The sequence below is a fragment of the Porites lutea genome, chromosome 12, assembly GCF_958299795.1.
Source record: "Porites lutea chromosome 12, jaPorLute2.1, whole genome shotgun sequence".
NCBI classification, from domain to species: domain Eukaryota; kingdom Metazoa; phylum Cnidaria; class Anthozoa; order Scleractinia; family Poritidae; genus Porites; species Porites lutea.
In genome coordinates, this window is record NC_133212.1 from 14901142 (window position 1) to 15043888 (window position 142747).

Genomic DNA, 142747 nt, shown 5'->3' on the forward strand with positions numbered 1-142747 from the left:
ACAGAGACGGTCGCCGCTTACTCCGACCACGTTCAACAGACAAAAATCCGTATTCTAGCAATCCGTCTCCACAATTCTCAAACTCGCTCTTCTCAAAGAAGAAGTTGCCGTAAAGCAGACCTTTCCACGCGATCCTACCAAGCTGCTTTAGTTGAATTTTGTATATGTCAATGAGGTCTTTACATTTGGGGTCTGGTAAACCTTTTTTCTTCCTGTATCTTCTTAAAACGCACTCTACTATTTCGACATACAGTTGTGTACCACTTTGTGGGAAAATACCATCAAAGTCTTCACAAAGAAGACAAAGAAGTGCAGTGTTTAATGGACTCTTTGTCAACTGTCTGAGGTTATCATCCAAATCAATTTTATCTAAAAGCTTCTGGGCCAATTGCGATTCCGTTTTGAAGTATTTGGCAATAAAAACTCGCGCGTCCAGTTGGGTAAATCCTTCTATTTCTAGCAAAGTATCACAGCATTCGCGCACCTTCATCCCAACCTCGTGTCGTGCTGTAACTACAATGTGACATTTTGGGAGCATTCTTCCCTGAATGATTTCTTTAAACGCTGGTAACAAACAAATTGGCAACTCATCCAGTCCGTCAAGGACCAGTAAAACGTCTTGCTGATTATGACGTACGAATTTGAAGAACTCCTCCTTTTCTTGTTTAGTTACACCTCGCGGTAGAAGCTGGTCATCAATAGCGTCCCATAAAAGGGACTTAAAGAGTTCCTCCTCTTTTTCTTTGGGAGTACCATACAGATGTTGCTCTTCAATGGCATCCGAAACGTCAGACTTTATATCTCGACATTTAAGGGACAACACTACTTTGAACTTCGGAAAAGAACCGCCTGAAGACGTTTCATCCCCTTTTTCGAGTTCCATGGTGGCCCAATCGTAAGCAAGTTTGTTACAGTATGTGGTCTTCCCTATACCTGGATCCCCTTCAATTAACACCGTTCTAGGCTGTGGGCATTCTTCGTGGGGCTTGAAGATATCATCCATTGAAACAGTTTCACAAGTCTTTGTTCCCCTTTCTTTTTTCCTGCTGACTATTTTGAGTCTAGTAAAAATGTTATCAAGGTTGAATCGGAACTCTTCACACCAGGGGAAGGGTGCAAGCCATCCTTCACGGATTTTGTACAGTTGGCGAATTCCATCGACATATTCAGTTGGATCAAAAGCCCCTGCAAATACGAAAAAATATCATTAGATCTCACTCTCAAAGTGATAATGCTGTATATATTCATAGCTATAGTCAATATTATAACAACAGAGCTACAAGTAGTTTATATTTTAAAGTCATGAACGCTCGCAATAGTGAAAGAAAAAGTAAAAAGCTGCCAAAATCGAGCATCATAAAAAGCGGGTATACGTTTCGAGCATTGAAATTTGTTTCGTAGCAAGAATGTTTAATTGCAGATGTAAAGAAATAAAAGAATGTAAAGAAGAATGTGGATATTTTTCCAGGATTTTCAAATGAGTCACTCACAAATGGTTTCACTACTTCGTGAAAAATGATAAAGAGGTTTCACAGTTAGAACTTTCTCCTTTTACGTTTAGTCTTCCTTTCTCCTTAATTCGTGAACTGCAGTTTACTTTTAACACAGTATTTAGCTGCTAGAACTTATATCTACCTTCCTCATTGTTCTCTTGTCCTGCGGGTGTTAAGGTATCTAGCCTTTCTCTAATGGTGGTCATTTCAACTTTAATGTCTTCAAACTTGTCCCTGGTACTGTCTGGAGAAGAAAATTTACGTGGAACGTCTGTTTGGGCAAATACGAGCGTTGGCAACTAAGTTTAAGGCATAAAGCGACAGAAAAATGTCCAGCGAAGATTTAAAAGGGGTAGCCCCTGTGGAGAGGGACAAGAAAAAAGTAACCGTAAACTCATTCCGAAATACAAATCATTTTAATCTTAAACTTCTCAAAACTTGTTTCTCGTACTGTCGAACGAAGAGAACTCAGGCAAAACGCCTGAGAGGTTAAATGGGGGGGGGGGGGGGGGGGAAGAGGTCTGGGACCGAGAAACGATGTTCTCACAACTTGCAAAGCGGTCACCCAGCGTGGTGGTCAGCGGATAATTGCGGTTTTTTTCCACAGTAAATATTTTATAGAAGTGAGAAGTGAACCGCCAGTGGAAATGATTAAAAATATAAAAAATATCACGCATCTTTGTTTTTCCTGCATATCGTATTTGTCTTTTGGTATTGAAATTGCGGGGAAAACCAAAACGCAACCGTGTGAGATCTTAACCAACAACAACGCGCTCGATCGACTTATAGACATTTATAGGTTGCATTGTTTTTGCCGGGCGAGGACATCAGAAGATAAAAGAAGTTATGATTCTGATAAAAATTACTGGAGAAAGTGTCAAATTTATCGTAAGTAAGTATATTCAAGAGAGCCTTACAAATATGAGCTTACAGCTGTACATATCATATATACCTGAATAAACCTTCACAATTCGTAAGTCATAACATTTCATGCACTTTGTTTATTACGATCAGTCAACACTTTGAATTCAAAGTTAAAATTCAAAACGATCCTAATAAACAAATCACAACTACTACTGAAAGCTCTCTACCGTGAAGCGACCTTAATTTTCCTAAGGTTTGCAGCAAAACACTGCTCGATAGCTCAACTCTTCGGCGGTTCTTATCAGCTATACGCAGTTATTATATGTTGCACATTCCAAATTCTGAAGAGGGAAACTGTTTAACAGAAAAAGAAAAGCACATACTATGTATGAAAAGCGACATAAAATCAATAAATTTGCGAATTACCAAAATATATTTGTGAGAAACAGTCCCGCGGGACTGCCATGTTTTTGTTCCTTCACAAAACCGTTGATCTATAATTTTTGACGTAATGCGCATGATCAGTACACAAGTCCGCTGGCAAGACCCTTGCTGATTGCTTTGCAAGTTGTGGGAACATCGTTTGGATTTCATTTAAGAGAATATATGGGAAGTAGCTCCCCCCCCCCCGGGTTAAATATTAAAGTACGTTACGAAGGGAAAGATGGATTTAAGGCAAATTGTCAATGGCGACTGGAATGAACGGATCCAGCTAACAGCTACCACACCCTACAGTCGAACCTCTCACTAGGGATGGAAGAAAACCCAGCTACAAATAAATGCTTGTAATGCAAAAAAAAAAAGTGTTTGTTAGTATTTGGCACTGTTTTACTGACGACGTTGTAATTCAAACACAAGCATAAAACTCAAGTGGTGCTTTGAAATGTAACCGGACGTGTATATAAAAAACAAACTCCGAAACTGATATAAATGTTCGCGGCCATCTGAGGGCAATGTCAGCTTACGGGAATGTAAAGCCCCGTCCCAACGGACGCAAGATTGTTGGCGAACAACTCCCAGCAATGTTGGGAGTTGTTGCGTCCGTTTGCACGTGGCTAAAAGTTTGACCGGTTTCAAACTTTGCCCAGCAACTCCCACCAACATAAAAAAGGGGGGTGCAAACTGACGCAACAGGTAACATTCAACAATGTTGCGTCCGTTTTCACGGGGCTTAAAACTTCAGAAAATGTATGGGAATTGCAACGAGGCAATTTTGTGATGACCGCGGTAAGTAGAGCTGTCCGCTTACGAGAAGGTCCGTTAAGAGAGCTTCCGCTTTATATGATCACTCCAAAACTAGTAGACAGCTAGCACCTGCTTTGTTATGTCAGCAGAACGTTAACACAAAGTATTTCAAAACACAAAAGCCGTACACTGCGAGCAAAGGTTTCTTTCCGGCAAAGCCTTTAGCATTTTCAAAGAAAGAACCCGCTGCTTGCAGGGTACTAAAGCCGTGGCCGTTACCGAGCCCGCTTTTTATGAACTGACGTGAGTCCAGGTTCTGCTCGGTGATAATACTGGAAACATTTGCAACCAGTTTGTTTTATTAGAGCATGTGCTATCATACACTCTCTTGATCGCGTTTTACAAAAACAAATCCAAGGCTTGTGCACGATAATAAATAACTTTACATTACGCTTCTCCTTATTTCTAAAGCAATGGTTTAAAACAGAGACAAAGTAGGAGCAGTACTGATTCCAGTGTTTTGTCTAGAAAAGGATGTCAGCACTATATCCAGATTTTTTCAAACTTGGCAATATTAACAGCCATACTGAGGACATCGAAAATCTGCAATAAATAGAAGCGGCCGCCGTGCTTGTTATCACCCTGAGTGCCCGTAATTAAAAGTGTTTTTTCTTGGTTGTACACAAAAACTTTATCAACCATTAAAAGTTCTTATCATGTAGCAAACTCTATAGGGCCGATTATTTAAACCAAGTTTAGACAGCGTTTATGAAAGGCATCGTCTAACCCTTGTTAATTTAAACCATGAATACCGATTATTTACACGCTGTTCTTCCATAACCTTGTTTAACCCGTGTCTAAACACCGACTAAGGAACAACAGAAAGTTAAACCTGCTCACAGGTAGGTTTAAACCTTGTTTAACGGTCTTTTATGGTCATCCATTTTGAAATGACCTGAAATAAATGGACTACTGCGCAACAGAGAGTTAAGAGAAAACGAGACCACCCCAATCGACGTAATATACATATTCAACACATTCCGCACCTTAAGGACAGATTTTGCCCTTTAGAGGAATACGATGAAGAAGATTTTGAATTGCGTTTTCGCCTTTATGGATAAAGGTCTTTCAACATTATATACAAGGAGAGGTCTGCAGTTAACTTCGACGCGGCAAATTCTAATTGATTTAAGATCATGATTTTACACAACAGGAACTTTCGAGCAGCTCATTGGCGATTTATTTGGTGTTTCTGTATTTGCTACATGCACAGTCATTCACAAGGTTTCAAGGGCAATCGCGAAACGAAAAGAACATGTTTTCTGTAATTCCCTGAGAAATTGGCTGATACCAAGACAGAGTTTTATGGGATAGTATCGTGAAATAAACAAAATTACTGTATTCCTGATTATCCTCCTTTTTTGTGATTTTTGCTTCTTTCCTGCGGATAACTTCAACATCAGAAAGAGCTTTTCCTGGACTAGTTTCTCTTACTGCATGACGTTGCAAATCGTGTTCTTTCTTGGATTTGAGTTTCAGCCGCCTCCAGCATCCTTGCAGGATCTGGATCATTTCCCGTTTGATTCCGTTTGGATTTTGAAAGTTGATTTTTTGGCAACGTTTTATTATCGTATCCTTCTTTTTTTACTTCAGGAAATTCTCTTCCTAATTCCGCCATCTTTGCTAAAATTAGTTGTCGACTGGTTTTAGAGAGTCACAACTTCCAACAGGGAAATGAACATACAAGTAACCCACAGACAATGCAATTCCTTTAGACATTGTTTAGCCATTGACTGGAAAAAACACGGCTCAGTCCCGTTTTAATAATGTATTTTAAACATATAGTTTAACAGTTGTTCAGTGTAGCTCAAAGTCTAAACTGCGGCTCGGCGTTCAACACGGGTTACCTTAAACTTCGTTTAACTTGATAATCGGCCCTATGAATCGTACCAAAACCTAAAGCCTGTTTGTTTGACTGGGCTATAATTTTCAGTAAAGTGACTTCAAATTACCTGATCTTGCAAAAATGTTAGAAAAATGGACAGTTTTATCATTATCTCATACTTCTCTGTGGCTCCAAATGCGAGGTTTCACGTCTTTTGTATCTAAATAATACAACTCCTACTGTACATATTTTTTTTAGTAGCCATAACGAGGAAAAAAACAACAAACATGGGGGAGTCACTGTTTTCTTTTCATCGCAAAAAGACAATAAAGAGACTAGAAATTCGGCTCCAAATGATCATTTTTTGTGAAGGAACTTGGGCGAGTTTCAAGACCAGCACTTTTTTAGCTGCATATAGTTATCACAATCACCGTTAACCCTCGGACGTACACGCAAATTCATACCCCCACCGTGGTACAAGAGGGGCGGGGGGTGGGGGGGTTGGGGTGGATTGAACCCTCCAACCCCTTGTACGTCCGAGGGTTAAAATCACTTGGATTTCAAAGGGGGCCTTTGTTACCTCCCTTAAGACGACCGGTGAAAATCGCCGCCACCTTTAATGTCTCAAGGTTGTAAGTAATGAAAGTTCACGTGGTGTTTAGTTTGAACCTTACTGGTTCTTTAGCAGATAACATAATTCGTGTAGTCAGTAGTGTAAGTTATTGCCTCTATGTTTAATTATTCGCTAAGAACGGGCTTGAGATTATTAGACACCGTATACTCATTAACATGAAAAAAAGATTTTTTCTCATTTTATCGCAGAAAAAATTATCTTTCGCATGATAATATAGTGCAACAACATTTTTGACACAAATATTCTTTCCAGAGGGTATCCAACTAAGTTCAAAAATTACGGAAATTCCAGGGGGTGCAGGGGGGTCTGACACGTACCCCCTGGGATGGAAATTCCAGGGGGGTTCTGGGTCTAAAGCAAAAGTGCCCTCCGTGGGAAGGGCGTATGGATATTTTCTGGAACTACACAATATTCGCTAAGAACGGCCTTGAGATTATTAGACACCGTATACGTATTAACATGAGAAGAAAGATTTTTTTCTTATTTTATCGCAGAAAAAATTACCTTTCGCATGATAATATAGTGCAACAAAATTTTGACACAAATATTCTTTCCAGAGGGTACCCAACCAAGTTCAAAAATTACGGAAATTCCAGGGGGTGCAGGGGGGTCTAACACATACCCCCTGGGATGAAAATTCCAGGGGGGTGGGGGGTCTAAAGCAAAAGTGCCCTCCGTGGGAAGGTCGTATGTACATTTTCTGGAACTACACAATATTAAGTAGGTATTTTCCAGGAGGGGGGTAGCCGGTGTACAAGTTCTCCACGGAGCATTGGCGGTGGTATGAAACGGCCCGACTGCCACAGCATCCTGGAGAGCTTGCTCGCAGTTAGCGAGGGGAGGGGATACTGCCATATATACCGGTAGGATATAAAAAATTATAGGCATCTGCCACTGTGAAGGGTATGTCAAGATATTTAGTTTGGGATAAGATACAGAAATCAGAGAGTTTGGGTCATTTTCCAGGAATATGAACACCAGAAACTGGCAATCCAAAAAGTTAAAATCTAAATTTACCCAAAACTCAATTAACAGCAAAGAGAGCATTGACCTCAGTAATCTCTGGAAAATAGGCATTCTAGGATAAGTAGAGCTTTTGGGAGTTTAGTCTAGTGTATATAGGGTAGCAAAACAAGCTGAACTGCTGTAGGTCTGGTATAGACTAATGGTAGCAGGGTCCCAGCGGCATAATCCTACCCAAAGATTCCTAGAAAACCTCCCCTGGGATTTCCACCGCGTGTTTTTCGCACGTACCTTCAATCTTATCAAGTTGGTCCTTGATGTTATCCTCATCCTTCTTCCACTCTCTCAGTAATTCTTGGTAATGTTTCTCAATTACAGGATCCATGCTCTCAGTCTTCAGCTTGGTGATAGCAGCTGCATCTGCACCCAGCCCTACCAGTGCTTTACTTATATCCTGCCAATAGGAATGAAATGTGGGATCATCCACAGAAGCCTGGCTGGCATGCCCATACACATGGTTTCTGTAATACTTCACTCTTGCTATGTTAGCCTCAGCACTTGTATCTGTAGCAGGTGGGAGACTATCCCAACCAGTGGCTGGAGGAGTCAAGCCACATATGTTCCTTAACAGCAACATCAAAAGAGTGACATCAAAATCATTTGAAGATACCGATGATGTAGGGGGATACAGCTTGGCCCATTGGGTAGGATTGAGAATTCTCTTTTTTCTAAGCATCTGCAGTGTAGGATGTGCTGGAGGCTTTGTCAAAACTCCATGTAGTCCTGCTGGTGGGTGGATGCTGTCAAACTTGTTTCTCAAAGCCTGGGACCCCACATCCACAAGAAGACGACAGAGATGAGCAAAATTTGTTGTTTCCTTGGTGGATGCATAGGAAGGTGTAGCAGAAGCCATGTTCGTTATGTTGTTAGCTACAACGAAAGAAAACAATTATTACATTTAATACCAATGAAATACCAGGTGACCCTTAGTGCAAAAACATGTTATTTTCACATGCAAAAAGATCAACCATTGCTATGGCTACATAATAAATTGTGCCTTTTACAGGGAAACGCACCATTAATTAAAGTGAAATGGTATGGTATTTCATTGGTGTTAGTATAATAAAACAGAACATTACATTACAAAATTTCTCTTCTCGTGTTGAAAAATATTTCACTCTTTTGCTGCGCTCACTTGTGAAATATTATTCAACACTCAAAAGAAATTTCATATCTCCATGCGGTCATGTAATATCCTTTATATACAACCATTATTTAGCTACAAGAAACATGACAGTCAGCTAGCCTCAAAGTGAAAATTTGTTTTTGTAGTAATGTTCAAATCAGGAACTCAAAAGGGACCTAGTGCAAGAGGCAGGAAAAACATATAGATTACCGTATATGTGAACTGTTACAGATAAAGACTCTAGGTCATAAAAAAGAGGATTGGAGGCTGGATGCCTCAACTCTACAACCACAGACACCCTCAAATGTGTCTCTTCACGGTCAATAGGAACCTAACGATCTGACAATAGTGACACCAATAAAAACCCAGCTGAAAAAAAGGCTTTGAGTCATTTGAAACTATTTCACCCTTAAACATTGTACCAAGTCACCCAGTTACTTGAAAGTAGGGAAGTTAGGTTGGAACTGAAGAGAAAGGAGTGCAGCGACCGAGTTCTGAGAGAGATAATAAAATTTGTCACCTTACCGTTCCCATTCTTATTAGTCACCTCAAAATTCTGTCATTTCACATTGTAGTTGGGCAGGGATGGCAAAGAAATAAACGAAAAAGAGTGATGCACATACAGATTTGTTGTTTTGCTTTCAGATGTTCCTATTGCTGTTGCCGACAAGGTCCCTTACTGTTAAGTTCAAGGAAACTGTAACTCACATGATTGGGTCCATAAAATTATACACAGTGCAAAACTGAAGTAATCAGTAGCAGAAAGAATTAGCAACCAAGAAACTTGAACTAACAATCACTTGAAAACTGCATGTTCTAGAAGGGCCATAAAACTAGTTATAGCTGAGTAACTGCATGCATGAGGTTATTCCCACTAAAATTGCTGGTTGTCACACAAACAAAAGTGAGAAAAAAAACATTCAATGAGTTAAAGAAAGGATCTTAGGGATAAAGGCAAGGTAAGATAAATAATAATTGTAATTAGGACTCGCTCACTTTGCACCTTTTCAGTGCAAATTAAAATTCAAAAAAAACTTCTACCAAGATTTATTAATAGAGCATTGTATGGTAGATGCCAATATTGGTGCCCCCCCTGAGTGACAGAAAATTCAGGTGGTCAAAAACAAGCATAATTTGAGTGCTCTTTAAGCTTGAGTAGTCATCTCTCAATCATTCATGTTCTCACAACTTGTGTTGGGGAAAGAAGGCAGGGAAGACAATAGTGTTAATAGTCAGGTACCACAGCTTGGAGATCAGCACTTCTTGCGGACCAGCCTGTGTTGCAGATGTAATCTAACCTCACTTCAGTTAGAAACATCACTCTGCAAAGCATTGCCAATATTCTTATTCTGGGCCCCTAACAGACTTGACGAATTACCCGCAACCAATTCAAATTTCCATTCAACCTGATTAGCAAATGGACAATGGCTCTTTTTAACAGGACAGTCATGGTGCATAATCTTGATTCACAGGTTGGGACCCAGAACAAGGATTTCAGTGTGTTCCAAGATGGACTTAGCCAGAAGTTGAGTTCCTTCTCTGGCATAGGCTTCTTATAGACTGAGTTCCAGGGACTCCTATGGCAAGTCACAAGTCAGTCCCCAGAGTACACCAGATACAAGACATTACATTATTTTATTTACTATGTGTGGTTCCAGAAAATATCTATATTTAGTTTTTTCTTAGTTGGCGAGTGGGCGGAATTCTTCAATCCTGCAATCTGGTTGGTTCCGAGAGCGGGTGGTTGTTTACAATCTTGCCCGCTAACCCGAGCGGAATCATTGGCAGCTTCATTCACAAGTTTGTTTGTTGTTTGTGAAATGAGCAAAAACTGTGATTTTAAAACCATTTTTCTTTTAAAACTTGCACTATTATTAGCATTAGCTAAGGAAAACAGAGTTGGGCAATTCCACATGAGAAGTGAAAAATCAATAATTATTAGAAGAAGGATATTGGAATTAATTTCTGTGCCAGTAAAGAGAAGACACATCACTGTATTAAAAACATACATGTCATTTCTGTTTTTGCCCTTCTGCACTCCGCAGGGGGTCTACAACTCAATAGGTCATATAAACAAGGAAAACATGAGACCCACAGGTGCAAGTTTAGGAACAATTTGTCAAAATATCAAAATCAATCCAGTCCACTGAAACTGTGGTATAATTAGACCATAAGCCTTTTTCTCACACGAGCAAAAAATTTGATGGTTTTCGATAATTTTTCCCCATTTTTGGTTAGTAGAAAATATCTATGTAGATGAGTAATGTCCATAACAAAAATTTCACTTCTTTCTTTGTGTCAGACAGGATTTAACTCTTTAATCAAAATAACTTCTCCTGCTCCTTGGATTTGTTAGTACCATCATTTGTCTGATAAGCTTTTTATTTCTAGTAAGCTTTTTAATCATAGAAACTATTTCAAAGATAGGTAATGTCCGTAACGTAATGTCCATAACAATACAAGTCTCTAAGGCAAAAATGAAAATAAGTATTCTTAAGTGTCTTTATACAAATATCCAAAGGTATTGAACCAAGTGACAGTTAGGGTACCAACTGAGCTCTATAATTTATCCACAATTATAAATGAAATAATGCTAAAGCTAAACGAAAGTTTCAGATTTGCATAACAAGAAATTCAAACAGTGCTGAGTTAGAAAACATGTTCTTCTTAAAATACCAAAATTGTTTTATTCACCTAAAAACTGATCCGCCATGTAGCATCTTAATGAGACTTTCTTTGCTTTTTAATTTCTTTAAACATTTTTTCAGTGTTTTGCTGTTTTGGAAAAGCAAATGGGCCAGCACTCTCTAGGGTGATGGGGCCATAAAACACACAAGAAATGTGAACATCATCAACGTCATCCTGGCTGGGCCAGTCGGTCAGTTCATGTAACTGTCAGAGTACAATGAGATATCATAATTTGATTAAAACTACTGGTCAGCGGTTTTCTTTCAAAGAACGTTCAGAGCATGCTCTGAAAAGGAATGAGCTGACCAGCTATAATTACAATACAGCTTTTGTGTGCTTTTGTTTTCATTTAATTTTCAGGGCTTCTATATATTCCTGATGGTAAACTTGAAACATAAAAATAAATGAAATAAGCAATTTTTTTAGCATCATAGTACACATAATATAATTTTCAAGAAAAAATTCACAGACAGTAATGTCTGTAACACTTGGTGTACTGTCCGTAACACAACCTTTTAGGGAACCAAAACAGTTAGGATAGACCTCAGAGAAATTTAATGTAACTGAAGAAAACTTTGAGCATTTGCCAATAAAAAATATGCATTTTTTTTTCCTTCAAACGTTTCATAAATCACAGGAACTGAACCTTAAAAGTTGTGATTAAAATTGGTGGTTGTTTTAGCTGTAATGTCCGTAACAGGCCTTTCAGTCAAAATCAGAGGGAGCTAAAAATTTGTTCTCCAAGTATTTTTTTTATTGAGCAAAAGGCAAGTCATTATGGTGCAATGACATGGTTGATACAAAACAGCAATATACTGCATATTGTGAGCAGGACAGGAGATCAAAGTTAAAAAATGCTCTCTGAGTGTAATGTCCGTAACGGTGGAATTGCCCACTTTTATTATTCAGACAAAATATCTGAAGGGAGAATCGATCGAGCAAGTCAGCCAGGAAAACCGCTTAAGTCAAGCAAAACAGGCAGCTCATGATGTCACTTCACTAGCTTTATAATCTATGCTGTAAGTACTGCAACCTTGCTTTTATGAAGTGTTTATTTGACATTTTTACGCTGTTTGTACTTTTGTTTTCCATTTTTGCTGTCTGAATCTAGATTCTGCCATTTTTCATTGAATTTCGCCTTGCTAATTTTCTACTCTTCAGAAAAGTTTGTTGTCAATGATTGCATTTAGCTTTCAATCTTGAATAAGCAATACCACCTTCTTTTCCAGTAATCGATTATTGCCGTTTTCATTTCTTTGTTTACATACAGGGAAACCTCTACTAAGCAGACCCCCAATTAAGCAGACACCCTCTATTAAGTGGACACTAAGCCAGGTCCTGAAATTAACATCTTATATTTCCCTTTATAACGAACCCCTATTCAGCGGACACTTAATTTCTATTAAGTGGACACAGACAATAAAGTAAATTGTATTTTGCTAATTTCTATTGTTAAAAACCTCTATTAAGCTGACACACTGAATTGACAATAGTAGCATTGGATTAGGTCCTTTAAATACGTACTGTAGTCGATCAATAAAGTTAAATCAATACATTTAGCTGTCAATAAACTGTAGATTAGACAGATATCCGGCCGTATGATTGTCATCCGTGATCAAAGGTCACCTAAAAGTCTTGCACAAAGTACAGCATTCCTTAACAACATGGAGCTTTATCACAGTACAGAGTAACCATTGAATGCTAATCATTAACACATATTGTGCAATTTTAACAAACCTCTATTTAACCAGACAACCTCTATTAAGCAGACACTCAGTAGCCTCTCATGCAGGTGTTTTTAGGGGAGCTAGTTTTTCATCCCTTCCCACAGACGCCTGCTCAACCAAAAACAACATTTCTTTCCCATTGTTTTATTTGAGTGGTAAGTGACCAATCAACAGTTGTGCAATAAAGTGTCTTTTCTTTCCTTTGCTAAGGTTATGCAGTGCATGGAGTATTCTAAAATTTGACTAAATCTTATTTTTGCAGCTCTGAGTCTAACATTTATGAGAGGTCCGAAAGCTTTCCCAGTGTTTCATGTATATCGAGTAATTATCAGATTATCTTACGGTCAAGGTCAACTTTCCAGAATTTGGAAAGTACAATGTGATTGGCTAAGCATGGGAAAGGAATGTTCTCTTCGGTTGAGCAGGCGTTTGTGGGGAGAGATGAAAAACAAGCTCTCCAAAAAAGGCCTGTATGGGAGGCTACCCCTCATGGGGAAGCTCCCAAAGGTGTCCGCTTAATAGGTCTCAGTGTACTTGTTACCCATATCGCCTTCTTTTTTTAAAATTCAATTCAAAACGTTAAGATTGGTATGTATAGTTAGCTCTTTTAATTTTATAAAGCCTTCGTGCAGTTTTCATCCCGCTGATTAATTATTCAGCCGAAGAAAATCTTTGCTGTATTTTTTTCCTGTGGCTTTTAAATCAAGTACGTCAATTCTTTTATCCTTGTTTGACACTCTGATTATGAATTGTCTACCATGACACAAAAACCGTTCTTTAGTCTAAAAATTACATGTTAAAAATCATGTTGTAATGTTTTGTTTTGGTTTACAATCAATCGCCCGCTTCACCAATACGAACACGTCCTACTTCAAAGTCTGTAGGACTACTCAAATTCCTATAGGAGACGTTTCGCCATTATATCAATTTGATTTCAATTCAATCCCTTCGATTACTATTGAATCAAAACAAAAGTGAACACTTTTTGGCGTCTTTTAGAATCTTCATATTTGACTTCCGCTTTCGGTTTGTTCCTGAGGCAAACTTCGTTTTTTGGACTACACATAGGTTAATTCTTATTAAAGAATAAAATTCAAAGTCGTTTAGAGTTTCTTAACCAAAATCAGTAGCAAGCATAACGTTAATATCTATCGACCGATTCCCAACGAGACAAACATTGTAAAGATTGCTTACTGTTTTTGCACAGCTCGATGACACATCAGCCGTCGCAAAACAGCACGACCATGGAACTCACCGGCCTTTAGTGGAAAGAGTGACAGTGCACTACGAGTATAAAGCGACGGGATGATGTATTATTCTTCCCTCTGCCTATTCATTCGCTTTTAAAAGGAAGTCCGACACTAATAAAGCTGTTCAGCTCTACTGGCATAGGAACTTTGTAGCAATAGTCAGTCATTCACAGCTATTTTCCCTTCTTCCCTTCCCATGAGACCCCGCGCGCGCCTTAACCTAATCCCCAATCTTCTCTCACCCCAAAAAACACTTAAATAGCGACTATGTACGTACGAGTGTAAGTACGAGTGTGGTTTTACAGTGCTTTAGTAGCGTTGCAGTTGTGTTGGTCCTCTCACCTGTCAACCAATAGAATGTGTTTTTATTTCTTCCAATCAACGTGCGTTGTGATCGTGTCTTCTCCATGTGACTTCCTAGGGGAGGGCTGTAGTATGAGCCGACTGCATGACGCCCTGAAAGTGGCTAAGAATAATAATGTGGAAATTCAATGTGGATGTGTTTTGCTTTTGATTTGGAAGATGACGCTGTTAGACTTTTTGGCTTAACTGCTGAATACCCTGCCACTTTAAAGCAACCCCTAAAAATAGGTGGATACGCAGATACTCAAACTGTGGACTTTAGAAAGGGGTCACATTTTGCGATAACTCAATCTGTGTTCTAGCAATCAATCACCGAAGGTAATCGGCTCCTGCCGAAAGTCACAGACACCTTTCAAGAAAAACTAGTGATTTTACAACCATTTTAGAGTCAGCCGTCATCGGTTATATTAAAAAAAAACACTAACTTTTTCATGCGCTAATCATAAATACAACACAAACCGCGAACTTACGCGTTCTATGCTTAAAAGATCGGTCTCCTTTTGAACGTTAGATTTGCATAGTGAACGGAAACGATCAGTCATAGGCATATTTTCGTAAGCGTTCGCGTTTTATTCGAGTTCACAATATTCATAGGATGCAGAGTTGATTATGATCTTTATAGAGACGTAGATGGTGAAAAGATTTTAAACAAAGGGATTTGCCTTGTCCTCTCCGACAAGTTTTAGCTATCTTAACTGAATATAGGCTAAAATTAAACTGATCAGTGCGCTCTTCATATGTTTATAACATGCAAAAACGTGAAATTTAACTTTAACGACGCACAGCCGGTCTTGTTTTTTCGAACTCCTTATTATACAATGCCAAAACAGCATTAAATATACTCTCCTTCACAGCTTTTAAGGGCCATGTTTACTTAACCTTGCAAGACAAATTTTACTATCGTCCCCGACCCGCTAGAATTGCAAATTTTGCTCGAAGACCAAACTGCAACGGAGATTCCTTTCCTGTCCTATGCATTTTGCAAAAAGCGAGCTGGAAATCAAACTCAAGCAATTTAAACTGCTTTCATATTTACGTAGTCTCTTTAACTGTCTTTTTTTTTTCTAATTTATGAGATTCTTTTGGAAAACCATATTTTATATGAAAAAAAGTTAATAAAGTTTATTGTTATTATTATTATTGTTATTGTTATTATAATAATAATAATAATAATAATTATTATTATTATTATTATTATTATTATTATTATCATTATCATTATCATTATTATTATTATTATCATTATCATCATCATTATCATCTCTCTCGGCTACCCTCTCTATAGTTTGTTGTTTAGGCTTTACTTCCAGTTGGGGTGTTACCCGTCACGCGTCACGCATGTTGCCTGTCGACTTGCCACAAGTCGACTGCCTGAGCGCCGAATGTGCGAGGGGCGAGCGAAAACGACTGACCACCTAACCAGCAGAAACTGGAAACGGGCTTTGAGAAAGTGTAGGTAGACATGTGACTTGCTTGCTTCTTGATTACATCGCTATTAAAACTACGTGCGATTTACTCCTGAGTGCTTCGTTTTACGCTAGCTCTCGCTTTATAACAGGAGCAATTGTTGTGAATACTTTCATACGAGTTGTTAACACTTTATTTTGGAGTACCTCCCCATACTAATAAACCGAAAAAGGGAAACAAAGACCACATTTTTTAGTCTTCCAAACCAAGATTTTAATTAAGCAACTCTTCGTGGTCTATAAATTCATGTTTGCGTAACCTCTTCCAGTAGCACTAAACTCCAAACGAAAGGAACCTAATGTTAGGTTTAAAACCCCCTCGAAGATTTTTCTTCCCTTCAAGATCTGTTACAATACAAAACATCATTTCTTGACAAAAAATTGAAACATAATTTTCGAGCGGTTGTGATCACTTAGTTGTTGAGTGGCAGTATAGAACACGGAAACTTTTCTTCGCGACGTGTTAACACCGCTCACTGATAAAACGACAACGCAACATAGTCTCTGTTAAATAAAACAATAAAACAGCAAACGTTTTAACCCTTATTTTCTGATTTCTTAGCAAATATATCAACATAGATGCGTAAGTGCGCGGGCGGTGACGGTCTCCATCGCTTGGCCCTTGTCAGGATCAGCAAATGGTTCCATGGTAACAGAAGTACTCAGTCCCAGTCATCTTCGTCCTGAGTAAGTTCAATGCGACGATCGGAGAATTGACTGGGAGGCTGGACACTAACTCGCTCCATTCCTCTGGTGACGGAATCCATTCCATTTGCAGGACCATTCACTCTCGGGTGAATAGGTGCTGATGATCTGGGATGATCCCTCTGTTATGATAAAAAGAAAAAGAACCATGAAGTACAAATGGCTCAGCACATTGGCCTCTTCGTTGATGTTGTTGTTGTTGGTTTTGTTCGGTTTTGTTTTTTTTTCCCGCTTGTTTATCGTCAACACCATTATCTTGCCTACGTGTCCAAGCGCTCAGTCAATAGAGAATCCATCGGCATCTTTAACATTTGCGACGTAATAGTTTGGTTTTTAGATAAAATTCTGTTGTATATCTGGTAACAATCAAAGAGTAAACTGATGACTTCCTAATTTCCTTCCCAAAACAAAAAAATTAAGGGACTGCTGGGTACCACGCACCTACTACTCGATGCAGTACGTTGTTTACATTACAGTGAAGCCCGGTAAATACGTACACCGACAATACATGCCATACTGTCCGCACTAACTGGGTGTCTGTATTAAGCAGGTTAATTTTAGAAAAAAATGTATCAGCTTTTTTTCGTCGGGACAAACGAAGCTGTCGGTTATATATGGGTCCAGTTCAGTTCAGTTCATTTATTTAGCCAAAATGTAATACACTACAGGAATATATATAGGAAACCGGAAGGCTTATTAAGCCGGGTTCCACTGTATTAAACCCAGATCGTTGTACTAAATAATCATGATAACAACTAGGTCTGAAGAAGGTATTTGATGTACCTCTCTCCTGTCTTTAGATGCGAATTTCCCGCCAGCAGGGCCATATGATGAGCCAATAGCTTCTTCCGCTACTTGTTCAAGCCACTCGGGGACATCCTGGTAAGCCTGTGAGGAGTTAACAAATAACAATTATGCCAGTTTATGCTGGTTCTCTTACGCAGAGTTTCGCCAAATCAGGTACACGTTTTGAAATCTTTGACCGCCGCTTCCATCAAAATTAAAACTTCAAGCAAAAACTGCTTTTAAGAATGTCTAAACACATTTCATGATATCATTCATTTTACAATTCTAAGAAACAATCTAAATAGCAAACAATAATGATAATATTAATCAAGTGTCACCTCAGATAGGATCTTGACCAAGCTGCGGGCAAGTCGTTCATCTTTTCCAGGTTGAAAAAATGAAGTAGCTTTCCCTTTGTTTCCAATTCGGCCCGTGCGACCAATTCTATGCACATACTCCTCGATATCTTGCGGCAAATCAAAGTTGATGACATGTTTTACATCAGGGATATCAAGTCCCCGAGCCGCCACCGATGTCGCCACGAGAACTGGAGCCCGGCCGGTTCTGAAGTCACGAAGGGCTGCTTCACGCTCTTGCTGAGTTCGATCGCTGTAAGAGAGAGAGAAAAGAGACTTCTTAAATAATGGCTAAGGTTATTTCTACTAACAAGCAAAAACTCGAGGAGGAAAGTGATCCAAAGGAAACAGTGCTTAGAGTCAACTCTTTATTAAAACGTACAACTTTAGGATCCTTATACGTCTCTGGGAAACTGCCCACCCACCTCTCCCCTGAGCCTACATTTTGCCCTAAGTGAGAAGTAAGTGTTAATGTTGGCTTAGGGGAGGGGTAGGTATGGTCGGCACTGGATGCTAACTGTGTTGAGAATCTCGCGCAAAAATAGCCCGCGAGTACGGCCGTCTCTCCTCGCTCCTCGCCACTATAGGTGATATTACACGAGACGATTGGCAACGACGATTTTTAGCGCAACTCAGCGTCGCAATACTGGAACAATGTTGTTACCAATCGAAATAATGTCGTAACAATGTTGCAACGCCGCGTTGCGCTAAAAATCGTCGTTGCGAATTGTCTCGTGTAACATCACCTTAAGAACGTCCTACGAAAATTTCGTAATAACGAGGAGCGACGTCTGTGTTCGCAGGCTCGTGCATGCATAAAACGATTAAATTTAACATTGTAGGAGAAGTACTCGTTGATACCCGCGAGAAAGTTCTCCATTTGGGGCAGTCGCGAGAAGTCACGCGAGAGCAGCACGCGAGAGGTGACTGGTTACAAAGTGAAGTCAGGTAAAATGACTGAAAAGAGTAGAATTAATCCATAAACTTAAGTGACAGTCCATTTCTTTTTTTACAGTTTCCTACGTGGAACGCAACGAAACAATGGATTTTCAATTGGGAATATCCGCTTTCCCCCATGCAATAATAGGTGAGTACCCCTAGATTAACTCCTGCCTTTTTTCAGTCATTTTCTTTGCCTCCGTATAACTCTATTATCTCTTAAAGGCGAACTTCGCGATCGTCATCACGTTGTTCGTCTTGAACTGAGACACTTGACTGACTGTAACGACTGTTAGCGTTAACAAAAAAAGCTGAGTTATGGGTAGAATTTTAAAACCTAACTCACGAAAAAAAAAAAAAAAGATTGCAGTTACGTTACAGAAGCCCTTTTCAATAGTCCACAACCATAGGGTGCATCCACTCCTGCTTGTTCCATAAAATTTGTAAAAATAATGTTATTTGTCAATCCCCTCACTCCTCAAAGCTTTGAATGAATATTTTATGGTCTGGGGGGCTTTGGTCAGACTGTTTGTGGCACTAGGTTGGCCTACATGTTTTAGGCAACCATTTCTACGGCAAACACAATTTATAAATGCAACGTACTTACCCACTTATACTGGTAGTAGGAAAATTGTTCTGAGATAAAAGAACTGCCAAGAAGTCTGCTACTCGCTTCAGCTCAACGAAGATAAGGGTGCGGTCTGTACCTATTTTGAAAGAGGTTTAATTACAATTCAAAACAGTTATCAACTCTTTCACTGTCAGTCGTTAACTTAATATTGAAATTCAGGATCCAGTAATCATTTTGCTTTGTTAGGACAAAGATATATTTAAAACGACATTTCAAGAATGTTTTCAGAATTTAAATCACCCGTATTAAAACCTTACAAGAGGTGAGCTGCCTCCTCGGTGTAGTTAGGAATAGGAGTGCAGCTTTCGCAGTGAGTGGCACTCGTCGCGGCATTACCTCTCTCGCTTACACTACTGATCAAAAACCTAATATTTCCGCCCTAAGAACACGTGAGTGTGTTGGCTCTCGTGTCGATAAACAACCTTTGAACAGATCCTCTTTTTGTCTTGTTGAATAACGACGAGAAAAGGAAGTCCTGGATGCCTGAGCCGCGTCAACCGTTTGAAGTCGCCGAAGCCCAAATTCCGGACTAGTCAATCTTGGTCTCCCTTGTCAAACTGGTTTCCCGAGTGCGAGTACAGTGTATACCAGGGCGGATAAAGGTTGGGCGGTGAAACGAGCGCGTCCGAGCAAAAAGGTGTGATGCAGTAGACTGGGACTCTACTTAGAAATGTCGCTTGTTTTCGACTTTGGTCAGGGCTTGCGATGAGGTTTGACCATTAGACACTGCCGCTGTCACTGAATTATGGCGGTGATTTGTTTTCTTGCACTTCTTACTCGTTCCTTTGTGCTGGTACGCTGTCTCCGGGAGGCAAATGTTGCTATTTTTTGCGGGAGGTTTAGTTGGAGTAGACAAACATCTCTTTCAAAGGGTTTCCCTTATTACTTCCACGACTTTACCGCTGAATTATATTTTCGTTCTACTACCCGCCAATGTCGATGTTATTCCAAAACAAAAACAACTAAGTACTGTCTAAAACTCGAAGGAAAATCTCATCCATGTCATCCATGGCAAAACTAAAAGACAGCAGATCGCGTTTCATAACTAGATGACGTGTATTTTATAAATGCGTGCAGCTCGTGCAAGGTGAAATTATGCTAATTTCAATAACCATCATCCTTCTTTTAATTTTGAAAAAAAACACCTCATACGTCTTTCTGTTTCTTCGAAACTTCAAAATTAGTTTCCTCTCAGTTTTTACTGTTCACGTTGTTTTGTTTTAGAAAGGAAAACGGAGAAAAAACCTTACAACTAACCTCAATAAATTTTGTTTACATGCGGTTGCCGGATTTGCGACGCATTGCGCGAATCGCCATGGCGCGTTGCACCCGAGAAGCAAAGTTTGAAGCAGTACAACGCCACTATATCAAAATATATCAATCTAATTTTTTGTTATGTTATATAAAATTTATCCCCCTTTAACATATGTAAAAATTGAGGTTAAGAAGTGTTAAGCTTTTGCAAACGAAACGGCGAAAGACGATTAGGTGATATTTTGTGGAAGGAGGAGGTATTCAACACTTTCAAATCAAACTCAAATTTTGGCATTATACGACCAACAAGTTTGACTTATAGGCATACAGACACAAACATATGAAACTGTTTATTGATATTGTTATGAAACGAATTTATCTGTTTAAAACTGGAGCCTGAAATTACAGAAAGAAAATAGGATTTCCGGTTTGCAAAAAGGAAAATTTCGCCGGCCTTCGAGCGCACCGGAAGCGCGGAAAGAGCGCTCGTGCCAGTCCTTCTCCGCATCACACATTAAATGAAGAGCGGAGCGCTCGTTTCACCGCCCAACCTTTATCCGCCCTGGTGTATACGTTTATTAATAGAGACCTTTAGATTCTAAGACGAGTACGACAACGAGTGCGAGATTTTCACAATACTAAGTAGTGCTCGCGCGTGAACCAGCGTCATTTTGGCGGGAAAACGTGGCAGCCGTCGTCACTCTAGTACGAGTTTTAGCGAGAATGTCGAAGTGGAGGAAACAAGTTATCAAATGTTAGACGTTTTATCATTTTGCGATCGGCAGAGGGTGCAACCTCCTTCATTAAAGGTAACAGTACTAAATTTTCTGGTGAAAAATGGTAAAATGAAGCTTTCCGGGGAGTCTATAGTTTGAGAATACGCGAAAAAGCTGTCAAGTTAAATGTCGCACTCGTTGTCGTACTCGTCTTAGAATCTAAAAGTCTCTAATAAACCGATGGTCATAACATAGCCCGCTCTACAAAGCGCACCGCTATTAGGCCTGGGTTCGAAACCGTCTCTCAGCAACAAGTAGCACACACTTAACCAAGGTCTTACTCAATTCATGCAGAGTCTTTCTCGAGTACGCCAAATCAAGCAAGCGAAATAAAGGCTCTCCAAGCAGGTTGGTCAACAGTGTACGTACCTGAGTTAAGCAAAAGGTCAAACAGCTTCTCCTTTTTATCATCTCCAGGGACAGACATTACAGACTGACTGATGTCCAGGTTTGATCCACCGATCTTACCCACTGCCACAAACAGGTACTGTTCCTTCAAAAAGTCGGCGGCCAGACGCTGAATCTCGTCAGGGAAAGTGGCGCTAAACATGAGCGTCTGTCTCTCTGTTTTGTCGGGCATTCCTTTCATTTGCACAATCTTACGCACGTCCTTTTCGAATCCCATATCTAGCATACGATCAGCTTCATCCAGGATCAGATAACGTACGCTTTCAAGACTGATCTGCAGCAAACGACACAAGTATTATGATAATTAAATACAAATATGGGAAAAATTTTCGCGCAGTCTGCAAAACAGCCCGTAGTAATGATAGTTCTGGAGCGAGGGTGAACATTAAGAATTCAAAAAAAACAATTTAAAAAAAAAAAGAAGAAAGAAACATAGAAAGACAGAAAACAAAAGGAAAAAAAAGGAAAGGAAAAACCCCGACTGTTTTGCAGTTTCCCAGGGGGGAGGGGGGGGTTGTTTTAACTCTTATCGAACTCTTATCGAATATAGCTCTCGACCAGTCAGCGCCGGAGAAATCGGTCAGTTATTGTAAAAATGAATGTTACCAACCCGATTGCTGTCGACAAAGTCAATCAGTCGCCCAGGCGTTGCAACCAAGAAATGACAACCTCTTCTTATTTTGTCAGCTTGGTGTCGTACGCTGACCCCTCCATAACACACAGCAGCAGTAACAACAGTCTCATTAGCAAACTTGCATACTTCTCTATGGATCTGTACAGCAAGCTCTCGTGTTGGCGCTAGACACAGCGCTGTTGGAGCTTGAGTGTCGCCGGTTAAGTATCCACCACTCAGAAGACCCCGCTTGATCATGGATGTTAATACTGGCACTAAATACGCAACCTGCAAAAACAAAAAATTGAAACGTTTTCTGAAATGACTACTTTTGCATTCTTCACAAGGGCTTTCAAAGCGTTATACGACGATACGCCAGAGCTGAGCTATTAAATGTTCATGCATCCCAAACGATTGTCATTTGCATATTTGGTACCATTTGTGCATAACCTAGCCTCAAGGGTCCATTCTATAATATCTATTAGTAAAATCCAACTAGTGGTCTATTATCAATGCTGCGTTCTGATTGGTACCATATATCGAAAAGCGCGAACTTTTTGGCGGCAAAAAAGGATTAAAGTCTAGCTTTAAGTAGCTAAAATTCTTTTATTCTCGATATTTTTGACAAACTAGTTGGATTTTACTAAAACCATTATTCCTCTCGCCCTCATGGCCTCCGAGTCAATAGCCCATTCCGCCATCGGCCTCATGGGCTATTGACTCAGAGTCCATTCGGGCACGAGGAATAATTGTTAATTATTAACAACTGAATCATTGCATAATGCAATTCTAGAGTTCTAATTGGCTTAGCCATCATGGTATATGAGTCATTATACCATACTCTCTAAATATGGTAGCTGTACGCGTCTGCTCAAAATTAAAAACAAGCTGAAAATCGGTTGTTCTTACAAATAAAGTCGGGAAGAATTATCGATATTTTGTGATTATAGCCAACTCACTCAGCGCTTCGCGCCTAGTTGGCTAACCACCATCTCATATCCAACGCGCATTCGTAGAATAATTGTTTAAGATAAAAATGATCTACGAAGAAATAAACAGCGTCCAAGCTCCGAGCTAAGAGCTGACAACAGCGCTTGCGTATACTGTGATTGTCTCGACTTGACGAAGTTGACCTGGCTAGGCGGACCAATGTGTTTATTTGGAGACAAGTTGGCCCGGGCTACGAGGTTGACCCTACCATCAAAAGGATGACGATGCAAGGCCGTTCACCCTCCTTCTAGCCAAGCCAACTATTTGTTTCTCATGTAAACGGTTCGCCACGGTTTGTAAGGAAATTCTCCGGGTACTCCGGTTTTCCCCTCTCCTCAAAAACCAACACTTCCAAATTCCAATTCGATCTGGAACGCACGGACACGTTTAAACGAGTTCATAGCAAAATAGCAAAAGTTAACAAAACTTCATAAAGCGGTACGTATATTCATCCTTACTTTCCAACCATCTTTCATATAACAAAATCTGGTCTCAGTTTGAACAACAAACAAATCCTATGTGGGGAACATGTGAAATTGTAAACTTTTCTTGGCTATTGTTTTCAACTCTTGTGATTGGTCAAAATCTTTTAACACAAAAAAACACCCTTTCAAAGTGGAGTGTAAATGCATTTTATTGCGTAAACAGGGCTTGAAATAACGGCCGGTCAACGGACAATGTCCGGTCAGAATCGAGCATTGTCCGAGCAAATCCGTGGATGACCGGACATGTTGTCCGGTCATTTGGGCTTTCAAAGAAAATTCAATTTTGAGACAATCATGATGGAAATTTATTCAATCTTATCATGTTCCCAAAAAAGATATTAACTAGAGGGACTTTTGTTTGTGAAATTGATGACATCTCCTGTTGTCAGTCGCGACCGCAAATTGGCTACTGCTGTGCGTGTTGTAAAGTGCTCAAGATTGCACGCCCCGCTGCGCCGAAAATAACCCGCATAGCATCTGGTGCCAACAAGAGCGAAAAAAAGAAAGACCCAGAGTGACAGTATAATGAATTAGGCCACCCTCTTGCTCCGATAAAACTTCACAAATGTAACATTAAAATAAAAGGCTTTAAGTGTTAATGAAGTAAGCATAAAAATAGAGTTTGTCTTTATTTCGCCCTGTCCGTAAATTTGTTGCGTGTTTATCACAAAACGACTAATTCACAAGGTTAACTCAACATTCATCACCCTGTTCTCTTTGAAATACATTTTGATTATGTATAAGTTTTAACGCATTCAAATGCCAATGAATGCCCACTACCACGATTTTTTGTGCGAATGGCGATGTTACTTCGGCCAGCAGGTCGTGCCGAAGGATACCATTATTTTCATTGCGCAACGTGTAAGAGATGTAACGGAGAATTTACAAAATGTATATGACACTCAAAAGAAACGTTAACCAACAAAATTATATGAGCTGAAAGTTCATGCTCCCCATTCTAAAGACATTCTAAAAAGCAATTCTATATGTAGACAAATGAGAAATGTATTTCTGGAAATCCTGAACAAAGTGCAAACAGTAAATAAATGAGTTAAATCGGAAGCATGTGGACATAATCATCAACATCTTGAAATGCCCTTTCCAGTGCGTTTATCGTGTTAATTGAGAGATTGATTTATTGAACCAAACGATTTCACAAGTTTATTTGCCCGTTTGAAATAACTAGAGTTGCTGTTGCTGAAAATGATACAGATCATGTAACTTGCAAAATGGAGCCTCTATTGCAACTAGTTAAGATGGATTAAATTTGTCCGGCCAAAAATGCCTATGTCCGAGCAAAATCACGTTTGACCGGACAATGTGTCCGGCGCCTACCCAATATTTATTTCAAGCCCTGCGTAAACGGCCTTCATGTAGGTTTATGCATTCTCTGTGTAAAAATGAGAACATTCCTATGTGGGGAAAGCACCATTGCCGCATAACAAAAGAAATTGCTATCCACCTTACCCGGATCATTACTTAATTTCTTTACTCAGAAAAAGCCGAAATTTTCTTTACTTACAGTTTTTCCTGAGCCTGTTTGAGCGCAAGCCATCAAATCTCTGCCAGCCAGAACAATGGGGATCGCATGCTTCTGGATAGGCGTGGGTTTGATGAATTTAGCCTTCTTGATATTCGAAGAACACTGTTCGAGAATGCCGGCTTGTTCAAAAGTATCGATCGCGGAAGGAATTTCTTTGCCTGTCACCTTCACAGGGATCTCGTCATATTTATCAAAATTCAATCCGCTGTGTGGAGCGTCTTGGAATAGTTCATTGATATCACTGGGAAGCTCTGGTGGTATATACGTTACAGGAGCAACCTTGCTTTCGGGACCTGAGTTAGCAGAAACATTTAATTTACATATACAGCTATTTTGAGAAAGGTTGTCACAAGAAATGTGCACGCGACAACCCCGAAAGGTAATATGGAATATGATCAATACACTGTTCCTGACACTGTAGCTGTCGAACCTACTTTTGTTGCTTTAATTTAGCTCTCGAAAACATATGTCCATAGCCTGTCGTGCAATTCTTTCAAATTTCTTTGAAGAACAGTGAACTCAAAACCACCCACAATACCTTTCGGGGTTGTCGCGTGGTCTTTTTCCGACAACCTTTCTCGAAATAGCTGTATTCACACCAAGCTGTTTCAGCAAAATAATGGAGACTTCAAGATTCCAAGACGCGGACGTCTACAGCGGCGAGGTTTTCTCAATACTAAGTAGTGCACGTGCGTGAATCAGCTTCATTTTGGAGGGAAAACTTTGTCGCGTCTATCTGGAACCGCTCAATTCGTCACTACGCGACTTTTCCTGGAGTTGAATTCTCAAGGGCTTTATCCATGTTAAAATAGAGAAGGGAAAATTTGTCGTAGTATGTCTACGTCCTCCATAAAACGTCGCATTGGAAGGTTTCACGTCATAGTCGTGCAGTGGACGTCAAAGAAATGTACTAAAAAGCGTGATGCACGTGCAGAGCTGTTGTTTTGCTCATAAAACCAATTGTTTTATGACGTTGTTGTTGTCGTCGTCGTCGTCGTTGCTTAAGGTCCCTATTGTCGGTTCAAAGCCTCGCTCCTACTCGTTTACTTCCGCTATTGTCCGAATACCTGCTCACACTTTGACGAAGAGTGGCAGAAACCATTTGATCACCATTTTGCACAGTAATATTATATTAACATTGTCCCTAACCTCTTCTTCCACCATCGTCTTCTTGTTGAGGACATTCGCGAGCAAAGTGACCAGTTTCACCACATTTAAAACAGCCCCGACCACCTGGAAATAAAATAATTCGACTTGTTATCAGCCAGTAAAAAGTTATTAAAATTCCCAAAAATGACGAATAAGGCCAACCTCCCTGTTCCCAGGTTCCTCTCCTTCTCGTATAATTTATCTTATTGATACAGTTAAGGCTCTTCTTGTGACCACTCTCGTAAGCCACCAGCTCTAGTTAAGAACAGCATTGTGAAACCCTGTTTAAACTGTCTTGTAATTAAATGCTCCTGAAATCGACTGCAACCACTTTTCTGCACTGGAAGAAAAGCTCTAACTTCTTGATCAAATTCAGGGTAGTAATACATAAGTAATAACTGTTTGTTATCTTTAATAAGATAAACAAGGAGGCAGCGTAGATGAGCGGCTACTGGAATTGTAATCCGGAGGCACTGAATTGAAGTCCTGCCCTGATCACTGGGTGGTCCCGTGTACAACTCCTCGGTCACCCTTGTAAATAACCAACTGGTTTGCTTCCAACCAGTTGGGATTCTTAACCTTGTGGACCACAATGAAAACTCATCTGCTGGTTTACCAGTAATTGTGCTGCCCATAATTATTAAGACTATTGTTTTTTGTTTGTTTTGTTTTTTGCTGTTGTTGTTGTTGTTGTTGTTTTAGTTATAAACAAGACATATTAATATTTTGGATGTATTGGCTTTTCTGAGTACCCACTGGCAGTACATTTATCACATGGTCACTCACAAGAGCCTCGTGATTCTCATAAATGACCAGCTCTAGCTGTCATCATTTCCATGGATTCTGGGATGGTGATCTAAGAGAGCTACAGTCATGTACAGAGGACTGTTAATGATAATTTATGTTGTCCTTGGACATGTATTTTTGCATTAAAAACAGTAATGTTCACGATTTACCTCGGTCTCTATATTCTCCTGGTGGTTTATTTGGATAATTCCGAGCAAAATGATCCACTGGGACAAAGAAGACAATAAACTGTTAACATTGCACATCAGTTTTTAAATTACCCATTCAAAATATTTTCCATAACGTGATTGGTTTATTGCCCCACCCATAATTTCTCTCAACTAGCTGGCTATATATAGCACTAACCAGCTAGTTGAGAGTGGCATGAGTGCACAACTTAAAAATATGGAAAGAATTCAAGTCAGGAGCTGCCACTAAGATTTCCAGTTGCCACCTAAATACCCAGTACAAAGAGTAGGCAGAATCAAGCAGCTATTGATTTCATTTGGTTCTATCCTCTAATTTCATGTACATATGATAGCCAGGAGAAATCCACAGCCACTGGCACTTAATGACAGCCCTGTTACTGACTGTAATCAGCGTGCAAAGAAAGTTGTGTCCGATAGCCTAGGGCTAGTGGATTTTGCCATTGGGCTAATGATTTTTGTTCTTAACTTGCCCAACGGGCAAGTGCTGTTTTGGGGGGAAATTCAAATTACAGAAGGATTGTAACCAAAAGGGTTTTGGGGCCAGTGGAAATGACTTGTGGGCTAGTACATGCTAGCTACAACTTGCCCGAATGGCAGGCTGTAAAACTGACTTTCTTTGTACCCTGGTAATGAATGTAAGAATTAGCTAAAACTTGACAATTTTATTGCCCAATGTACGTCTAACTGACCTCTCTGATCCCCTCGGTCGGGGCATTCACGAGCAAAGTGGCCAACTTTGCCACAATTATGACAGGTCCGGCCACCAACAAAACAAAAATATTAGAACACAACCTCATGTTATTCCAGATCAACACTGAAATACTGGAATTTTTAGATAGGACAAGAGAGTGACTGGCCTTTACAAAGTACCAACAAGGACAGTAAGCTAAAAGGGGCCTCTAAATTGTTAAAAAAAGGTTCTGCACGGAATCTTTTCTGTCCCCATAAACCAAGGATGAGGGCATGTATAGTGTCCTACAAATGGCTGGACCTTTATGTGGCTCCGAGGAGCACAGAAATGAGGTCCTGTTACGTTAGGGTAAAATGTTACCAAATTCTGGCCTTCAAACAACAACATAGTAATAAATAACAAAAAACACACGGAAACTACAATAAACAGCAAAATACTAAGGGAACATGGCTTCCAATAAAGTGTTTCAGACTTGAGACTGTACAGTGTACCTTGACACTCTAAGAAGACCTTAGAAATGAGAAAGGAGATGGAGGAGGCATAAAAACAAAATGGTTATTTGGACATCACTATTGTTCCTGCAGAAGCTTCCCAAGCCTTCATGTTGTTATATGTGCAATGACAGAGGCACCTAAAACCACAACAAAAATATGCACAATACCACTCTGTTCTGCACTGCGAGGTAATCGTCCAGACAAAGACATGTCTTGCTGCTGGAGTTCAACGGTATCACGTGTGGTATGACCCCAATGTTGTTGTTGTCCTTCACTTGTCCAAGATGCAGAATTTCCTTGTCCTAGACAAAATAACCATACACAACGAAAATTATTTTTAAGTCAGTAAAAACATTCAACGTACATGTACATTAATAGGGTTCGAAATAAGTGGTTGTCCGGTTGTCCTGGCCAACAAAAATCATAAACAGGGCAACCAATTTGTGCAGGGTGGTTGCCCCTTGGACAACCCAATCTACCAAGGCATTAGTTACTAGAGGAATACATATTGCAGAATTTTGCTTTAGGAGGGTCATAATTCCTGAAAATAGTTGAAAGTAAAACAAATGCAGAAAAATTAGTGACCTTACGATCCAACAACGGTGACGTCCACGAAAAAGTCGCTGAAAAATAAACTTCCCATCCTTTCACTTTTTTGCGCTTATTCCAAGGGGTCCAGTTACTGAAAAGAAGGGAATTTAGTTTGGAGCTGAAGAGAAGGAACCATGCCCGAGTTCTGACAGAGATGGTAGAATTTATCGTCTTGCCACTCCCATTCTTAAGGAAACTTAAAATTTGGTCATTTCACGTCATAGTTATGCAGGGACTACAGAGAAATGTACAAAAGAGCATGATGCACGTGCAGAGTTGTTGTTTTGCTCATTAAACCCACTGCTTTTTTGATGTTCCCGTTGTCATCGCCGTTGTAGTTTCATAAGGTCCCTGTTATTAACATAATGTACCTTCAAAATTAGAGTAATCACTAGTCATGCCATTCATGTAACTGTTCCCTCCCCCAAGAGCTTGGGGAGGAGTGGGTTGATTGATAACTCCCCCACCCCTCCCAGGACCTTGTGGGTTGAATGTAGCTTCTTCATGTCTACCACCCATGCTCTGCTGGTAACTTGTCACTGGTGGTCCATTGACAGAACTATGGCTGTAGCTGTTGTTCTGCTGATCAAAATTTCCTCCTGTCATAGGTTGTTCACTGTAACTTTGTTGGTAGCCTTGAAATGACTGTTGCTCGCGCTTATAGCCACCTACAAATCAACAGGCATTAGCAGATAACACAGTATTTGGAAAGCACATCAGAGGATAGCAATAATTCTAACGCATTTCGTTTGGCTCCTCTGTGTATACACAGCTTTTCTTTTTCTGGGCCATGCATTTTGGAAAGAGAACATTGAAGACAGAGTGAAATTATTGGAATTAAATGTTATCAATTGTTGTCCAAAGATAACAGCCAATTTGCATAAAATAGGTCTAAAAATGAGGGAATGACGTTTCAGAGAACTTAGCTCCTAAATTTCCCAGTGAGAGTGGGGCTATGTCCCTCACTCCACTGACCCCTCTCCCCCCTCCCCCACAAGCAAATTGCACTTCTGGTGCATATTTTTTACCTTACTGGCCATGAATAGTCCCTTACATGTAACTGCTGAACTAAAATGTAGGGAGAACACTGACAAAGAGAGCAGTTTGTCATGGAGACTTGTCACAGAAACTTCTCCCCCAATATGTCCTTAGCTTGACAATAAAACCAATGAAAGGCCTTACTGGGCAAATAGTGTATCATACCTCCCCTGCCGGGGCCTCTTGGATTATACACAGCTTCCTCACGTCTCACACCCATTGGCTGATGAGAGTTCATCATTTCAAATCCGTTAATAGTTTGTTGAGGGTAGTTTTGTTGTTCTGTGTTTCTACCCCACTGTGTTGGTTCAGGGAAATGTTGCCCTTGATATCCTTGAAATGATGTTTGCCCATTAGGATTACCTACACAAAAAAATACATGTGGAGCAAAAAATATTCATGTATCAGCCTGGTTTTTACAGTCCAGTGACTCAAGAAGCAACAAGCAAGAAGCAATTAACAATAACTATTGTCATTGTCATCAATTTAGTTTCCCTATCATAGACTTATCACATAATAATCATAGAATAATTATATTACCTGGGCAGGAGATCTCAGCAAATCCTTTATAGTGGGGCAGATACAATGTACAGCTGTACAGTGTATGTCCAGATTTGGGGCCAACTCGTTCACTTTTTATCAAAAGCACCAAATATTCAGGAATGTGAAGACATACCCACGGTACATCTCTAGTTGGACTTTTCAAGGACGAGGATCGGACATTGTATTAAAGGAGATTTCGTTTCTTTAAGACTGTACAACCACTCCAATCCAGGTAAATTAAAGGAGAAGATAAAAAAAAACATAATATGTTTTTCATATTTTGTTTATTTGTATTCCTTGTCTCACCTCCCCTGCCAGGTCCTCTTGGGTTAAATAAAGGCTCTTCCTGATGCACACCCATTCCACCGTGATAACTGTTCATTGGTGCAGCAAATCCATTGACACCCTGCTCACTGTAATAAGGCTGCTCCATATTACTTTGAGGTGGCCCATTCTGAGTTCTGTATCCTTGAAATGGTGGCGGCTCATTCTGCCTCTCTGAAAAACACACCAATGGGTTCATCCTAACATAGATTCGTAATGGTAACGGGACTGAGTGGAGTGCAATTCGGTCTGTAATCATACGAGTGATTAACAAAATAGGACGAACGCATAGCGGGAGTCCGATTTGTTTAATCATGAGTATGAATTACTCATACATGTAACTTTAACAAAATTTGTAATATAATAGGCTATTTTTTTAAATCAATCCACAAGAAATTCGAAATTTTGTTTTGCTGGCAGTGAAAAAAAAAAGCCATCGTACTGTCCAATTACTTAGGCATGACGCATACTGTCCTACTAAACTGTTTAATTAAGGCTGGAATCAGGGCAGTTGATAGCCAATCAGATTTGACAATGTGGTTAAAGTAATGATTATGTACATTAATAAAGCAATAATATAAACTGTACATGTATAATAATGCCTCCAAGCCTTCACGACCAACATTATAACATTTTAACTTTGGCGAGTGAAAAATTAGCATAATGTTTAATACCTTGTCAATTAATGGTAATGTTGCTTTTTCTGCTGAAAGAATGAGCAATGAGGCACAACTTTTACGGAAGATCAACAATATTCATAGTACCGGTGCCCACAAGCCCAGGCACTGAGGCAGAGTTGTACATGTGTAGGTACAGTGTATGACTCTATACAGCACACTGTATGCTCAACACTACAAAATGATTCCTGTAAGACTGTTTGCATTACTTTGAGATTACTGTAGTACAGCTCACACTAAACTTTGAAAACCTCCCGAGGTACAGTGTGTAAACAAAAAACAGAGCTTTATGTGACAAATAAGGTTAACATGGATGAAAATGGTTATACCATTTTTGTAGGACATCTAACCTGTAAAATTTTGAAAATTTCCTCTTCTTTGAAACTGTGAATCCTGGTCTCTCTTAGGTCCTCCTCTGTCTCTCTGCATTGCTTTCTCTACCACAAGCTGATCATTTCCTACCATAGTACCATTCATTTTATCTATTGCAGTATTAACCTCTTCTTCAGCAGCAAATCCAACAAATCTGAAATAATCAGTACATGCAATAATCAAGAATTAAGTGTGGGGAATCAGGTACAGGTGTATGGGACAGCAGGGATGAAGAGCAGCAATGAAGGGCAGGGATGGGGAAACTGGTAAGCATGAGGGAGCAGGGATGGAGAAGCAAGGATGGGAGGGTAGAGAAGTGGAGCAAGGATGAGGAGTAGGGATGAAGAGCAGGGATGGCCTAGCAGGGATGGCCTAGCAGGGACGGGGTGAACAAGGGTGAAGGAGCAGGGATGAAGTAGCACAGATCAAAGAAAAGGCATTAGGGACCAGGGATGAGCTACAGCTGTAGCAAGAATAAGGGATAGAGGAGCAGGGATAGAGGGCAGTGCTAGGGGAAAAGGTACAGTGTATAATAAGGGAGCAGAGATGGGAGAAAAAAAAATGAAAGAGCAGGGATAGAGATGCAGGGACAGAGGAGCAGGGATGGGGCAGCAGAGCTGGAAGCATGGATAAGGAACAGGGATGAGGAAAAAGGATGGGGGAGCAAAGAGGGGAACAGGGATGAAGTAGCAGGGACAGAGATGCTTGTACAGAGGAGAAGGAAAGGGGTAGTAAGGATAATTTGGGAGTAGGGGCAGGGGGCAGGGATGGGAGGCTGGGACCGGGGAGCAGGGATGGAAGAACAGGGGTGGAGGTGCGGGGATAGAGATTGCACAGACAGAGAAGCAGGGAGGGGGTTGCAGGGATGGGAGAAAAAGCATAAGAGAGCAGGGATGGGGCTACCAAGATGAGGGATAGGGGAGCAGGACTGGGGGAGTGGGGCTGGGGAAAAAGGCATAGTGTATGGGCGAGAAGAGATAGGACAACAGGGAAAGAGGAGCAAGGACAGAGACGCAGGGACAGCTGAGTGGGGATAGGGGAGCAGAACTGGGGTGTCACCTACAATGTACTTTGCTCAGAGTTGCTTGTACAATTAAAGAAAGTTATTTTCAGGCCTTGCTGATACAGTCAGCTTCTACAGGCTTGAACCAAGTCAGTTGCCTATTTTCTGACTACAACAGCTGAGCTACCCCTGTTGATAACAACAACCCCTACCCTGTATAAAAACTTATCCAACTATAATATTCTGAAATTTACAATAAGTGTGTTTACCCAATTGTATTGCTTCTTCCCTCTTTCGGGGCTAGAACATTTGCTGACACAACATTGCCACATCCACTAAACAAAGCTTGCAAGCGGTCCTAAAATATCACAGAACAAGATTTAAACAATGTACAAAATTTGGTTTCATGCTCTTGAGCCACACCATTAACATTAACCCTTCAAACCCCAGTATCCACATACAAATTCTCCAAACTGGTCTCCATAGGGTGTATGGAAAAGCCAGAATCTGGAATCCGGAACCGGAGCCGGAAACGGAACCAGAACTTAAATTGAGACCGGGGTTAATTGGGAAGCACTAAAACCAGTTGCCGATACCCGTGTGGAAATAAAATTCAAGATGGCGTCCTCTGTTATCATTGTTTTGAGAAATTTTCAGCACAGTGATCTTGATACCAAAGATATACTCACATTCGGAAAGTGACTTGCAAAAAAAAAAGGTAAGTGCATCCTACTGTTATTCCTAGCAGTCATAAACTGTGACTGCAGCGGTAGGTCGAGCAATTTTCGACAGATCAAGACTACAACGAATCAGAAGCCGATTGACTGCGAAAAACAGCCATTATTAGTATGTGATGTTTAAGGCCGCTGTTTTATTCATTTCCTTCTCTTGAGCTGAAGTTACTCATTTTTTAAAAGGGCTACGTGTTACATCCACTGTGAGGGAAAGGCGGCAAAGGGAGGAGGAGTACTCATGTCAATCATGATCCCAAGTTGCAACGTTCACGCGGATATGAAATTCTCAAAGAAAAATTTTGCGCCGTACGCAAAAAATGCGACAGTAAAAATATAATAACAATTTAACAAATAGATTCCATGTTGCCGTGCGTCTGTTCAGTAATAGATCACAGATGACGTCAAAATGTCGTAAAAACAAAGAAGTGGCACACGAGCCGCAGGCGAGTGTGTCACTGTTGTTTTTACCACATTTTGACGTCCTATGTGATCTATTACTGAACGGACCCACGACAACATGGAATCTATTTGTTTTATACAATGATCAGAAAAGAAAAAGACCGATACACATACCTGCCTCGAACCGCTTGACCTTTTGAGGATTTGTGCTAGTTTAGGCATTTTTTAAGTCCCAAACCCAACTTTTCATCTTAGCTTCTTCTTTATCTTACTTGTGTACAGTTTCTTCGAAAAGTTTTTCACAGTCTTTTCTTGCTCAAAGAAGAATAATAGCGAAAACATTTTGCAAAACAGCGAGTCTCTCGTAGCGAAGACACACGATGGCAACTGTTGTGAAGATTTCTTGTAGTTTAGGCATTGTCAAGTAGTCAATAGCTTTTTTGGTCTGCGTTTCTCCATTTTGTAAATAGCTCCTGCTAAACTTTTTCCGAAGCTTTCACTTGCCTCAATCCGAAATAATCTCACAAACATTTTCAAAACAGAGTGCCATGTTGAACAAAACAAAGAAAACAAGTTTCCCGTGACGTCATCCATGTATCTGTACTCTAATAGATCATGGGCAACGACCAATCACAGTGCACGTAGCATTCTCATCATTGTATAATAATAAATATAACGTAGGGATGAAAAGTCTTGATCGAGCAATAATTATTGTTAGTGACACTCTCAAGACAGAAACGTCTCCAATTTTTATTTCTTAGGTTCCGGTTCCGGGTTCCGGTTCCGGATTCCGGATTCCGGATTCCGGCTTTTCCATACGCCCGTCTCCATACACTTCCCTAAAGAATGTGTTGAGAGAATTTGATAAAAGATCAGAGCACCTTCTCTTAGGTGATCAATTTATTAATTCTCATAACCTAATCGGGTCATGTAGCAGCTGCTAGGAAGAGAATGGAAGTCTCCAACCTTGACCCCAAACAATACTTGAACAATTGAAAGCATGGGATGTCATTGTTTTCTGAGACCAATCAGGAGAGACCTTTTGAGCAACTGACCTAATCTCATGACAATCATACAATGTATGGATATGGTTAGGAGAAAATTGATGTTGGTCACCATTGGGACTTTAAGGGTTAAATGGTTTAGGAACAATGCACACACTGTACACCACATGCACAATGTTGCTTAACAGGATTGCATGTACATGTACTTTTGGTGTCAAAAGGGCAAACCAGGTTTGTTAATTCATTAGGAGGAATAAAAAAATGATAATTTTTTTGTTGTTGGATACATGTAGCTTTGGGGCTAGCTCTAAAAGCTTTGGGATACACATGTACACAGCCCCCTTGTCCTTTAGGAAAACTGTGTTCCCCTTTGGTTTTTTGGAATAAATTAATGTACTTATTGTGGGATTTCTGTAGACAATATATTTAACTTTAATGTTTTTGTTGTTGTTATAGATTCTGTTTTTAAAAAAACAACAACTCACCTTATCCATATCTAATGGCACATTTTTAATGTAGACCTTGTGCTCTTCTCGTCTTGGAGATCTGCCAGAAAAATTACTCCCTTTGGGACCTGAATAACTAAAAAAATAACACCCAATTACATTTGTACGAGTGCATGGTACAAGGCTTCAAGGGACTTGATATTGATGTATACAATGTACAGTACTGCTCCAAGGTCAGTTACCAGTCGTGTTTCATTTCCTGTGCAACAAGAATCGCATCGCGCAGTTCCCCACGTTATCCATTGGTTTCATCTGGTCAAATAAGTGAAATGTGCTTATGCAACATTGTTGAATTCCCCATGTTGCACTTATATGGTTACCATGTTGCAAGCTGTTGATAATGTTGAATAGACTTTGATTTCCATTAAACATTGCTTTTAAGATCATTCAACCTTGAGTTTCCTCGCGTGTATGTTATAGGTCAAAATTAAAATTAATTTAAGTTAAAATGTCTTAACCTAGTAGGTTGATTCTCAATTTTCCTTGTCTCCAAGACCTAATTAAATTAAATTCAGGTTAAAATTTTTTAGCCTAGATTGATTCTCAATTTTTTTCGTGTCCTAGCCCTAATTCATGAATAATTTGGGCTACGAGACAACAGAAATTGAGATTAAACTTAAGTGGAAAAAATTTTAACCTGATTTTTATTTTACCAGTAACATTACAACATGTACAGTAAAGTGTAGTCTAAAATACAGCATATTCACATGACGTCACATCCACCACATTGCAACCCAGTTACTGGAGCGTGACACAGTACCCTCAATCAGCAACACGTAAAGCAACATTACACCAGCCCTTATCACATCTAGCAGAGTTTCAATTGTACTAGATAAAATTACTGGGTAGTAAAATCACTTCTATAGTTGGAAAATTATGGATGCAATAGCAATCCTTGTTTATATTGCAGTTGGGGCTAGTTTCTAATGTATCACTGTATGGCTAGCAAAGATAATTTTCCTCATGCATATCTTGTTGAGCACCTAACGTGAACGTTCAATTCAGTGGTACAGGATTTATCCTTGGCTTGCCCTCCGATAGCAGTCTGACTGCTATAAAAGCCCTAGTAAAAAAATCCTGTGCCTCTTTGAGCTGTATTGCTAAGTTGTAATAGTTCAACCACCCTGAAGTTTTGTAATTCCCACCCTTCCTACCTTTGGAGGTTTTTTTGTTGTTCTCAATTAACATGGGCTCATCGCTTTCATTCGCCTAGTTTTGGTTTAAGTCTCACGGCGACTTTCCCAAGCTTCGATTTCAATGCAGACTTTTATATTATTTTGATTGTACTGCAGAATGTGCCAGCTAGCAGGTGCTGGCGGAGTCGGCTCATAGTACTGATAAGATAAAGTTCCTGGAAAAGAATAATTGCCTACACTGTTACATTAAGTTGCACGATGCTGGCCGGAGGTTTTAGTTCGTAATGCCATGAAGTGTTAGGCCATATCAAGTTTGTTTCTTTTGGACCTACCTGAACTTCTCCAATCTGGCACGCATTAAATAGCACCGGGGAGACAAGTAAGGCTTTATGGTCACACTATGGAAAGTCAGTCACCCATTAAAGCCTAGCTAAAGGAAACTAACTAACTAAAGATATATAAGTTCACAATTCAAATCTACTTAAACAAATTCTAATGTTAAACTTAATCTACAATGTGAAACTTAAGTCCATAATCTGGGGGCTAGTTGTCGGGGGCTTTTTGTCTGGGGGCGAATTGTCCGGAATCGCTCCCCGGTAATGCCGTGGAACACTTCTCTTGGTAGTCAGGTATCATTTTCGACTTTGTTTGCAGCAAAACACCTGCTTGGTTTGGAAAAGTAACACGGTGGACAAGTTCAATGAGATAAGTAGTTGACCTAAAGCTGATTTAAGTTAAGTCTATATAGAGGATAAACTCCAATCTTTCCGCGCCATTGCACTCGGGGGTTTTTGAACAGAAGGGCGCAAGCTTTAATTTCGCTTCAACCGGTAAAATGGAGGAAGCAGGATCATGCAACCAAGGTTTCAAACCGTGAAAGCTAAAATTAATGAGCATAAAAACACCATTTCACATGAAAAGTCCATTTCACAACCACAAGGGAACTCCCCGGGAACAACCACTCATTCACAATCCAGACGAGCGCACATGGGATTTGTTTACCCCTCCTACCTGCTGTTATAATTTGTCATTCTTTCACCATGACCAGAGTCTTCATTTCTTGGCGCCGGCTGCCAACGTGAGCCACCGTCCATCTTTCAAGCAGTGTTTTAGTAAACAGCGAGAATCCTTACCGGTTTAATAGGAACTTCTTCCAGCCGAACACGTGCAAACGAGAAGATCGCGAAATTTCACAGTATTTGGAGCATATCGAGTTTCAGTGGTGCATGTAGCCTCGTGTCCATGTCAGTGACAGAAACTCCCTGGGGAAAACATGGCGACATGACAAAACCGCTTCCCTCCCACACCCCGCTCAGAAATGAAAAAAAAAATAACACAGTCTGACAGTATTGATATTTTTAAAACCTTGAAAATCCTCTCCATGCATCTTAATAATCAGTTACAATTTATCTCTAAAGTCCTTACAAAGTTTTCCAAAGCAACCAATGCATATAATATAATGATGCCTGCATGATCTCACAAACTCTTCGTTGGCTGGCTGTTGTTGCAAAAGAGCAACAAGTTCTTTCTTTGTAGTGAATTTGTGTATTTCCACTTGAAGGAATTGTGAATGAATAATGCCCCACCCTAGGGAAACCTCTCCCCTGACCCTAGGGTGGCGTGACCCACAGCCTAACCAATGCCCGACTGGGTATGCTTGAAATAAACTAAGACCTCAAAAAAACATTGTTGAACTTTTCTTTCAATAACAAATAAAGTAGAGAAGGCACAAAAGGAGCTGACGATTTAAAAATAGCGACCGCGGCGCCAAGGGTTTCCCCTAGTCCAGCCTTGATTTTTTTGTAATCCTCGTCACGCAGAAGATTCATGCGTGACCCACCGATCGAGCTGACGTATTTTGAGGCATCTTTTGACCCCAGGCCTGTTCGCCGAGTTTACAAAGATGGCGGTACAAGTTCGAGTGCTTCAACTTGATGCACGACATGACTTGGAAACCAATTTATACAGGCTGGAAAAAGGTAAGTCTATATAACTGAAAGATAGAAGATGAGTGATATACGGTTTTGTGGATAGAATACAGATTTGTTGAACTGAAGTGCTACATTAAAATTATTAAATTCAGATAACCAAGTCTGCATATCGATATTGGCACTGGCCGGCTGGCATATCATTGATTGTTAAATGTGTGTTTCGAAACATTAATCCCAAACAGTTTCATATAGATATTGACCCAAAGGCGATATCACTTACAACATTTCTATTCAATTGTCGGCTTAAAATCGCGAATTGATGGTTATTGTCTCTTGTTTGCTTTTGACATGCTGGCACGTACACTCCCTAATTAATTTCATGAAAGTTACCCCGGCCCAGAATATTTTACATACGATATTTGGAGTGAATGAATGAAACTTTGTATTATTTTGTATTATTCTAATGAAGGGCCACCTAGTGGAATTGTTGAATAAAGTCATTATTATTATTATTATCATTATTATTATCATTATCATTATCATTTTTATTATCGTTATCATAATTTATTATTATTAAAAGCTTGAGTTTTAAAAAATATTTCTTCAGCCTTGTTTGATACATTCAGATACATTTCACTATAAATAGTTAGTAACTATGATTTCACTCAGTGTTTGGTTTTAACAAATAATTAAGAGCTAAGCTGATTTGTTGAATTGTTCAGGATGGAAGCTCCGTTTCACCCTTGGCCCATCATTACAACCCTATGACATTCACTTGTTCTGCAATCATCCACCACCTGGAAAGCAATCTTTTGAAAGAAATAAGTATTATGAGTTGGCATGGACATGTCCACCAGGAAAGCCTTGTGATGATGCTGATAGATTTGCTGATCTGACAACATCAACAGCTGGAGCCTTCCATTTTTATGTTACTTACAAAGATGATGGAGAGGATGAGTAAGCTTTTGGGTATATGTTTTAAATTCAGACTTGCCAAGTGTCATGACTTTGTTGTGAGTCTCACGATTTCTCTTAATTCATGACCTATCCCATGCTAGCCTGAGAAAACAGCTGACATGTGGTGCCGCTACCACTGGTTTCCCCACCAAATGACATCTGAGAAACGAGCGTAGAAAAAATTCCATACTGATGACGTGTCACTACTTAGATTTGGGTAGTGCTTCCTGATTGGTCATGCCGCTTGGGAAATTTGATTCAACCAATCAGAAGCACTACTCAGATCTGGGTAGTGGCGCATCATCACTATGGAATTTCTGCACTCGTTTATCAGACGTCATTTGGTGGGGAAACCAGTGGTAGCATCGCCAAATGTCTGCTGTTTTCTCAGGCTAATCTCATTCTCTCATGAGTTGACAACTGATTCTCATGCCTTTGCTAAAAAGTCAAACTCCAAAAAATTTTTGGAGCATCTTGAGGGGTTCACTTTCAGGCTAGACAGGGTGCAAAGAAAGTCAGTTTTACAGCCTGCCATTCGGGCAAGTTGCAGCTAGCATGTACTAGCCCACAAGTCATTTCAACTAGCCCCAAAACCCTTTTTGATTAGCAGGATTGATGACCATCCTTCTGTAATTTGAATTTCCCCAAAAAATTCACTTGCCTGTCGGGCAAGTTAAGAACGGAATTCACTAGCCCGAAAGCAAAATCCACTAGTCCCGGGCTATCGGACATGACTTTCTTTGCACGCTGCTAGATAGCAAACTCAATTTAAAGAATACACCTAGCAGTTGCATTTGATAAGCAGTGATGAATAACATAATTAAGAAGTTTCCAATCACACCCTTAGTGACCTGAAATAATATAAAATTAATCTAATTAATTTAATTAATTAGGAGAATGGATAAAATTAATCTAATTAATAAGAAGAATATTATTTGTTAACATTGTTCTTATTGAATTCCCTTGCAGGGAAAAAAGACCAACATCTGGATATTTCAATGTAGATCCTGTTCTCAGAGTAAATAAAGAAGAGACAATCCCGCTGGAATGTGTCAGCTTACAGACTGTGCTTAGCAAATGCCTTGGTCCACTCACAGAGTGGTATGATCGACTCATGGTCAGTAGTACATGTGTGTGTCAGATTGTACCTCATTCACCGAAACTGTTCCTTATAAGCCCTGGACTAATACATCTTCGTCTTGGGTTTGCATATAATTGTTGAGAATTCCCAAACCTGTGAGTGTTTGTATCAGGCTATGCAAACACATGAAAAAACTTTTCTATTGCTAAGTTATAAATTAACTTTCTGGAGAAAAAATGCAAAACTCTTTCTTCTGGCACCGATTAAGAGAGAAATTCTTACCAGTTACAAAGTCTTGTACACGAAGTCTTGCACTCATAATCAGTTCTTGTTTTGCAAAAAAGAGGCTTTGCCAAATGTGGATTTTTCTTGCTTAAACTGTCAGCTTAAGCGAAAGAAAATTGAGGGAATGGGTAAAAAGTTTAATATTTTATAATGGTCAGTAGTAGATGTGTGTGTCAGATTGTACCTCATTCACCAAAACTGCTATTTATGAGCCCTGGGCTTATCATCTTCACAAGGGGTGTTAGGAAGGCTTATAAACGGAGGTGCTTTTATCTGAGGGGCCTTATTGGGAATAGAAAAAGCACTTCAAAACAAGCTATAGCGCAGCAGTTCTGATGAAAATACATTTTGTATATTTTACTAGTTTTATTCAAGCTTTAAAGGGCCTGTGTCACGGCTGGTTTGTTCATTTTGTTTAGAATGCCAATTACTTGTCCTTATTCACTATGTAGCTGAAGAAATTTTTAGTCAATGACAAAATCACAGCTTCCTGTCAAACAAATATGTTTCCCAATCAAACTTTACAAGCAACAGAAATGAACTTTGAAAAAATGTTAGCCTAACAAGGTTTCAAACACCACAAATTATTGCAATCCTTTTCAGTCCCCTTCAAGTTAATCCGTCCATGCCTGCTGTTGTATTTGCTGTTTTTTACTTCTTTTAACATTTTGAGCAGCTATTTTTATATTTCACTCAACTTTGTGGTAATTTGTACTGTCCAAATTTTTGTAAATTTTGTGACACAGCACCCTTAAAACTTCTTATTAAATTATTTTCATTTCAATACAAGCTAGAGGGGGGCTTATATCAGGGGTGGCTTATAATCAGATATTTTTCGCTTATAGGGAGATGAGTCTACAACTGTGGGGAAGCTTATAAGTGGGGGGGGGGGGATGCTTAAAAGCAGCAGTTTACGTTTGTTTTTTTCTCAATGTACAAGATATGCATTTTTAATGCAGTCTTCCAGGGTTCAAATCCTATCCTCTACATCTGTAGGCGCAAACTAGGGTTTTATAGAGGATTTTTGGTCTCTTCATAAGCTTTCAATGACAAAAAGTTCAGATTTAATTGGAGCAACATTTATGTGGTTTTGAAGTGTTGGAATGTTCTTTTTACTGGCCATAGACCCTGAGCGGTTACCCTTCTTTCCTCAGAGTCATTCCTGGTTATGCCACTCTTCCCTCACACATGCTCTTGATCTACTGTGACTCAAAAGAAAAATGAGAGTCTGCTCACAGTCTACACCAGCCAGTAAAGAAACAGAGAATAAAGTATTTCATTATGAAACACAGAGCATTTTCTTTCATGCCAACTGAACCTACTGTACCATATTGAATTTGAGCGAAGATTTACCATCTTTCTTGTGGATTCAATAATATTGATAATAATAATGAAAATGATGATGATGATGATGGTGATGATAAATTGTTTACTTTATTATTCAGTATAACTATAACTTTAGGTTTAAAATAATTTGATTTTTATTTTTCATAGGTGACAAAGGAAACAGGCTACAATATGATCCATTTTACACCAATCCAGAAGCTAGGAAAGTCTAATTCTTCATATTCATTAGCAGATCAACTAGCCGTCAATCCTGTACATCACTCATCAGATGGGAAGAAGGTTACATTTGATGAAATAAAGGTAACAATAAAATAAAACTATATGCAGTTATCAAGAAAAAAAAACCAAAATTTGTTTCTCAACCATACAGACGTGTCATACTTTTGAATCACAAGGGCTAAATTTGTTTCGTTCAGATGTACTTGTTTGTGCACAAGCTTGTAGGCAGGTTGTTGATTCTTACGATAAACTGTAGATCCACCAGCTCCCTATTTCCTCTTAATCCAATGCTATTAGATGAAGCTATATGGCGAGTTATATGTCATACACTTCAGTTGACAAGTGTTAATTCAGTGCGGGGTGTCAAGTAATATTTACAGTCAAAATTCTCTGCTTTATGCTGATAAGAATCTGGGTTTGGTGGCATAACATAAAGGGGGAGTTTTCTAACTGTTTGACCTGAAGGGATTTTCTTTTACTATCTTTTTGTTAGCTATATTTTGTTAATCTAACCCCCCTTAGCTATCCGAATAAAGTGCTGTGCAAGAAAAAAAACAAAAACAAAAAAACTCACGTTAGTTGCTTTGCATGGCAAGTGGGCCTTGATCTGCTCACTAGCTTGCTTTTGGTCATTGAATTGACTCAATTCTTTTCAACCCTACCAGGACCTCCTTGACAAGATACGCAAAGAATGGAAGGTTTTGTCTGTTGTGGACATCGTACTGAATCACTCAGCTAACAACTCTCCTTGGCTCTGGAAACACCCTGAATGTGCATACAATCTAGAAAATTCCCCTCACCTCAAACCAGCTTTTTTGTTGGATCGAGCTCTCTGGCACTTTTCATGTCAGGTAGCTGATGGCTTATGGGCAAGTGATGGCTTGCCTCCTGAAATTAACACTGAGGAACATGTTCATCAATTTGGGGAAATCCTGCGGTAAGAATGCCTGTATTTATTTATTTATTTTTATTATTATTATTGTTTTTTTTTTTTTGCATGAAGGGCATGTTTCACCTTATCTCTCCATGTAAGATTCCAGAATCCTGGGCTTTGGAATCTGGAAATCTGAATTCTGGACCCTGCTAACAATAATAGAGTTTCACTGACAATGAATCTCCAAGACTATCTTGGATTACCTTACATGGGCTGAGCATTAGATTGCAAGGTTGAGACCTAATTTTGTCCCCATGTGAAATAGAACCCTACTTTGAAGATCCTTATTTCATCCTGCATTTGGGTTCAAAATGTGAATTGTTATTCAGACTCGTTATTATGATTCCCATCTGGACTCTAGTGATTTCCAGTATCATAAGAAATTGCCAAGTTATTGAGTTAGATGTATGGGTAGTTACTTAAAAACAAACAAACAAACAAACAAGAAAATACCAAACTGATCTGAAAGATGTAATTGTTGTGACAAAAGGTAGATAACCCTATTCCCTGGATAAATCTCTCTCCACTGGATAATGCAATTGGTTTCCCTAATACTTATTGACTGGATAGTGATTTATGTGGTGAATAGCACTATCCAACCTTTTAACTACTAGGTCGCGATGTTTAATTTCAGCCATCAAGTTTTGCCAAAACTGAGACTGTGGGAGTTTTTTTCTGTGGATGTAAAAAAGACAGTAGAACAGTTTCGTCGCGATGTCTTAAACTCTGGAGGACCAGCAAGTGCTTCATCAAGCGCTGACAGTCCACCACTCAAGCTCACAACTGGAAAATCCTACCAACGATTCTCAGCAACAGTAGACTTGGCAAAAGCTTTGGAAAAGTTTAACAAAGAGCGGTAAGCAGGCTTCAACTTTGTCTATAACCCAAGTAAAGTCCTCTTAATGTTTTATAATTGTGGCTTTCAAGTTGCTCCATTTATCTAACTCGTTCAAATATAATATCTGTCCATGTATGCACTTGTAAATGTTATAGCTGTATTCACAAAGGATTTCAAGGTTCTTAACAACGTTAAGCCGTTGTTAACGGTGGCTGAAATTGCCCGGATTTTAGCAACCCTAGTGTAAGCTTTCTTGACCTTAAATTCTGCAAGAGTGTTGTCCAGTTTTTTTTTCCTCAGAATGTTTTGCTTTGAGTTGGGAAGAATTTAATTTGAAGTCAGTGGGAAAACAGACTAAACACAAGGAATTTGAGTTATGATTTTACAGTCGACATTTAAGCCTTCCAGCAAAACAAGTGTAAAGTATGAACCACCGTTTTAAAGCTTAGTCCCATATTTAAAATCCTGTTACACCAGACTCCCTTCAGCTAAGCGTAAAGAGCATTGACTTCTTTTGTCCAGAATAACATTATTACTCTTGATTGACTTCCCAGGTCTGATGCTATGGATGAGAAAGACAGGCTCCGTCTTTGCTGTGACGCTTTAAAAAAGCATCTTACTGATCTGAATGAAGCAGTGAAGAATAATGAAATCAATGATCACATTGAATCTGCCATTAAAAATGTTCAAAACAGCATGAGATATGAACGCCTGGATGACAAAGGCCCTAAATATGCAAAAGTTACCAGGAAAAATCCATTGGCAACAAAGTAAGTACAGCAACAAACATCATTTCTTTTTTTTTTTGACACAAATTGGCCTTTCGTCCACACAAAACCAGTGAATTCGCTCATCGAGACCAAATCTTTTTTGAAGCGCTCTCCAGAGTGGTTAAAGCGGCCCCGTCGAATTCCGTTAAAAAGGAGTTGGAGCAACAAGGACGGCGACGGCAGTAGTATAGAAGAGACCCGTTAGGCCGTTTTTTTTTATCGCGGCGGAATTTCATTAGCTTGTGCACAGGGCGGATAAAGGTTGGGCGGTGAAACGAGCGCGTCCGAGCAAAAAGGTGTGATGCAGTGGACTGGGACTCTGCTTAGAAATGTCGCTTGTTTTCGCCTTCGGTCAGGGCTTGCGATGTGGTTTGTACATTAGACACTGCCGCTGTCACTGAATTATGGCAGCTTGATTTGTTTTCTTGCACTTCTTCCTCGTTCCTTTGTTCTGGTACCCTGTCTCCGAGAGGCAAATGTTGCTATTTTTTGCGGGAGGTTTAGTTGGAGTAGACAAACATCTCTTTCAAAGGGTTTCTTTTATTACTTCCATGACTCTACCACTGACTACTACCAATGTCGATGTTATTCCAAAACAAAAACAACTAAGTACTGTCTAAAACACGAAGGAAAATCTCATTCATGTCATCCATGGCAAAACTAAAAGACAGCAGATCGTGCTTCATAACTAGATGACGTGTATTTTATAACTGCGTGCAGCTCGTGCAAGGTGAAATTATGCTAATTTCAATCACCATCATCCTTCTTTTTAATTTTGAAAAAAACATCTCATACGTCTTTCTGTTTCTTCGAAACTTCAAAATTAATTTCCCCTCAGTTTTTACTGTTTACCTTGTTTTGTTTTAGAGAGAAAAAGGGAGAAAAAACCTTACAACTAACCTCACTAAATTTTGTTTACATGCGGTTGCCGGATTTGCAAAGCATTGCGCGAATCCCCCTGGCGCGTTGCATCCGAGAAGCAAAGTTTGAAGAAGTACAACGCCACTATATCAATATATATCAATCTAATTTTTTGTTATGTTGTATAAAATTTATCCCCCTTTAACATATGTAAAAATTGAGGTTAAGAAGTGTTAAGCTTTTGCAAACGAAACGGCGAAAGACGATTAGGTGATATTTAGTGGAAGGAGGAGGTATTCAACACTTTCAAATTAAACTCAAATTTTGGCATTATACGACCAACAAGTTTGACTTATAGACGTACAGACACAAACATATGAAACTGTTTATTGATATTGTCATGAAACGAATTTATCTATTTAACAATGTGGCCTGAAATTACAGAAAGAAAATAGGATTTCCGGTTTGCAAAAAGGAAAATTTCGCCGGCCTTCAAGCGCACCGGAAGCGCGGAAAGAGCGCTCGTGCCAGTCCTACTCCGCATCACACATTAAATGAAGAGCGGAGCGCTCGTTTCACCGCCCAACCTTTATCCGCCCTGCTTGTGCAGGAACACATTTACGCCGATGACGTCATAACCTTTTGTCTTTATCTCATGAATAAAATGCACAGGAAACTCATTAAGATAAGGTTTCGTGCTATTTAAAGTGATTTAACCGGTGTGACAAGTTTTCTGGTTACTGTATGGTCGATCAATGTCATTGTTTTTGATTGGTTAATTAGAAAATACGAAACGCTCTCATCGGTTAATTCATGGTGTCTAAGAAATAAACTCAAACTTGCCTGTGACTTAAAATCACTGCACTGTAACGTAATCATGCAAGTTCTATAAAATGAGAAGGTGGAGGAGGGAAAGAATTTAAATGTGGTGGTGGTGGTGGTGCTGGAGGAAAAAAACAAAAAAAACGGCCCAAAAACGTTACTTAAAAACGAATTCGCGCTAATTCAAACTTTATCGCGCTTTTTCCATCTCGTTTAATTTGTGATATGTGCGCAATTTTTTTGGAGTTGAATTCTGAAGGATTTTATCAAAGTTGATGAAAAGAAATCGTGTGTTCCCGTCCTCGACAAAACGCGAAATGAGGCACTTTCACGTTGTAGCCGTGCAGTGACGGCTGACAAATGTACGAAAGAGCATGGTGCACGTGCAAAATTGTTTTTTTGCTAATCTAACTTGTTGCATTTTTGCTGTTTCCGTAGCTGTCGCGGTCGCTGTTAAGCTCCCTTTTAAAATATTTGATGCGTTTCAAAAATCTCCGTGTGGACGGGGCATTAGCCGTCAGTTCTTTAACGTCTAAGAATTTTACACGAAACAATCCATGTTTATTCTCTTAAGAAAAGGAGTAGTGTACGAGCTGCTCGGAAGGTCTCTCCTGATTGGTCGCAGGAAACAATGACATATCATTCTTCTAATTGTTCCAAGAAAGGATTTTTCACGTTTTGGCGTTAAAATCTACGAATGGGATACCAACAAATCTTAACAGGTTATCTCCAATAACATAGCAATGGTGATCCTTTTACGTGCCAAAAAAAAGAATGATGTTTTCGTGCGAAAGCTCACCTAGCATTTCATGGAATAATGAATTTATGAAATAACGTGAATTCACTATTTAAGAGTCGTTTTCGCCACCGTCGTCATAATTTTTCAACTGTTCGTGAGTATTAAATTTTGCGGCGTTTTTAAAACGCCGAAATAAGCAAACATAACGAAATAATAACCTGCGGTCTCTCTCTTCACCAAGGCAATACGGAAAGCTGTAAAAACCTGGAACATAAGAAATGGAAGTGAATTGGTTAACGAAGATTTAACCTTGGAGTTACCGTTTTTTTAGTAGCCCCTTCAATAATGCAATTTGTTTTCATATTCTCATGAGAGACCTTTAGATTCTAGGACGAGAAAGACTACGATTACGAGATTTAACTTAACGTTTTTTCGCGTATTCTCAAATAATTGACAACCCGGATAGCTTAATTGTCATCCTTTTTTTCCAAACAAATAATTAGCACTGTTATCTTTATTGAAAGAGGTTAAGCTATTTTCCAGCCGCAAAATAATAAAACCTATAACACTTTATAACTTGTGTGCGCTAACTCGACATTCTCACTAAAATTGGTAGTAGAATGCCGACGGCTACCACGTTTTCCCGCCAAAATGACGCTGGTGCATGCGGGTGCACTACTCAGTATTGAGGAAATCTCGTACTTGTAGTCGTACTCGTCTTAGAATCTAAAGGTCTCTATTGTCTTTAACCTCCAGCTACTTTATAACATCTGGTGATTGTGATACCATTGAAGAGGAGGAGCAACTCATGTTCTCTGACAAGGCCAAACTTTGCATGGCTGCCCAAGGGTGGATATGGGGAGGAGATCCACTGAACGACTTTGCAGCGCCTGGCTCACTGGTGTATCTTCGACGTGAACTTATTGCCTGGGGCGATAGTGTTAAACTGCGGTATGGACAAAAACCTGAAGATGCGCCTTTCCTTTGGGACCATATGCTTCAATATACACAGATTTGTGCAAGGTGAGATAAGTGTTGCTCATACAACTAAATTGGCGCATGCAGGAGATGAGAGTATTGCTAACCACAGTCCTTTTATTTTTCCGTAAGATCGTGGGCATCGAGCGCCTACCTTTACCGCTTTACGGACGGCCATTTTGGTTTCAAATGTACCGAGTGTGGCCTGTGGTTGAATTTCAAATCTTGTTAAGAGGCAGGGATCGGTTTGGGAGGGGCCTTCCTCCCCGGTAACCCCTGTTATAGCTACATGTTTAAAACCCGTGGCACGCCCCCTCATGACATTACATTAATTAAAACCAAGATGGCCGCCCATGACGGTAAGCGCTTTATCTCGACGTTCTTGCGGAAAAATAGTGGACTGTGAACGGTCTATAACCTGTGGGCAATTTCAGTTGAAGTACTTTTCGTTTATGATTTGATTCGTCAGCCAAAATTAGAGTTTTTTGTGCATTGAGTGTTGTGGTCTATGATGTGCACAGGAAACTATAGTGGGAACAAATTTTATAAGACGAAGGGAAAGGGAAGCCGAAAAAAGGATAAACGATGAAAGAATGAAAGATGATGGTAAATTTTAAGCTCGGTGAAACAAATGCGAAAATGAAGTTTTCACAAAGATAAATGATATTGAGAATAAAGACCCTAATAACAAGATGAAAAATGACATCTATTAAGGTTATATAGCCTTCTGCATGAGTAAGGTGCGTTGTTTTCTCATTGCTGATAGGAGTGAAAATGGCAGTGAGAATAAGAATGGGAGTAGAAAGAAAATGGAAAATGGGATAAAAATAGAAGAATGGAATTGAGAACGGAAAGAAAAATCAGTAGTGGGAAAAACTTTGAAAGTGGAGATTTGAATAAGAATAGAAATGGAAATGAAAGTGGGATCAGGACTAGCTTACAAATTTTATTTCAGAGATTTAGTCTGTAAGCTAAATACTGTATTAATTTCAGATTGTTTGATGGCATTCGGTTGGACAACTGTCATAGCACACCGCTTCATGTTGCAGAGGTCAGTAGAGGTCTTAGGACGCAATGATACAGACAGAAAACTCATGCAACTTTTACAAGTTGCATGGCGATATCGCTCATTTTGCAATCCGCTTGCTGATCTTGTTGGGCAACAATCTTGTTGAAAGCAGAAGAGCCTTGGCGCAACAACATTGCAGCTTTAAGCAAAGAAATATTCTTGCGTGAAAAACATTTGCCCGCTCTAAAACAGGCAACATTGGTTTCCAACAATTTTGCATGAAAAGTTGCTACCCGTAACACCGCACCTGTAGTACGTACTCAAGCAGCTAAGGTGCAGTGGAAAGGAGTCAGAGTTTGTGTTTTAGAGTGGTTTTCGTTTGAGTGTCGTAAAACCAAAACCAAAGTAATTACTCTGGCCAATCACAAAGGACACAGACAATACATTGAACCAATCAAAACTCGAAGTAATTACATGTGGCTGACGCAAAGCGCGGGAAAATGCATGCGAGCGCGTCACAATTGGCTGTGGTTTTACTTCTGATTGGATGAAAAGGTGGCGCGAATCTTTTAAGCCAATCGCATCGTGTAGAAAGTACAAAACCAATTACTTTTCGACACTCAAATGAAAACCGCTCTAAAAATTTCCTTGATTGTGTCAACTCAGTTTTATAAGATGCAAGGCACATTGTTTGCGAGTAATCAACGTTTAAAGCTTCCATCTTCCCTCGTTGAAACCCGTTCTCCCCGGGCATTATCACCCTGCTCATCCCTCACATTTTGCGGTCCACCTTCCCGATCTCACGTTCTACGCGAGGTTCTGCAATGCACGTATTTCCAGTACAATAATAAACTATTTTAGCATAAGGATACATCTGATTGAGTAATCAACGAGCATTTAATTTGACCAGGACTCCATAAACTGTCATCACGAGATCAGTTCTGATTCTTTTCATCATTTATTGCAGTACTTTGTGGATGCCGCCAGAAAAGTTAAACCAGACCTGTACGTTACAGCGGAACTTTTCACTGGCTCTGAAAACACAGACAACATATTTGTCAATCGATTAGGCATTACGTCCCTTATAAGAGGTATGAGATTGCGATGGGATGCTGCGGTTAAGACGGGAAAGTTGTTGAGCCGAATTTCACTATAAGACTGTTTTGGGGACGCTAGCGCTTTTTTAATTTGTTTTGATTTCCCTGTTTTTCCGTAAGATCGTCGAAATCAATAGCTTACTGTAACGGCAGTTACCCTGGGTGCTGGAGTCCTTTCATGCGCGGTTTTCGGTTTCAGTCAAGTCTTAACAGTGACCCGCGCGACTGCGGCCGACACCGAAGCATCCCGCTGCACACGAGAAAAAAACTCTGATACTCAGGATAAACGGCAAGCCATCTTGTTTTCAGATGTACGGAGGGGTTAGACGCGTAAATTTGAAAGCAAGGTGGCCAGCTGTTACACTAAGCGCTCGATCTCGTTGATCGTACGAAAAATAGGGGACTGTAAACAGCCTGCTGCTTCATGATAGGTTACGCGGGAAACTGGGTCAGAATTTGTCTCCTAAACAATCCCATAATGCAGTGCAATGTAACTCTGACCCAGTCTTAAGCGCAGCCAAAAGGCTATTACATTTATGCAAATGTAAATAGGTGCACTATCTGTGGCATGGATTGGCTTAAAAAAATACTTTGCTTTGCAAACTCTATTGCTCTTTGCGAAAAGTGCCCGGTGTCACAGTGATATGGGAATCTCCGTTTTGGGCGTCCCCATTCCCAACACCCTAGTGATATGGGCATCCCCTGTAACCCTGACCTTAATCACTAAGGTAATACGACAAGGGGATGCCCATATCACTAGGGTTTTGAGAATGGGGATGCCCTGAAAACGCGTTGATGCCCATATCACTGTAACACCGGCGCTCCCTTCTCTGCATAGGCTTAAAGAAGCATGGTGAGAGTAAGGCTTTGTTTACACTATACCGGATAGCTTTTCGTAGCACCACGGAAAGCTATCCGTTATAGTATAAACACCTATCCGATATGTGACTCTCCGCTTTAGAGATCGGCGTGGCGCAGCTTTGTTCCGTCGCAGAAATCGTGCCGCCACAACCGTTCTTTTGTGTGAACAGAAGCTCTACCCAGTATGATTTTCGTGGCGGTGCAAAAGCTATCCGGTAGAGTGTGAACATGGCCGAAGGCGGTGCAGGCGCAATTTGTTTTTAAATTTTGAGCCTGCATTCAATTCACGTAGCGGATATCCATTAACGCCCCATCAAACCTCCGCGGAGTAGAGAGTGTCCAGGCGAGGATTTGCATAAATTGTTAGTTGACTCGTTTTGTTCGCAGAGGCTTTGAATGCACATGATCCTCATGAAGAAGGACGTTTGATTTATCGCTATGGTGGTGAACCCGTTGGTGCATTCATGCATCCCTCAGACGTAAAGCCTCTTGTTCCAAGCATCGCCCACGCTCTGTTTATGGATGTTACTCATGACAACCCTAGTCCATTTAAGGTAAGTTTCCATTGTGTGTCAGTTATCAGCGTGCATTTGACATTTCTGATCTTGCGCTATTTACAGCGGTTTTATCTAAGCGACTTTATATGGCACATACACCATAAATTAATTATCATCTTCGAGAGAAGACACAGAGGTCTCATTATAGCTTCATTAGCCTGATTTAGCAACAGAACGGGAACGGCAGTTTACGATGGCGCGCGCAAATCAAACAACTGGCTAGACCAATGGCGAGCGGCAAATTGAACACCGGAGGTCGTGTTTAGTCCTTTCCGAGCGCTTTCCCGTCGTCAACTGACGTTCCCGTACTGTTGCTAAATCAACCTATTAAACCATAGTAGAGGAGACTGGTTATGAAATGCGGAAAACATCAAAGATTAACACAACTGTGCTCTACTTTATGTTGGAAGCTCCCTGACGGAACACAATCCTTTGTCTTTTTGTTCTCAAATTGTGACGGGATAAAATAATCCGACGTTTTATTGGTTAGTGAGGTCAAAATAATATGTCTGCTATTTAGCGTTTTACTTCTAAAATAATTCCATTATTTACCCGCGGCAGTATTTATAGCACTAATGCTAGTGGGGCCGAGAAAATGCCTGAAAGAAATAATTCAAATTGAACTTAACAGGGTGAAGAATCCCAACTGGCCGGAGGCAAACCAGCTGACTATTTACAAGTGTGGCGAGGATTTGAACTTGGGACTACCAACTCCGAGAACATATCCAGCTAGCGGTCAGGGCGGACTTGAACTCGGGACCTCCGAATTGCAAGTCCAGCGCTCTAACCGCTCGGCTACGCTGCCTTCCAAATACTACCTCACACTTCTGTCTTTCTCTCCCCTGTACCCTCCTCTGTATCTCTTCACTGGTGTTCGCCCAATTCAAATCAATCACTTATCGATTAGGAAATACAGTTGTTGTTGTTTTTTGCCTCTCTTTTGCCGCACGTCTTTACGAGTAAGAGATTGCCATCCTTTCATAAGGAGTGGGCGGTGTAAGCTACCAAAACTGTGTTGAACTTTCATTTGTCGCACAGCTCCTTCAGTTTCTAACTACATTTGTCATGTATTTTTTCACTCCCCCTTCTAGCAGGAATCTAACTGTAAACCCATTGTTGTTTTAGGTTCGATCAGTGTATGATGGTATCGCCAGTTCAGCGCTGGTTTCCATGGCGTGTTGTGCCACTGGGAGCTCCAGAGGATATGATGAACTTGTACCCCATCATGTAAGCGATCTTGTAATATATCAAACACGAGAGGGAGTATTTCGTCCGATTTCCAGACACCGCGAAGAGAGTCGAAAAACAAGGCGCCGGTGGCTTTTTTTCGCCGCTGACTTGGAGTTGTCTGGATATCAAATCAAACTCCTATATCGTGTTTGATATAGCCTCTCAAATGATCAATAATTCTTGAAAAAATTCAAAGCTACCGGTCAAAACAATGCCCCCAACAATCCAACAATCCCCCCCCCCCCCCCCACCCTCGGTTGTGGCTTTGGCCTAATGAGGCCAAAACAAGGCACCTAAGACCCGAATCATTTTGAGCATTTAAAGTTTGCCCGAAAAACTGGTTAGGTGATGCATAAATATAGATGGAACTCTGCGTGTGATAAGAAAAAGAATCAATTGGATTCTGGAATTCCTGATGTTATTACTTTATTTTTGCTTGCGTAGTCATTTAACTTTCCCTCAAAGCGTAATTGTTGTCACTTTTTCGTGCTTTTCGTCCGTATAAGTACTTCCTTCTAATTTATTGTATTGCTTTAACATGACGTTGAAAAATCAGCTCACAAAAAAACAGAATTCATTGCTCCTAGTTTTCTAAGAGTAAATGCTGAAATGTACATTTAAAAAACAAACAAAAAAGCACAACAACAACACACTGTGGGGATGTTTTGGTGGACGGGTTGTGATCCAGTTTTCCGTTGAGACGATCAACAGACGAAAGGATAACTTCAGTAGTCCCCCAGTGCAATTCGTCATAACAGCGATGAAGTAAAAAGGTATAGAAAGGTAAAAGGGTTTTTCAATTTTACGTCGGTGGCTCGAAATAGTCATTTGACTAACAAGGCTGAGGCCGAAGGTGCGCTCATCCTCCCTCCCCTCTCTTCATCAGTGCTCCATTTTTCGGGTTATTATAGCTGCGTAAAGGTACACTCGAGGCTCCATTTTAATATTATTTATTTATTTATTTATTTATTTTTGGCAGGCCCTTATAATGTATAGATTTGGCCAGGGCTAAAAGCGAAGCTCCTGTTTGTAAATTTATAATTTACATGTGTCAGATAATAAACTTGTAACCGCTGGATTAATATGACTTTTGAGGAAGGGCCGCGGCGATTTTAGGGAGAAATTAATTTGCAAACAGTCCAAGAATAAAACAAATCTTACGTGGAGTTAATATTTCCACAAAATAGCAATTATCTTTGATCACAGTAGAAGGCTTGGAAAAAAAACTCTTTCCCCAAACAAAATAACCCAATCGCCCACCTACACCACCTTTATTTTATCACACTAATTGAACAGCCACGAAATAAAGCCGGTGTTCGGTGGTGGCCAATGAACACGTTACAATTTTTCAGTTTTATCTCTGTGTCTTATAAGGGAAGACCGGAATGAAAAATCAGGCTGGATTTTTTGTGATTCGCTACGGCTTCAAGTTTGCTTTACAAAATCATGCTGACCGGTAGCGTGTAAACCAGCCTTTTATACCTTTTACGCAACAACTGAGGTCAACGCTATGCGTTTTGATCACATTTCTCTTGTTATGAAAGACTTGCATTGGCTACCAGTTAAATACCGTATAATGTTTAAATTGGTTGTATACACATTGAAAGCTCTGCATGGTAGTGCTCCCACATTTATTCATCAATTAATTAGACTTAAGCCACAGTCAAATTATAACCTGCGATCAAATACAAAACACTTACTGCTCGATCTGCCCAACGAGACCATGAAGACAACAGGAGACAGGGCTTTCTTTGCAGCCGCGCCGACCCTGTGGAACGCCCTTCCAGACGAGTTGAGAGCTTTAGGCAGTCTCAAAACCTTTATGGCGCGGTTAAAAACTCATTATTTTAAATTAGCTTTTAGCTTATAACCTATAATATTTTAACATAGACTTTTTGCATACATATTTATATATATAATATTTTTATCTAGTATCCATTTTGCGTTATTTTTGTTATTTTTTTTATTAGTGGGCTGGGTGGGGAAAACAATGGCTTGCTAGCAGGCGTTCCCCTCCTCCCTCGCGCGCGCCCTCGCCCTTCCCCTTCCCTTTCGAACGCCTGCCACGCAGGCTAACAACTGCAGGGCTGTCAATTAGGGCTGGTAGCCGGGCAAAACCGCCAGCTAGTTAGCCTTCCTTAGCCAACTACTTTCATCTCCTTCTACCACAACTGCTAACACAAAAGGAAGACTAAAATTTCGCGACTTTGAGGAGCTGTCCGCCCTAGTCTGCTACACAGCCGTTTTTAGCGTCGTCACGCAAAGAGGAACGTTGCGTGACGACTCTAAAAATGGCTGTGTAGCAGACTATGTCCGCCCCCACCTTACAAACGTCTGTGAATTTTCGCAGCTCTTTGTAGCTATATCTTCGCTCGCTCGCTGAAGACGTATCACTTTCAAATTTGGCATTTTTACTAATTTTAAGGCGCTTTTTCCAGTGGTGTCGACGGATTTTCCTTAATAACTTGTCCATGTCAAAAGTTTAATAAAACGTGGAAGGGTCTGTTTATCCACAGAATGACCTTTTCTTCAGTCCAGTGGAATATCTTTCAAGTTCAAAATTTGTGGTTGACCTTGCGACACTGTCAAACTGGGCAGATTCTCCTGAAAGTACGTGTTCGTAAAAACTTCTAAAAATGTGGGGCCAAATTCTAAAATTATTGCGCTCAATATTTTTCTATTGTCTTCACTCTCTAAAAATTTTAAAAGCTTTTGTAGCAATACATATCCAATACCAGCTGGAAACAAGAGGTTGAGGTCAAAACAATCTTCCATCATCTTTCTATTAATAGCTTCTGAGTCTTTGGCACAGTTTTTATCCTTTAAAAGGTAGCTGAGGAGTGTGGTTACTCTTTTTAATGACATAAGCACATGGTGTTTTGAAGTCATGCCGGTCAACACAGTTATATGACCATGAAAGCTATTCCAGTACCTTTCGAAGGCAACTGCAAATTGTTCACGATCTCTGCTTGTCAACGACATGTTCCGCCCCTGGTTTGTTTCCAGGTTTCGTACCAGGCCTCTTAGATCTTCCACTATGGACCTTTCTAGCGAATTGAGCAATTCAAGCGGGTAATCAGGCTCACAAAATGCCTTATCGTACAACTCAATGGAAGTGGTAATGAAGTGATTCTTAAGATTATGGAAGTGACATTTTGTTCCTGCATGATCGCAGTGATGACTGGAGAGTTTTGTGACCAATACAGGATCTAACACAGAACGGTCCTTTTCCTCTGAGGCGGCTTTTTTTTGTTCACCATGTTTGCTTTCAATAGTAGGCTCTTTAAAGAAAGCAGGTTCAGTGGTAGGAGTAGATTTTTTCTTAGTTTCTTGCTTTGTCTTATTAAAGACTTGGATCAACGTTTTGGTAAAATACAGTGGGTCTTTCATGATTTGGGAAACTATTGCTTCTAAAGACTCCAGAATTTCATTGCTTTCGATATAGTCACTGCAGAACAGATTGTATGATCTGACAAAGTAATGTCGCAAATCTTTTTTTCTCAAGGCTTCCCAAAGGTTGCCAAGGAGATGCATCATGCACTCAGCTCTGTTGCTGTCAGTCCACATCTCGGGGCCAGTTTCTTCAATTGCGTGTAGAAGGATGGTCTTCAGATGAAACGTCACCAAACTCTTTCGTGACGCATTCATAAGATACCTTCTGTGAATCTTTTTGAGGCAACGGTAACATTCTCGCTGGACGTCATTCATATCTTGGCTTAACAGGTATTCTGCATGAGAAAAGGAGACTCTGAAGTCCAAAGTGTGATCACCCCCGTTTGACGGGGCCTTTACCACCAAGTGGAACCCTTCCTGAGTAACTTTGTCAACAGTCTTTGTTGAAGGCCATTTGCGTTTTCTTTGCAGCCACTCCTCTGCAACCCTCGGCCATCCCTGGCATTTAAAGGCAGGGACAAAGTCAACAGCACTGAGTACTTGCTGGTGAATCGGTGGCACTTTTTCGTTGCCTTCAAATCTTGTTTCATCGACAAATTGAGTTTCGCTTACTGTTGATGGTTGAAGAAATAGATGTCTCATAAGGCGAGGAATAAAGTCAACAAACAGCTTTACAGATGAGTCACTTTTACCCTGATATTGATCGTGCATTACATCATGAGAGCTGGAGTCATCTGTTGGTGACAAAGAGTGCTGTAGTACATCATCTGTTGGAGATGCTTCTTCCTTCTCGTCGAAGTCGGCGCTTGTATCAGTCATATCCCCAATATCTCCGCTTGGCGCGTCTATTGTAGTAGTTTCAAGATGTTTCTGAAGTTTAGTTTTCCATGTTTGCCCGAAATAAACACTTACGGGTATCGCTGGTGTGCTTTTGTTTTCCTCCAGGTAACAGGTACATTTCACCAAAGCACCTAGACCATTTGCAAATTCTTCTGCTGGCATGACCTGCCCTATATTATGGGCAAAATCGCCGTAGATTACAGGATCAAAATTTCTCAAGGCTGAGGTGGACACATACTCGGTGTCTTTCGCAAGGCAGTTTTGTAACACAAAATCATTACTTCCTTTGATTCTAACGTACAACGGATTATCGCGTAAATATTCAATGAGTTTGTCGTCGATCAAAATAAAATTCGGAAATACCATGATATCCACATCTCCCAAATTAGCTGGTTCGAGACACTTTAAATCTTCAGCCGTGCTTCCGTATATCCGAAACGTCAAACGATAACCATACTCCTTCGTGAGCGTGTCTAATAAAAAACGTGTGAGATGTTCCGAATGTTCGTTATGTGCATGAGCTTCTTCAGTTCTTTGTCGTTCTCCAAGAACCTTCAAGACGATATCAAACTCTTGGAGAGCTTCCTCTTGATCAATAGCAGCCATTTTACAAAAACGAACCGTTTATATCCTGTATAAAGTGATACTATTAGTAAATCTGCCGTTAAAAATTTGAAGCATTGCCTTATATAATGAGATAGCAAGCTGCGTCACAACAGCCTAAAAAACCCGCACAATCCGCTTCTGACTGTATAGAATTGTCTCGTGATTGGACATTCACTTTTGTAAACTGATTAAGGTATACGTATAAATGAGATCAGCTCCAATATTAGTAGTTCTCAGACGAAAATAGAGCCTGATCTCAGGTTATTAGTTTGCTGGCTTGTTTTTGAAATTAGTAAAATCCAGCTGGTGGTCCATTATCAATGCTGCGTTCTGATTGGTTGAGCTACTACTAGGCTACATGTTATAGTCCACTAGCAGCGAAAAGCGTCCGCTGTGAAAACCAAAACAATGGCGGCTGAATCGCGTTTTGCTAGCTAAAGTTGTGTTGTCTCGATATTTTTGACCAACTAGTTGGATTTTACTAAAACAATTATTCCTCTCGCCCTCATGGCCTCTGAGTCAATAGCCCATTCGGCCTTCGGCCCTCACGGGCTATTGACTCAGAGCCCATTCGGGCTCGAGGAATAATTGTTAAACAGTCATAAAACTGTATTAGCTGGTATCGCTCGCGAAGGGATTCAGAGCCCGGGGCACCCAAGAGTTGTTTGGGTAGAGGTGAACCGCCGAGCTTTTCAAACCCTAACCCTGTTTAAGACAAAAATCGTTCATGTCGAATATTTTTGTCTTTAGATCCACGTGGTAAACGAAGATCGCTATTACCTCTCCTGGCCAAGTAAAACTTCTAAGCTCAAGGCAAAAGCGTTTCTCAAGGAAACTGATGGCATTCTGTCTGCTAAACGAGCTATTAATGAACTACACAGGTGGCTCGGCGAACAGGGATACTCACAGGTCAGTAGCATATTCCAGCACAGTTAACCCAACCACGGCGGGTCCTATTTCCTTTCTTACGACCGAGTTGTGTGGGTCTGTTAGGAGGGAGAAGTCGACCATAGAACTGTAACAAATTTGTTCTTTACAATGGGCGGCAAAATTAGTTCAGACACTTTACATAAAGAGATTTTCTGAGTCGTTACTGACTTCAAAAGGGAAAATTCCCCATTCCATTCCCCATCCATTCCAAGCAATGTTGTGCCGCTGTTCGAGCAAACTGCAGGTAGAAGACAATTAACACCCAAAATTTGAATGTTAGGGGAGGGGAAGGTTGCAAATTGTTTTGTTCATCGAAGTACCCCATATGAGGACAGTTTCTCGGTAGTTTCATCGCCGATTATAGTGAGAGACTTCTTTTTAATGGTCACGCGTTAGGATCTCACACGTTAGCTCCATGACATAAAAAGTCTCGGCAAATACTGCTCAGCACCTTTCAGTTAAATGGTCACACCTCGGGGTATCATCTACAGACGTAAAAGTTAGAAACACCTTTTACTTTTGTATGGTATAAAACAGTAATGTAATAAATAGCACGACACTAAAGTTCTCCGTAACATACACCTAACTTTGTGTCGTGCTATTTATTCACTAAAGATTGCTTTGGCAATTGGGCATAGTGCAATTGGTTCCAAGTGGGAGAACCCTGGGAACGAGGTTGGCGCGAAATATGTTCTGGAGGTCGTGGGTTCGTGAGTAGGGGACTCATGGGGTGCTTTTATTAAACCCAAAATTCCGGAAATTTCGGTTGGTACATAACAAGGAACGGACCATTTCGGTTTGGTGCAAACGGTATACTCGGGACCAGCTTTGAAGGTGGTCCACTTTGACCGGTCACTGATCATTTCGTTCGGTCGGACTGAAATGTCCCTTTCCATTTGACAAAATTGTTGTACCCAGTACCGCTCTTTTGTAACCTGCTTAGAAGAATAATAACCAAACGTGCGGTGGCTTGGGTCGAGTCTGTACAACCGGAATGTACCGTTCCATTGGGCACGTGGAATTTCCAAAGATTCAAACCGGATTTTTTGTTGAATGGAAAGCGCCCATGTTTTATATAATTCTTTGTCGCACGTTCGCGACAAACTGCTGATCACATCCTCTTTCACACTGACTGACAGGTGTATGTGGATCAGATTCATCATGATGTCCATGCCATCACCAGACACAATCCAGACCAACGAAAGACTGTTGTCTTAGTGGCGCATTCAGCTTTTCATCACCCTTCTGAAGACCTGCAGCCCACCATTCAAAGACAGAATATTCATATGGGTGGAATCCCACCGCTCACCATACCAGGTGATTTGTGCATATATATTGCTGCATGTTTTTCAGGTGTTGGAGCGAAAAAGCGAGATTGTTAATCGTGTGGCGTGACATGTGGCGAGAAAGTGACGTAAGCTACGCAAGCCGGTTTTAACCGGTAAAACTGAGAGAAACTTGAAATTAGACTGAGGGAGGGAGAGGGACGAGTGGTGAAAAAGAAACATGTAGCGAGACAAGTACGGGGTTTTTTTTAAACCGTTTCATTTTAAAATCTCCGCGACACAAGGTTACGCCATCGAAAATTAAAATCTAAACTATTCAAATAAATTTAGGAATCGAAGAGATGAAAGAAGACAAGATATCCTGTCCGTGCAGTATTTGTGTACGAGTTATCCGGAGAATTGTTCTTCACCTAAGCTTAGAGAGCTTTGTATGGAAACGCCATGTTGCGGGTGTCACGCCGAGGGGTCCGAAGTCCGAACATGAGAGCCGTCAGTAAAAAAAAAAACATCTTCCTCTGTGTTTTTCTAAGAAAGTAAGGAGTAATACCTCTATGTCTCAATGAATCCCATCAATTCTTCTCATTAATTCCAGCAATTTATACATTATGTGATTCAGATACAGATCAAATAGTTACTGTCCCAGAAGTCTTCGCCAAAGTTAGTTCCGCCCAGTTTCCTCATATATAAAGTGGCGAATTATCAAAGCGGAGTCGCAAAACTCTTTTCAATGGATCACAATACCCTGTGCGCTTTTCATTTACCGAGAAATTCGGGAAATTCCGGTCGGGGTGTTAATGGAACACACGTTTTCCGTGCGTTTCACTGAAAAGTTCCCGGGAATAAGTGGGATTTTGAAAAGGTAGTCCTGTTTTCCCGTTGGAAACTTTCCTTGGAAATGCATGTTGCATTTACAAGTTTTACGAGGAATCACCAGGTCTATGCTATTCACGGCGATATCTGTCTCACCATCTTGAATTTTGGCGACGAGAGCATGAAAGAATGGACCTTATGTCAAATGGATCTTGTTCTTCACTCGATGGACCTTTCTATGGAAGTTTAAGCTACGTCGTTAATGAATACTAGACTTTTATAGTAATGTCTTTTAATTGAATAGGTGAACTAGAGGAGGTCATTTTCGAAGCAAGATTGATGCGCAAGCTAGACACAAGTGATTTTAGTGAAGACGCAGAGTTCATTAACGGTCTCCAGTCACACGAAGTAGAAATACAAAGACATGTCCCTCTACACAAAGCCAAGGTATGAATTGGGCGCAGTAAAAAAAAAGCAACTAGTAATTAGCGCAATAGAAATTCCATATTCCTGTGCACTTTTTCAAAGAGAATCCACTTTGCCGTGACTCTGCTGACCTACCGATAAAGACGAATAGGGCTTCAACGATACGACCATGCCATATATGAACCGCGATATTTGTTCACATTTTTATCGATATTTGAACAAGAAATGACGATACAGTAGCATATGCTGCATGGATATAGTATTCCTGACGTTACATATAGCTCTGTATTTTTGAAAAGCGATTTTAAGGTGTGAGAAAAGATGCAAAACAAACGTATGCTTACTAAAATTTATCACTTGTCAGCTATACTGTCTACTGCGCCCACAAGCAATGGGAACTGGTTAAGTTCTGCCCTGTTCTGGTTTATCTTATCGTGGAGCATGAAATGTATTGTTGAAGCGCAAAATAAGAAAGATAAGAGGCCAGTTGGTCAGTGGTGCTTTTACCTCAAGTTGAAGACTGAGCAATGATCGCGCTGCTTGTTTGTCCATCCAAGCATTCCCCTCGAATTTAGCCTGCAATCAAGAACTCGGGTGGGGGAGGGGGTTAGAAGAGGCCCCCCTCTCCCGCTACCCCAGAGAGCTGGCTCACAGGCTACCTTATTACTCTTCGAAGATTTTTAAAAATTAACGTGTACTCCGTTTATACTTTTAGACCTGCCGTCCTGAGCGAATAGGCGATAACACATTTGAAGTTCATTTCGAGAACTTCGCCCCTGGTAGTGTAGTTGCATTTGACATCACCATGGAAAGCAAAGTGAAACATGCTTTAGGTCAATTGAGGTATGTTTTGCATATTAATAATTAATACTAGTGAAAATAAAGTGATTGCCTTTGATCGTTAACCAACATAGCCTCCTGCAAAACCATTCTTTGTGACGTCACACAACGCTGTTCCCTGCGAGACGACTCGAAGAACGGCTGGGCAGGAGACTTAAACCAAGACCACAGCCCAAGGGGGTGGGGAAGAAAGGAAGTGTTTTTCTCTCCCACCCCCTCCCCCCCCCCCCTTCACCGTGTCCGCCTACCACTTAGGCTAACTGTCAATCACAAAGTAATCAGCGCGTTGCATTTTTACGCTGTTTCCAGGATTGTCCTGTGCACTTCAAAGCTTTTTGATTGGTTAAACCAAAGTTGTAACAATTTCTTAACCAATCAAGAGTAGTCTAGTCCTAAACTGGTCAAACCAGTCGTAACTTGACGCGTGGGTTTTCCTGTGCATGAATTTACCTGGAAGTTCTGAATTTTTTTAGTTTAACGTCTGATTATTTGACTTTAACCCAAAACAAAATCCTTTGGTCCCTTGTTTGTTCTTGGGCCAATTGAGGCTATTGTCATTTAAACCGTGCTGGACTTTTTGAATTAAACAAAAAGAAATTGCTACTTCTTAACAAAATTTGCTAGTTGTAGTCATTTGTAGTCACTTTGGCTATGGCTTGTTTGGATAACAATTTAACAGCAAGTGGCAGTTTGTACTAAACTGCTGGATGATGGTCTAACACAGCGTATCATACTGGTACAGTCGACTCTCGATAACTCGAACCTTCTAGGGAAATCGAAAAAATTTCGAGTTATGAGGAGTTTAAAGTTTACTTCAGGGGCAACAAAGGGCTGGACATTGTGTTTGAACTGGGCTGAAAAAAGGGTGATGTTACACGAAACAATTCGCAACGACTATTTTTAGCGCAACACACCGTTGCAACATTGTTGCAACATTGTTTCGAATAGTTATAACATTGTTCCAACATTGCAACGCTGTGTTGCGCTAAAGATCGTCGTTGCGAATCGTCTCGTGTAACATCACCTTAAGAGACAAAAATTACGCGATAGACACAGATGTTTTTAAATAAAATCAATGTTCTGGACTGTGGTACACGTTTTTTTTTTTTTTTCGATTTTCCACGCCCTTGAAACATGGCTCTAGTTATCGCGCGTAAAATTATATAGAAATGATCTGAAGGGAAATAAAAATTACTTCGGGTTAGCGGGAGGTTAGTGTTATCGAGGGTTCGAGTTATCTCACAGAGGGTAAAATTACGGTAAATGTATGAACAAAATAAAGTGGAAATCGATCTTGGTTCGAGCGCGAGGTTCGAATAAGCGAAGGTTCCAGTCAACTGCATTTTTAAATTATATTCTACAGACGACTGGCTGTGGATTTGTACGAGAAAAGATCCGGGAATCAAGAGAGTTACAAAAAAATCGATGAACTGAACGCAATTATCGGCAACTTGTCGTTGTCTGATCTCAACCGCGTGCTGTACCGAGCGGATCCTGAGGAGAGAGATGATGGTAATGGGGGAGGAGTATACGTTCTTCCCGAAACTGGAGCGTTGGTGTATTGTGGTTTTCAAGGTATGTGCTTGAGTGTACTGTGGTTTTCAAGGTATGAACTGGAGCGTTTGTGATTTATAGGTATGCACTGTGGTCTACAATCGTGCAATCTTTTAAATTTGTATTTTCCGCCCTTCACATGATCTTTATTCCATGTTTCATTCCTTTCACGGGTTAAGATAAACTCAACAAAATTGGCCTGTTTCCAATGAATAGACCTCTTTCAGAACTGAGGCCTATGAATATATTCGTTTATATGTTAGATGATTAGTCCTTCTTACCTCGTTAGCATGTGCAAAATACAAAAGAATTTTTACTTTCAAACGATACCAGAAAGGCTAATTTAGATGCATATGAAAGAATAGATAAATAGGCCGCCATTCTGAAAGAAAAAAAAAAAAAAAAAAAAAAAAAGAGTCAATTTAACTCTGAAAGTGGAGTAACAATTTTAGGTACAGGATAACTCCTTTTTGGGGGGTTACTTTATCTCCTCAATATCTGGGGTTACTTTGACTCCTGAAAAAGAGTTCTTTAAACTCCTTTTTGGAGTTAAAATAACTCCCCCAAAAATAGCTCCACTGTAAGGAGTCAAATTAGCCCCCCTAGAGGAGTTATTTTAACTCCTTGAAAATTATTGTGTAGTTGGCTCAAGAAATGCATACATTTACATCAACATAAATTCACTACAGACCTTGATAACAGAGGGTGAAATCTTGAATTCTATTTATTACTATTAGTTACATAGGTCATATTGTGACTTGAGTCATTCAATCTCTACTTGTTATTTGAAAAAACGCAGAATAATCACATTTATAAACGGAATACTCACATACAGAGCTACATACAGAGCTGTGCTCTACGGTAGCCCATATCACCTTACTTTTTCTCCAGGGCGACTAGGAAATCCTAGTTGGGGGGGGGGGGGGGGTTATAGAAAAAGGTCTGCGGGGTTCCTTAGATTTCACAAGGTTCGGAGCACCGGCAAGCAAATCCTTGATGTTACTCTAGTTGGATTTCTTTCCCAACATAAATTTTTAAAAAATGCACTATATTTGAGTGACAATGTATTTGGCACGAATGTACTAATTGGGGGCACTAGTAAGTATTTTTACATCCCCGTCTAGAGACGGGACTTCCTTTTTAGTTGGTCATTCAAACCGAGCGAATGTCTAGCCGTTTGCAGGGCAGAGGCTTCTTTTAAGACCCTAAGTGTTGGTCCGGCCCTGGTAATCGAGCCCACGTCCTTCCCCTCTGGAGTCAAGCGCTCAACCGGCTGAGCTAATTCTGCTGCGGTGTCTCGATTCGCTCAATGTCCACATTTTTGAGCACTCACCTTTCGCGGGTATATGAAATCAATTACCCCTGCACATGGACACTAGTCCCTACGTGCCCATGCCACTCGTAATTTATTTTATTTTTTGTATGAGTGTTCGTGTACTCATTTAATTTTTTTAACCTAGGTCTTAATCTAGGGGCGGTGCCTCGCATGGGACGTTAGTCCCGTTGCACCTACTCCTTTTGGGTTTTTGCTTCTTTTTTTTTTTCTGTTTTTTTTGTGTGTTGTATTACAAATTTATATTGTATTCACTAGAGGAGCACCCAATAAAGCTGTGAAAAAAAAAATTTGTATTATTCATCATAGGTATAATATCTGTTCTGGCCAATGTTCGTCAGTTTAATGATCTGGCGCATCCTCTGTGTAGAAACCTCAGAGATGGAGACTGGTTGATGGATTATGTTGTAACACGACTTATGCCTTTTATTGGCACCAGACAGGTCAGTCATTTAAAGTTTTTGTTAAATTGCCTGATGTTGAAACCATTTTGAATTCCCAACGAAGGGGATTTGTTGGAGATGGTCCATGTTTAGCTAATACTTTTCTGTTGTCGGACATGATGATATCACAAAGACTATAAAGGTAATAAACATCGTAGGGTGTATAATAAACCTAAGATATTCGCAATGCAGTTGTAAGTTTGATTTACACACTATATTTTTCGTCATAATCCTACAGTAAAAACATCGCACGTCCAAAATTGTAGATCGTATAAGTTTCTTAAGTTTGTTCGTTTGGGATGTATCTTTGAAAATCAGGAAATAGAGAAAGACAAAGGCTTCTCTATTTCCTCTGACAGGAGTTTCTGTTTCATTCCGTTTCTTAGCAATGGTGGTTACCATAGCAATGAGGGCCTATGGTCAGTTATCTCGATTATGACGAACTTTGTCCATTTTGAAGTCCACAAAGAATTTTCGAAGAACGCTTGAACAAAAAATCTTGAAGTTTGAACAGAATTTGTATTATAAAAATGTAGATCCAATAACCCTTTTACGAGCGTGAATTTTTAACCCATATTCTGGTAATTCCTTCAACAGTTGGGTGTTTGGCTTGACAAAGCGTTTGGGCTGGTGAAGGAATGTCCTCGTTATCTCGTGCCATGTTATTTTGATGCTATTGTGACTCCACTCTATCTCAAATTATTGGAGCGTTCTTGGGCAAAAATGTCAAGGTTTGTTTTCTTATGCAAAGTATAAAACCTGTGACATTGTCGGTGTTTGTAGCTGCCCTAAGGATAAGAATAAATTCTCAGTGAATCAACTGTAACTAACATAATTCCATTCCATTCAAAACGCCGTTATCAATACATTCAATCACATATCCCTTACTCGAAATTCTGAAATGATTTTAGCTAATCGCGTGGCTTTGTATGTTTTTACTTTTTCCCGGGACATATTTTTGTGGTCTTTGTAATCATCTTTGGTGGAAGTGTAGTGTTGAAAGCCGCTTGAACCTCTCTCATTCACAGAGGCTTTCTCTGAGTATTCCAATAAAAATAGCACTGATTAAAAAAAACAATAATCACATGGTGCACGATGGGAAGGCTTTCTTCTCTTTCCCCTTCCCGGCATCCCCTGAGCTTTTTTTTCCCCTTTGAACAACTACTATACTATATTATACTATACTATGTACAAAACGCCGTCATCCAATTCGAAATTCTGACTTTTTTATGTTTGCATTTGTTCATGACTGGGTAAAACTTTCCACCGGAAAAATCATTATCCAGTGGATATTCACTGATATTAACATATATTCCATTGGAGAGGAACCAACCGGGTCCCGGTGTTTGCATGATGATTTTGGTGACATCATACCATTATGATTTTACATTTTGTCTCAGTTTTGTTAAGAATGGCTCGTCCTTCCTCAAGACTCTTGCCCTTGGCTCGCTCCAGTTCGTTGGTTTGTGTGGCTCGTCCTCGCTTCCTGTTCTGTCGCCCAAACTGTATCATGGTCCAACATCCGGGTCAGCTATGCCCACGCTGATGTCAATGGCAGCAGGCCTGCCTCATTTCTCCACTGGCTTCATGAGGTGCTGGGGAAGAGACACGTTCATAGCCCTCCGAGGCTTGTTGATTATTACTGGTAGATACCAAGATGCAAGGTACCCGTTTTAACATTTTGGCGTTTTTCTATTGCGATCAACCGTTTCTTAGGATTTGGATTAGGATTTGGTTGAGGTTGCCAGTGCAACCGGTTTTTACATTTCAGTGCATAGATCATCACAGACTTTTCGGCACACTCGTCGTCAGTTTATGCACGAAAGCAATGGCGAAAAGCACGCTTTTGTTGCTTGGTAACAGGTCAACGGTAGCAAAGGTAAACAGTCGACATTGTGCGACGCCACCACTGGTTTCCCCGCGAAATGACGTCTCAGAAATGAGCGCAGAAAATCCATGCTGATGACGTGCTGCTACCCAGATCTGGACAGTGCTTCTGATTGGTTGAAAAAATTTTCAGCCGATCAAATGCTTTACAAACGGGTTCGGGATAAATAAAATCTTTCTGGTAGGATATTAGCATCAGTAAACGGAGAGACAGCATATTCATTTCTCTACGGAAAATTCAAGGATTAAACTGTTCGTCAGGTAGCGATTTACTGGCAATTTACTGTTAGTTCATAAGATATATAGAGCAAAATTACGGCTTTATAGTAGTGCAGAAGAGTATTTGGTGACACAAAATGTCTTCGTTTCGCAATAATACCAACTGTTTTACTTATTTTCACCACAATGTGTTCAATATGGTATTTTAAGAAACACTGGTTGTTTACCATTTACACGGGCAAACCGCTCGGTTCACGGTTTGGGTAAATGGTAGGCAAAATTCAGGACTGGTTAATTTCGTCCCGGAATCGCGTTTACCGTTTGTACAAATCAGTTTCATTTTCCGAAAAACGGCCGCGAAGGGTGAAACTGGTGTCAAAGATGACTTTGAAGAAGTGGGACACGAATTTTCAGTTTGGAACATTTTGTCTGGGAAGAGGACTACCTTTTCAGATGTTCCATTGCTCCCGGAAATTTTCCGCTGGAGCGACCCTGAAAGTCGTGTTCCATGTACTTTCCAACCAGATTTTCCGGAAGCTTTTTGTAAATGGTAAACAACCACTCACACATCGAATTAACCTTTATATCTTACGACATTTTCACCCCAGACATCACATTCTGGGTTACGCAGCATGTGTTCGCCATGGCCTAATTCCAAACCTACTAGATGGTGGGCGTAAGCCTCGATACAACTGCAGGGACGCATCTTGGTGGTGGCTTCAGTGTATTCAGGATTATTGCACCATTGTCCCGGATGGACTGAAGATCCTTTCTGATCCTGTGTCCCGGATATTCCCGTCAGATTCTTCGCAGCCACAGCAGCCAGGAAAATGCGTAAGCTAACAAACTAAACCTAAGGTGCTTACTATTATACAAAAATTACCCGGGTAGAAATCTTGTCCATAAACAGAAAACTATAAACTTTTTGTTATCAGAACGACCTCCTCAAAGTATATTCAAATCAGCTAAACAGACTCAGAAGAGTAGAAAAATTGCCTCGCTTCAAATCACAGCTGTTATTTCCTGAAACTTCCAAACGAAATGGTGCAAAACATTTGATTTTCCAATTGGAATTTCCGGTTTTCCGATGTAAATGGTAAGAACCCCAAGTCTCCCTCGCAGCTGTTTTTGTCTCGCCACGCTCCTTCCCAAGAAACTTGATAAAGAGCGTTGCGTGACGATACGGCAACGGCTGCGTAGGACCAGGACAAGTCAGAAGGTTACGGGAAAGGATCAACACCGGACCGGTAACTGGGGTCTTCAAAGAGATGTGAGATCATGCTGGCCGTGATAAAGAGGGGTGACGTTAAATGCTTAATATCCAGACGCCAATTCTCCAGACTGATCTCCATACGTTTTCCTTAAATAATTAGTTAAGAGAATTTGTTGAACGATCAAAGTATTTTTGTGAACTTTTTTCTCAATTATGTATTGACATTATTAGGAGGAAATTGATCTTGAACCAATCTTTGTTTAAGGACCAACCCTTGTATGACGTCATTCAAGAAGTTATGCAGCGACATTTCATTGGCATCAGTTTTCGTGAGCGGGGGGCTGGGCCAGATCTGGACAGTCACATGACAAGTGCAGGTTTCAACGTCACTGTTGGTGTCCGGGAGAGTACAGGGTTCGTGTTTGGTGGAAATCGATGGAATGCTGGCACGTGGATGGATAAAGTTGGTGAATCACACAAGGCAGCTAACTTTGGAGTACCAGCTACACCAAGGTGATTGCTAAAAATAAATATTTTCTCTTTTAACTTACACCTCCCTAATCTGGGCATCTAAGAGTTGTTCCCTACCATTATTCTTTTGTTTTCTTTGCTTTTATATTTGTTTAAGGTGGAAAGCTCCCTAAACTGGAAAGCTTGAGTAAACTAAGGTTGACCGTTCTTCAGACATTTTCTTTTACTCTGTTCATGTCGGACTAATCAGTTAACTGGACGTATATCTAGAGTTAGTCCCTACCATTCCTCTTTCACTTCTTCTTTCGTTTTTTTTTTCTTCGTTCTTTAACTGAACTCCCTGAACTCATTCTGTTGGAATAATCCACTTTAAATGTAATATCTTTAAAACTTGCGGTGTCTGAGCTGCTTTTTTCGGTGTAGTTTCCGAAAAAACATGAACACCTTATGACGAATGGTCAGTGCGTTTTTGTTTCGACCCTTAACATTGAGGTTCAAAAGTATTTGCTTGACACGACTCTTAAAAGTGTAGAGAAAATTACACGAGAAAATGCTTTCGAATAAAAGAAAAAGAAACCCGGATTTTAAATTTAAATTTTAATAAGTTTAACCTCGGGTTAGCGCTAATCGGCCTTCGAACAACTGGGCAGAGTGTAAAGCAGTGGTATCTAATGATAACATTCTGTGGAATGTCTCTTGTTTCAGGGACGGGAGCGCAGTGGAGATTGTAGGTCTTTGCAAGTCAACTGTTCGCTGGTTAGCTGAGTTGAGTGGGCAGAAGCTCTTTCCTTATGCTGGCGTTTCCAAACTTCAAGACGGTATGTCTTTGTTAAGGGCCTTATTCACACGGCAGCCAGGTTGTCCCAAGAGACTGAAAAAGCTTTGTTTTACATTACCACCCTCGCAGTGAAAAACGTGGGAGCGAGGCTAGGCAGGTAAAACAAAGCTATTTCAATCTCTCGGGGACAAAATGGCCGCCGTGTGACAAAGGCCCATGAACAAGGCCACAATATCCGCATACAAATTGTCCATACTGATCTGCATATATTTCCCACAGTGCCATGCGATACCACACCGACCCAGCCTTATGCCAACCTTAAAATGCCCCATGTGAAATCAAACGTGTGTTTACTACCGAGATCACTAAACTGTTAGCGGCTCAAGAAAAATTATCGTTTGCATTTGAATTTTTGAATAGCTTGCGTGACGATTTCAAGCGACCCGTCTGGTCATGTGGCTTTCCATCGCAATAACGACGGTTTGTGGTTCAAGTGCTCTAAAAATACCAGGATAGTAGAATTTTGTCGAAACATCTTTCCCTCCGCTCAAAATATCATTAACAATAAATGACCTCGCTTCTTTACCAGCTGATTGTCCATGCTGGAAAGTTCTTGAATGAACAGTCATTATCATTTCAACCGTGAGCCATTCGAACCATTATTATAACCTTTCCACAGTTAGGACAAGTCACATGACCAACGGTCGCACTCGTATTGATCATGTAACTTTTCAAAAATCCAAATGCGATCGATCACTTTTCCCGGTCTGTTACAGTCAAGCCAAGTCAAGCGTACCCCCCAAGATTACATTAATGAATTTATTATTCGAAAGTTGAATCCGTTGGCAGTTGTAGATTTCAGATTCATGTCTGCATTCTTGCATGCGTAATGAGCCGTGAATTCACACGCGATTCAGTTACGAAATTTCTACCAGCTATGCTTCCCTGAATTTGACGTAAATGTCTTCTATGAAATTTATCCCATTTAAAGATTTTCAATCTGACCAAATACAGAGAAGTTCTCGTAAAATATTCACTGCTCAGTACGCACGCAGGAATGCCGATTTGATTTTTACACTAGTTACAGGAACGACTAACGGATTCATTGTTCAAATAATCAATTCATTAATGTAATCTTGGGGGGTACACTTGACTTGGGTTGACTGTGACAGTTAAGTAATTTCGGTAGTAATACGCAATGTATCTTTTTCCACGAGGTTTTCCAGTTGAGCTATCATACAAGGAATGGGCTTTGAGGCTAGACGGAGCGTTTGAAGGGAAATTCTGGATCCCTGAAGAACCAAAGCCTAAAGGTCAGCAAGATGATGAAGAAAAGCTTATCCACAGACGAGGCATCTACAAAGATACTGTTGATGCAAGCCATAGATTCGCGGACTATCAGTTGAGACCGAACATGTGTGTTGCTATGGCTGTGGTGAGGATATAAACATACACATTTAAATTATTGACTAGATCTTGGGCTGGCGTGAGGTCTTTGACAATTTTTTGTTTTGTTGTTGTTGTTGTTGTTGTTGTTGTTGTTGTTGTTGTGTTTTTTTGACATTTTTGTGGACCAAAACGAATTCGAGGTTCATAAAAACGCGAGAAAGAACGAGACGAATGTCTAGCGATCCTGACCGAAAAAAACTTAGTCAATGGGATTTGTTATGTGGTCAAAATAGGTTTTTCTTTCCGAACTAAAGCTGTTGAGACTGAGTGCACGAGATAGGCCCATCCTGCCTGCTCCGATAGCCAACCACGAGGCAGGATTTTCTTTTTGTCGCTCGCCCAGTTGCGGAAGCAGGTAAAGTTTGGGTGTCTTAGTGAGGGGGGGGGGGGAGGGGGAAAAAGGGTCCGTATTTTGATTGTTTTGCGATTTTTTCGATGTTTATTACAGGCTCCAGAGATGTTTAATCCTGAGCATGCGTGGAAAGCCCTTGACGTGGTAGAAAGTAGCCTGGTTGGCCCTCTAGGCGTGGCCACACTGGATCCAAGGTAATAACCCGTGGAAAATATCAATTCAAAAGAGTTTTACACAGTGGAATCCCAAATTTTTGAATCTCCCGGGGAAGAAAAAATCGGTTCTTATTACCGGGGAGATAAAGTTTGGTAAGTTCTAGGTTTTATTGGGTTCAGAAACCCTCTTCCTGGAATTGGGAAGTTTGAGGTCGTGCGTGAGGTTGGGCATGTTTGCTATCAGATGGGTCTGTTATAGAGGTGCTATCTCTTCTTTAAAGTGCATATGAAGCGAAAAACGTATTTCAGTAATAAACTTCAGCATAATCGATTCCTAAGTTTGAGATGTGAGTGAAATTGACGATTTTATAGGCGCTCATAGGTGGCCTAGTTCGCCCAAAAAAATGGCCACGAAGGTATAGGGGACTGGGTCGAATGATGTCATTTTTCACTGTTGGCGCAGTGAGGAACGTTAGGAGAGAATCCATCAGCCAAACAGAATGTTAAGCGATTAGAATTAAGCAGTACATATAAAGAGGAATTTGCTTGAAAACGACGAAGACGAGGGTGTGGACGTTTTTAAATTCTTAATTAGGGAGCTTAAGCAACAATGACGGCGACCGCAACGAGAACGGGAAAAATCAGTGGGATAAGATTGGCAAAACAACAACTTCGCACGTGCAACACGCTTTGTTGTAATTTTCCTTGGCGTCTCTGCACGACTACGACGTGAAAGTGCCTGTTTTCACGTTTAGTGGAGGACTTGAACTCAAGACTACTTTCAGTTTCTTTCCCTGAAGTTCGAGACAGTCCGTTAGAATTCAACTCCAGAAAGATTTGCCAACATTTGACAAAATGAACGAGATGGAATAGGTACGATAAATTTGTAAGAAGAGCAAATTCACTTTTTAAGTGACGTTACTGTTGCCGTTAGGTTACCGTACAAAGAGGAACCTCTTAAAGACGTCTTCACCGCCGATTCAGACTATTGCGGGGTTGCACAGGGAGCTGGGTCATAATTTTTCCTCCAAAACAGCCCCATCGTTCAATTCGACACAATACCGACCCAGTCTCTCTCGCAACATCTAAATGACCAATAGCCCATTTTACAGTCACAGGTGGAAACGAGGCTGGAGTTGACCTCGTTTTGGTACAACCCTTCCTGCTTTATTATGTAAATCACGTTTTTCTTATGCTAACTAGATTTTTTAACATAATTTCCATTACAAAAGGAAGGAGGTTTGTATCAAAGCAAGGTCAACGTCAGCCTTGCGTTCCCCCAAAGGGTATACTGGGAAGCAGGATTCTGTCCAAACTGCAACAGGAACTTAAATTTATTTTATGTCACGTCCACACTGCTACATTCGCGTTCAACTGTGCCAAGAATGCATTTTTTTCGAGAAGCTGATGCTTAGCACGTGTAGTGCACGTGCAGAACAAAGGACGCTGCAACATTCAAGCGTACATGAGGTACTACTCAAAGTGTCAATATTGGAATATTTGTCACTGTGGCTATGGCCACATAAGAAGATTTTTTTCTGCACGCTCCAAACAAATAATCTACATAAAAAGGTCTCCATTACTGACTTTGGGAATGAAAGAGGTTGTTGGGAAATGGCATTTTGTTTTTATCTACTCGTTGACCCCTTTTGTTGCCTCCAAACTGTTTAATCGTCTATTTGTTGGTTTGTGTTTCTTTGCAGCGATTGGGCTTATGAAGGAGTGTATGACAATTCACAAGACTCTAATTCATTTAAGAGTGCTAAAGGATTTTCTTACCATCAAGGACCGGTATGTTTCCAAAGAGTAGAATTGAATAGCTCACGCACAGAGCTCTTATTTCTGTGTTTTATACGAATTCAGAGAGTACTTTTAAGGAAAACACCAAAAAGGGGTCGTTCACTTTGGAGAGCAAGAGTAAAACATTGGTGAAAGCACTCACGAATGTGCTCCGTGTTCGGGTCTCGGTGGATCACGTCATATTTAGGTTGATTTTGTTGTTGGTTCTCGCTCTTGTCCCTGAGAGGCTCTTCTCTGGGAACTTCGGTTTTCTCCTCACCACAAAAAACTATTTCTAAATTCCATTTCGTTCAGGGATATGCTAAATGAAGGGCCACTCTGGTGATGTGCTATCTGTAAAATCTTAACTAAGTTTTACTTTTTTATTGTTGTTGGTTTTCGCTCTCTCCCCGAGAGGTTTTACCCTGGGTTCTTTTTGTTTCTCGTCCCCTTCAAAACATTTCAAAATGAGTAGACATCCAAAACTCAATCCGGATTGTGGTTAGTCTCTTGCGCAGCCGTTTTCAATGTCGTCAGGCAAGCGGGCGGAGAAGCGACCCAAAGAACGGCTGTGAAAGAAAGGAAATTGTGGTGGATGAAGAGCAGCTCTGTCGTTGTGCGTCGTCAAAAATTTATATTTTATGTTATTTTATTTTGTTGTTGTTATTTATCGTCAAAAACATCTCACGCAGAGTTGAATTTCAATGATTGTTATCAAAGTTCGACTGATAAGATTGCTTTTTTCTTTTTCATTTTTCTTATGTAGGAGTGGCTTTGGTGCCTAGGCCCCTTTTTAAGAGCTCGTCTATACTTTGCCAAGAAACTTTATGGCAAAAAGGGACTGGAACAAACAATAGTGCGCGTGAAGAGCGTACTAGCCAGGCACAAAGTGGAAATAACCTCCTCCCCCTGGCGCAGTTTACCAGAGCTTACTAATGCCGGGGGGGCACCGTGCCACGACGGCTGTCCAGCACAGGCGTGGTCTATTGGCTGCTTGATAGATGTGTTATATGACATGGAAATGTTAGCTAAAGAGGCTTAATGATAGTTACTGTATATTTAACCATTCTCTTAAATATGGACGGTACAAAGCCGGCAAAAAGCCGATGGTGTCCTTACAACTGTCTCCTCTGTAATGATGACCACAAAGGAAGGGTTAAAGAATATAATTCCTTTACAATTATCAGTGTTGGATACAGGGAAAGGCTGGGTTTTAGGGTCCAGACTCCCTTCTGCCCCACCCATTTTTTTAAGGGTAAAAGCCCTGGGGACGAGGTTGGGATAGGTTTCTGTCACTCTTCGTCACAGTTTGATTTGTTATTCGGATCGTAGCGGAAGTAAATGAATAGGAGCGAAGACTGTAATCCACTGAGACGGAAGTAAATATTCAGTAGTGAGGATTGGTCATGGAATGTAGCGAACCAAAACCTCACGGTCAATCGCAATCGCTCCGGTACCATGGTCAATGTGTGTGAACGACCTGTTCCAAATCTGAGACGTTGCGTTCATACTGTACCGCATTTTCTTTTCTATCCGCTATAGTGTAGCTTGAGAAAACAGCCGATATTTTGCGACGCCACCACTTGTTTCCCCGCGAAATGACACCTCAGAATTGAGCGTAGAAATTCCATACCGATGACGCGTCACTACCCAGATCCGAGTAGTGCTTCTGACTGGCTAAAGCAAAATGAAACTAGTGGAGGCGTCACCAAATCTCGGCTGTTTTCTAAGGCTTCTGTGGTGAAGACAAAGCCAAAAATCTGTTTCACATGCTTTCTCAATGGTCGGCGTCTAACAGCGCTTTGCGTCTGTAGTGGAGAGAGTTCTTAGGCAAGACATTTAAAGGTTGAGATAAGAGCCCGCACTAAAATCCTGTTTAGAGAAGCTAGAGGTTACCGCTGTAGTATAAGGTAGTGCAGTTCATATCTAGTTAAATCTAATTAATTATGCTTTTTAGTCGCAATCATTTTGCGTTCATTTTAAAATGGTCTTTAAAATACGCCCAGGTGGGACTGTGTGATTGCGAAGTGCACGCCCATCTCCAGGGCCATTATTGGGTCCCTGATAATGGCTCCTGTCATATGATGATGTATAGAACCGTGATAAAACCAACCCAAACTATCGGTGTGCGTTTCTGTGGGTTATTTGTTTATTTTTGCACGCTTTAGTGTACATCTGACTGATGTCCGCTTCCACATGGTTAGGACTTATCGAGGTTAATTCAAAGTTTCGCGGGTCGTGACAGTCACTAGGATGATTCAGGCCCAGTTCAAACGTCGAACATTTTTTGTACCGAACCTAATTCCTTCAATTTAGTACTTGAAGAGATGGACGTTTGAATTAATTAAGTCCGACATGTTGGGTCGACCTAATTTGGGTCGATCCATGAATTAAGATCGAGTGGCCCACATGTGAATTTCGACTGTGGACAGACTTCGTTTCAAACGTCCAACTTCTCATCTCCCGAACCTGATGCATAAATTACTAAAATTTATTTTCACTGGTAGGCATTTTAGACCATTGAACATCGTGAAAATGAATTGAGTCCGACTATAAAGTGAGTTCGACGTCTGAATCAACTGCCGAACTTGTGTTATTAGGGTCGACCTAAATCGGTGTGAATTTCGGTACATGAAAGATCGACGTTTGAACTGGGCCTGAGCGGTGAGAATCTCGGTGATAACCAATACTGTTTGCTTGTACTTCAAGTGTTTATTAATAGATAGGGAAGAAAATATGTCAAATTCATTGTGAAGGTTAGTAGTAATAAATATTGATTAACATGAGGGTTGTCCAATACTCAACACTTGTTCAAGTCGTGAAAGTCGTGTTGTGTGTGTGTTAACTTGAAAGTTAACTAGAAAGTTGCTCTTCTGTAGCCAATCAGAAGACAAGAAAAAACACTTTTTGCAATAAATAGTCTAGAGAATTTGGAAACTGAAAAGTTAGAGTTGGTTTATTCCGTACCTTGACCCACTCGAACTTGCCGTTGTTTTTTTAATTGCCCGCGCAGGGATTTCGCCCAGAAGGCGAAATCCCGAGGAGGTACTCTAGTAACTCGCGCGTATATTAAGGAAAGTACTTACAGTTGAAATATACAGTCCTACAGTTAATATAGAAAAAATCTCGATTTGCTTGAACAGGGGCCGCGAGGAATCGGTAGGTAATGATGATGTTTCTATTTTTTTCGCCCGCAAGTACGAAATGGTTAGGGCATCAGAGAACGAAGGGCAAATTAAAGATACAGGACACCAGCTACGCCATTAACTCTTCTCTGTACCTCTTTCCCATTCCTTCTTGGCTGATAAGATCATGACCTTTTTTTGAAGGAAGTATGGGTGGTCAGTAGAATTTTTATCAGGATTTAATGGTTAACTTTATTGCATGTCCTTTTTGGGTTTTTAAGCAATCTTTTGGGATCATTATACGCTTCTGGGAAACTGCCCACCTACCCCTCCCTTAAGCCGACAACGTCAGAAGTAAGTGTTATTGTAGGCTTAGAGGAGGGGTAGGTGGGCAGTTTCCCAGAAACGTATAATGATCCATCTTTTGGGTATAGTTTGATCACGGGAAAAAATAACAGATTCCCATTTTTGGATATTTTAGGGTATTTAAAGAATACCCACAAAAATCCCAAATTTGGAAGAGTGAGACAAGTACCAAGCTTGGACCAGATAACAACCAACAGCGAGTATGACTTCAGCATGCGACCCTGGTCTGTTGCATCCTAGAGAGGCACGTGCTGAGTTTCGTAAGAATAATTTGACCCACATTTCCTGCAGCCAGTTTTGTGCTGGTTATCTACAAGCTAACATCGCATGCTTTCTATCCAACATGGCAGATGACTTTGAACTGTTATGTGTAAGAACAGTTGTGCATTTCCTCATCTCTACCGCAGTCAACCGGGAGAGGTGTCGGCTCCCCCTCCTTATCTCAGGGTCTGGATGACCAGTGGTTCAATGGCTTAAATACGGAAAGGAGATGAGTTTTTTCATTTCTTTTTTATACACTATCCGTTTCATCCCTTCACTTTAAATGCAGAAAGCTTTTTTGCGGTTTTTTTCGCTCTGGTAACTATACATGCAGTCAGCTATTTCTGGTAAGATGGCATCGATGAGACCGGTATTATTTCCTGCCTACCTGATAAAGTCAGACGACTGAGGAATGTGTCCAAAGAATGGCGTGGATTAAAATCTTATCCTTTTTATACAGCTGTCCGTCTTGTAGAGGTGTCTGGTAACTTATGTTAAGATAACGTTGACTGTACTCCATCTCTTTCCTTTTCTAGAACTGACCTTCCACTGTATGCAATCAGCAGTGCAGATGGAGTCCTAATAAAGCACGCTACTGACCTGCTAGACATTCTTTGGGAAGACATTGTCACATTCTAACTTTGGCTGCAGTTTTTCATTTGACGACTTGCTTTGGGCCTCAAACGTACCAGTTCGACATATGATCGAGCAAAGAGACCCTCCAACATACACCTCAGATATCCCCTTCTTACCGCAAGGACCTTTCGCGGGGAACATGGTGGTGTCGTTACTAACAATACCACGGGAATTCGTACAGAAAGTAGCGGAGGTCTGTACTCCCCTGGATTTTGCTCATGGCGCCCCTAATCATATCGGGAATCCTAAAATTATTGGGATAAAGGACTTTTTACATCCCCTTTTCGGTGACCGGCCAGTAGTTCGCGAAGATGATGTTTTTTATTTTCTGGGGCTGTGGAATATCTGCGACTGAAGTTGTCACGTCTGCAAGTGTGTTTTTTTGTCTTATTTTAATCTTTTTTCAACAACTGATAAATAGTCAATGGCTTGCATAGTCTTTGATTTAAATCAGTTTTACAATTTATTGGTTTTTAAAACCCTGTCAAAATTTTTCTCCTAGAGCCTCGCATGGCCGTCACTTTATCTCCCAGGTGCGTTGGTTCCTTATTTACTCTAGATTTACGAGTAGTGGAGTGTTACGAGGAACGCAAGAAAGAATCTCTAAAACGTCATCTTTCTCTTAAAGTGATATTTCTCTCCGAGTAACCGCAGCTCGCTTCGCTAGTCTCTCAACCAGCCATCGATCAAATAACAGCGAAACGAAACGAGCTGATATCGCAAATTCAAGAATCGACAAATGGTGATGTGCAACCGACTGATTCTCTTTTAAAATTCCCATGCGTCATCGGTTGCTATAGTTACGGAAGGAGCTAAAGTGAGGCAGTTTGAAGCAGTGGTTTGTCTTGCAAAAGCGCTTCTTGCTCAAGAAAAGCAAGTTACCATCCTTACTTCAGAGAGCATCGTTTTGGAGTGGAAGGCTTTTCTAAACAAATGCGAAGCTAAAGGGATTTTGCAAAAATGCATATCAGTAATATCACTAAAAGCACGTGCAGTTGTCCAGAGATTAGGTCCCAGGTTCTACTCCTCCAGCCTCAACTCGGTGGTTACAGTGAACAAAGAAGGTATATGAGAGACACTGTCGTTACTATTCCTTCCTTCTTTCTTCTTAAATTAAAGTTAGTGTGTGGCTACATGAAACAAATGTTACAGTCAAACCTTTATTAGGTGGAGCCTATAGTTAATCGAGCTCTTTATACAGGTTCACCGTGTGATAGAGTGGTAAAGACAATATTAAGTTGGGCGAACTCAATGAGACTTAAGAGGATCGCTTCAAAGACGGTAAAAGGGGTTGTACAGAACTCTATACATCCAGGGTTGACAATATGAGCCAAATTGTGAAAATGGCTGTTTTTATAGTAAAGGATGTCTAAGTGGCCAGGACGAGTTAAACGTCTGTCAAAGCGACATTAAGTTCGTCTCCAACGAAAAGACTTCTGTTAAACTTCGAAAAATTATCATTTGTCGAGTTTGATCGATTAAAAGTGTTATATACCGTGTGCATGATGACATCATAAAACGTGTTTCTTCGAATTGGGTACATTTGCACATTACAAATGTGAAACCTTTGCGATGTCATCACGTTCTTAATATTATTTTCTACATAATTCTGTCTTTTGAGGCTGTCTTCCTTCTATAACTTAAAAAAAAATGCACTTTAATTTTGTGTCAATGTATTTAGTACGAAAGTACTAATTGGGGACACTATTTTTACGTCTCCTACTGGAGACGGGACCGCCATTTTACGTGGTCATCAGTGGCGCCACGCGAAGGTCCAGCCATTTGCAGGGCAAAGGCAGTACCGTCATTTCTCAGTTATTTTAAGACCCTGAGTATTGGTCCGGCCCCGGGAATCGAACCCGCGACTTCCCGCTTTGCAGTCAAGCGCTCTACCGACTGAGCTTTTTCTACCGCTGTGGTGGTATATTTATTAAGTCACGTGACCTGTTTTACTCAATTTACGGCTTCAAGTAACACATGAACATGATTAAAAAAAGGTTCTCATATACTTGAAATCAAAACCCTCATCGTCGCCACGAATTTCAAAGTATATCACCCCTTAACTGATTTCTTCAGCCGTGGTATTTTAATTTTTCAGGGACGTTAGCTGTTCAAAGCGTTTTGTCGATGGGAGAGGATATCACAGACATAAACTTGATCAACATGGCCAAACCAATTGAAAACGTGTATTGGCTCAACCCCAGTATGATTGCCATGGCAACCTACATTCTCCACACATGTTCTATTCACAGTCGGTAGAAGGCATATTTTTCATGGGCATTTATAGAAAGACGTGGTCAAGCCAGCGAGAAGACCCCGAGGTCAGGATAGAATTACCCATAGAAGCTGATGTGTTTTCCTGTGATCTCGGTCGGGCAACCAAAAGCAACTTTCAGATAGCGGAAACAGGAAAAAAACTGATTAATTTATTAACGAACGTCAAAACAAAAATGAGGGGAAAAAAGGATAATCAGAAGGTAAAAAGGTTAACTCGATCGATCGAGTTGGAGCGTAAACGAGGGAAAGTCGCCTTGTCCTGATGTATTTTCCCCGCCTTTGAACCCGTCGGACTCGTCTTATGTAGCCGTCACGAAAGCAGCAAAGCTTAGCAGTATAGCCAGCACCAAAGCGCTGAGTTCAATGCCCACAGTTACGTTGACAAAGTTCAACAAACCCGCACAAATTATACATCAAAACGCGCCAAATTTATTGTAGTTTTTTAATCTGGCGGTAACAGGCAAGTTGGAGCATGCGTAGTCTCATTCTTGGCCCATGCTTTCGCTCTATTCAAGATTTCTTGTAACAGCCTTGTAAAGTATTACGCAATAGGTAACATGAAATCGCTTGTTTACGTGTGAAAATCTCTCACTTTCGACACAATATGTACGTCTACGTAAGCCTTAGACAAAGCTTTTTAAATCTCCCGAGACAAAATGGTCGCCGCGTGACTAAGGTCTATTGACAACGAATGATTGAAACAAACACGGTTTCTATTTAAGGATGTTTTACATCATAAATCAGTGTTTACTTGCTTACAGAAAAACCTTTTAATTAATTATTTAATTATAGGTTGATGAATTATAATAACAAGATGCAACGTTCACAAGTGGTCTTGCGATTCAAAGCCTTTTCTTTTGTAAAAATACAGGGCGTATTACTACGTACAGCAATCTTTATTTGCTTAAAGAAGCCTTAAAGGTTGTAGCTAGGTTGACAAACTACAATGTTACATTTAATATTGGTTAAAATGTAAAGCAAGAATGAAGGCTCCAGAGAACCAGTAAAATGAAAACTCCCATAAGTGAGCTGCTGATCTTACAGGGCCCGAGTTACAGTTGTTTCCACTACAACACATGTCCTCGGAGCTGAAACCAAATATTGGAATCGTTGAACCAATACAGGAAGAGGGACTATTTTTAGGCTGGCAGTCCTTTCCTTGGGTGCCACATCTCTTGTAAAAGATCTGTTTCTTGACTCCACCGGCCGTAGTGCATGTCTCTAAGCTTTGGGCGCAATTGGTTGTTCCCGATGGGCATCCTGTTTTTGTCATTTTCGAGTTACAGTCCTCCCAGGAAACGTTGCTTGTACAAGTGTAACAACTCAGGCAGGAAACTGTAAGAAAAACAGATTTTTTAGGAACGAATCATTTTGGTATATGCATAAAAGGCAAAAAGTGTGTGTTTATATGACTCCTGGTAAATAACGAGAGGATTCGGGGGAGCAGGGCCAGTGACGCAGCGCAGTAGTGTTTCCCCCTTACTCATAATCCAACCGAATCCAATTTTTTTTCCAATTCGACCAGTATTGGTTATTGGTAATTCAATCTTTGTTACATTCTCCGCTGTCTTTCACGCAATGCGAATCTAGTAGCAAAACTACTCGGCATTCTATACGAAACAGACAAAGCTGACAGTTAAATCATCTCGATCCAAGAGATCTCAGTTTGTGCTTTTGGTTCATCTATTTATGAAATCGTCACTATATATTATCGAATCTACAAGCTTACCCCTTTGTGAAATGATCGTCAACACCACAATGCTAAAGAACACACTGAAATAATTGACCGCCATGATTTTAACGGTTGATCCCACGGATCTGACGAGACTCTAGATCGAACTCTAAAGAGAAGCAACTTATGATAGATCAATAATGTTCAGCTTTCCGTTCAGCTTTAAAGGAGCTGTGTCACGAAATTCACGGCCAAATTAGGTAATTACAAAATGCCCGTTAAATTAAGAGAAACGTAAAAATAACCGCTTATAGCGTTAAAGGAAGGTTAAAATAACACAACAGATACAACAGATGCCACGAATGGGCAAAACTGAAAAAGATTGAAACGGGTTGAAATTAGGGTTTTTGAAAACTTTTCAGCCTAACAGTTTTTCAAAGTTGATCTCTTCTGTTTGCAACTTCAAAAATAATGCTCAGGAGACATATTTGTTTGTCTCGAATCTCTGATTTTGTCATTTCCATGTAATTTCATTGCTTACTTTAAGTTCCATAGCGATTGAGGGCGAGCAATTGGCAAAATTAAACAAAATGAACAACGCTCTTGTTTATCATGGCCGCCATGATGAATACTTCGGTTTGTTGAAATGTTTTGCTTGGAATGTCCTCGATTTCTTTACTTTGACATTTAGAACGTGCCAAATCGAACTCTCATCGTTAGGTAAGATCACAAGGATGTAGTTGTAAGAGCTCTTTCAGCACGAAGCGCAAAGGTAACAGAGGATGTTCGTGCAAAGGCCAGTGCGGAGACAGTTGTAATTCCAGTTGTAAAAAATAGGGTAACTTGTCATCGTAAGAAAACTATAACGATTGCATTTCTAGTTTTTTTTAATCTTCTCTTCTTTAGAAATTCATGGGCGGTTATTTTTGTGTCTTTTAGGAATCGCAAGGACGTGCGACCACGGGAAAATCTTGGCTTTCGCCAGGCAAGTGACGCCAACCCACAAACTGAACGATTATCAGAAGATGCTCAGAGTGAAGGAAAATGACGATGTCAAGGTGGTATTTGGATTTTTTTACATTTCCAGAGAGTAACGCAATGGTGCAATGACATATACATGTGAAGGTGAATGAAAAAGTGTGCTCTACAACTACAGCTGTACATGACTTTAGTCAGCTGCTTTTATAGTATAATGTGGATAACTTCTTTAGCATCGATCTTCGGTTAGGGTAGCTGGTAGCTTAGCTGGCTAACGTAGCAGGCTATTTTTCTTTAGCCTCTTATGATTTTTTTCACTCCTCTTGAGTCACTTTATTTTGCTCAATCTTGGATGTATGTTGCAAGGTTATTGCCCCCGCAGGGAATTCGCCCAGAAGGTGCGTAGAACAGTGTATATTTTAACACTAAGTGAGTTTGCCACAAATCTTTGATTGGAAACCTTCAGGTGAACCTCTTTCTCTCACTTTGACCGGAATATATAAGACTCGGCCCAAAACAAGCAAGACGAGCGAATGATTCAAAGGCCAGCTTATCACTAGCAGAACGATGGACGGTTACAGAAATTTGCGACCATCAAATTCTGTGCTGACTTATTCCCTGCTCACAGATGTCCTTCCGCTATAAATTTTAAAATAAGACTAGAATGCGCGAGCGTGAATTGATCAAACGTCCTTTTAATTTCTAAGGCTTACTTTCCAGCAAATGAAATGAACTAAATGTAAAAGTGAAATAGAATAGCGAAAAATTAAACTTCTTATTCAATCTTTTCTTATGGTTTAGAATAAACTATTCTTGAAACTGAGAATGATTATGTTTTGATCAAAGCTGTGTAAATCGAACCGAAACTGTGCATGGAACCCCCGGATGGAACCTTGCGTTTATTTCCTATATTTATCTCACCTATTGTATGGAGCTACACAAGGAGCAAGAATACTATATACAGAGCGGGGGCAGCTGTAGTGTCAACTATTACTAGTTATCAATGTGTAACTGAATAGTCAAATTTCATGAAAAATGAACTGGCTTACTTGTAAGACTTTCTAAAGAAAAAAGAATGTTCTACTTCCTTCTAGGTATAGAAAGAGTAGAAAAACTTTCAACACCTGACTTTTTCCAGTAAATTTTTGTTGCAAAGCAAAATTTCAGAGCTTGATTATTTAAGGCTGGCCTGTGTTTCGTGATTTGATTCGCAAAAAGAAATTTGCACTTGAATTTTGTAATGAAATCTGAATAGCCGCTCACGGCTAACTCTTCTATCACTCCAGGCAAGGGAATTCGGATTCAGACTGATTCAGGAAACCTAGAACTCTTCGCTTGTGGAATACGGAATCTAGCAAATTTTTGCTGTGAATCCAAAATCCTGGCTTTGGAATCCGGAATCCATTACTGGAATCCGGAATTTATGACTGTCTTGTATTCCCTTGCATGCGGCGACTTTTGGGCGGCATTTCGCGCGGTTCGTCGTTAAGTACACAAAATACCGCAATCTTAGGCGCGGTTCAGACGCCGAACTTTTCATGAGCCGAACCTAATTCGAATTAAGGTTGACCCAAATTATTAAGACCGGCTGAATTGATTCAGACTTAAGATCTTAATTGCCGCTGAACTAAGTACAAAAGGCGAACAAAGCTCATTTCCGTTCAGCTGCCTACAAAATACGTTATAATAATGTATGCATTAGGTTCGGTACATGAAAAGTTCGACGTCTGAATCATAGCCGTTCCAAAGTCGCTCCAAAGGTGAAATTCCCGGCCGGGCAAGGCGAAAAGAACGGCTGAGCCGTTCCAAATTAAAACAGGCGTTTCTAATTGATTCCTACACCGAACTTTTCATGTACTTAATTCAATATATTAGGTTCGGTTCATGAAAAGTTCGGCGTCTGAACCGGGCCTTAGTTACAAAATGCGTCCTTATTATAAATGCCGCAAAGCAGGGGCTATTTTACGAGGATATGGCTTCGTGAGGTCAATTCTTTGCTAAAGTCTGCTTAGTGCCTTTGCCCATACACAGAATACTCTTGGACAAAATGGAAAAGGACTTGTTCAAACAAATTTTCTTTATCGATTTTTCCCCTCTAAAAATAGCATATAAATGTCATTCTTCGTTTTGGGGTTATGAAAACAGTGTCAGGTTTCGATTTGCAACCACCACGAGTCACGGAACACGCCTGAATTAAAAAACTCCTCGGAAATTCCCTATTTCCCCACCTCAACGGCTTAAGCCACTTGGGCCAGGTACATAAATGTTGTGGCAGTGCCCCTTTTAGAACTGTGCCTCCTTTGCTACTGCGCATCTGCCTTGCGCATCACGAGCAAGTCTCAGCTTGTACGTCTTAAAAAGGAAACCATCGATCAAGCAGACTAATTTTATTTGATTATCTGTGCAAAGTATTTATCAACAACGCTAAAGAATGAGGAAGTGGAACATTGATGGAAAGCCGGCTTAACGCGCTTGGTCAACATGTCTCCAAACTCTCCCAAATGTTTGATGGAACGTCATGCATCTTCAGCATCTTACATGTCACAAAACTCTGTGTTGGATCGCTTAGCCGGGGTCATTAGCACGGGATGGGCAAAAACACGTTCACTTAAAGGACTTATAAGAACAATTTCGTTAGTGTCGACGAATTCACTTACTGACGATGTCAGAACTACAGCTGACAATTCCCGCACTAATTTGAACGCTTTTTATTTTGACTGTATGAATCGTTCTGCAATTGATATTCGGTTTTTGTCTTGGGAAGTAAGCTATTTATTCCTTCCTTCCGTTCGTTCGTTTGTTTATTCGTTCGTTCGCTCATTCGTTCATTCATTCATTCATACATTTAGTCAGTCAGTCAGTCATTTCTAAACTGAAAGTATTGGACGAATTTTGATATAAAAAATTAAGTTAAAAGAAATCGTATTACATTTTAGCGGATTTTAGCCCCGATTGTTTCGAATTGTTTTCCGCCTGAGTGGAGCAGGAAGCAAAAAAGTGGAGAGCTAAGTCTGTAGGGTTTCAAAGTTCACATGCAAGGAAAAAAGGAACAACTTCTCCTCAACTTTTTGGTTACTATTCTTGTTAAACTGCCAAGCTGACTGTCTTCTGAAGGGTGCTTCATCATACGTAATTGTGGCGATGATTTCTTGCTTCTTAATTTTCACATATAAAAGACCGTGACGAGCTTTATTTTAAGCCGATTTCGAAACTGACATAATTTTAGACCACGGAAATGAAACTACATACAAACAAACTATTTGCCAGATACCGAGAAAGCTAAATTATCACTGGGTAAGGTTTCACTGGGTCTGTTGCAGAGGGATGTGTTAAACTAGTAATACATAATTATATAAAAAAAATATAAAAGATCTGCGAATAAAACAAACAATATTTATATAGTTTTATAAACTAATGAGTTATCTGAAATACAAAAACTTGAAAAAAATACAAACTTTGTCACAAATATAACAAGCAAATTAAAGCTTTAAGACATATAGGCGCCAGGAGGTTGCTTTAAAGATACTATATCTTTCTGAGAGGAATAGAGAGTTTTGGAATTGAAGTTTCTAACAAAAGAACAAATGAGTTTCTTCAGTTTTGGCTTTCAACAGCGGAACTATTTTATCTAAGTGTCCAAAAGTCGACATACCAGACATCCTTTAGCAAAAAAACCACCTAAAACTTTCCGATCCTTCGTGCGTTTTTAGTAAGTGAGAGACAGACAGCCGTAGTACATTTCATACAACTAAACTAACGTCCGCGCGTGTTGACCTGTTACGTAACTTTCAAGATCAAAATATCTGTGATATCAGTTGCATCAGCAAGGACGCCAAAGAAAAAAATTGCGGGTAGTTTTTTTTCCCCCATTGCTAAGACGATCGGAAGTAAACACGAGCTGCCATCAGATCCCACTAAAATGTCAAAACGCTAGTGTGAGTTTCAGTTCGATTAATCACTGCTTCAAAAAGCCCGCAAATTCAATTCCTCAAGGAGGAAAACGTATCTTGAATCTTGGACGAACCCAATGAAGTTAGGGCAACCACACAAGCAATGTTGCTCTCTCAAGAAGTCAAGATTATTTTGCTGCTTACTTTTTTGACTGGATCATTTTGTTTTGGAGGCTCTTTCAATCATGACGAAAGTAGGTACACCAAGTTAAATGTTGTCTTTGTTTTTAGAGTACTAAAAAACAGTCTAGAATATGTTCTTTTAAACTCCAAAGATCCATAGCCGAGGTGGCCTTGTTCAAATTTCTTTGCGTCAAACGGAAGTTTAACCAAAAACAGTCTCCCCGATAGCTAAAAACCGCAGTTCAATAACGTACTCTTCCATATACGCAATAAAGAACAATAGAAGCGCCAAATGGCCGAGAGGTATAGTCCTATAAGCAGCAAAACAAGGGCGGAGTATTTCTAACAAATTTCTCTCGATAAAGGCTTTCCTCCGTAAAACATTTTCTGAGTATCGTCATCCTGGTAAGGTGTTATTAATGTTATTATTCTTTAAATACTTCAGCTCAAAATGTCAAGAGAAAGAAGAGAAACGTGGTGTTTCAATTTAGAAAAATGATAAGCTGTGCCACAGGCCGCAGCTTTTGGGCGTACCTGCCATACGGCTGTTATTGTGGTTTGGGAGGAAGTGGTATCGCTGTGGACGATACAGACAGGTACAGAGCGTCGAGATGTCAGAGCAGGGGATATGGGGTGAGCAGTGGAGGTCAGGGTATCGAACAGGGAGGTTTACACTTTCCAGTAATCGCCTGCTCTTCCCTCATACCTGTTCCTCACCCCTATTCCATCACATTCTACCCGGCCCTTCCATTGATAATAATATGACAAATTTGCCGATTTAAAGTAACCTAGAGGTAAATTCAAGGGTTTCATTTTTAGCTGGGTGAGGAGCCATGTCTGGTAAAGGGATCTTTCCTCTCGTCAAACAAGTAAATCATAAATTTTGTCTTCAAACTCGGTGAAAGATCGAAGGATTTGCGCACGGAGCAGCTTAGTAAAAACTTGATAGCAGACGGGTATAAGTGCGAGTTTAAGCAATGTCGTGGTTATCGTTCAAGTTCAAGGTTTATTCTCCCAAGGCTGATTTAAAGTTACCGGGTAAATACAACAAGTAGGCGGGGAATCAAACAGCTGGGGATTTCTTTTGGTTCTATTTTTCTTTTTTTTCTGTAGCTGGGGGCCACGTTCTTAGTAGCTGGTAGCCTCCCCGCAGACGTCCTTTGGGGTTCGTTTGTCACGCATTCACGTACGGTCCGTGGGGGAGAAATGAATGCGTGACAAACGAACCCCAAAGGACGTCTGCGGGGAGGCTAAGTAGCTGGGGGAAATCCCCTACCCCGCCTCTTAATGACAAGCCTGTCTCTTTAATAAAAATAGCAACGACTTTTTCTATAATCCCCTTGAGGTTACAGTCTAGTCACGTCTTGACTTCGACGTGCCAAAATCGGATTAATTGCTGTTACATGTAGGAAACATTTCTAGGGTTTATAGGATTATTTTTATAGACCAAATTTTAAGTTTTTAATCTGATTGTACCTAGTTTGCTTGCAAATCTTATTATTCCTATGTTTTAGATGCTGCAAAACTCATGATGACTGTTATGAACAAATAAACAGAGAAGGAATCTGTTTCTTTAGTCCCTTATGGAAGTGGTATCGACGATCTGGGTGCACTGGCTGTGGTAAGCTTTGGCTGTAGCATATATTTTCAAGGAAGAGTAGCATATGATATATAGCTTTCTTAGTTTAAAATTTTCACTGTCATTGAACTGCAGTAAAACGCACATGGTAAGCGCAGATTGAAGCCTCGCGGATTGATATGAACTGCCGGTTTTAAATTCTTCCCTTAAGGAAAAGCTAGGGAAAATTGCCAGTGTTTCTCATTAACAATCCCCAGGGGGAGGTACTCCAGGGATGTTTGGGTAGTGGGGTGTCGCCGAGTCATTTAAGGGGGCAGTCTGGTTAAAAGCATTATTTTTCGTTGATTTCCACCCTTTTTCTTAAATATCTAGTCAGATTTCTTCCAATCAAAAAGCGACTCAATTTAGTTACAGTCCCTAGTTCAAACATAGGCACGTTTAACGTGCATGAGCTATTTTGAATGCTTCAGTGTAACCAAGAATGATGAATCGACCTTTTTCATCCAAAATATAGACTGTTTTTATTTTTGTACGAAACTGGGTATTGCTGTACATGAATGAGAACGCGAAACGCTCAGCTGAGTCGTTCCTCATTCTATATATTCACTTTCCTTTGTCTGGTGCAAGTTAAACAAATTGATAAAGTACAATAAATAACAACTCACCAAACGTTGATTAGAAGGAAAACTCGAAGGTTTCTTGGAGACGTTTAAGAAAATGTGGCTCATGGAATACCGAATAATTACAAAGCGTGTTTACGGAATTAATTTACTTGGTACAGCTTTAAAAAATCAGTTCACACATAATTCCAAGTTAAAGTCACCAGCTAAATACCAATTATTAATATTTCATTTGCAGACCTTTGAAAAATATGATTTTTAATACTTCTCTTTGAAGCAGGTGAAACCGACAATTCACCTACGTTGTGCCGTTCGCGATAGCCGAATAAGGTTATAAATGTCTTGAATCAGCAGCCACACTAAACTGATATGAACCCTTGAACAGCTGCATCACTGTCCTCGAAGGTTGAATCATAAAGATATTAAAATGTTTTGCTTCTAAACACCTTTAGCTGTGATAAAAGACGACAAAATTGTGAAGAATCAATATGGCGGTCTCAAAGTGCCCTTGTTTGACCGTAAGCGCAGCAATTGTCATGTTTAGAAGCCCAAATCTCATTGGTTCCTAGCATAGTGCCTCATAGTACCTTCAACCTTATTGGCCCCTGTAACACACATCCAATCAGACAAAGCCACAAACCCACAAAGATACATACATGTGCGCTTACACCACTGACATATGAGCCATTTTTTCAAAATAGCCCAATAATTATTTGTGAATTTTTGGATGATTTTTCGAATGTTTTTAACGTGTAAAAACTAGGGGGGGGGGGGGGGGAGAGAGATGTTTGAAATTTGGTGAAAAAGAAAATTATTGGATTTGGGGGCTGTTAAAAATTGAAATATGAAGTGAATAATTAGTCGACAATTACCAGATTCCACCACCACAACAAGGTGCCTCTGATCCCATTAGCGGACTAACTGGTTTATGTGTATAGCTATTCTACCCTCATGTATTTCCTTCCCAAATCAACATTATTTCCCCTAAATTTTAACCAGACTCTCCCCTTAAACCCAGATCCTGACAAAATCGTTTATGATGATTTCGCTACCCTGTTTCGTGACCCTGATTCATTTTATATCGCCCAGTGAATTAAGAATTTCTTGTAATTAGGTTTAAAAACAAGCAAACATTGTGGTACTACTCATGTAGGCCTTGCATCACCAATCCTCACGCTCTTTTTGAGGCTTCCGGCTATTCAAGACACTAATAAACAGCAACACTGTATACCCTGTTCAAGCCTCAAGACCCTGAAAACCATACCCTGTTCACCGACACATACCCGTCTAGGCCAAATAAGGGAGTGCCCTCTCCCCCGCCCCGGGATTTACACTACTACAGGAGTCAGAGTAATGATCTTTCTTCTCAGTGAATTTGTGTAAATAGGTTTAACTAGACAAGGGTAAGTTTGTCATATAAGAAATACTAATTTTTGGTTGTGTTTTATTTCTTAGCTTCATCAAACGACAATTGTGGGCGTCGAGTTTGTGAGTGCGACGGAGAAGCTGCTCGTTGCTTTGCCAGGTCAACTTATAATCAAAAGAACAAATTTAGGTGTTAGTACTCATGGGTTCCTGGAACAAGGGAAACATTAACGTCTGGGTATTGATCAAACAATGACTTGCAAAAATCTTTCAATAAATTAATTGATTTGTAAGAATGTATCTCGGGTAGTCTCGAGTTAGCGAGGAAATTTCTTTCGCACCATGAGAGAATAAGGGAATAACGAGCGAAATGCACTGATCAAAAAACACATCAAGTACTTGAAAAAAACTTTGACACAACAGTTTGCTTTAATGTTTGGCAGCGTAGTGTCTTCGCGTTCACTTTAAAGTACACCGGGACCTCACGGGAATATCAAAACAGCCACAAAAGGCAGCTTGAGCGTACCCTGGGCGCCAGAGGCTTTTCTAGCCTCCCACGCAGGCGTTTTTAGGGGAGCTCGTTTTTCATCCCTCCCCACAAGCTCCCCTAAAAACGCCTGCGTGGGAGGCTAAGGCTTTTCATGCGCGGTTTCCGATTTTCCGTCGCACGCGAGAAAAAACCTCTGGTACCCAGGGTAGCTTGAGTGCGAACTAATAATAGATTTGAAATACAGTAATTATCATGGGGCAGAATAGCCTGCCACGCAGGCGTTTTTTAGGGGAGCTCGTATTTCGGCCCTCCCCACAAGGGGCGGGAAGAAATACGAGCTCCCCTAAAAACGCCTGAGTGGGTGGCTAGTGGTAGAAGGATTCGCTCTCTTCCATCATTCTCTTTTGCTTATACCTAGATCACCCTATACCAGGGGCCCATATGGGCTCCTGCCTATACAGAGTGTCCGTATTAATGGAGACATTTTTGTGCAATAGAATTCTAAAAGAAATAAAACAAAACATTGGCATCATCAAAATAACCCAACAACCGTTTCCAACAGAAAGAGAGCGGTTATTGATCTGCGGAGGTGCGTGATTCACTCAAACATCGCTCATTTGTACATTACTTGATCAAAAACAGTATTCAGTAAAACTCTGTTGCCAAAATAGTAGGAAATTGGTGTCTAGACTTAATCTTAAACTAACCGGACTGTACTATCATCCAAGGGTTTTGTACCTTCAATAAAGATAATTAAAAGGCTTATCACGCAGCATTCAGCTGTTCGATCAGCGAGGTCATCTTTCTAGGAAAATAGTATATGTAAACATAACAAATAACATCGTTGTTGCTATTTTTTCTTTCTAAAAGTCCGGGCGGCCATGCGATTTTATTCCAAATAAACCCTTGAGTTGCATTTGGGTTGCCATACATGTCGATTGAGTTATTTTATATTGGTATGCCTGTGGTGCGGATGGATGGTCGGTCGGTCGGGGGTACGATCACGTGACTACCAAAATTTCTCGGATGCATAGGTTACCAAATTTTCCAACCCATGGTGAATCTAGCCAGCATAGCTGGCCGTATTTGGGGGCGGATCCGTGATCCAAAAAAAGGGAGTGGGGACGAGGCATTTCTCGCGGCTTACGCCTCTCGTGACGGCCTCGCCGCAAAATCTCACTCGACTACTACACAATACCGTCAGCTACGCAAGCTACACTGAACCCGGTCACCGAAACCGCACTGTTTTGAAATCGGTCTCCAGAGTGGTTTAAGGCCCCGACGACACTAGTTTGCTACACAGTCGTTTTAAGTGTCATCACGCAACGCTTCTTCGTGGGGAGGAGCGTTGCTTGATGACACTAAAAAAGGGATGCGTGGCAGACTACGTCTACAAGAATCCGGATAAAAATATGCTGTTTAAAACATGTCCGGTTTCTTGTGGACATGTACTTTTTGTCCCGGTTCCAGTTCACTGATTGCTGACGCGAAGATTGTGCATAGTAACAAAGGTGAGTCAAAGAGAGCCTGATTACCATTTTTTGCCAGATTGACGTTTTGCAGAATTACTAACCTAACCGTTACACGCTTTACTGGGATATTGTTTTCACTCGATGATTGTGTGGACCAAGGCCAATGTCAAAGCAGAAAGCAATAGGAAGCTGGTGAGAAGCGCCCGAGAAAATCAGCCGATTGGTTGAAAAGGTAAATTGGCCTCTGTCAGGAGCCCATAACCCGGAGCGAGCAACTCCCATACTAGGCTAGTTACGCACCAGTTTATTTTTAGACACATTTTAGGGCACTTTTTACCGCGAAAATAGAATCTACACCGTGTCTGTGAGAGCATTCGAAGTAAAAGATATCACAAAGGAAAATTAAACTTTATTAAAAGGCAAAAATATCATTCTTAGGTCTGTAGGTTTTGCTGACTGGTTTGTGGAATTTAAAAGATATCCAAAATTCGCCCCCAAACCGTTCTTAACAACATGAAGTGATGTGAAAACGCCGTGACAAGCCGTGCTCGCTCCGGGTTATGGACTCCTGCCTCTTTCGTCACACAAGTCGTGAGCGTGGCTGATTTATTCCCATTCTCTTTTTTTCATTTTTCGAAGATTAAATTAATTAGAGTAGAATGTTTCCTGCTAAATCTTGACTTTATAATATTCTTTTTATTTCGCATTTGTGTAAAATTTCTTTTTCCACATGACTCCAGTAATTACTTAAGAATTGGATCTGCTACAGCTCCATAAACAGAGCCTCCTCGTAAGGTTCTTTGTATGTCATCTTTCATCCAGTACGCTGGGATTAAGAGCGAACATTCTAAGCATGTCTTTTTCTAAAAAGTGCAAGTGTCCTGGAATAACAAGCGAGTGTAACGGTGGACCAAGGTCATGTGATAACAGTTCCTCCATAGTGCCGCATACTATCCTTTGATTGGTTGATCCAACTCGTGCCAGGCCCACCGCAACTGATGAACCTGTGTAAACTACCAAAAACAACGTGGAATTATGACAAAGAACTTACCTAGGCCTTATTAGGGACTTTCAAGATGCAACGACGCGACGGCAACGAGAAACGTTGCTTAAAAAGTGAATTTGCATTTTTTCAGTCTTTATAGCGATTATTCCTTCCCATTTACTTAGTCAAATGTAAGCGAAACCTTCTGAAGCTGAACTTCAACCGACCATATCCAGGCTCAGAAAGAGAAATAATATTTCGTCGTTGTTCGTTTACGTCCTCCATAAAATGCGAAATAAGGCAATTTCACGTCGTAGTCGAGCAAAAAAGGTACAGAAATGTACAAAAAAGTATGATGCACGTGCGAAGTTGTTGTTTCGCTTGTTAAACCTATTGTTTTTTTGACGTTCCCGTTGCCGTCCGCGTCGTTGGATTTTAAAGTCCTTTCCGCATTTAGTTCTCCCTAAGACAGAGTATGTGTTAAAGAAATGCCCGTCTCATAGAGAGTCAACTAAAAGGAGTAAAGAAAGGCAGGGACCAACTCTAAATTAAGGGGGAGAGGGAGAGAGAGAGACAGAGTACACTATATCACTTGTACTAAATAAATATTTATAAAATAATAAATATTATTTTAGTGGTAGCATATGTACAAAGTAGCTCTTGCCTACCAATTAAGAAATGCTGATTTTTTTAAAGAGAGGTGGAAAATTGAGGTACCCGGAAAAAATGAATTCAACACCATTTACATGAGTTTTATAAGACTACTTTAAGTCTAACTGCCGATAACCCAATTTTTTTGCCTGTAGGTTGCTAGCTTTACGCGTACCTGGTTCTTCCCCCTTTAAATCCCTGGTCTTGGGAATTTCCAGTAACTGTTTTACAGCCTCATTCACGCTCATATACCGTGGTGGCTCATATACTTTTTTGCCTCTGAAAATGTTTATAAAAAAATCTTTATTACAATCACATTTTTCACTGTTCACAGTCCCCTAATTTTCCGTAAGATCGTTGAGAACGAGTGCTTACCGTCACGGGAGGTCATCTTGATTTTATAGGTACCGAGGGGGAGGTTGGGGGGGGAAGAGGGGGCGTTGGGGTTTATGGTGGTGGGAGAAGGGAGGCGAGTAAAAGAGCCTCCTGCCAAACGGTCCCCGCCCCCTTATAGTGGGGTATGGGCAATACGTTCATCAACCCACCCAAATGCTGTAAGGCAGGTTTACACACTACAATTTGTTTGCCCGAAGAAACGGTCAATTTACACGCTACAATTTCTTGAGAGAATCTCTTTGCCTAAAGAAATTCGCCAAGAATATAATCGGCTTAAAATTCAGCCAAATTGCAAAAAAATCAGTTCACGCCAAACGGTATAGTTCACGAATCTTGATGCTTAATAACCCACGTTCGATATATTAAAATTCTAACATGAATCCGAGGCTTTCTGGTCATTTTTCTACATTTGGTTTGGTTTTCTTTGTACTCTAGTCTGTCCTGAGAATTGCAAGACAATGGAGGGCCGTGAAAAATTGGCAATTTTGACCCTAAAGCCTCAGAGTCGTGTTAGAATTTTAATATATTGAACGCGGGCTATTCCGAAACCGCTTTCCCAAGCACGCAATTTCGAGAATGACAAATAACTTAAATCACATTTCACGAGAAATAAAAATAGCCCCAACCACGCTTCGCGGAAAGGTAGAGGGGATCCTCTTATAATTATGCAGCTCTGCTTAAGGTGCTTATACAGAAGGATGGCTCACTGGAAGAAGGTTTGAAAATCAAATTAGTAACGGAACTCAACCCTATGGCTCCTCCTAATTCCCTTTTATCCTTGTGTGACTGTTTCTAATCTTTAAGTTCAAACTAATCTATAACATTTACCTCATTAAATTTTCCACGGATTGCTCCTTTACCTTTATGTCTGCAAGACAAAATTGGACTGGTATTAAATAAGGATGCAGAAAGGCCGAGCGGTTAGAGCTATGGACTTGTAAATCCAGAGGCTCTGAGTTCAAGTCCCACCCTGACCTCTAGCTGGATTTGTTCCCGAGTTTTAATCCTTGGCCACGCCTGCCAGCTGGTAGCAAAAATATGGGGTTTACAAAAATAGCAATAAAAAAGGCTAACTTATGAAAACTGAATTACAAAGCAGTTCTTAAGAAAGGCAAATTTTTCCTTTAATAGAGAGATGCATAAATGACCTACCTAATAAGCAGAGAGTATGAAGGCCTTGTTTCTTATTTGCTGCGATTTTATCATAGAAGCTGTCTGGTTTCCATGTGTCTGTCCACAGAACTATGGACACTGTCTCACCAAAGTTGTAGAGCTAACATTCAAAGCAAAGAAACAGAATACAATTCAAGTTTAAACTCAACAAAATTCCAAATTTCCTCAGGAAAACACAGCATTGAAATTTTCATTTCCCTTCAGATCATTTTCTATATAATTTTACACTCGAAAACTCGAACTCCCGATAACTCGAACTTTTTTCTATTTCCCTTGAAGGTTCGAATTATCGGGAGTCGACTGTACCTACAACATCTCAAGTATGAAATGTAAATACAGACCAGTTCACCTAATGCACCTATCAATGTAAATCCCGTGGGGGGGGGAGTGCGGGCAAGGGGGGGGGATTTGATGCCTGAGACTATCCCCATGTCGGGCTTTTGATCGTGCGAAGCGACCCCGGAGATGGGACATTTGACTTTGACTGATAGAAGCCTGGTATCAATTCAGAAGCGGTAACCAAGTTTGTCCCTCGAGGCTTTCTGAAAGTTATGCTGTTGGAGAAAAGTATGAAGTTTTCATTTGTTTTAATGGCCATAATGCGATACTTGAAACTGTCATCTAAACAGATAATGTCTATTTTGAGAAAGTTTTTATCTTCAAGTTGCCATCTGATTGTAAACCTCGATTGAAATCGAATTTTACCTGTTTACCATGAAAGTCAGAGGATTTTTTACGGGTCACTGATCCGACCTGTTCTGACATGTTGAGCAGATGTTATAAAGCATTTTACATTTCATTAATATAATAACACGGTCAATCTTCCTGGAGCGATAATGTTGTTCAAAATAAGAGATGGAGAGAGAGGAGTGGAGAGAGAAAGTACTTCATTACAGCAAGTAATTTAACGGAACTTACGTTAACCTTAAATAAAAGTAGTAAGAACGTACTTTTGAAATGTTCTTTTATTCGTTTTATATAGTATTATAGTATTGTTTGTTTAGATTTTTCCCACGGGGTGGGGACTTTTTTGACACTTTTGATTGACCTTTCGTTTCCCACCCTGGGGAATTTGATCAAAAAATTTTAAAATTTGTCAAATCCCCACCCCTTGCCCGCACTCCCCCCCCACGGGGTTTACTTTGATAGGTGCATAATATTAATGGGCTTACCATTATTTTTTCAGAATTACCTAGCTAGAACACTCCAGTCAAGAGAATTCTACTGTTAATCAGGACTGTCCAGCCAGATCAATCAATTTCTAAAATGGTGTGCACAGCAGAGACAGGTAACGGGAAATTCTCAGAACAGATTAAAATTTCAAAATGACCAGCCCAGCCGGCAGTTCTGACAAATGGTTCCCTTAACAAGGTTCTTTTTTTCTCATGTCACATTGTTGGATCAATTAAGATTTCTGGGTAACTGACCACCTACCCTTCCCTAAGTCACAATTTTGCTCTAAGTGAGAGTTAAGTGTTAATGTTGACTTAGAGGAGGGGTGGGTGATCAGTTCACATTGTCTTGCTTGTGCTAATACCTCTTGGTCCTCTTACCTGAAGTCCACAGCATCCCACAGCATTCATGATGGAAGCATTATGAATAACTTGATATGGGATGCTTAATTGGTGTGCTCGCAGAACAAGGTCAGTGTGTGTTGTGGCACTATGAAAAAACACAACAGTTGTGCTAACAAGAAACAGTTCAAAAGTAACATGGTATAAAAACTAGAAATATGTGAATTGCAGAACCTTGCAAAACAAAGGCTGATGGTACAAATTGCTTCCATTTTCTCTTAAAAAGAATTTTTTCTCCTGCCTTTGAGATTCATCACTAAAAGCACTTCTTGACCTCTAAAACAGCTGCTAAAACTCACCATGGTTTAGTTAACTCACTGCTTTGTTGCTAGGCAACTGCAGATGCCCAAAACAATATAAAGAAATGGCCAAAGCAAGATCACTCTTCACTTAGGCCTGCTTCAAACGTCCTGCTACTGCCGTGCTAAGCTGGCTCGACTGTAGCTTGACTGCAGCACGACACTAGCACGACTTGGTTTCAGATGTCGAATTTAATTCAGTCGAATAGAACGGCTGTTGCCGAAAACAAAACACAATAAACAAAGAAACGGTTTAGCAAACTTTTATATGTATTCTAATGTATTTATAATTTATGAATTGAGTTCGGCACGGCGGTAGCACGACGTTTGAAACCAAGTCAAGCTACTGCCGTTTAGCACAGCAAGCCTTGCCGTGCTACACAGCAGTAGCATGACTTGGTTTCAAACGTCGCGCTACTGCCATGCTAAAGTCTTATTTAATTTGATCAATTGAGTTCAGCACGGCAGTAGCACGACGTTTGAAACAGGCCTTAGCGATCCTTGTGGGAGTCACATGCGATGCAAATTCTGATAAGATAATAAACTACAGATATGAGGGGAATAAATATGCATGTTAGCTAGAGTGATTTCTTCTGATGAAGGAGGAAAATCATTCCCCTGCCAAGTACATGTGCTGAAAACAAGTAACTTCAATGGAAAGATGTCAAACGTGTATACTCACCCAAATGGATCTCCAACAACCAAGAAGGCTACATCTTTATCATTAGCATGCTCCAGAATAAGATCTAGAAATGGGAAAATAGACAGTGTGTTTCTTCTTTTTCTCGTGCCTTGCACCTGTTATCATGTTCCAGGCTTGCTCTTGAGCATGAGTGAAGCATGCATGCTTCACCAAATTTGTTTTTATAAAAATGTTTGAGAACAGGCTATGTTTGGGTCATTCACCTATGGTTCAAATAGCTAATCAATAATCACTATCATTGATCTTAGCATCAAGAGCAACATCGAATTGCTCAAAAATTTCTACCTTAGTTTTAGCAGGGATAGATTCAAGGAAGTGATTTTTTTCCCTAGTATACAAATCTTGGATCCTAACATCTCGCAGTTATAAACATGGCATTTTTCTGAATTAGATGGACTTGCCAGTTAACATGGATGAATGAATGAATGATAATAATTATCCATGATATGGAATTAATGAATATTGCTAAAAAAATATCATTATCCAGCGAATGTCCACACTATTATAGAAAACAATAACTAGCGAAACATGACAAGTTATTGGATAGTACAAGTCCTTACCAGAATTTTGCTCCACTGTCTCCCGGTCAGCTAACTGTATTTTGCGCCCATAAAATTCTTCCTGTGATGAAATAATATTAATTTCAATGGGATGTACAAAAGGTATTTACTCGTACTGTATCCCAAAATGGGTTGGATCAACACCTGAAAACCCTATTCATAACCTTTTGTCAAATCTGATCCAAGTTTTAGTCATGTCTTGTAATTTTCCAGGGATGGCGGGGGGGGGGGGGGGGTGCTCCCTGGTGATAGGCTAATGGGAATTTGGCACTAGATGGGGTCACCTTTTTTATGGTTAGATTGACTATTGATTGATAATGTGGAAGTGTGTGTGGCCAAGTGGTTCATCTTTCAAACTCTGGATCTGGAGGTCCGGGGTTCAAGCCTCACCCATTGCGCTGTTTCCTTAGATAAGGAATTGTCTCTCTTCACCCAGGTGAATAAATGGGTACCGGCAATATACTGCTGTGGGGTAACCCAGTGATGGACAAGTATCCCATCCAGGGGAGAGGAGCAATACTCCTAGGCATGCTTCATTCCAAGGAAGCTGGAATAAGCTCCGGCTGTTTGGACCTTTGGCTCATGTGAGTCTTTACCTTTTTTAACTATTGACTATAATGGGTTTAATTTTCAATAGAGTAACTAAGTTGCATATCTTTAGTATTGGGGGATAGGAAAAATCAGGGATAAAAATAATTAAATTTTGTTAATTCATTTTAGGATGACGCAGCTGAGGCTTTATAAGGCAGAGGTGACTAAGTTGGAATCACAAAAATCACATAATTCTCCAAAAGTGCCTAGGATGGGGTCTATAATTGGCCAAACAACTGAATATAATTGATGAGATTTAGTGGTTCAAAGAGGCCAGTGGCAAATACCCACTAAAAACTGACCAAGGAACCCCCTCCTTCCCAAGCCCCCCTCTACCAACACCTTTTGCATTAGTTGGTCACATGATCAACTTTTGATAAACATGAAAACAGTTCACTTTTGAAAATTTTTGTTAGCACGAGCTAAAAGAGCATGTTAAAATTAGGTAGCATGTAAATTTCCAGCTGTTTATCTCAAAAGTAGTGATTCAAGCTTGAATGGTATTCCATAAAAATCCTTGTAAATTTCAAATTTTTCAAACTTTCGTGAAATATTTCCTTAAGCATTATGGGGCTCAAATCTTCTTTTAATTCAATTTGAGCCCTTAAATGCATAAGAGAAAAATTTAACAACAGTTTAAAAATTTAAGAATTTACAAGGAGTTGTATGGAAAACCATTTAAGTGCGACTGGGTGGCAAAAGTTGTTTTTCTCATACAAATCTACTTTTGAGAAATATGGCTGAAAATTTACAGGTTACCTAATTTTAATATGCTCTTTCAGCTTGTGCAAATAAAATTTGTCAAAAGCCAACTGTTTTCGTATTTACCGAAAGTTGATCACTTGATCAACTAATGCAAAAGACCTTTTTAGTCTACAACTAGTCGCGCACCCCCCAGATATTTAAAGCCATATGGTGCTAAAACAACAGGTAAGAACCAACCATTATTTAGGATATATCTTAGGAGCTGGATCGATATGAAGGACTTTGTTTTTCAGAGAAGTACATTTTATGGACAAGAAATGGAGAAGATATAAGTAGTTTTTGTGTCACTCTTTGTCAGCTCCATTGAAAGTGGCTTATGTGGCAGAGATGAAGCAAGAAGTTAAGCTTTGTGGTGCAAGATGGCACATGAGGATTTCTTTAGAAGTAGAGTAAAAATATAAGGAATTCTTTGGGGGTAAAGCCTTAATTTTCGCAAAATTCTTCAGGGGTAAACCCATATTCTTCAGGGGCATGACCCAATTCTTCAGGGGTAAACCCATATTTTACGGAAGTCTTCAGGGGTGAATGCAATTTTAGCCAATCTTAGGGGGAAGAAGAAAAGGTAAGGGTTCGGATTTTAAATGCAATAGCCCATTAAAATAAGCGTCCTTCAACATAAGCTTCAATTGTTCTTTTGGTCATGTTCAAGTCAGCCACAGAGCATTTTTATGAACTTTACATACCAGAACTTCTTGTCCAACACATAAAATTGATGTGTATGCCTCTAGAAAGACATAATCTGCTCTCTTTACTATTTCAAGCCCTTTTACTGTGATATCCTTGGCATCTCCAAGCCCGAGACCAACAAGATATAGCATGCTTTCTTGGCTTTGCATCGGATCACAAGGACTGGAACTAGAGGTTATTTTGGTTCTTCTTACATGAAGTACTGTTAAGCTGGCTCTCCTCGTGTTGTGAACGATGGTGAGAAAACTCAAGTTTCACGAGAAAAAACTTCTCAAAAAGGTCGACTTCATATCATGGAAAAGTGACAGTAATATCCGTGAGGTGAAAGTTCTACGAAAGTATCACATTCAGAAGAGGGAAGACTATACAAAATACAACAAAATTTGTGGTATGGTGAGGTCTCTTGCCAACAAAATTAAACAGCTTGAGCCGAAAGATCCATTCCGAATTGAAGCTACTGAGCAGCTCTTGGAAAAGCTGTACTCTCTTGGCTTAATTTCAACTAAAAAGAGCCTGTCTTTATGCGAAAAGCTGAATGCCTCTGCACTTTGTCGGCGTCGTCTTGGAGTAGTGATGGTTCGTCTACGTATGGCACAAGCTGTAAAAGATGCAGTGAAGTATATTGAACAAGGTCACGTGAGAGTTGGGCCAGAGGTCATTATGGACCCGGCTTTTCTTGTTACAAGAAACATGGAGGACTTTGTGACATGGACGGATACATCAAAAATAAGGAAGCATGTGATGGAGTACAGTGATCTGAGGGACGACTATGACTTATTATGATGAAGTAATGGACATGTGCTCGTTTGTAGACTGCAGTGTATGCCAAGGTGATGAAAAACAACAGACTGCTCACAGTCTAGAGGACAGGAAATAAACTGTACTGCTTGTTTGTTTCAAACTAGTGAACAAATTACAATGGACAATGCTGTTGCGTTTATTCAAATTTAAGTCAAAGTCATTTGTAAAAAACCTACATGTAATAACAATATTATTATATTTATTGGATATTATTAGAGGAGTTAGGTCGCTTATACACTTGCGATATTTATTAAATTAAATGCCGCCCTCGTATAAATGCCTCCCTCGATTCAACACACAGATGGAAGCAAAACTACCAATAAATGCTGTCCTCGAATAAATGCCGCACCTCATCAGAAGAATGCTGCGTTTACTTGAGGATAATAAGAAAATACTCAGTACAACTTGGCAATTTACACCATCCAGTCATTTACGATTCTATCTCAACAAAATAAGAGAGACATTGAAGCCTTTTAAATACATAATATTTACAAACGATTAAAGGTGGTCAGTGATTTTCAAAAAAATGATTTCAAAATAAACGCCACCCTCGAATAAATGCTGCCCTTGAATAAATGCCACATCTAAAATGCCCAAAAATTTAATAAACCCCATGGCGTTTAATCGAATAAATTAAATGTGGTGGTTGTTTAGACTATTTTAAACATCATTATGATAGTTATTAGGGACCTTAAATTCCAATGAGAATTAGATTGGAAAAGAAAAGCAAATATGCGTTTGTGTATTGTGCTTTTTTGTACATTTCTTTGACATCACTGCATTACTATGACGTGAAAATGCCCAATTTCACGTTTTATGGAGTGACAATGAAATTTTCTTTCTCTTTCTGAACTTGGGTATGGTTCCTAGAAATTCAACTCCAGGAGATTTTGCTTGCATAATAACTTGACAAAGTCAGTGAGGTTGGAATAACTGCAATGAAGATTGATAGAACGTCAATTCACTTTTTCAGGCTCATTTTATTCTTGGGCCGGGAGAGCCTTCAAACACAGACATATTAACTTTTTAAGAGGAGAGACTGCCTTGTGTATATTTGAACCTTTTCTATGATACTTGCACTGTGACTGCCTTCAAAAATCTAAAGAAGCACCTGGGTAAAGGCTTGTGGAGAGAAGTGACACTCAGAAATATGTCTGTGTTTGACAGATACTCGTTGCTTGGCTCAGTGTATTTAAAACAATATCAACTACACTGGATTTTGTCTCATTAGAATGCCATTAAAAATGGTTTACACAGTAGAGAATGTCAAGCATTTAACAATTTGGAATTTGTTTTTACTGTCTTTGAGTGAGATTATGGAAAAAGGTCTCTTGCCTTAAATAAACAGGGTAGTGAAGTGAATGATTTTTATCTACACAGAGTCACGGTTTGAGGGCCTCGATATAGCACACCTCTAAGCAAGCTTTCCTTGAGTCACCCCTTCCCAGGGGTTGTTGCATAACTGTTATTCTATTTATAGTAAAAATAATACAATTATTGATTAGTTTTAATTAGAAATTATTATTTTTTATGGCATGATAAGCAAAAATGCTACATTTAACATTTTGAATTTTTCATTCCCAGCTGCCTGTGTAACTGACCACTTGTCCGGACTGAAAAAAATCACGTTTTTCTTATGACCTGCAAAAAGGCAAAACAAACTCTACCAAACATCACGAAAAACCATTATTCACAATATTATTTGCTTGCAAAACTAAGATTTTTGAAAGCATTCAGAACAGTTTCAACATTCGAATTTTGGGAAAAAACTTAATCGTGGTGCCCACATGAGTTCGTGGTTTTAGCGTCCCGCCCCAATCACCCCCACTTCAAACCCTTCAAAAATATTGGACAACAGGTCAAACTTGTAGAGTTTGTTTAGAAAAATGACCGAAAGAATAATAGCGTTAGCCAATTTATGTATTGAAAAGATGTACTAATGGCCCGTGTCAGTTTAGAATTAACCTAATTTTTGTCTATTGAAAGCCCGCCTTGCGTGTTTTCAGTGTTTTGACTACGGTAGGAATGGCCTGGAGAACGAGCCGATGTGAACACCTCGATCGCACGATAAACCCTGAACAACGATCCTGAAAACCGCTTGGATTTACATAGGAAAAAATAAACAGGACGATACATAAATTAACAATAACTGTTGGAGAAAGCTCCTCCCCTTGATCTACAAATAACAAACCAGCTTTGGTCTCGAGGGAGTACACAGTGATTTGTGTCCTGGAACGACCTTCATTAGACAAGATAGCTCGTACAAGACAAGTTTCTTTGAAAACAGGTGACAATAGGTGCTTGCAAAGGAAGAGGAAATATCGAAGGATATAAGTCGTTGTTCTGATAAGAGCATAATAAGGTAAAATAGATCACATCCGACATCTGACAGGATTCTTAAGGGATATTAATAGCTTGCTGGGTTTTGACAAAACATTTGCAGCACAACATTTTTCCCTCGGGCAACTAGACGATTCTTTAATGTTGTTGGGCAGAAAAAGCATGTTTTTTGCTTGTTTATTCAACGATAACTCTTTGTGATGTCCTTTTGTCTTCAAATTTCCCCCACAGCTGTTACAGTAGAGAAAGCTGCTTCGGATTCCTGTCGCGCTACATTTTCTTCCAAGCCCTGCCATGCCGTTGGCGAAGAAAGCAGCAAAGAATGATATTAGTAAGTCCACGTCTTCTACATTTTTAACTTAAAGAAAGTTGTTTGAATCAGAAAAAAACATACAAATTTCACTGCCTCTTCAGTAATTATTTCACTGGGCTCGACTTATACCCAGAAACTTGGCAATAAACATTAACATTCCTAAGGTGACCGCCGGCCATTTTGACGTCAGAAAAAACACAAATCTATCATGTGGTTTTGTGAATTATGCAAGGAAGCGTCTTTCATTCAGCGTCGTTTTGGTCCATACAGAGTTTTCTGTGTCCCGCTTTTCACTGTAGGAGCTGAAGATGAGCTCAAGAACCATCGCCTAGTAGATGTTTTGTAGAGTGTTCATTGTTCACGACGCCCGCACAATGGTACCGTGATGTGATGTGTGTCTTTAGAAAATGATTTGAACGCTGTAAATATAATCTTACACATCAGGGTTCTCTTTGTCGTGTTATCCCTTTCCACTGCTGGAATTCTGCAATGTTTATGATTCTCTATTAGCATTCCTAGGGTATTTTGCAACATATGTTAGTACATTATGAAAAAGTCGTAAATATTGATTCTACAGAAGTACGACGAAGTTGTAACTTCAGGATTCTCTTCTTACTCACGAGGAAAACACTTTAATTGATTTGGGAAGTATTTAATCTCAATTATTCAGACCAGCACTTACCACTACAGAGATTTCGTTGTTTACTTTAAGACAAAAATGGCCCTTGAAAAGGTTTCCTTGGATCTAAATGGATCTATTGCTTGTGCTTTGACATTTGTTTGTAAACTTCTATTCTGTGTTGCTTAGAGAATGTGTCATTATAAATGAAATGTAATTACTGACAAAATGAGCTAAAATGTACAAGTTGCCTACATCTGGTATCAAATTCGGTAAGTGTCATAGCGTATTGCAGCCCTCAGGCAGTACATTGAAATGTCCATAAATTATATAATTTAAGAGGTCAAAATGACAAACAAATTAGTATAGCTAGGCCGATCAAGTCGCTTGCTAATAATATTTTATAGACAGATAGGTGATGATCTTGTGTTGAAGCATTTCTTTTACATTTAAATAAAAAAAAATGTATCCGTTCTTGGCCTAAAAATAATCAAATATTTTTTCTGTGCAGGAGCTTGTAATGTTCCTTTATAAATGATTTTCCTTTCTCACAAAAATTTTGCCTTAATTTTTAAAATATACTTAGTATTTATCTTTTAAGTTTTATCTCTCTTGATTCTATTCAATCACCTTTTTTTTTACGTTAAACCCTTCAAGAAGAGTGTATAGTTATTCATCCTCCAAGGTCACTAGTGTGATGACATAAATCTGATTTAGCTTTAGTTTGTAATCCACAGAACTGACACATGGAACAAGGTGTATGGATGTAAAATTAAATTAAGCCAAATTTATAGCAAATGTTTGATAATGTTGCTTTCCCCCAACACCATTTTTCCACATGCATGTAGTCTTCTGACCTTTAGTTTGCCGTAGTTTATTACTTGCACCTTGTAATAAATCTTTTCAGAGCTTGTGGCTTAAATTTGCATAAAGAGAAAAGAAACATTTTTTCAAAGCACTAAGAATTCTAAAAGTAGCATTTTTTTCTGGACTGCAACTGTACAATAATATAATATTATGAAAAATATGTTTTCATGAATTAAATAATACTTAAGGTTTTTGATGATTTTATAATTTTCTTATTTCATACTGATAGGGTCCAGACAAGTTCAATGTTCTAGTGTGAACATTATTTTTATCCTTGAAAATTATTTTTCTAGTTAACATATTTGAAAAATGTAGTATTCCTTGTAAACCAAGGTATACAAATTTGTTAGAATTTACATGTATGTTTTGCTTATGGTCTGCTCAGGGTGGAAGTTGACATTTGTAAGGAAATTGGGCTGGTTTCTACCAGTTACCTAGCAACAAAACCTATCAAAATCCTAAACAGTGAAACTGATTGAAATTACCTGGATGTCTTTGTTTGGTGAAATGTTTCCACAAGTCACTTCCAAGATTTTTTGACCACATTTTGAGTTTCAAACCACTTAAGAATTATGGCTATTTTTTTAAATGGTGTGTCCAATTGAAGTCAGTTTGCTTGTTTAATTAATCGCGACAAAACTTCCACCTTTCCTGCTTTAGGTTGCCGGTTCAAATCATGTTGGTTGTTTCTTTTTTTTCTTTTCTGTTGTTTTGGCTTTTTTCCCTTTCTTACATACTTTTTGAGTGTCTGGAGGTTCTTCGAGAAATGTATTTCAACTGTAAAAATAGGTTGACTTTATAAGAAAAGTTCAAAGGTGCTAAAATTTTTTGAAAGAAATCAGGAGTCGGGATTGAGATGTTTAACAGTAGCCTGAGAAAACAGCCAACATTTGGTGGTGCTGCCACTGGTTTCCCCGCCACATGACATCTGAGAAATGAGCGCCGAAATTCCATACTGATGACGCGTCACCACCCAGATCTGGATAGTGCCTCTGATTGGTACATGGGAAATTTGATTCAACCAATGAGAAGCACTACCCAGATCTGGGTCATTTGGCGGGGAAAGCAGTGGTAGCATCGCCAAATGTTGGCTGTTTTCTCAGGCTAGTTTAACAGTGGAAATAAGAAAAGCAGATTGGGCTAGGTTTTGTCTGTAAACACAAATATTGGTACAAGGAAGGATGTTCAAAAAGTACTGCTGGGGAACAAGCCTATGTGTGGTCATCTTGGGTACACTTGCTGCTGAGAAATCTGCATTTTAACAAAGGTTTTCATTCAGACGTTCACTGGTCTGACATGTTTGATTGAAAATTTTCTGGCAATTCTCCCTTGTTCGTCATTCACCTGGAGATTTCCGAAAATCTCCATATTTAGGTGTTTCCGTATGTTTCTTTTACTGGCGACCAATAAAAACGCGTTGTTTTGAAAACGTCACAGGTCTCTCTTCGGCGCCCGGACCTTGTCTGTTTCTTTGATACCAGCTCAAAAATACTGAAGAAGATCGAGAGTTTTTCAGGCAGAACTTTTTGGGTTGGCTATCATTATTTTTGGCCACTCTGAGGGAATCGAAGTAGTTGGTATTGTTGGTTGCCCGTTGAGTCATGGGCAACGCTCCAGCGAAGAAAGGAGACCCAGAAAATGGTATAATAATATTCGCGGGGGCATCTGTTGTTACACTCACCCTTGCGAAAAACCTACTAAGCTTGTGTTTTTGTTGTCTTATTTTATTTTTTCCTGCAGTTAAAGCTTTTCTTACTGAGGCGAAGGAAGAATTCAATGCAAAATGGGAGAGACCATCTCAGGTAAGGCTTTCTCGCTACGAATTGTAGTATTATACTGTCGCATCCTCCGTTCGCTTTTAACTGAAAATATATTCATCTTTTTGATGTGCGCGCTTTTGTTGGGTGAGACTTGTAAATTACTTTAAACGGTGTTCTTTCCTTTTGAGATCGTGTCACTAACAACCCGTGCTTGAATCTTAGTTTGGCTTGTCGGTCCTATTTTGTAGTTGTAAGATTTTTGTATTTCAAGGCCGGCCAAGTTGCTTTGTCACGAAGTATTTTCTATATTGATTTTCATGGTGTCGCTCATGTCATGTCTGTTTGATGCTTACAGAATACGGCTAGTTTGGATGAGTTTGAGCGTCTCAAGACCCTAGGTACTGGATCATTTGGTCGAGTTATGCTGGTACAACACAAGAGCAGCTCAAGATACTACGCCATGAAAATTCTGGACAAGCAAAAGGTAATCTGAGGTTTATTATGTTGAATTTTTGAACGGGGGTTTGCGAGGATTTCGATTAGAGATGACTGGCGCAGTATGTCGGTTTTATTAGTTTAACTTATGTGCAAAAATATTACTCCCGACCTCTGTTTCGAAGCCTCAATCTTTCAAGGATTAGAGAAAAATATTAAATAAGGACGATTGTATCCTTGGAAAACGAGATCTCCGTTTCCTCGAATTTCTAAATTTGAATGGCAGATAAAAGACTTCGCTTTAACAACAACAACCTGTTCGTTGATTTATTCTGAATGTCTGTTACGAATAGCTGTGTCTTATTTTAAGATATGAAAGTAAAAATTCAATGAATCTGGGCGCTATTTTTTGAGTTTCGTATCTTGGATTACTTCTTCTTTCTTGTAGACATTGAATTATTACATTCTTGGTTTGCACTGTTCATTGCTTTTTGTAATCTCAACTTAGACATAGGCACCATTTTTTATGTAACAGGTGTTATGACGAATTAATAATCTTGAACTGGGTGTAGCATAGAATTCATACGATCTGCTTTAATTTTAAGGTTGTCAAGTTAAAGCAAGTTGAGCACACGTTAAACGAGAAGAGAATCTTGCAAGCCATCACCTTCCCATTCTTGGTGAATCTGGAATGGCACTTTAAGGTTTGTTTCTGCAAAGATATTGGCTAACATCATGCTTCTAAGCTCATTCCCCGATCTGTTTTTCCATTAAGTTTGAACTAAAATACAACCTTTTTAAACTCTAATTCCTTAAGTCACTTATTAAAATTATCTGCATTATAATTGTTGACAAAATAACACGGACGTGTTAACATCATTTGAGAATGTTTTGATTATGATGTCCTTTTGTTTAAGATATTAAGATTTTGCAACACCCACTTGCAATAGAATGATATAAGTTTTATAAGTGAAAAATTGTTGAATCATTTAGATAAGCCTGGAATACCATCACCACTTTTGGTTTCGTAGGGTATTTTACTCATTCCTTACTGTCAATGACATTCTAATTTAAATATTGTTGCAACAAAATAATAACAATATTTGGTGCAAGTCTTGGGTATAGGCTGTAAGAGACCAAGGTTAGTTTCAACATACTCATCATTGCTCGTCTAGTGAATGATTTTATCCAGGTATAACATTTATAAAACTTTAATATCAGTAAAGCATTTTCTTTACATTCTATGACAACGTTATCACCCCGTGCCTTCCACTTTTAACATTACTTCATCTTGTACAACTGTTGTGTCTATTGTAATAACCTTCTGACACTTGCATTGTTATGTTGTCCCCTTTCCTTTAAGGTGCCTGTAAGTAATTGTCAATTTGCTCCATTGTAAGCTAATACTTTGAATATGGTTATTGATATGCCTCAGTAAGTTCCTATCCAGGATAAGAGGAATATTTTGATTAAAGAAGTTGCCTAGAAGTACATGCGTTAATTTTAGTGAATATCCATGCGGCTATCTAACATCAGCAAACATCAGTTACCATGTAAGACATCACAGACACGGTTCATACAATCTTGAAAAGGTCTTGAATTTTAGTAGTCATCTTGAAAAGTCCTTGAATTCCCTTGAGGTCCTTGAAAAGTACTTGATTTCTTTATTAGGTCTTAAAAAATCCTTGAAATTCACAACCTTGTCTGCGCCAGACACCTTTTTCTGTAAAATTAGATTATTTTGCTGAGGAAAATTTGGCTCATCCTCGGTGTAAGAACCTGTAAAACTCACGAGGAATGTAAAAACATTTTTGTGCATGAACAATATGTTATTTCTGTTTCTTTATTTCAAATGCTATTTCTGTACGTCAGACGCATTTGCAAGTCATACCCTGTCATTTTGCAAAGTGTTGTTGCGGAAAATAGTATGAAATAATGTGATCAATGATGGCCGAAGAGGTAAAATCATAAATGACTTCATGACGTGTTCTAGCCAGTAGGGTGATCAAAGGGGGTCAAAGAAAACTGTAACTGGCCCTTGAAAATGAAAAGTCCTTCAAATATTGTTTGTCTGAAGTTGTACGAACCATGCAGACATCTCTTGCTTGTTTGTTTAGCTATCAATTAATGGTGTCTTTGTCACCACTGCACTGTAGCCTTATTTTCAAATGTACTTTCTTTTGTTTGTAGGATAATTCCAACCTGTACATGGTGTTGGAGTTTGTGCTTGGGGGAGAAATGTTCTCTCATCTAAGACGCATTGGTAGATTCAGGTGAAATATTTATTTTTTTTATGAGAAGGCATGAACAGGGTTTTGTGTGCTTTGACATCGCCTACTTTCCCCCTTGGTGACAATCAACCTGATTTCAGTGTACCGCACACCTCAAATCTGCATAGCTCAAAATACATCTCTTGATAACATTATCGTAATATCCTCAAGCTCTGAAACCAACTGTAGAGCAACTTATGTATTCATATTGGTTTTAAATGACATAACTTAGCAAGGTTGTGGTGATAGCTGTAGCCGCCCTAGTGCCCAACACTTCTGGGCTTTTTAATTTTCACAATTGTTTGTTTGGGAACATTGCAAAGAATACAGCTGTTAAAACAACATTCACAGGAAAATGCCCTTTTGTTGTCTTTTGTTTAACACATGGCAAAATTGTTATAAGGCGTGTGAGAAAGGGCTCTAATTTGGGACTAGGCCAGAAGCAATTGCAGCTACTAGTTAGGACCACTGGGATATAGCTGAGGTTGAGCACTGGAGGGTAATTCTTTGGTGGTACGTGGAAAAGTATACTTACATTTTCGTTATTTTTCTTTTTCAGTGAAACCCACTCAAGGTTCTATGCATCCCAAATTGTGTTGGCTTTTGAGTACTTACACTCACTAGATCTTATATATAGGTACTGCTTTCAAATCTTCTACTGGAGGCGTTTTAAACTTATATTAGTACACACCTTATGCAGAGGGAACACTTCATGTCACATCCAATGAACTGTGTTTATACAGCGTTTCCCAAGTTTTTTTGCTCATTCATAAATTTTTCTTGCGTAGGGATCTCAAACCAGAGAATCTTCTGATCGATGAAAAAGGTTATTTAAAGGTGGGTAGGAAAACTAAATGATTTTGTTATGATTATTCAGGCCAAATTTTAGGAAGAGATGTGACGTAACATCTTCTGCATGTGCCTAGTTGAATGAGTGGGTTATGGAAAAATTATGTTGAATGTATCCAGAGCTCTCCTCCCATGTACATGCAGGGGAGGCCAGATCTTTCCAGTACTCCTGTAATCAAAGGAACCACTTGAGTCTTTTGTTGACAAAATACAGTTGAACCTCCCTTAAGTGGCTACCCAACAAAGACAAAATCAGTGTGCCAAGATTTAACCTTCTAAACCCTGAGATCAAAATTAAAATTCTCATTTGTTGCCCCTATTCATTTACCCCAAAAGTAGTGAGGAGAAGGTAAAGCAAAGCAAATTCATCTTTTGTGATCATGTCCATAATTCTCATAACCACCAGCGTGCAAAGAAAATGGTGTCTGATAGTCTGCGCTGGGGCTAGTAGATTTTGCTATCGGGCTGGTGAATTCTGTTCTTAACTTGCCCGACAGGCAAGTGATGTTTTTTTAGGAATTCTAATAACAGAAGAACTGTGAAATCAATTCTGCTCGTCAAAAAGCTTTCGGGGCTAGTTGAAATGATGCCAGGGCTAGTAAATACTAGCTTCAGCTTGCCCAAATAGCAAGCTGTAAAAATGATTTTCTTTGCACCTGGACCACCAGGTTTTACAAAGCATTGCCATTACAAGGAGACATTTGATACTTATCACTCTTCTGGTAGTTTACTGATCCACAGGGGGTCTCCTCCTAGAAAAAGTTTTGATGTATCTTCATTTTAGAAGAGATTCGTTGCATGCAATTTTTAAGTTTCAACACGTTGTCGCTGAACAATAATAATCTGTTAATTAACATGTCTAAATAAATGCTATTGTGTGAATTATTACAACTGTTGTATCATTGTATCACTGTTGTATCAGTGTTTATTTTTATGTAATTTTGGAACCAATTTGTAATATTGTTATATACTTTCTTTTAGGTTAAACTTTGTAACTGCAGCGTGTGTTGTGTGAATAAATGACTATTAAATAATAATAAAAAATGTTGTTGCTAAACATTCTCTGTACACTCTGAGTAGTGTACTATATTCAGGGAACATAGAGATCAAACCATGAAGTGGTTCTTACAGGAGGGTAAAACAATAGAAACTTCTAAAAGTGTCATCCAAAAAAGTGGTCATTGGACCTTGCTTACGAGAGGTGGTTGTTTATGAGAGGTTCCAACTGTAGTGATTTCACTTGATGTGTAAGCACATGCAAAAATATGCCCATGCTGTTAAGTAAAATTAAAGCAAAAAACTGCAATAATATTTCTAGGTGACTCAAGACTTCTTGTAATATTTTTATACTTATAGGTGACAGATTTTGGCTTTGCAAAGAGAGTGAAGGGAAGAACATGGACTCTCTGTGGAACACCTGAATACCTTGCACCAGAAATCATTCTTAGTAAGGTAAGAAAATCTGTGAACATATTTAGCACATCACTGTTAATTAAATCTACACTCGTTAATGTCACAATTTTTTGTTCTTTTGTAATTCTTCAGGGTTATAACAAAGCTGTTGATTGGTGGGCTTTAGGTGTTCTCATCTATGAAATGGCTGCTGGGTATCCTCCATTCTTTGCTGATCAGCCCATACAGATATATGAAAAGATTGTATCTGGGAAGGTAAAGTATGCAGGGATGTAGATACAGATTTTAATAAGTGGGAATGTGGACATCATAGGTGGGTATGATGGGCCAGAGGCCCATTTAATCATGCCTTTGGCATGATTCACCTAGGGGGGTCCATTGGCGTACTCCCATGGAAAATCTTGAAAATTAGAATACTTACCATTAACATGGGAAAACCGGCAAATTCCGGTTGGAAAATCAAATAGTTTGTGCCATTCCATTTGGGAACCTTCAGAATATGGGCTGTGATTTAAGGCGATGCACTTTTTCTGCTCTGTTTAGTCTGTTCAGCTGATTTTGATTTACTTTGAAGCAGGTCATTACTCCAGCACGTCAAATGTTATAGTTTTATGTTTACATGCAAAATTTCCACCCAGATTGTTTGTGTAAGTGGGAAACATCACTAGACTCTTGGAAACACATTTTCCTGATTTTGGTGCAAATTTGATCCAATTGGGTACTTTTCCCAGTGAATACAGATAAACAGATTTCTCACAAATAAAGCTTCCATAAACTGTGATACTATACTAATACTAAGGTGACACTGTTGTCTGCTCTGGCTCATGATGTGGACTTAAAAATTGTTCAGGAGCAGATGGGGAAGTAGTTGTGCATGTGCGCTAAATGTTTTGTCTTGATTCTCAGTTTGTTGTCTAGAACTTGTTACTTTCGGCCGGGTTTTTTCTTGCTCTTTTGACTTCAGAATCACTTGTCTTTCCTCTCTTCCCTGACATATCAAGCAAATTTTGTCCACTGCAGTCTGTTCCCAAAGGACCACGTGATTTGGCATTTACTATTTTACATTCATGAGGGGTAAAATGGTACCGCTTACACACAAGAGTCTGCAAACAGAAATGCAATGCAGTCGTTCAAACTCAAAAAAATGTAGAGTTTGTAAGTTCATATTAGTTGCAGTTGAAGAGATGCGGGCAGTTGTGGGCAGGAAAAAAATGACCAACCTTCCTCTAGAAATATTTAGGAAAGAGAATATGTCCTTTCTGAGGAGGCTGCTCACTTTTACAGCTGGAAGAATGATGCTCACAGCCGGGTAATTTTCCCCGCTCCTGGCTGTTATCTCCATCCCTGAGTATCAGGTCTCAGAAGTGTCCTTTAGCCATTGCTATTTTCTCTGCCGCTTTTGCGGCAGACTTTGTTAGAAACAGGACCAGGTTACTGCAAAATCTTGTCCAAATGTTTGTTTTCCCAATAGGTCAAAATAAACCACTTAAATACCCTAGACTTGATTTAGTAAACCCCTGTGGGTTTTAGTTCTTCATTTACAGTGCTAAAAAGGGATGGTCAACGGACAATGTCCTGCAAGAATGACATCTTGAGCTGCCAAAAGATTCACTCGCCAGTCTTATCAACCAGTCACGTGGAGTCTTTCTTTTAAACAAGCAGCTCCTCAAAATTAAAATGTAAATTTTGCATTTTGTCTCCTTGTAAAAGGACAATCACATTTACAAATACAAAATTACACAAGGATTGGTTCACTTTTTTTCAAATTTTGACTGGTCCAAAAACATGACTTGATGGAGCAAAAATTTCTTTGGCCAGTTGTTGTGTCCAGCCACTGTCCAAAATTTATTTTGAGCCCTGCATGTAATAGATATCTGTCCTCATTGAACGCCCGGTCACTGAAAAAGTTGCCATTATGTTATGGATGTGATAGGGAGTGATCAAGTGAATCATGTTCACAAAAAGTCGACTTATTTACAGAGGTCTCCATTAACATCACATTGATTGTATCTTTTTTTCCATTCGTTTCTTTGTCAGGTTCGCTTCCCATCTCATTTCACAGCAGATCTTAAAGACCTGTTGCGTAACCTTTTACAAGTGGATTTGACAAAACGCTATGGTAATCTAAAGAATGGTGTTGGGGATATCAGAGGTCACAAATGGTTTGCCTCCACAGACTGGATAGCCATTTATCAACGAAAAGTATGCAATAAACTTGCCTTTGTTGAGAGTTTTTTTTTCTTCAGTATAGTTATTAAAGTCCAATTTATTGCACAAACAATAATTTACCTTCTTGCGTTGGTAGTTAGTTGCCTTCGACCATACATTTCTGAATCTACCAGTGTATGGTTTTCAACGTTTTACATAATTTGTTGTCAATACCATTGTACTGGTCCACAGAGTTATCTCTGAATTTAGGCATAATTTAAGAAAAAATATTGTTGTTTTGCCTTTTGTGTAGGTTGAAGCACCCTTTATTCCCAAATGCAAAGGTCCTGGAGACTCCAGCAACTTTGATGATTACGAGGAAGAACCCCTTCGCATATCCACCTCAGAGAAGTGTGCAAAGGAATTTGCAGATTTCTGAAGAGTAAATGACTGACCTATAACTATTGTGTATTTAAGTTATCCAGCAGTGTACAGAAAAGAATGATTGACTTTAATATATCAGGCATTCTTAACAAGGAGTCCACAGGCCATTAATGGACAGTATTCCATTTGGAACGTTATCACTTTGCCCCGTATTCCTTCCGTTGTCCTAGAACTGCTTTACAAAGGCTTTTTATTTATAAAAAAAAAACTCCATTGTAGTAGATTTTAGGAGAAAGAATTTTTAAAAGCAGGCATGTAAATGTATTATTTGTAATTTATACATATTATATATAATTTTGCCAATTCATATTTTAGAACACAAGTATGAATAGTCATCTTTAGTTCCAACGGTGTTCATCCTTCAATGTCAATAAAGTTCATTGTGCCTGTAGTTGTAAACATCTGTGTAATATTAGTTTGCGTAAAAAGGACAACTGTCATGATTTGGCCAAAACTATGGCCAAAAGGGAAAAATGTATCATATTTCTTGCTTGTTTGTGGTTGCTCTATTAATGCAGAAACTTGTTAAGATCCTTTGTGTCCATGGGAATCACTTTATGTCCAGATCCCCATCTATTTTTCACACTATTACTTTATGTCTGTGTGGGCAAGATTTTCTCTTGAAGTTTGATAAAAATAAGTTTGTTGTTGTGGTATTTTCCATGTTTATAAGAAAGTTGTCCTTATTCCAGGTTAACAACGTTTAAAATGTAAAAAGTTATGAACAACTGTTTTGATCACATCAAATTCACTAACCAATTTTATGAAGTTAAGAGCCACATAATTTCCGAGTTCTCAACAAAAGGTTGGCAAAATTCCTCATTTAGGGGAGAAGAAAATTCAGAGAAGTCAATGCGAACTGAGTTTGCAAGTTTCTTGATTCTTACCCCCAACCAGCTAGTTTCATTTAATTGTTAAATTCAGATTTTTATCTGGTATCAATATACTGACCTAATTTTGTAGACCTAAAATATCTTGCCTTATTAATAGTGTACAAAAACAGCTGTCTCTCCCTGCTTCTTGCGGCTAGGGACATTTTGAAGGAAAGACATCTGTGCCTCTGTGACAAAGAATTTGATACAGATGACTTCTGTCCTGAATTCTAGCTGTTTACAAATGACAGATATAAGGCCACAAAGGTTAATGTGCATGCAATGAATCTATACTACAAAACAGTCAATATTAGTGGAATAAGATTTATTCTTCTCTAGAAGACGTATCTGAGTTCTGCTGGAGCTTGTTTGCATAATCCACCAGAAAAAAACATAAAATCAAACTAATTTTGAAACTCCATGACTCACACTGATCATGTAAGCATGACTTACACTGATCATGTAAGCATTCATCTATGTCATTGGTAGGGAATTTCTGACATTGGCGCAGACGTCTTTCTTGGGCATGTGAAACATCCTTAGCGCAAAGGAGTGAGGAGAGGCGGCTGTATTTGCAGGCTTTTGTTTTAAGCAATTCAAATATTTAGCCTCGTTTCATCCAAAGAGGGGAAAAGGGAAAACTTTCAATACCCTGTAAATACATGTTGCACGTGTAACAGAAGTGCCAAGAACACGTTCTTTACGTCATCATTATAATGATGAATGGGAAACCCCGCTACAGTTGAACTGAATTAATCTGTCACCCTTGGGGTACTGGCAAGTAGCTTCTTAACCAGAGAGTGGCTGCACAATAGAGGTTCATCAAAAATTAGCCTAACCTTTAGCAGTAATGAAAGTTTTTGAAATCAATATGCAAGGGGAACCTGGGCAGTTGTACTTGGCTCACTTTTGGCTGAGTATGTGCCACTGGCCACTCAGACCCCTTCGCAGGGCCAGTTCAGTCTATTCTGTGGCCAATAATAATAGACCCCATCTTAGGCACTTCTTGGCAAATGTAATTTTCACAATCCCAATGTAAGGTCACTTTTCGATTATGCATAAAGCCTTCAACAAGGTCATTTTAAACCCATTTTAAAATCCACATTTACCAGAGTTTTCGTAATCCCCAAAAATCCCTTGAATGTGTGACCTCATTCTAGTAGCCTATTTTATCATATGACAATAATGAGAAAAAAAGTACCGTATGAGGGCCTTACGTGTCAAGTTTTAGGGTAAGAAAAACGCGTACCATGCCCCTGGAAAAACGCACGTGGAACGAGGCAAATGCTGCCACAAACTTATTTTCGCGGTCATACGATGAAATACTTATTGTCTGATTCAACCTCGACCCCAGGGTCCTCTCCTACCCATCTCTCGCTCCACAGGGACAGGTAGGAGAGGACCCTTGTGACTGAGTTAGGTCGGGCGGGATGGGAAAATATTTGGCTCTTGGTCAGGACTATTTTCCCGTCCGGCCCTCCAACTCAGTCATCAAGTACAGAGCAATGCACCCCTGTATAGTCGATCCCACCATGAAAATGCCACCCCATCCAGCAGCACATGCCCATAAGTTTATAAGTAGGAAATACCCACAACTGGCTCGCGCAAAGGTGTCAACCGTTTTCTTGTATAAATGCTGGATATAGGCGTATCTTTGTTTACATTTCACCCTAAAAATAATATACAAAGAGTTAATCAGCTCATAAATGTTTTGCAATCCAGCAACTTCGCAGTTTTTGATTGCTGCTATTTTCTTTGTTATTGATTGCAAAGCCGGAGCTGAAACTTGCACAAACTGCTTGAATTGCCCAGCCCTTACAATGTTTGAACTTAATTAGTACATGTTGTGTGTATATATGGCTACAAAGCCTGCAAGCAAGTTCTCCCGGGGCCCTCTGGTGGAAACCCCAGGAGAGCTTGCTTGCAGGCTAATGGCTTCGTCTCCTACGGGTTAACTTGTATGCTAATGAGCAAAAATGTAAACAATGACGTCACAATGAATCTGCCTATAAAAAGTTAACCCTGCTTTGAGAGTGACCGAACAGAGTAACCTAGTAGGACAGGTTTTCTCCACAAACAGGGTCTAACACAGTCAGGTAGTACTGTCCTCTACAAATATCACATGCAATTTTCTGGCATACAAGAATACCGTAAATCCTCTATTAAGCCCCCTCTCACTACTAAGCCCCCTGCCTCCCCTCCCCTAATTATTCTTCACTAGTAAATGATAGACTTTATTATCAATCACGACTGTAAAACTTTGTGTTTACTGATCATGGATGGTTTATTAATTTACCAACTGGAAGTTTGGATTTGATTCTGATCCGCAGCAGCATGACCTCCAACCTTCTTGTAGTTGAGCTTTTCCACTTTGTATTCTAGTTCTTTATGGAGAACTGATACCATCGTCTGTTCTAAATTAATTAGCCCCCCCCCCCCCTCGCCCCCCTGCATCAAATAAGCTTCCCATCTGTATTAAGCCCCTCCTCAAATGGGCTTGAAGTAAATAAGGGGACTTAATAGAGGAATTACGGTGCCTTGGGCTTGTGTCAAAGCAATGGACAAGAACTGGTGCATACCAGAAAGAGAAAGCGCTCCACCAGGATACACCAAATGTCAGTTTGTTTTAATTATTTAATAATGTAGCAAACATGTTAGTCTATTTACACAGCCTGAGCAAATTTTCATCCACAGAATTCAGTTTTTAGCGTGACCATTCTCTGTTACTGCAGGTGTTGGTTGGGCTACTTGTTCCTCATCTTGACGAGCCTTTTTTACTGGTGCCTCTGTTTCTTCTTTCTCAGTTGTACTACTCTCTTCCTCTGGCTTCCTCTAGGACAAAACCACCATAAAATTATAGCAATGAATTGGCAATTTGCCATCGGTTGCACCTAAGCATGTACACGTGAGGAAAAAACATGTTCTAATTGGGTGCAAACATGACATGTCTTGCTGCCAAACATCCAAAGTTTGGAGTAGGTGACTGTTATCGACTTGATTTGTTTTTAATTGGCTCAAGAAAATAATCTTTGCACGAAATTTCAAATGTTAACAATAATTCCTGGAGGCAAGTCTGCTGTTTGTTTTACATCACATCAGTGATATCTTTGAACATGCAGGTTATATCTGATGGCTGGTGCAATGGATTGGTTGTTTTTTGGGAATGGCTGGGAGTAATAACTTTGCATCACTACCACAAAATGCGATATATAATAATAAATATTAATGGCAGCATACACCAATAATATTTCTACTTTCTTACCTTTCTCCTCACAAGGTGACTCACATCAGTCACAGGTGCACCAGTAGATACTTTTTTGACCTGTATCTAATCAGCAAAACAAAGGCAGTGAATACTTGGTAACATGGAATTCACTGTAAGGTTCACAGGGAAACCCTGTACATGGGTTGGCAGCTTCCTACATAACAGAAATGTTGCAACTCTACAGACCATCAAGAAGCTTGAGATCTGCTTCTAAGTCAAAAAGAAACTCCTGATGAATAGTACCACCAGCTTAGTTGAAGGGTTATGGCTGTTTTTCACTTTCATTTGCCACACCTGAACTATGGAATGCATCACCAGAACCTGCCCGCCACCATGATGATCTTACAAACTTTACGACTGCTATAAAGACTTTCTTATTTCATGAGCATTTTCAGGTAAAGTGCTGTTAATAATGTATGCTGCAGCTAATTTTTTTTAATTTCAGTTAATTTTTATTTTTCCTTTGTTTTAAATGCATTCTTGCATACATTACCATACCCAAAAACAATGGAAAAAAATTAACTGAAATAAAAAATTCACTACAACATTATATATGATCATCGATGTAAATTTTAGGAGTCAATTTATAAATACAGATTTAAGTTTACCATTTTTACATTATTTATGTTTTTGATATTTCAATACAAATTTTCTTAAAGTTGGTGTTTGAAGCTTCCTTAAAGGGATAGTGGGTCCCCCCACCCCTGCTTTCACCAAGTAGCTTTACAGTGAATACATTGGCTTTACTGAATTTAATTTGCATTACAGCGAGCTTGCCATGGCAAATAAGAAAAACTAGTTGGCAATAAAGGTATAACTCATATGACAGAAAAGTAAATTACTTCCTTCAGTTTGTAACGGGAAACATAACTATTGTGCAAGAAAACCAATAACCACAGGCTAGGCTTTAAAATAAATGCACAAAAACGTATGTATTCTAAATTTAAAATTTAATTATTATAATTATCTTACTGTGTTGACAGGAAGATCACTTTTTTCTAGCCCACTTGATCCAAAGCCCTCTTCTGTTGTTGATTCATCCTACATAAATAAATAAAAAAACGTAGAAAAATCCAATGCATTTTGCAAACAAATTAAACTTCGTGGCAAAATTAATAATCTCAAACAGATGATGCATTGTTTTCATCTGATACATAAACCCTAGACCCAAAAGGTTGAAAAACAATTGATGCGATCAAGATTTGATAAGGTTATTGACTTCGAGTCGCCAATCAGACAAGAAACTAAAGTGTGAAGCAATTACGTATGAGCCAATGTTTTGTGAGCCATTAAGGCATGAGATTTTTTATCCTTGCTGAGGTGTCAGGATTTTTCATAGAAAATCAAATCATCCTAAAAACATCCAAAGCCAGCTGCCAAAGATTTTTTATGAAACTTCATTAAAGAGTTCCAAAGTTTTGATGAGTGCTTCAGGAAATTGCAAAAATTTCAACTGGACTTAATTTTTTCTTATCTTGCATTGTAAATGTTTATTAATTTTTACTTTGTTAACATCTCTAAATGTGTCGTTGTTTTGAGGCTGCAAAAGGAGCTCAAATTTTTCTGTTATCGCAATTGAGAAATTGGTTAGCATAGGCATGGTTTTCAGTCTGCAGGCACAGCATAGAGTTGCCATCAGCTGGTAGAACAGGTGTTTGAGATTCAAGTGCATGGACAATGATATTCTTGAAAAATGTTAAAATTTGTGATGTGCCTTCTACATTGTACACTTCCTTTTAATACTCTGGTGTTTTCCTTTCATTGATTAGTTTATTCTCTTTATCAATGTTTTTTCTTCAAACTATGAAATTCACAGAGATGGTTAAATACAGAAGGGAACAGGATGCACAAATAGTCATGTAACTTCCCTAATAATAATGTTTTGTTAACCCTTTAAGTGCCAATGGTGACCAATATCAATTTTCTCCCAACAATATTCATACATTGTCAAGAGATTAGGTTATGAGAATTTATGAAATGATCACTAAAGAGAAAATGCGTTGATTTGCATTAATTCTTTCAACTAATTCTTTTAGGGAATGTATTCGGAGATTAGTTTGGAGAATTTGTATGTGGTTATTGGGGCTTTAAGGGTTAATAATTTTTATATACATGACTCACGTACGAGTCACATTGCAACTTCAAGTCAAACTACCCGTACAGTCATTAACATACCTGCTGACTGGCAGCAGCGTTCATCATCTCCTGAGCATCATCCACCTAAAAAAATGATAATCAACATACCAAAGTTATCAACATAATAAGTACAACAAGATTACTCAAAAATTTTATTCATTCCTAACAATAATGGCCACGGGAAAAAAATCACAGATACAACAAAAAAAATTTAAAATCTTAACAAAATAAAAAATAAACCTAACTTACAGTTCTGCCAAAGAGTTTCATTTTTGAATTGGCTACACCATATAATTTTGCTATTAATAATAATAACTTTAACACTTTGAATGTCATAATTTTGACCTAACAATGACTGAATAATTAAAGGTTTTTAATGCTGAGAGATTCAAGTTTAATTGTACAATAATGAAGTAATGATAATAATAATAATAATAATAATAATAATAACCACAAATAATCAATAGAGTCGCATTTAGTGCTTTTCAAAGAGGTCCTCTGACTTAGATTCAATAACATTAAAACAGCTAATAAAATCAAATATAAAAAGCTAGCAGGTAAAAAGTTAAAAGGCTAAAAAGGGTAAACAACTAAAAAGGCTTAGTGAAAAAAAAATCTAAAAGATTTAACTATCATGAAAATACAAAGGCTAATGACTAACAGGCTAAAATGAAAATTTTGCAAACTAAAATATTTGGCTCTTAAAAACTTTTTTAAGTCCTGCTTAAAAATTTTACAAGGCATGGGTTTCCTTAAGAGATCGGGGAGAGTTGTCCAGTCAAAGACAAGACAAGACAATATTTTATTTGGGGTCTTATACCAGCTGAGGCCATTTATTACACTACACAAAGCAAGTTATTACAAATAGCGATAGTTACATACACACAGACACATATTTTGATCTACACAGCGAGCCCTTTCCCCCTTGTATATAAGCCCCTGTCTAACTTAATATATAGAAATGAATGCAATTTAATTTTATGACGTTTGGAAGCTTAAGTCTAAAACTAGTATAATAAGCCCCAGCCCAGCTCTGCTTACAAGCTTCCCTAATTCCCTTGCAAAGATCTGTAAGCTAAGCCCAGCGCTTATAAGTGAAAGTTTACAGTATGGTACTTTATAGATCAAGTTAAGTTCATAAAAGAAATACAGTACTAAGCTTCTTTAATTTTGCTACTTACCCTGGCCTTGATCTCTGGAGATAAGTTTTGTAACTCTTCAAGTTCTTTTCTATCTACTACACATGGATCATTTTCATTTGCTTTGCTTTTGCCTTTGCTTTTAGCATCTGATTCCGCAAGACGAGCTTCAATCTTTGTAGTTCTGAGTTGTATAATGCTTAACGCCTTACTGTAGAACTCTTTTGACTTGGAATAATCTGGTAATAAACTATAACCTAAGCCAAGGTTATAGGCTCTGTAGTAGACAAGTTAAGGTGAGGCATACACACAAGTTCACAAGTTGTAATGTGATCAGTAAAGGGAGGCCATGACTCCACAGACAAAAGTACAGTCAATTATTCTTAAGTAAGGTCAGACAACAGAAAATGACCTTAATGAACTCCTTGGCCTCATCTTGGCACTCTGGGAGGGGAGCATGGGCATTGACAGGGTCATTAGCTAGGCAAGGGGTTCTTGGTGGGGGGAGGGCTTGGGTATGGAGAGGGGTAGTGTAGGCAGGAGGTTCTTGAAATGGGAGGGAAGAGAAGGGGCTTCCTGGGTAAGAAGGGTGTTTTTGGGGAGGAAGAATGTTCTTGGGTGGGCAGGGGGTTCTTGGGTAGGGAGGGTGTCCTTGGTAGCAAGGGGGTTCATAGGAAGGGAGGAGGTTCTTGGATGAGGAGGGTTTTCAAGGGGAGGAAGGGGTTCTTGAGTGGGGAGAGACTCTTGGATGGGGCGGGGGGGGGGGGTCTTGGATAGGAAAGGGCTTCTTTGGTAGGTTTTGGGAAGTTGGAGAGTGTTGCTGATTAAGACTTCAGAGAGTACTACATACTGAATATTATTAACATATATTAATTTTTTTTTTCAGGGAAGAAGGGGTTGGAAGGGAATTCTGGCAAGGCAATCTTAGGAGCGACACAAGGTAAAAGCAAGTCTCAAGGATGGCTGAAAATGTGGAAGGCACTGTTTGATTAATTCTGCATTGCCAAGTGAGTAATTAGGGTAGAGCTCAACCCAGTTTCTGTAGCATGAAGCAACAAGGAATATTAAATTTTTCTTCCACCTTGGACAGGACGCCAGTTCGTCACAAGGTTACCCTAAACAGTGGTCAGCGCGTCGGACTCGCAATCCGGCGATCCCGGTTCGAGTCCCGCTCTGGCCACTTGCTGGATTTGTGCTCGGTCGTCCCGAGTTCAAATTCTCGGCCACGCTTGTAAATAGCCAACTGGTTGTCTCCTGCCAGTTGGGGTTTTTAATCCTGTTATGTTATATTTGAATTATTTGTTTCTAATATTTGAGTGGAGTGCCTGTAAATTAGCTGGACAAGCTAAGTGCTCTTTCCACTATAAACAAGCCTTTAACCTTTTTTTTTTTATTAATAATTAATATTTGCCAGTATTGGATTTCTTACAGCTGAGGAGTGAAATTCTCCCTCTGATTCATAAGCATTTATGAAGCACACTGGAAGGAGAATTTATTAGTTGACCAGCGGACAATTTCGGACTTTATTTTCAGGCACTCCCTCAAGGTTATCTAGACTCGGTGTATAGTGAAGAAAGATGTAGGGTCGAGTGAGCAGTGAAGTCCATATTAAAGGGTGAATGATTTTTTTACAATAAGCTAAGGATACGTTTCTGCAATAAGTCTGTCATCAGATTCCAAATGCTTCTCCTGAAGCTCAAGACACTTCTTAAAGTCTTCTATGGCACCTGCAAATTGCTCTTGAATGCAAGTCAAGAAATATTCAGTACAGCTTAATTATAAGCAGATACTAATAATATTAATCCTGGGATCTGAATGGGCCTGCAAGGACCCACCTGGATCATCGAATCCAGTCTCAACATTTATAAACATCCTTGACACCTTAACTTAATTTGGCAAGGGGGGGGGGGGGGGGGGAGGGAACTTTCAACTACTGATATACTTGAATGAGCACAACTCAACTAATGACAGATACTTTTTGTTAGGCTAAATAGTAACCAAGAAGGTCCACTACAGTGTACCTGTTGTGGTTCAATTTTATCCTTGGTTTAAATTTACTTTTCTTTTCTTTCAAACTCATTATCATACAATACTATAGCCAAAAACAAAAGAAAAGAAAATTTAAACCAAGGATAAAATTAAACCACAACATACCTTATACTGTCAAGAAATATAATTGGTAAATGGCTTTTTAGTTTTTAGTCACACAATTAACTTTGATTACTAAAAAATGCGATGTTTTACAAAGTTATTCAAGAAAAAGTTAGTATTTAACCCTTTAAGCCTCAATATCCACATACAAATTCTCCAAACTGATCTCTCTATATTTCCTTAAAGAATGAGTTGAGAGAATTTGACTAAAGATCAAAGCATTTTTCTTGGGTGATCATTTTATTTATTCTCATAACCTAGTCTCTTGACAATGTACGGATATCATTGGGAGAAAATTGATGTTGGTCACTATTGGGACTTAAAGGGTTAATTACAGATTTGCTTTCACCAGTAAGCTTGGCTAAATCTATATATTATAATAATATATTATATTATTCTTATACCTTGTTCTAACTGAATCTCTCCAAGCTTAAGATAAACTTCTGCTAAATTCAACTGTGCTTCTTTGTTTTCATTCCTTTATAGAAAATACATAAAAATGCCGGGAATCTCAATTATGAGCTTCAAACAAGGAAGAAAATAATTTTCTCATCATATAACCTTGATCTACAACTTTAATACAAACCTTGAGAAGACAAGATGTGCCATAATTAAAGACTCCCAGGCCAGCTGCATAGTGGGAATATCTCCATCTTCCTGATCAAAGAAAATAAATAAGACAGTGTGAAACACAGTGATCACTTATAAGGTTCTAGGAAACTACCCACCCACCCCTTCCTAACACAATAAAATTATTGACTAAAATCTCACTTTGGGCAAACTGTTGGGTTACATAATGTAGGGGGGAGGGATAGGTGGAAAATTTTGTTTCTGACTATCATTTTATTAGGAAAAGAGAATGCATGGATGCTGTTGTGATTGGGATTTGCTTGCATTGAAGAAACTTAGAGTTGCTACTCTAACATTGTGCTTCTTTCATGTTTACGGAGCTGCCTCCCAAGCACAGACATAAGCCGATTGTTAAATGTTGTGCATTTACCTTTTCTTAATGATAAAAGGCCTTGCTCTGAGTCAGCAAAGAATAGTGGTGATGAATGGGCCCATTTAACATATAAACTGATTGTTTGATGGTCAATTACACTAACTTGACTTTAGTAAAACATACTAAAGCATACACGAATCCTATCACTTACATGGCAAACCTAAATGAATGATAATTATGTTTCACTTGAAGAATGATAATGATTATTGATGTCAATACCTCTTGCCCTTCTGGGTCAGCTGCTTCAGTGTCTCCTTTAGCTCCTTCTTCACACTCCTCCTCTTCACCTTCATCATCATCCTCCCCTTCTTCCCCACCCTCTTCTTCATCATCTTCACCATCTTCTTTCTTGTCCTCATCACCATCATTCTTCTCTTTCAGTGCTCTATTTTCCTTCTCCTCTTTTGTTGAATCAGCTGTCTCAGCTTCCTTTAAAGTTGTCTCCTCGGATTTACTCTCACTCTCTTCTTTTGTTTCTTCTTTCTCTGTTTTACTTGATCCTTCATCACCCTTTTCTCCCACTTCCATGCTTTCAGACTCATTGACTCTCTTTCTTTCAGACTCTTCGTTTGTTTCTTTTGAAGTTGTCTTCTCGGATTTACTCTCACTTTCTTCTTTTGTTTCTTCTTTCTCTGTTTTACTTGATCCTTCATCACCCTTGTCTCCCACTTCCATGCTTTCAGACTCATTGTCACCCTTTTCTTTTTCTTCACTACCAGCTCCTTGAAACAACCACAGGAAACTTTTTCAAAGTTAGAGCTACGTAGTTATGGGGACCAGAATACTAAGTATACACTTTAAAATGTCTACAAAAAAGTCTTATAATGTTGAAACTACTTTAAAAACCATCTCAATTTGTAACATTTTCAAGCAGTTCATGCAATCTTTTTTCTTTGGCATTTTAGGATTGGCTTTTCTCTCTCTCCATTGAAGTAAATCATTCTGTAAGACCATTTTTGCAACTCACCTTCCTCTTTGTCTGCCATGGCATCCTGTACATCTTCTCTAATTTTGTCTTTAGTACTTGGACTCATTTCACGGATCTTTGGTCCGACTAAAAAAAATGAAGATAAGTTTCATGTTAGAGGAGTACTGAAGAAGACACAATGTCATTTACTTCATTCTAAAAGGTCTAGATGTAGCAGCATGAGTACAACTGGAGTCAAGTGATGAGAAAGGCCTGTCCATGATGGACCTGCCTTTCTCATCACAATTAATTTTTTGTGGGCTGGCTGGTGTAATGCTATGACTGCATCGCATTGCGCAGACAGATGATGTCCAAAAAAATAATGAACACACACATATTAACTGTCATTACTACTTTTTAAATATACTATGTGAGAGAAATAAATTTAATATTTAAAGTGGAATATGCAACTGATATTAATATTATAAAGGAAAATAAAGGGAGATGTAAAGAATCAACCATAAGAGGACACAGAAAAAAATTATCTGAGCCCCAGATGGGATCCCATCTGGGGCTCAGATTTTTTCTGTGTCCTCTTATGGTTGATTCTTTACATCTCCCTTTATTTTCCTTTATAAAGTGGAATAATATGTGGACTTCAGTGTTTTAAAAAATATACATTGTGTAGAGACACTTTCTTATCCAAGTCCCTCAATGTCATGTTCTATTGTCAAAACATATCTGAAATATCAATTTAAAAGAAACTCATATCATTTCTTAGAAATTATATTTGGAAATTATATTTTCAATAAAATTTAACTAATTACAAACTTTTCACAGAATTGGCAGGGTGTAGAAAACATCACTGAAAAGTCATCCCTAAACACAGACTTGTGTAACACCTTCAGAGTGCAGAGTACCAACCTGTGTCCATTTTTTCCTCCTCTTCATCACTGCTTTCTTCACTTTTTGGTTCAACTAACAATAAAGTTTAATAATAAAGTTCTAAGTTAACATTATAAACTTACATATTAACAAAAGTACGGAAGAAAGAAAATTTATTCAAGGGTAAAATTTTGAAAATTTTTAGCATGTTCACATTACACACCTACGCTTTGTCACACAAATAATAATAATCATAAACAGATTTCTTATAAGCCTAAACAACATCCTTCATGACAAAACTATATGCAACTGCACTTCACTAAATGTGCAGCTCATATAATAATTATGAAATATATATTGAATATGAAACATTTCTGATAAATACAAACAAAAACAAACAGATACATCTACTAAAACTGTCAGTTAAATTCTAAAGTGGTGCTATATTTTAAAAATTAGCATACCGTCTTTTAATGCATTTCCTAGAACACCATTTTCAGCCCTATTGCAGAAAGACAATGATAAAGATAAAGTTAAAGATAGAAATAATATATAAAGTTAAAAATATCGAGTCTTTAGAAACTTGACATAAAACTTTTTGTTTCATAATTAAATTTAAAATAACATTGCCAGAGTCTCTCAGGTTTCAACATTAATATAAAAGCTTCCAGCAACACCTTAAGGTACACTATTGTTCTTGTAGTGTTTTTTCTTTCCACCCTGTGAGCATTCCCCCTTCCTGCTATTTCAAAACAGCCTTCTAAGGCAGGGTGTGTTGGGCATTTTGACAAGGTAGCCAGCTCACCATTAACCTGGGCTTTTTTAAGCAAAGTGTTGATGCTTAGCTGGCTAGAGCCTATAAAGAGGACCTCCATGTCACGGACACCAAGTGATCTTCAACAGTTTTCTGAGGCATTGAGGGCAGCAGTCTTTCGAGTAAAATTGCACAATAACTTGATTACCGTAAATCCTCTATTAAGCTCCCCCCCCCCCCCCCCCAAGGCTTATTTATTTCAAGCCCATTTGAGGGGGGCTTAATAGAGACGAAGGCTTATTTGAAAAGAGGGGGAGGGACTTAATTAATTTAGAAAAGATGATAGTATAAGTTCTCCATAAAGAACTAGGATACAAAGTGGAAAAGCTCAAGTACAAGAAGGTTAGAGGTCATGCAGCCAAGGATCAGAATCAAATCCAAACTTCCAGTAGGTAAATAAAGCATCCCAGGTCAGTCCACACGAACTTTAACAGTCGTGATTGGTTCAACCCATTTGCCCCTGGAGATTCACTTACTGCTGAAAAAATATAATAAATGATAATCTATACCCCAGTGTAGTAAAATATATGGAAATGAACCTTGATAACAAAAACGTGTTAAAGTGAACATATTTTGCCAGTACCTTGACCCTTCATTATATTGAATTTTTTCTCACAAACAAATCTGTTGTAAAAACAGTTGATTATTATTTCACTGACATACCTTGAAAGTTCCAATAATGCCTTTCCATAGAATAGATAAGCTTCACCACATTCATCTGCTTTTGAGCCATACTGACTTTCTCTGCACAAACAACGAACAAAGATGGAGAGCAGAAAAATCTTTACTATATCTTGGTGTTGCAGAAACTCACCAATAATTCTTGGTTAAAAAACCCTGCAGTTGGTGAGGCTTTTGTTCAGTGAAAGATTTTAAACCCCTGAGTGAAGCCTTTGGTCAAAATGGTCACGTTTGTGCTATTCAAATACTTGAGTCACGGTTTTAACCAAACCATACAAATATTTTCTTAGGGTTAAGGTTTTAATATCTAATAAATGGCTTGATTCATAAAGAAAGGGGTGATAATTCGTAAGTCATCTATTACAACACTCTCTCCAAAAGTTGCTCCTCTGCAGATAGATATAAAAGCACCATTATATTTTAGGAAAGCCAAAATATTAATGTATTTGTGACAAATACACATGAATAAAATGTACACGTGCATCTACTTTTCTGTGTTAACTTGCCAATGGGAAAAGGAAGCTTTCCGGACTCCTTCGTACGAACGAAAAGAAACGTAACATTGATACAAGCTTCGCCTTAAATATAAGGTAAGCTTAAGATTAAATACAAATGCAAGCTGTAAACTGAAAGTGAGATGCACCGAGTAAAGTTCATGCCATGATAGGTCATGATAGATAAAATTTTTGAAAATTTGAAGATTTGATTTAGCCTAGCCTTCCATCCATAACAACGTGAATCGCAAAAAATACAGCGGATAGCATCAAACACGATATTAAAACAGGCAAAAGCTTACAGTTTCTGTGTAGCTTCTTCGAAGCATTTGACAGCTTGGACAACTTCGTTACAAACGAGGTGTCGCTTGCCCTTTCCCATTAATTTCGAGACTTCGTCACTGAAAAACATGAAAAGATACGACAGATTATCCAACGAAGGACTAAATGGCACAAAAAGCCATATATTCGCTCATAATATAAGGCAAATAAACGCTTTATTACCTGAAAGAGGAATCTACAGCGGCCATGATGAAACCTTCGAACACCACAAGATTTCGCGCTACTTATTCCCGCGAAGTGACATCACGAGCATGTGACCCACGAAGGAATTTATTCACTCCAGTCTTCACGCGACCAGATTCGTTGACTTTGGTCTCTGAGCTGCGTATTTTCCTTTTTTTCTTTTTTTGGGGGGGGTGTATTTTTTTTCTTTTCTGCTTTGTAAAGTAAGAGATTCAGCCGCGTGAAACCTGAAACCGAGGACGAAAAAGAAAACAGTTCAGCTTTCGCGCGGCTGTAACTCCGTATGCGAACCACAAAAGGAAAAAAAACACGGCCAGCTACTCAGGCTACCGAGGCGGTTTGTTAGGTTCATTTCAATCAATTTCATCTTATCTCTCTTTTAATACGACAACGAAAGAGAACTGCACATTTTAAGACTGCTCACAACCTTTATCTTTTCTCACTTCAACGAACTCGATGGGGTAGAAGAAGTGTTCCCCGATTCCTTCGAATAATGATATATTAATTACTTATGATACTGCAAACACCCGCCCTAAATATTTTGAGGTCTGGAAAATGAAAGGATCTATTATTTTGGGGTAGTTATTGGCAGTTTAGGCTAAGTAGGTTTTTAGCTGAGTTCTTAATTTCTATGACGGAGACTGCCCAAGTTTATTCGAGGTCCATGAAGACAATTCAATCTGTACTTTTTAATAACCCTTTTTACGATGTAGGAATCAGAGCAATACCAGTACTTGATCATACTTCTCTGGGGCGGATCCAGGATTTTTTTTAGGAGGAGGTGCACTCGTCTCTTGCTATACTTCAACACAAACAAACCACATAGTTTTTTTTTTGTTTTTTTGTTTTGTTTTTGTTTTTGTTTTTGTTTTTTGCAGAATACCAGTTGTATTAGAAAACCGCAGGTCATCTCAGGGGGGGGGGGGGGGTGCGCACCCCCTGCACCCTCCCCCTAGATCCGCCCCTGCTTCTATTTGTAATTACAGTTTGGTGCAGAGTATCTTCTCGTAATATCAGTTAGCTTCAACTAGACTGGCAATCTCGAAGTCAAACTTCTTGGTTAAAATGTTTACATTTACCTTACGGGACTTAACCTGGCCTCCGGCGCAGGCGTTTTTAGGGGAGCTCGTGGGCACGATCCATTCAACCAAAATTTCCGGAAATTTCGGTCCAAAACTCAATGGATCGGTTCGGTCCAACCGGAAAAGTTTCGAAAAAACGGGTCCACCTTTTGAAGTGGACCACTTTTCCCGGTCAGACTGGTTGGAATTTTGGTTGAATGGATCGCGCCCACGTCCCTCGCCCAAGACGAATCGGCATTCAAAATGGCGTCATTTATTTTCTCAAGACAAAAAGTTCATCCAGGGAGTTTGACCTTCAGGCTTTATCTTCGTGTGGAGCCCACTAAAATCAGTCCAAACAAGGACAACAAGATACTACCCCTGCTGCTTGCAAGACTCAGATGGTAAATAAAAGCAACCAGAACAATAAATACTTAGCTTATAAGTCCATAAACTCAATCAGTTTATAAACTGAGCTTAGATAACGTGTGCATGCCACTGGCCTTGTGCTACGAAATACAGTTTTTGGGATTTTTATTTTGCATAGTTATTATTTTATTCAGTTTTTTTTTTTTGTGGGAACTAATTTACGTGACTGTGACAGACTGTGTTGTTTCTTTCTTTGCGCTGGTAAATGGTAATGGCGGTCCGACTGTGCAATTGAAGCAAACTGAACTCAGAGGTGTAAACGCGTTACCAGTACTTTTAATTTGTATAACTAAGGGCCTCCCTGCATCAGAGGTTTGGGAAAACAGGAACTAGACCACATTGACCATTCACTTTTTGGGAGAGAGGAAACAAACTCGTCCCCAGGGCTTCTTATCAAGAAAATAGGAGGGGCGGGAATTATTAATCTCATCAGTCTCGTTTCCCCGGGGTTTTTCCCTTCTCCAGTTACTCCCATTTTTTTAAAGGAAAAGCCCAGCCTGAGCAACACCTAACCATATTGTGTAATTTCTGGTCATTATTTTACTTCATAAATATTTCTGTAAATTCGTGATATCTCAATAAACCTGATGAAGACTGGTATTGGTCAGTCGAAATATCGTAACTTAACTCTATTTCACGTCGTTTGATCAGTCCCTGCAAAAGTCTTCTTGACTGTAACGTTTTCAGTTTTATGATTTTATTATGCATTGGCTCAAACTTTATGCTGGTTCACATTTTTATAGTCCTTTTAAGGTGGCTCGATACAGTTTTTCAGGGCCAATACCTCCCAAGTTAAGTTTGAGCATAAACTACGTCGCCATAAACAAAGTTTTGGAAAAATTGCCACCACAGTTGTATTAGATATAGATGAAAGTTTGCTATGATCAGGGTTGCAACGGCATCGGAGTTGTCATAGCAACAAAATGACGCTATTAGCTATTTTACTTGCAGCAGTGTATCTCGGCACTGAGAACTGTTCTTCCAAAATCGTTCACGGGAGCTTTTTCCTCCAATAGGAGCCTCGATGTTCGTGAAGTTTAGGCGAAATCTGTAAGAGCGTTATCGAGATATTTTGGGATGAAGTTTTTATGATTAGAAACACAGTAAAAAATGGACAATATTGTTGTTTGGCCGTTATCTGTAGAAAATGAAGCGCTTTTGACATGCAATTTCACCTGATAGTAGTTTCAATCCTTTTAAAAACGTGTGTGAAGGATCATGGAGATAGCTCCAGCCGATTGCTAGAAAGAAGCAGGGACCGCGGAGCAAGGTGAAAAGTGGGAGGGCTGACAATTGAAAATGATTTTTTCATATTGAAAATCGAAAAAAGGAATAAAATTATAGTATTTTGATTTGTTTCTGTCGCGTGACTTTGCATACTTTATCCAGTATTTGTTGCTCTTTATAGGTCGGCATTAGTGAAGAAACCGAAATTCTTCATACGATTTTCATTCCGTCCAGCAAATGTGTATGCTAAATTACAGGATTGCTGACAATAAGTAGAATATCTGATTATAAATAGAAAAAATATATAACCCATCACCAAAAATCCAATTACACTTAACGAATATTAGTCAGAAACAACTCGCACTTCCAAAAAATGAAACTTTTAACAATATATTGAAATGTTTACTGGTCAAACTCAAACTCACCATTTTCACTGCAAGTAGTTGTCGTCTTTTCTGCAGAGCTTACAGACTTTGACGAAGTCCTAGCTAACTCTAATAAACGACCAACATACACGGTCAGTTCAGATTCAATGCAAGAAAAGACGCGATTACAATTTTAGTATAGAAAATACTACACTGAAGTGATCTGAAAAATTTCTAACTATGGCCGTTCACTGTTCAAGTAATGTAATTCTTCTTGCCATCGAATATTTTATTGATTCGAAAGGAGAAAGACAAAATATAAAACTTTTATCAACTTAAAACAACTACTCACTTTCGTTTGGCTTGAAAAAGCTAGTAATTTTCTTCATTTTGTCTGATAAAACTGATAAAAAAACTCTGCCGGAGCTGGAAGTACAAAACACGCTGCCGAACGAAGCGAAGGGGTGGCCAAGGCATGGCGTTTGATCAAGGGGCAAGTTGGCCCCAGGGCACAATTACCGCGAAAAGCACAAGAGCCCCACAAAATGCCTGGCGTTTGAAATTAAAGAAAATACAGAGAATATAGCGGAATATAGACGGAAAAAAACTTGTTTCAAGTCTTTTTTTTTATTTTAATTATTTTTCTTTTCAGCGCAAAAAGTGGGGGCGGGGGCGCAAAAAAGTGGTGGGGCCGCGGCCCTACCAGCCCCTCCCCCTCCGCGGTCCCTGAGAAGGGTTTTATTAGTATGTATCGAAGCGCTCTTGTTAGCGGTTTTGTAAACATTTTGGTCTTCTTTAAAAAATTAGCGAATAATTTTTAAACCGCTCAATAGATTTTTTTTAAAATTTAAGACTCTTGAGATTAACCTTTCTTTTATATGACCTTTTAGTTTCACGATTATTGATACATTGTAAGGCAGTAAAATAAGGGCTACAACTCGTTACTTTTTTATCGGAAGTTTCGTTATTACAAGTGAAAGCCTCTCATTATTCAAGGCATTGTCTCCAAGTTTCATTTTCACGTGAACAACAGTAACTAACCAGGGGGGGGGGGGTAAGCTACTTCCCATACATTCTCTTAAATGAAATTCAAACGATGTTCTCACAACTTGCAAAGCGATCAGCAAAGGTCTTGCCAGCGGATTTGTGCAGTGATCATGCGCATTACGTCAAAATCCATAGATCAACGGTCTTGAGAAGAAACAAAAAACATGGCGATCGAAGGCGGGACTGTTTCTCACGATTATATTTTGGTAATTCGCAAATTTATTGATTTTATGTCGCTTTTCAGACATAGTGTGTGGTTTTCTTTTTCTGTTAAACAATTTCCCTCTGCAGAGTTTGGAATATGCAACTTATAGCTCGATCCGTACAGCTGATAAGAACCGCCGAAGAGCTAGAGTTGAGCTATCAAGCAGTGTTTTGCTGCAAACCTTAGGAAAGTTAAAGTCGCTTCAAGGTACAGAGCTTTCAGTAGTAGTTGTGATTTGTTTATTAGGATCGTTTTGAATTTTAACTTTGGATTCAAGGTGTTGACTGATCGTAATAAACAAAGTGAAATGTTATGAAGTGTGAATGTTTATTCAGTTATGATTGTAGAGCTGTAAGCTCATATTTATAAAGCTCTCTGAATTACTTGCTTCCGATAAATTTGACACTCTCTCCAGTAATTTTTATCAGCATCAAGTTATCCTTACCCGGCAAAAACGATGTAACCTATAAATCGATCGAGCGCATTGTTGTTGGTTAAGATCTAACACGGTTTCCCCCGCAATTTCAGTACCGAAAGACAAATACGATATGCAAGAAAAACAAAGATGCATGATATTATTTTTTTCAATTTTTATTTTTTCAGTAAGCATTTCTGATTTCCTCTGCCGGTCGCTTCTTGTGCACCTATCAATGTAAATCCCGTGGGGGGGGGGGGGGGGGGGTGGGGGGGGAGTGCGGGCAAGGGGAGGGGATTTGATGCCTGGGACTATCCCCGCTGTCGGGCTTTTGATCGTGTGAAGCGACCCCGGGGTCGCGATTAAGGGTCGGGACATTTGACTTTGACCGACAGAAGCCTGGTATCAATTCAGAAGCAGTTACCAAGTCCGTCCCTCGAGGCTTCCTGAAAGTCACGTTGTTGGAGAAAGGTATGAAGTTTTCATTTGTTTTAATAATGCCATAATCCGATACTTTAAACTGTCATCTAAACAGATAATGTCCATTTTGAGGAAGTTTTTTTTTTTTTTTTTTTTTTTGAGGAAGTCTTCAAGTTCCCATCTGATTGTAAAACTCGATTGAAATCGAATTCCACCATGAAAGTCAGAGGATTTTTTATGGGTCACTGATCCGACCTGTTCCGACATGTTGAGCAGATGTTATAAAGCATTTTACGTTTTATTAATATTATATAGCACGGTCAATCTTCCTGGAGTGATTTTGTTGTTGAAGATAAGAGATGCTAGGGGAGAGAGAAAATACTTAATTACAGCGAGTAATTTAATGGAGCTTCCGTTAACCGTAAATAAAAGTAGTAACAATGTGTTTGAAATGTTCTTTTATTTGTTTTATATAGTATTATAGCATTGTTTGTTTAGATTTTTTCCCCTGGGGTGGGGGCTTTTTTGACACTTTTGATTGACCTTTCGTTTCCCACCCTGGGGAATTTGATCGAAAAATTTTAAAATTTGTCAAATCCCCACCCCTTGCCAGCACTCCCCCCCCCCCCCACGGGGTTTACATTGATAGGTGCATTGCTTCTAAAAAGTCTAAAAATATTTACTGTGGGAAAAGTACTGCAATTTTCCGCTGACCACCACGCGGGGTGACCGCTTTGCAAGTTGTGAGAACATCGTTTCTCGGTCCCAGACCTCGTCTCTTTCCCCCCCCCCCCCCACCCCTGGTAACTAACAATGCATTTGACATATGCAAAAATGCTAGCTATTGTCATGCGCGAAAATATGAAACTTGGAGACAATACCCTGAATAATGAGAGGCTCACAATATTGTAAACACAAAATTTCTGCCAAAATATTGGCGAATTGTAAAGATAGTCTGAAACATGGTGAATTCATATGAGTTTTAAGCTTTTAGAAAAGATCAAAATAAAGTTGATTAATCCATATTGCTATTATTGGGAGCCGCATTTAGATTGAGCTGGCTACTTCACAAAGTCAGGATATTGAGTTTTAGTTCATTCATAATTACAACACCCTTCATTGAACTGGAAATATGGACCTTTACTTGTTAAGCATTTTATCAAAAATGTCACAATTCTTGATCTGTTATGCAGCATCTGCCCTCACCACTTCCCCTCTTTGGTGTACTCAATGATTTAATGTAGACCTTCATTTAAACAATAGAAAATATGCTATCAAATATTGAGAACAATCAAGTCCAAAAACCTATCAAAGGCATATTAAAAACATAGGTTTGATAGGCTTCTTAAAAACCATGCCGAAGAACGGAAGCCATCCCCTTCCTGCTATTAGAAAAAGAGGAGGAAGAAATGTATACAGCGGGAATCAAGGACAAGCATAAAAATGAAACTTACAATAATATTAAAGTCAATAGTTGTTTCTACTTCATTCAATGAACACTCATTCATTGCTTTCTTGTGCTGTGACAGCACAAAGTTTTTTTTTAAAACCCACTGATGAGCATGCAGAACCTCCTCCTTGTTCAGTGCAGATGGAAAATTCCAATTATCAGTCCATTCCCTAATCTCCTTCGTAGTTGTTCAGAAACAGTCACACAATGTACCCAAGAGACAGCCAAGGAGACTACCGTTTTGCCCCCCACCTCCCATGAGCACCCATGGGGGTGGGGCGAAGAGACTGATGACATTCCAGACTACAATACGGGGTTCAGTAAAAGTTGAAAATAAAAATTGATCTCCCAGAGCATTGAAACAATGATGTCTCTGCAGCTATGTGAAACCTTTTCTGTCTTTAAGATACAGGGACCAGTCCAGAGGGTTCTCTGGACCCAAACCCCTCTGGTTTTCAAATACAATGAGCTACCTAAAATCTTTCTGCAATCAATTCAATCTTTCAAGGCAATATCTGCTTCTCCGCACAGATATTTTACAGAAAACAGTCCAGCGTTGGGTGCCCCTGATTTAGCTTGTGTGAAAACGTGCCCGTGAGCCCAAGAAGACACAACCCGCGCTCAGCTGCGAAGCCATACTTGTTTTCCTGGTGATCACTTAGTAATATACTAAATGAAGATAGAATACTTTCAAATGAGGAGAAGAAGGGATTTTGCAAATATTCTAGAAAATTTCTGGCTGCTGGGCATTTAGTTTTTTACAGTCAAAGCGGATGTTCTTTTGATGGGAAATTTTCAAACTTCTGCTAGAACATTGGTATTTTGATTGACAGTTTGAGTCGGACAAGTTGCTCAGTTCATTTGGTACTATACCTCGTGGCAAGAACTTGTTGAGATTTTCCAAAATGTTTCAAGTGTTACTCCAATATTTTGAAGACAGGTTTGCGAGTTCTTACGTAGTTGAGCCACTGAGCAACTACCAAGATCTTTTCAGTTGTGTGAGAAAAGCTGTACCGTTTGTTCAAGGCGTTGACAACCAGCAAATCGTAATATCATACAAAGATCCTTCTTTGCAAACATTTATCAATATTGACAGGAACGAGAGTACGAGAGAGTATTCTACAAATTCAACAACATCAGGGGTAGGGAATCGAATTTGTTCACAATATTGGATACTGTTAGAGGCGATAATCCAACTTCTTCTGCGATTTGTGCCTGGTTTGAACCGGACGTCCAAAGGGCAGTTATTTTCTCCCCTTTCTCAAGCGTCGTTGTACAATTATATTGCATGTTAGCCATCATAAGCCACAGTAAGAATTTCGATTCGCAAACTCCTCTTCAAATGATATTTGAAAACGGCGCGAAAGCGATAGCAACTACAATCGGCGACAAAATTGTTGAGACATTGTACTTGAATAGGGCAGCTTCGGAGAACAAAAGAATCCGCACCCCTCCCCTGTCCCCTCCATTCAAAGTTGGGGTGTTTGTTGTTTTCTATAGGTAGCTAGAACAAGGGCACAACATTGCACGGAGGGGATGGGGGAGGAAAGCTATATTTCCTCCTTTTGAAGTTAATAAAACGTAAAAAAGCCCAGTTTTGGGCGAAGTGTCTCAACTCATTTTGTCGCCGATTGTCCGGATCAAAATCTACGCGCTGTTGTCTTATTAGCACCGGTTGGGAGACGGTAACTAGTTGAGATTACTGTATTCACTGGGTCGTTTTCCAGAAGATAGATAAGATACCTATATAATCCCTTTCCTGTGTTTTTCGAGGGAACATTACTTTTGACAATCTTTGTACTCGGTGGTGTTTTCATGTAATTACGCAGCATACCCACGTACCGAATGATTGATTTTTGTCTGGTAACTAAGTGTGATCGGTAGGAATCGATGGCAGGTAATATATTGTATTTGAATATATCCCTAGTAAGTTCGAAGTGTTTATTCGAAGTTTGGCTATTTGATGAAGGTGGGATGGACGATAAAATAGCCAAGATTGCTATGCGCAGGAGAATTTTCAGGAAAAATATTCCAACTTCTAACGCACAGCAAAGCTGCTCCGGGTGTATATATAAATGCAAAATTTGCAATAAATTTACACTACAGTTAAAAGAAAAATTTAGCCATAAAGTCACTTTGTATATTCTACAAACCGAGAATTTAGCCATTAATTAACGGCTAAATATTTTCCTTCTTATAGAAATTATTTATCCATTAATTAACGGCTAAACATTTCCTATACATATGTAGTAGGTGAAACTTAGCCATTAATTAACGGCTAAATATTCCTTTTATATAACGATATATGTAGAGTAGGTAACATTTAGCCGTTAATTAACGGCTAAAAATTTTCTACATGTATGAAAAGAAGGTTAAACTTAGCTATTAATTAACGGCTAAACATTTCCTATATATATAGAAAGAAGGTTAAACTTAGCCATTAATTAACGGCTAAATAGTCCTTATACATATATGTATAGCAGGTAAAACTTAGCCGTTTATTAACGGCTAAACATTTCATTTTATATATGTGTAGGAAGTCATACTTAGGGAAAGTTCATTTAATATGACAAGGGGGGGGGGGGATGAAGATATTGAAACTCGAAGCTTGAAATTTTAGCAGCCCCCCTCGCTAGCGGTTCAATTTTTTAGGAGCCCCCTCCTTGGTAGTCGAAAAAATTTCAGAGCCCCCCCCCCTCCTCCTTCAATTCCTTTGCTCCCCTGAAAAAAGATCGCTAGACTGTATTAAATATATTTACCGTTATTGTCTCCAATGGTTTATACTATGACAAACTTGAGATACAGTTGTGATACAATTTTCTAAAGCATTTTTGGGATGAACAAGAGTGTAATAATTACTGAGACTACATTTGTTATATCTGTAAACCACGTGATATAGCTGAGTTGCACAGGTCATTAAATTGTTGAGTTGAAAACCATCCGATCTGTATGATGATGTCATGTGTTGGTTTTGAAGTATACAAATTTTCGGAGCCCCCCCTCCTAGCGCAACAATTTTTTCAGAGCCCCCCCTTCGGGTGTCTAAAAATTTTCGGAGCCCCCCCTCAATATCTTCATCCCCCCCTTGTCATATTAAACGAACTTTCCCTTAGCCGTTAATTAACCGCTAATAATTCCACTATATATAGGTTAGAGAGAAGGTCAAACCTGGTTGATATTACTGGTACAAAACATGCTCGGGACAGCCAGTATGGAACTCGAGGAGATTGTTGGGGCTCCTGTTATTTTGATTTGGATTAGAGACCGCCAATCTTTCTGTAGTTGAAATTTCGTCTTTCATAAAACTAATCTGATTATTTGACGAAACCGATTAATATATTCTATTAAGCGTAAGTCAAGTTCCTGTCAAGTCATACTAAATTTTCTTTTACTTGACCTAATCAATTTAATTATTAAACTATTAATTGGAAATTAATATTTACATTAAACTGTTAACCTGAAGCGTTTTTCAAAATTTGAAAGACTGCCTAACTGGCTAGTTCTTGTTGAAACAAAAAAAAACATTACAAATGTCTTTTGAATTTCTGCTTATTGCACGAATTAAGAAAACTCAGGACTTTATGATAACTTTCATTTTGGATGCCCAAAGCGGTTAATACGGTACATTTCTTTTGGTAAGAAAATATCAGCATACTATTGTAGTTTTGATCTTCTGGCCTGTATGGATAAAAAAGATACTTTTTTAATTGTACCCGAGGCACCCGCGGAAACAGAAGGGTAGATTCACTTGGCGCACAAACCGCCCACTAGACTGGTGTATTCCAAATGAATCCACCCGAGACAAAACGTCCATGAGAACAGCTAAACAATGAGGACGGCTTTCTATGAACAAAATACACATCAGTGTAAGTGACAATAAATAATGACAGTAAAAGAGTACGTTAAAAATAACAATACTTGATTATTTTCAGCTTTACACATTCAACTCTCAATTATACTGTTGTTATTTTTCAATCGCTTATGCCAAAAATAATCGTATGAAAAGCACGTGTCTTAAACGGTTTCTTGACTATTTACTTACGTTGGCTGTTTTAAAATCTGAGTGCGCCCGAAAGTGACGGCTACAATTTATGTAACCTTAACTACAGCGTTTGTCGTTGGTGGAAAAAGTGTCGTTGAAAGCCAATATTCATGACAACTTAGAAAGCGAAAAAGAATTTGTTTACATCTTCCTCTCCTTTCTATATGATGGGGAGGGATGCGAATCCTAAGTTTGTCCGACTAAATAGTTTCTTTTGCGTATCTGGTGTTCTTTTCAAGTCTGTGTGTTTCAATTTTTGCGTTCTCGATTTACCGTTGAGCTCTTAATTAAAATTGTCATGGTAAGTTTTTTGCTTAAAAACTAAAACGTTTGTTTCAAACAAACGTCATTGGCTAGAAGCGTGGAGATAACTGTTTTGATATTTCTAGACAAGAGTATTAACGTACGATTTAACAATTAGTGATCGTGGGAGGCCGTATGCGAAGCAGCTGGTTCGCTCAAGACTTTTCCATAAGTCAATAAAGTATTTCCTAGTGAACTTGGTCGCTATAGGATGAGGAGATAACTGTCGAGTTCATTTTCTTGCGAGCTTTCATGGTTTGTCTTATCATCTTTCCTCTTTATCAGGACCAAGTCTGTAACTATAAGACGCTGGCATTCTTAGATCGTTCCATTGTTGTAACAGAGTCAATTTCAATTATTTCTCTAGCGGTCTCGACGCTTCTGGGAGGATCGGAATAAATGCGATTACTGCGGAAATCTCACATCCGCGCTATTTATGGTTGGGATCCAGTCCTCTTCTTCAATTCCATTATCAAGGGGTTCAAACTTCACAAGATATTCAGTAGTCTTGTTTTACGCAATGATGGTTCCTCTAAACCAGCCAATGTTTATCATCTTCCCATTATTTTCTTCTTGGTACGCCACTTCTAATTGACTGCCTATCAAAGCTTGACCTGTTTTTCGTCTGTTGCTCCGTTTACTATTAAGAAGACAGCGGCGCTTGTCCGGGGGAGTTAAGTCTAGCATGGCTCTTCTTTCATCGACTTTGACAAGACTTGAACGTTTTCGTTTCCGCTTGTTGGGATTGACTTGCTGACTTCTTGATCCGTAGTTAATGTTGATATTCTTTTCTTTGGCCACTATTTTTATTAATTTTTTTTTTACGGGTCACTCAATTCCCACCCGCCCCGGGCCTTTCTGTCATTTCAAAATAGTGTACACGAAGGAGATGGTGTTTCAGCAAAAACACTTAGAAAAAGCCTATTTCAATGTTAAATGACTGGTCCGGCCATGGTCCACCGGCCACGCAGTTCTGACTTTTGGAAAGTATAGTATCAAATGACGACTGATTAAAAATGATCACTTCAGAAAACAACAACCTATGGTGTGGTGTATTAACGGCTAAATTGAAACTCCCATTTATACACGTGGAATATATTAAGCCATTCATTAAAAGGATAAATTGATCATCCCGTACCGTGGTTGTATGTAAGTAACGGCTAAGTTGTAATTTCTACGGCTCACTCAATTCCCACCCGCCCCGGGCCTTTCTGTCAGGGTGGTGGGG

The 142747-nt window shown here is 39.4% G+C and overlaps 9 protein-coding genes and 1 pseudogene across 11 annotated transcripts in view; 5 read left to right on the forward strand and 5 right to left on the reverse strand.

Moving 5' to 3' along the window:
- The window catches only part of LOC140953754 (uncharacterized), a 9592-nt gene extending 1643 nt beyond the window's left edge, over positions 1-7949 (reverse strand). Inside the window, exons 1-3 of the mRNA XM_073403147.1 lie at positions 7316-7949; positions 1636-1737; positions 1-1185 (exon numbers count right to left, since the gene is read on the reverse strand). The exon at positions 1-1185 is cut by the window's left edge and continues 348 nt beyond it. Coding sequence (XP_073259248.1) covers positions 1-1185; positions 1636-1737; positions 7316-7937 — 1909 coding nt within the window. The 5' untranslated portion in view covers positions 7938-7949. The remainder of the gene's footprint in view (positions 1186-1635; positions 1738-7315) is intronic.
- Positions 7950-15899: 7950 nt separating this feature from the next.
- On the reverse strand, positions 15900-38071 carry LOC140921175 (uncharacterized). Its single transcript, XM_073371145.1, has 17 exons — positions 37858-38071; positions 35690-35786; positions 33337-33425; positions 32043-32218; positions 30998-31189; positions 30314-30511; positions 29482-29778; positions 28687-28821; positions 27296-27352; positions 26340-26423; positions 25170-25483; positions 22170-22460; positions 21521-21833; positions 19098-19197; positions 17534-17804; positions 17193-17297; positions 15900-16531 (listed from the first exon to the last, which is right to left on the reverse strand). The coding sequence occupies exons 1-17, from the start codon at positions 37938-37940 to the stop codon at positions 16367-16369; spliced, it is 2967 nt and encodes a 988-aa protein (XP_073227246.1). The 5' UTR covers positions 37941-38071; the 3' UTR covers positions 15900-16366.
- Positions 38072-38740: 669 nt separating this feature from the next.
- On the forward strand, positions 38741-76912 carry LOC140953933 (glycogen debranching enzyme-like). The gene is made up of 27 exons (XM_073403312.1): positions 38741-38825; positions 39500-39734; positions 40704-40851; positions 42595-42747; positions 43332-43603; positions 44235-44456; positions 44993-45208; positions 48387-48653; positions 49602-49659; positions 50585-50708; positions 51963-52129; positions 53258-53359; positions 58952-59110; positions 60271-60448; positions 61532-61674; positions 62369-62496; positions 63857-64068; positions 65690-65823; positions 66421-66554; positions 67224-67487; positions 68538-68763; positions 69408-69655; positions 70319-70431; positions 71609-71826; positions 72289-72386; positions 74051-74138; positions 74893-76912. Exons 1-27 carry the CDS (start codon positions 38750-38752, stop codon positions 75166-75168), a joined length of 4659 nt encoding a protein of 1552 aa, XP_073259413.1. The 5' UTR covers positions 38741-38749; the 3' UTR covers positions 75169-76912.
- LOC140953932 (uncharacterized) lies at positions 55371-59296 on the reverse strand. The gene is made up of 2 exons (XM_073403311.1): positions 59109-59296; positions 55371-58226 (listed from the first exon to the last, which is right to left on the reverse strand). The coding sequence occupies exon 2, from the start codon at positions 58199-58201 to the stop codon at positions 55892-55894; it is 2310 nt and encodes a 769-aa protein (XP_073259412.1). The 5' UTR covers positions 58202-58226; positions 59109-59296; the 3' UTR covers positions 55371-55891.
- Positions 76913-77460: 548 nt separating the features above from the next.
- On the forward strand, positions 77461-83511 carry LOC140953755 (uncharacterized; annotated as a pseudogene).
- A 3917-nt stretch (positions 83512-87428) lies between these two features.
- On the forward strand, positions 87429-91450 carry LOC140921850 (acidic phospholipase A2 DE-II-like). The gene is made up of 4 exons (XM_073371849.1): positions 87429-87585; positions 87960-88110; positions 89029-89135; positions 91169-91450. The coding sequence occupies exons 1-4, from the start codon at positions 87495-87497 to the stop codon at positions 91273-91275; spliced, it is 456 nt and encodes a 151-aa protein (XP_073227950.1). The 5' UTR covers positions 87429-87494; the 3' UTR covers positions 91276-91450.
- A 2270-nt stretch (positions 91451-93720) lies between these two features.
- On the reverse strand, positions 93721-101589 carry LOC140921620 (diphthine methyl ester synthase-like). Its single transcript, XM_073371628.1, has 8 exons — positions 101421-101589; positions 99382-99442; positions 98801-98864; positions 97799-97907; positions 96225-96345; positions 95901-95940; positions 94852-94955; positions 93721-94053 (listed from the first exon to the last, which is right to left on the reverse strand). Exons 1-8 carry the CDS (start codon positions 101571-101573, stop codon positions 93848-93850), a joined length of 858 nt encoding a protein of 285 aa, XP_073227729.1. The 5' UTR covers positions 101574-101589; the 3' UTR covers positions 93721-93847.
- Positions 101590-101641: 52 nt separating this feature from the next.
- On the forward strand, positions 101642-102847 carry LOC140921621 (U3 small nucleolar ribonucleoprotein protein IMP3-like). The gene has a single exon (XM_073371629.1). The coding sequence runs from the start codon at positions 101659-101661 to the stop codon at positions 102205-102207; it is 549 nt and encodes a 182-aa protein (XP_073227730.1). The 5' UTR covers positions 101642-101658; the 3' UTR covers positions 102208-102847.
- Positions 102848-104349: 1502 nt separating this feature from the next.
- LOC140953931 (cAMP-dependent protein kinase catalytic subunit alpha) lies at positions 104350-116082 on the forward strand. 2 transcript variants are annotated; one of them, XM_073403310.1, is made up of 12 exons: positions 104350-104587; positions 104797-104896; positions 108105-108166; positions 108480-108608; positions 109165-109263; positions 110750-110832; positions 111389-111466; positions 111618-111666; positions 113035-113130; positions 113224-113346; positions 115129-115293; positions 115553-116082. In XM_073403310.1, the coding sequence occupies exons 2-12, from the start codon at positions 104860-104862 to the stop codon at positions 115676-115678; spliced, it is 1047 nt and encodes a 348-aa protein (XP_073259411.1). In that variant the 5' UTR covers positions 104350-104587; positions 104797-104859; the 3' UTR covers positions 115679-116082. The 2 variants fall into 2 exon arrangements, with proteins under 2 accessions (XP_073259411.1, XP_073259410.1); XM_073403309.1 differs by lacking the exons at positions 104350-104587; positions 104797-104896 and adding an exon at positions 107811-108005.
- Positions 116083-119162: 3080 nt separating this feature from the next.
- On the reverse strand, positions 119163-130625 carry LOC140954053 (protein HGV2-like). 2 transcript variants are annotated; one of them, XM_073403455.1, is made up of 15 exons: positions 130535-130625; positions 130333-130431; positions 129519-129599; positions 128506-128543; positions 128081-128134; positions 127217-127303; positions 126469-126968; positions 125833-125903; positions 125651-125724; positions 124744-124834; positions 123138-123372; positions 121996-122040; positions 120793-120861; positions 119818-119883; positions 119163-119387 (listed from the first exon to the last, which is right to left on the reverse strand). In XM_073403455.1, exons 1-15 carry the CDS (start codon positions 130558-130560, stop codon positions 119253-119255), a joined length of 1671 nt encoding a protein of 556 aa, XP_073259556.1. In that variant the 5' UTR covers positions 130561-130625; the 3' UTR covers positions 119163-119252. The 2 variants fall into 2 exon arrangements, with proteins under 2 accessions (XP_073259556.1, XP_073259555.1); XM_073403454.1 differs by having other exon boundaries at positions 126469-126971.
- Positions 130626-142747: the final 12122 nt, after the last annotated feature.

Bases quoted from the DNA above. Each gene is read 5' to 3' on its own strand.
- LOC140921175 (XM_073371145.1), bottom strand. From the start codon at position 37,940: ATGGACGGTGGCTCACGTTGGCAGCCGGCGCCAAGAAATGAAGACTCT. The intron at 31,190-32,042 runs GTTAGATGTCCT...TGTGTTTTTCAG, and splicing joins AAATTTTCAAAATTTTACAG to AGAGGCAGAATGAGCCGCCA. The intron at 26,424-27,295 runs GTAAATCGTGAA...TTTTATTTCCAG, and splicing joins AGGAGAATATAGAGACCGAG to GTGGTCGGGGCTGTTTTAAA.
- LOC140953933 (XM_073403312.1), top strand. From the start codon at position 38,750: ATGGCGGTACAAGTTCGAGTGCTTCAACTTGATGCACGACATGACTTG. The intron at 65,824-66,420 runs GTCAGTCATTTA...TTCCTTCAACAG, and splicing joins CTTTTATTGGCACCAGACAG to TTGGGTGTTTGGCTTGACAA. The intron at 70,432-71,608 runs GTATGTCTTTGT...TTTTTCCACGAG, and splicing joins CGTTTCCAAACTTCAAGACG to GTTTTCCAGTTGAGCTATCA.
- LOC140953932 (XM_073403311.1), bottom strand. From the start codon at position 58,201: ATGGCTGCTATTGATCAAGAGGAAGCTCTCCAAGAGTTTGATATCGTC.
- LOC140921850 (XM_073371849.1), top strand. From the start codon at position 87,495: ATGTTGCTCTCTCAAGAAGTCAAGATTATTTTGCTGCTTACTTTTTTG. The intron at 87,586-87,959 runs GTAGGTACACCA...TAAATACTTCAG, and splicing joins CTCTTTCAATCATGACGAAA to CTCAAAATGTCAAGAGAAAG. The intron at 89,136-91,168 runs GTAAGCTTTGGC...TTTATTTCTTAG, and splicing joins ATCTGGGTGCACTGGCTGTG to CTTCATCAAACGACAATTGT.
- LOC140921620 (XM_073371628.1), bottom strand. From the start codon at position 101,573: ATGCAAAGCCAAGAAAGCATGCTATATCTTGTTGGTCTCGGGCTTGGA. The intron at 99,443-101,420 runs GTATGTAAAGTT...ATTTCATCACAG, and splicing joins GTGTTGGACAAGAAGTTCTG to GAAGAATTTTATGGGCGCAA. The intron at 96,346-97,798 runs GTAAGAGGACCA...TTTGAATGTTAG, and splicing joins TGGGATGCTGTGGACTTCAG to CTCTACAACTTTGGTGAGAC.
- LOC140921621 (XM_073371629.1), top strand. From the start codon at position 101,659: ATGGTGAGAAAACTCAAGTTTCACGAGAAAAAACTTCTCAAAAAGGTC.
- LOC140953931 (XM_073403309.1), top strand. From the start codon at position 107,966: ATGGGCAACGCTCCAGCGAAGAAAGGAGACCCAGAAAATG. The intron at 108,167-108,479 runs GTAAGGCTTTCT...TGATGCTTACAG, and splicing joins AATGGGAGAGACCATCTCAG to AATACGGCTAGTTTGGATGA. The intron at 109,264-110,749 runs GTTTGTTTCTGC...TTTTGTTTGTAG, and splicing joins ATCTGGAATGGCACTTTAAG to GATAATTCCAACCTGTACAT.
- LOC140954053 (XM_073403454.1), bottom strand. From the start codon at position 130,560: ATGGCCGCTGTAGATTCCTCTTTCAG. The intron at 127,304-128,080 runs GTTGGTACTCTG...CATTTTTTTTAG, and splicing joins GGAGGAAAAAATGGACACAG to TCGGACCAAAGATCCGTGAA. The intron at 119,388-119,817 runs GTAAGAAAGTAG...GTTTTGTCCTAG, and splicing joins GTCACCTTGTGAGGAGAAAG to AGGAAGCCAGAGGAAGAGAG.